General features: G+C 42.3%; 2 protein-coding genes and 1 pseudogene across 2 annotated transcripts; 2 read left to right on the forward strand and 1 right to left on the reverse strand.

The window, feature by feature from the left end:
• Window positions 1-29,126: 29,126 nt before the first annotated feature.
• Window positions 29,127-95,189, forward strand: LOC106583966 (anoctamin-8-like; annotated as a pseudogene).
• Window positions 95,190-97,841: 2,652 nt separating this feature from the next.
• On the reverse strand, window positions 97,842-102,049 carry LOC106583968 (DET1- and DDB1-associated protein 1). The gene is made up of 5 exons (XM_014168691.2): window positions 101,557-102,049; window positions 100,140-100,220; window positions 99,992-100,043; window positions 99,756-99,817; window positions 97,842-99,522 (listed from the first exon to the last, which is right to left on the reverse strand). The coding sequence occupies exons 1-5, from the start codon at window positions 101,563-101,565 to the stop codon at window positions 99,418-99,420; spliced, it is 309 nt and encodes a 102-aa protein (XP_014024166.1). The 5' UTR covers window positions 101,566-102,049; the 3' UTR covers window positions 97,842-99,417.
• A 32,168-nt stretch (window positions 102,050-134,217) lies between these two features.
• Window positions 134,218-141,378, forward strand: LOC106583969 (protein ABHD8). Its single transcript, XM_014168693.2, has 5 exons — window positions 134,218-134,545; window positions 138,351-139,161; window positions 139,257-139,427; window positions 139,561-139,777; window positions 139,851-141,378. Exons 2-5 carry the CDS (start codon window positions 138,359-138,361, stop codon window positions 140,058-140,060), a joined length of 1,401 nt encoding a protein of 466 aa, XP_014024168.2. The 5' UTR covers window positions 134,218-134,545; window positions 138,351-138,358; the 3' UTR covers window positions 140,061-141,378.
• Window positions 141,379-144,179: the final 2,801 nt, after the last annotated feature.

Below are 144,179 nucleotides of genomic sequence, written 5' to 3' on the forward strand. Positions count from 1 at the left end.
ACTTGTAAGTTGCATTTATTTGAAAATATCTGCATTGGTTAGTCCAAAATAGTTTTTTAATTCTGTCATGGAAATAAATGCATTTCCTATTAACTAACAGGCTGACTACACGTGACGCGAGCGTTGCAAAATAAATTTAGAAATCTATATTATTCAATTATTGCACCCACACTGCTCGCACGCGCCAACGAGCATCTGCGTTGCCAAGGGCTAAAACAGAAGTCAGTTTTATTTGTGATGCAGATCGCGCTGCAAGTCCTGCCTCTCCCATCTCCTCATTGGTTTATAGAAACAGGTACCCACGTGCCGCTATCTCATTGGTTATACCCAAGTTGGTGACTGAAAGACGAACGAGGTCAGTGGCGGTAATGCACCTAATTTATGAAAGTTGCCAATCGCAATATAAAGTCAAGAGAAGAAAAGGCCTAGAAGGAGGAGAGATGACTAGAAATGATTCGGTTGACCGTTTTTTGTGTGGATTAATTGGACTTTGAGGACTTTGTGCATTTCAAGTAAAACAACAACTCAATGTTTATATCCCAGGACAAATTAGCTAGCAACAGCAAGCTAGCTAAATAGGACAAATTGGCTAGCAAATGTTTAATGCTTTTCGACCTGTCCCCAAATTAATGTAATTGGTTCAGAGTTTGTTTTGATATTTTAACCTGTGTGTTGTGATCACATTTGTCTTGTGGGCGGGGGCAAATTACATTTATGTACGATGGCGCACGCGCCCTGGCGGTTTGGGTTCCGTGTAAGTCATTTACGGTTTCTATGCCTTAGTTTTCCAGTTAATCGGTGCATTCTGAAAAGCTATCCAGGGATCGTTCCATAGGGCTGTATTTTTTGGAAGTGATATTGATACTTGTATAATCTGTTTCATTTTATTCCATATTGTTATGTTTTTAACTATGAAGTTGTTAATGTGCTTAGCTTTATCCTTTGAAAATAGACACCTGAAAAGATTCTGAGTGTGAGAATGCATACCTTCAATATGTACCCATTGTTCCTCTTTAGTGCATTTAACAATATGTCTCACGTAAAAGCCTTGGGTGGCAAGTTGATACAATTCCCAAGTCTGGGAGGTTAAAATCACCCTCAGACTTCGGGAGATATAAAACTTCCCTTTTTATTTTATGAGTTTTATTTTCCCATAAAAAGTATTTATTTATCCTACGGTTCTATCTTAGTGTATAGGGAGAATACAGTAAGAATGGCCCATGTTCTGAATTCTGTCGCTGCACATTTCAAAAGTGCTGAACAAATAGTTATATTGACTACGTCTGTCTTAGCTCGCTCATTAATGTCTTAATCAGAATTACGCCTCTTATTATTATTTATTGCCTCTTATCTGCTCATCGTTCCCTTATGCCATAGTTTGTAAGTCTTAATCTTAATTGTCAGTAGAAACCACATTTGTTTAAGCAAGTCAGCCATATCAGCTATGTTTTTCGGGATCGGTGTCCCTTCCACGGGACGGTTGAGTTAACGTAGGCTAATGCGATTAGCATGAGGTTGTAAGTAACAAGAACATTTCCCAGGACATAGACATATCTGATATTGACAGAAAGCTTAAATTCTTGTTCATCTAACTGCACTGTCCAATTTACAGTAGCAATTACAGTGAAATAATACCATGCTATTGTTTGAGGATAGAGCAGAATTTTAAACATGAAAAGTTATTAATAAACATATTAGGCCCATTTGGGCAGCCTTGCTACAAAATGTTGAACAGAAATACAATGGTTCATTGGCTCAGTCTAAAACTTTGCACATACACTGCTGCCACCTTGTGGCCAAAATCTGAATTACACCTGGGCTGGAATAATAAATTATGGCCTCTAAAAAAAAAATATACAAAAGAACGGTTGTTTTTTTCTTTGTATTATCTTTTACCAGATCTATTGTGTTATATTCTACTACATTTCTTTCACATTTCCATAAACTTCAAAGTGTTTCCTTTCAAATGGTACCAAGAATATGCATATCCTTGCATCAGGGCCTGAGCTACAGGCCGTTAGATTTGTGTATGTCATTTTAGGTGAAAATTGAAAAAAGGGGGATAATCCTGCTGTTTGGACAGCTTTATGTAGGCCCTAACTGTCACGTGTGCTCCCTCTCCGGCCTCTAGGTCACCAGGCTGCTTGTTATGGCGCACACCTGTCACCATCGTTACACGCACCTGCGCGTCGTCAGACTCACCTGGACTCCATCACTTCCTTGATTACCTACCCTATATATGTCACTCCCTTTGGTTCCTTCCCCAGGCGTCATTGTTTCTGTTTCTTGTCTGTGCGTTGTTCGAGGTTCTTGTTTTGTATTACGTTCCATTTATTTTATTAAAACACCTACTCCCTGAACTTGCTTCCCGACTCTCAGTGCACATCGTTACACTAACAGTTTATGGGCACCGTTTGTCAGCGTTATAGTACAATTAATGTATTGTTTAATGTTGCGTTGTGTAGTGGCTTTGCTGGCATGCATCTAAAAAAATAAATGTTGAGTTTGTCCCACCAAGATTTACATGCTAAAATCACCACTGGTCTCATCCACCGCATCCGCCGATGTTGCACTTCTGCATCCCTCTATGGAAAGATGAGACTCTCACGGGCACTACGGCACTCTCCATTTTGCTCTACGACCCCCACCGGCGGCTTGGGACTTGTCTGAAGTTAAGGGGTCTTAAAATTCGAAATCAAATAGCTAAATGATCCTTGGTATGACCTTCTTAAAACAATTCCATACCACTTAGTAGAACCCCCTCCCCCGTCTTAGATGGGGCTTAGACTGTAATGGGTAAACCATCCTAAGTATATTTTTTGTGGTCCACTTAAATATTTTTTTGCAAGAGGAGTATTAAGTTTTCAATATTGGTTAGGTAAATCAGGAGATCATCGGCAAATAAGCTTAGTTTATATTCATGTTTACCAACATTAATCATTTATATCATGTTTAACAACACTAATGCCACTTTCTAAAGGAATTTCATCAATAAATGCAATATTTGACATTTTTGCTTTAGGATATTTATATACTAATATTTTTATGAAATTTATTATTTCAGCTGGAAAGTTGAAGGTTTCCAAAGTTTTGAATAGAAAAGGCCATTCAAGACGGTCAAAAGCCTTTTTGGCGTCTACTATTGATAAATCTAGTTCTTGCTTTTTTTGGCATATTGTATTATACTGAAACATGTTCTTGTATTTGTCTGTAAATGCCTGTTTAAAAAAAAACAGGTTTGATTAATGTCACGGATCCCTCCGGAACTTTCATTGCGCACACCTGGCCCCTATTCCCAGTGATTGTATTTGTATATATGTGCCCTTTGTTCACCATGGTCTTGTCGATTATTGTTCCCATGTTCATTGGTCGTGTGAGTACCTATGCGTTGGTGCAGCTGTTATGCTGCATGCTTTATATATTGTGTATTACGGGTATCGTCCCTTGTCGTTTTTCGAGGTACTCCTCGCTCTTTTGTTTGGGTTTCAACACTGTGGTTTTTGTATAGTGTTTGGTTGGTCTTCATCCCTGTGCCTTTAATTTGGGCTTAATAAATACCCCTACTACGCATTCCTGCGTCTCTCCTGAATCATACCAGCGTGACATACTGTATCACGTCTAAGACTTTTGCCATTCTGGTTCTTATGAACTTTGTTATTATTTTATTGTTGCAATTTGGGTCTTTAGTCTTCAGGGGAATCCCAATTGTTTTATTTTTTTATTTTATTTTTTATTTTTTATTCTGTTTTTAAAGAATGTGATTAAGCCAGTGGCTCAGATGGAACTATCCAAGCAGTAGATACATTTCCTTTAAATGTTGATATTTGGTTGCATCGTCAACCAAACACAATTAAATATTGCTTTTGTAATACAGTAAATAGCCAAATGTGAAGGCTCTTACAAACGAATTAAACATTCAACCTTAAAATGAGTAACACAGCACATCCATTGCCACATTTTAAGGTTACTGTAACAATATATGTCTTAAGTAAACATATAGTGTGCATGTTCATGATCGCATGCATAGGTCATTGCAGGCCTGTGGAGATCTTCACAATTGCTGTAATAATCTGTTTAAAATCTCAAATGGCATTGATCACTTGCACCATGTTTTTTTTAATGTAATCTAAACTTCGATCCAGGTCATCTAGTTCTGCTATTCAATGAAGCACAGTGACAACACATTAATCTGTTGTATAAAAGTGTTGGAATGTCTATAGTATTCTCTCGGGTATGAAATCTGGTTTCCGCACAGGTTATGGATGTGTCACTGCAACCTTGAAGCTCCTCAATGATGTCACCATTGCCCTTGATTCTAAGCAATGTTGTGCTGCTATTTTTATTGACTTGGCCAAAGCTTTTAATACGGTAGGCCATTCCATTCTTGTGGGCCGGCTAAGGAGTATTGGTGTATCTGAGGGGTTTTTGGCCTGGTTTGCTAACTACATCTCTCAAAGAGTGCAGTGTATAAAGTCAGAACATCTGCTGTCTCAGGTCCTAGGCCCCACGCTCTTCTCAATTTACATCAGCAATATAGCTCAAACAGTAGGAAGCTCTCGCATCCATTTATATGCAGATGATATAGTCTTATACTCAGCTAGCCTGTCCCCGGATTTTGTGTTAAACACTCTACAACAAAGCTTTCTTAGTGTCCAACAAGCCTTCTCTGCACTTAACCTTGTTCTGAACACCTCCAAAACAAAGGTCATGTGGTTTGCTAAGAAGAAGGCCCCTCTCCCCACCTGCATGATAAATACCTCTGAAGGTTTAGAGTTTGAGGTAGTCACCTCATACAAGTACTTGGGAGTATGGCTAGATGGTACACTGTCCTTCTCTCAACACATGTCAAAGCTGCAGGCTAAGGTTAAATCTAGACTTGGTTTCCTCTATCGTAATCATTCCTCTTTTACCACAGCTGCTAGATTATGTATAGATCGGCAGGTAAGGGTGCTCTCGAGCGGCTAGATGTTCTTTACCATTAAGTCATCAGATTTGCCACCAATGCTCCTTATAGGACACATCACTGCACTCTGTACTACTCTGTAAACTGATCATCTCTGTATACCTATCGCAAGATCCACTGGTTGATGCTTATTTATAAAACCTCAGTCCTCATTCCCTCCTATATGAGATACCTACTGCCCTCATCCTCCACGTACAACATCCGTTCTGCCAGTCACATTCTGTTAAATGTCCCCAAAGCACACACATCCCTGGGTCGCTCCACTTTTCAGTTCGCTGCAGCTAGCGATTGGAACGAACTGCAAAAAACACTCAAACTGGACAGTTTTATCTCCATCTCTTCATTAAAAGACTCAATCATGGACACTCTTACTGACAGTTGTGGCTGTTTCGCGTGATGTATTGTTTTTTTCTACCTTCTTTCCCTTTGTGATGTTGTCTGTGCCCAATAATGTTTGTACCATGCTTTGTGCTGATTCCATGTTGTGCTGCTGCCATGTTGTGTTGCTACCATGTTGTTGTCATGTTGTGTTGCTACCATGCTGTGTTTCATGTGTTGCTGCCATTCTTTGTTGTTGTCTTAGATCTCTCTTTACGTAGTGTTGTGGTGTCTCTCTTGTCGTGATGTGTGATTTGTCCTATATTTATATTTAAAAAAAAATTTTTTATATCCCAGCCCCATCCCCGCAGGAGGCCTTTTGCCTTCATTGTCAATACGAATTTGTTCTTAACTGACTTGCCTAGTTAAATAATGGTTAAAAATATATATATATAACAGCACAAAGGGCAAGAAGGTAGAGACAACAATAGATCACGCGAAGCAGCCACAACTTGAAGAAACTTTCAAGAAACAAAGTTCTTGAAATTTTCCCGAATTGGCTGACCTTCATGTCTTAAGGTAATGATGGACTGTTGTTTCTCTTTGCTCATTTGAGCTGTTCTTGCCATAATGTGGACTTGGGCTTTTGCCAAATAGGGCTATTTTCTGTATACCACCCCTACCTTGTCACAACACAACTGATTGGCTCAAACACATTAAGAAGGAAAGAAATTCCGCAAATTAACTTTTAAGAATCGACACCTGTTAATTGAAATACATTCCAGGTGACTACCTCATGAAGCTGGTTGAGAGAATGCCAAGTGTGTGCAAAGCTGCCATCAAGGCAAAGGGTGGCTACTTTGAAGAATCTCAAATATAAAATATATTTACATTTGTTTAACACTTTTTCGGTTACTACATGATTCCATATGTTATTTTATAGTTTTGATGTCTTAACTATTATTCTCCAATGTAGAAAATAGTAAAAATAAAGAAAAACCCTGGCATGAGTAGGCGTGTCCAAACTTTTGACTGGTACTGTATATATATAAATAAACAAAATATCTGACATTCTATTCATGTTTGAACTTTGTTGTGCTTTTAAATGGTTGAAAGCGCTGTGATAGACATTTGGGTGATAAAAACCAGAAATTGTTTTTCCGTTGGATTTTGGTTGTGCATTTATATGGTTGTAAGCATAGTGACAACACATTAGAAATTGAACTCTTTTGGCTGTCTTTTTGAGTAGGTGAATATACAGTGGGGGAAAAAGTATTTGATCCCCTGCTGATTTTGTACGTTTGCCCACTGATAAAGAAAGGATCAGTCTATAATTTTAATGGTAGGTTTATTTGAACAGTGAGAGACAGAATAACAACAAAAATATCCAGAAAAACGCATGTCAAAAATGTTATAAATTGATTTGTATTTTAATGAGGGAAATAAGTATTTGGCCCCCTCTCAATCAGAAAGATTTCTGGCTCCCAGGTGTCTTTTATACAGGTAACGAGCTGAGATTAGGAGCACACTCTTAAAGGGAGTGCTCCTAACCGCAGCTTGTTACCTGTATAAAAGACACCTGTCCACAGAAGCAATCAATCAATCAGATTCCAAACTCTCCACCATGGCCAAGACCAAAGAGATCTCCAAGGATGTCAGGGACAAGATTGTAGACCTACACAAGGCTGGAATGGGCTACAAGACCATCGCCAAGCAGCTTGGTGAGAAGGTGACAACATTTGGTGCGATTATTTGCAAATGGAAGAAACACAAAAGAACTGTCAATATCCCTTGGCCTGGGGCTCCATGTAAGATCTCATCTCGTGGGGTTGCAATGATCATAAGAACGGTGAGGAATCAGCCCAAAACTACACGGGAGGATCTTGTCAATGATCTCAAGGCAGCTGGGACCATAGTCACCAAGAAAACAATTGGTAACACACTTCACCGTGAAGGACTGAAATCCTGCAGCGCCCGCAAGGTCCCCCTGCTCAAGAATACATATACATGCCCGTCTAAAGTTTGCCAATGAACATCCAAATGATTCAGAGGACAACTGGTGAAAGTGTTCAACTCGCCGTGTTTGGAGGAGGAGGAATGCTGCTGACCCCAAGAACACCATCTCCACCGTCAAACATGGAGGTGGAAACATTATGCTTTGGGGGTGTTTTTCTGCTAAGGGGACAGGACAACTTCACCGCATCATTTGACGGGGCCATGTACTGTCAAATCTTGGGTGAGAACCTCCTTCCCTCAGCCAGGGCATTGAAAATGGGTCGTGGATGGGTATTCCAGCATGACAATGACCCAAAACACATGACCAAGGCAACAAAGTAGTGGCTCAAGAAGAAGCACATTAAGGTCCTGGAGTGGCCTAGCCAGTCTCCAGACCTTAATCCCATAGAAAATCTGTGGAGGGAGCTGAAGGTTCGAGTTGCCAAACGTCAGCCTCGAAACCTTAATGACTTGGAGAAGATCTGCAAAGAGGAGTGGGACAAAATCCCTCCTGAGATGTGTGCAAACCTGGTGGCCAACTAGAAGAAAAGTCTGACTTCTGTGATTGCCAACAAGGGTTTTGCCACCAAGTACTAAGTCATGTTTTGCAGAGGGGTCAAATACTTATTTCCCTCATTAAAATGCAAATCATTTTATAACATTTTTGACATGCGTTTTTCTGGATTTTGTTGTTGTTATTCTGCCTCTCACTGTTCAAATATACCTACCATTAAAATTATAGACTGATCATTTCTTTGTAAGTGGGCAAACGTACAAAATCAGCAGGGGATCAAATACTTTTTTCCCCCAGTGTAGGTTGTAATCTCACTGATCAACATCTCAGCCAAATATGACCCAATTATCCATGTTGAAATGAGGTGGTGTGCCCAGTGGGTAGGCTCTGCCTCTGTACCCTGTCTACACACAGGCTGTGTCCCAATAGTCTAAAGTGTTCCTCTCTTTGTCTATTTTACTTCATCTGTACTGATCTAAAAAGAGATAGGAGCTGACAGCAATAATGGCAGGACACACCCATAGGATGTGCTGTCACCTGTCCAGTCCTGTCGGATCAGTGTTGATCCCTCATGGACAGACTACATGAACATCTGACCAAATGATGGGATATTTTCGTTTTGAGTTAACCGAGATTAGATCAGTGCCGATGAAGGAGACGAGACAAGAGAGGAACGATTATTGAGACACGCCCTCAGTCTTCCTCTGTTCTCCACCCCCCTGCCCACCATCTGCAGTGGAGCCTTCCCAGCCCAACCCTTGGTGGAGCTCAGAGGTAGCTAGACCCACCAGCATAAATTCTGCTGACTCACCATCCTCTCTCTCTCTCTGTTGACAGCTGCAAAGATCTTCAGTGGGGCTCCCCAGTGCACATACAGTGCATTCGGAAAATATTCTTTTTTTTTTACACCTTTATTCTAAAATGGATTAAATTGTTTGTTTTCCTCATCAATCTACACACTATAACCCACAATTATTTTAATGATTACTTCATTGGCAAAGTGGGCAAACTTGGGCAGGAAATGCTAACAACGAAAAGTGAGCAATTGTATTCATGCGTAAAAAAAATGAAAGTAAAGTGTTGCAAGTTTGAATTTTGGAAAGCTAGTGTGGGGGAGGTGGAAAAATGATTGTTATCGATCAATAATGACAAACCTCCTGGCTGGAAAGATGGAAAGCTATTGAGGATGGTAGCTGACTCTATAGCCACTTCTATCTGTCATATTTTTAATCTGAGCCTTGAGGAAAGTCTTTGTACTCAGGCCTGGAGGGAAGCCAAAGTAATTTCGCTACCCAAGAGTGGTAAAACGGCCTTTATTGGTTCTAACAGCAGACCTATAAGCTTGCTGCCAGCTCTTAGCAAATTGTTGAAAAAATAGTTTTTGACCAAATACAATGCTATTTCTCTGTAAACAAATTAACAACAGACTTTCAGCATGCTTATAGAGAAGGGCACTCAACATGTACTGCATTGACACAAATGACTGATGATTGGTTGAAAGAAACTGATAGTAAGATTGTGGGAGCGGTACTGTTAGAGTTCAGTGCAGCCTTTGATATTATTGACCATAAACTGTTGTTGAAAAAACATGTGTTATGGCTTTTCAATCTCTGTCATATCGTGGATTCAGAGCTATCTATCTAATAGAACTCAAAGAGTTTTCTTTAATGGAAGCTTCACTACTGTCAAACATGTAAATATCAGAAGTATCAGAAGTAAATCAGAATGTAAAATATGGCTGCGTGCAGAAATGAACAGGGTTCACAGGATGACAAAGGACACAAGATCAGTTGGATAACAAAGTGAACACTGTCATGTAGGAACTATCTTCCTTCATCTGCAATCAGTGAAAGCATTACCATGGTTATCTCTCAATACCACAAGGATGATGCAAGTGAAGTTTAGTCTATTGCTGTAGGTGCAGCAGGTAATCATTCTTAAAGTCATTACTTAATGTATTGATTGTATATACCAATTCTGGGGTCAATTTGACTAATGGTTCATGTTAAGATTTGAGAACTATTTTCTGCATTATTTTCATGATATTTCACATTGTTTGTCAGTATAATTTAAATCTAAGATTAATTTGCATGAGACAAAGTCCACTTGATCAATAATTATTATTCTAGTATTCTACTATCATTGTAAATAAGAATTTGTTCTAAAATGATTTGCCTAGTTAAATAAAAATCCTATACCACTGGTGCCAATGCCATCTATGGTGCTGGTCTGGTGCAGCCATCTTAGGTTGCAGTGACTTTAAATTTCACACAGCTTCTAAGAACATATACATAAAGTTTCCACACCAAATTTCCTGGCCCCATGTCCATCGGTTCAGTTCTTAAAAGTGGTGTAGTTCTTATTTGTGGTGTAGCATGGCCAACTTTGAATGCAGCAACTAATCATTCTCAAATTCAAAAGAGGCTAATTCATTGAGTCTATATTCCAAATATGCAGTCAATCTGACTTATGGTTCATGAGAATAACATTTGTATATTATTCTTAGCATTAGCATATGTGCTAATATGAATCAGTGTGGCCATATTTGAATGCAGCATTTTTTTCTCTCAAAACCATTAAATACTGATATAATGAGTCTAAATACAATATCTGGAGTCAATCTGATGTATAGCTTCATGAGGAGAAGATTTTTGCAGATGATTTTGAGATTTTTCATTATTATTTTAAGCATTAGCGTTACATAGTGAATTGTTCATAGTTTCCTTATTTTTTTTAAGATATCAATGACAAATGTAACATGGTCTATCATGGTCATGTCTTCGATGACCCAACAAAGTTGATAGGCCATTGTGGAGTAGATTTACAAAGGCTTCAAATTGACATGTAAAATCTGATTTGCTTATTTCATCAATAACTCATAATAATCTCTTAACCAATCCATTAGCTTTTCTTAAACTAAGTTAAGGGATGTGCCATGTTATTTGGATCATGAGAAGTACATTTACATTTTACATTTACGTCCTTTAGCAGACGCTCTTATCCAGAGCGACTTACAAATTGGTGCATTGACCTTATGATATCCAGTGGAACAACCACTTTACAATAGTACATCTATATCTTTTTTGGGGGAGGGGGTTAGAAGGATTACTTTATCCTATCCCAGGTATTCCTTAAAAAGGTGGGGTTTCAGGTGTCTCCGGAAGGTGCTGATTGACTCCGCTGTCCTGGCGTCGTGAGGGAGCTTGTTCCACCATTGGGGTGCCAGAGCAGCGAACAGTTTTGACTGGGCTGAGCGGGAACTGTGCTTCCGCAGAGGTAGGGGGCCCAGCAGGCCAGAGGTGGATGAACGCAGTGCCCTTGTTTGGGTGTAGGGACTGATCAGAGCCCGAAGGTACGGAGGTGCCGTTCCCCTCACAGCTCCGTAGGCAAGCACCATGGTCTTGTAGCAGATGCGAGCTTCAACTGGAAGCCAGTGGAGTGTGTGGAGGAGTGGGGTGACGTGAGAGAACTTGGGAAGGTTGAACACCAGACGGGCTGCGGCGTTCTGGATGAGTTGTAGGGGTTTAATGGCACAGGCAGGGAGCCCCGCCAACAGCGAGTTGCAGTAATCCAGACGGGAGATGACAAGTGCCTGGATTTGGACCTGCGCCACTTCCTGTGTAAGGCAGGGTCGTACTCTGCGAATGTTGTAGAGCATGAACCTACAGGATCGGGTCACCGCCTTGATGTTAGCGGAGAACGACAGGGTGTTGTCCAGGGTCACGCCAAGGCTCTTAGCACTCTGCGAGGAGGACACAATGGAGTTGTCAACCGTGATGGCGAGATCGTGGAACGGGCAGTCCTTCCCCGGGAGGAAGAGCAGCTCCGTCTTGCCGAGGTTCAGCTTGAGGTGGTGATCCGTCATCCACACTGATATGTCTGCCAGACATGCAGAGATGCGATTCACCACCTGGTTATCAGAAGGGGGAAAGGAGAAGATTAATTGTGTGTCGTCTGCGTAGCAATGATAGGAGAGACCATGTGAGGATATGACAGAGCCAAGTGACTTGGTGTATAGCGACAATAGGAGAGGGCCTAGAACTGAGCCATGGGGGACACCAGTGGTGAGAGCACGTGGTGCGGAGACGGATTCTCGCCACGCCACCTGGTAGGAGCGACCTGTCAGGTAGGACACAATCCAAGAGTGAGCCGCGCCGGAGATGCCCAACTCGGAGAGGGTGGAGAGGAGGATCTGATGGTTCACAGTATCAAAGGCAGCAGATAGGTCTAGAAGGATGAGAGCAGATGAGAGAGAGTTAGCTTTAGCAGTGCGGAGAGCCTCCGTGACACAGAGAAGAGCAGTCTCAGTTGAATGACCAGTCTTGAAACCTGACTGATTTGGATCAAGAAGGTAATTCTGAGACAGATAGCAAGAGAGCTGGCCAAGGACGGTACGCTCAAGAGTTTTGGAGAGAAAAGAAAGAAGGGATACTGGTCTGTAGTTGTTGACATCGGAGGGATCGAATGTAGGTTTTTTGAGAAGGGGTGCAACTCTCGCTCTCTTGAAGACGGAAGGGACGTAGCCAGCGGTCAAGGATGAGTTGATGAGCGAGGTGAGATAAGGGAGAAGGTCAGCGGAAATGGTCTGGAGAAGAGAGGAGGGGATAGGGTCAAGCGGGCAGGTTGTTGGGCGGCCGGCCGTTACAAGTCGCAAGATTTCATCTGGAGAGAGAGGGGAGAAAGAGGTCAAAGCATAGGGTAGGGCAATGTGAGCAGGACCAGCGGTGTCGTTTGACTTAACAAACGAGGATCGGATGTCGTCGACCTTCTTTTCAAAATGGTTGACGAAGTAGTTTTTTAAAGGTTTTCCAAAGTTTCCAAGATGGAGGAAAATCTATCCTGAAGGACTTTGTGTGTCCTTGATGCAAATTTGTTCAGCATGAGGAAAGACACCGTTCAAGTTTCAAGTCTCAAGTCTCTAGGTCAAACGGGGTGACTGATATGAGTGTTTAAGTGAAACTGCTTATAACACCACCCCCATAGGCCAATCGGTGCCATTCTTTTTGACCAAGTTACTCATGGCCTCTAGTTTCAATAATTAAGTGATAATGCCCGAGAAGCCGGTGTTTGGAGGATATATTGGTACGGGTGTTGTTAGGACCGAGACGATGTCGAAGGCCGACAAACCATACCAATATATCCTCCAAACATTGGCTCTATTTGGATTAATTTATTAATACTATTTTATCCAGCAAATTTTTTTGTCCATTAAAATAAGATGAAATTGATCAGAAATACAGTGTAGACATTGTTAATGTTGTAAATGACTACTGTAGCTGGAAACGGCTGATTTTTAATGGAATATCTACATATGCGTACAGAGGCCCATTATCAGCAACCATCACTCCTGTGTTCCAATGGCATGTTGTGTTAACTAATCAAAGTTTATCATTTTAAATGGCTAATTGATCATTAGAAAACCCTTTTGCAATTATGTTAGCACAGCTGAAAATGGTTGTCCTGATTAAAGAAGCAATAAAACTGGCCTTCTTTAGACTAGTTGAGTATCTGGAGCATCAGCATTTGTGGGTTCGATTACAGGCTCAAAAAGGCCAGAAACAAAGATTTTCTTCTGAAACTCACCAGTCTATTCTTGTTCTGAGACATGAAGGCTATTCCATGCGAGAAATTGCCAAGAAACGAAGATCTCGTACAACGCTGTGTACTACTTCCTTCACAGAACAGCGCAAATTGGCCCTAACCAGAATAGAAAGAGGAGTGGGAGGCCCCGGTGCACAACTGAGCAATAGGACAAGTACATTAGAGTGTCTAGTTTGAGAAACAGACGCCACACAAGTCCTCAACTGGCAGCTTCATTAAATAGTACCCGCAAAATACCAGTCTCAACATCAACAGTGAAGAGGCGGCTCCGGGATGCTGGCCTTCTAGGCAGAGTTCCTCTGTCCAGTGTCTGTGTTCTTTTGCCCATCATAACCTTTTCTTTTTATTGGCCAGTCTGAGATATGGCTTTTTCTTTGCATCTCTGCCTAGAAGGCCAGCATCCCGGAGTCTTTCAGCTGGGCTAACATAATTGCAAAAGGGTTTTCTAATGATCAATTAGCCTTTTAAAATGATAGACTTGGATTAGCTAACACAACGTGCCATTGGAACACAGGAGTGATGGCTGCTGATAATGGGCCTCTGTACGCCTATGTAGATATTCCATTTAAAAAAATCAGCCGTTTCCAGCTACAATAGTCATTTACAATAGTAACAATGTCTATACTGTATTTCTGATCAATTTGGTGTTATTTTAATGGACAACATTTTTAAAAAACAAGGACATTTCTAAATAATAATATTTAAAAAAAAAAAATGTTTTAAACAAGGACATTTCTAAATAACCCCAAACTTTTGAACGGTAGTGTATATTTTTTTTATATGACTATTCCTGTTTCGTTTGTTGATGTTTGTTAATATGTTTGTTAATAAAAATGTATTTTAGTAATTTAAAGTTTTGCACATGATATCGGTGCAGTAGCAGCACAAACCCAGGTAGGGTCATAAAAAGGTAGGGTCATATCAAAGACAAAACAGTACAATTGAGAGCTGTGAGGATGAGGAGCTCCGTGGACCCTTCATGTCCTGAAGTAATTTAGCCATTCATTGTAGCCGTTGGCGCTCTGTAGAGTTGTTTTCTTGTGTCAATTAACTCGTGATAATCCTGGATTATTTATTATACTAATAAAGTCTTATTTAATCAATAAATATGATAGTCAGTTTGAAAAAGGTTATGGGTACAAGACTGTGTACATATCTGTCTGTGTTGGCAAAATGACTACAAATCTCATTGAGCCTAGTGGGGAGAGGCTGCCATTGTTACAGTTCCAAGACCAGTCAGAAATGTCCAGCTAGGGGCCTCCTGAGTGGCACAGTGGTCTAATGCACTGCATGGCAGTGCTAGAGGTGTCACAACAGACCCAGGTTCGATCCTGGGCTGTATCACAACCGGCCGTGATCGGGAGTCCCGTAGGGCAGAGAAAAATGGGCCCAGTGTTGTCTGGCTTAGGGGAGGGTTTGGCTGGGGGGCTTTACTTGGCTCATTGAGCCCTAGAGATTACTTTTGGTGTACTGGCCACAGGCTTACCTCGATCGTCATTTAAACAGTGTTACTGCAGCTGGCTTCCGGGGTAAGCAGGCGGGTGTTAAGAAGCGCGGTTTGGCGGGTCATGTTTTGGAGGACGCATGACTCGACCTTCGCCTCCTGAGCCCATTGGGGAGTTGCAGTGATGAGACAAGATCAAAAAGGGGGTAAAAAATGTAATAATAATAACATCCATGTAACCCTACACCAATTGGGCCAGTGGATCTCAAAACTGATCTTGGATCCACGTTAAGTAACAATTATATCCTTTTCCACGTTGTCTTACGACACGACAAGTAGCTCGAACCAGTCATGACTATTCAACAAAACAATAAATCCTATAATTTCAAAAGATAAGGTACAAATGCTTTAATTAGAAACAATGCTATTAATGACAATTTAAAAAGCTTCTCTTAACATCTATAACATATATTAAACAATAGTTGGACTGATCCTACAGCCTTCTTAGAGTCAACTATCAGCAAACAAAGAATAATAAATATTAGACACTTAAAACATTCGCGTGGAGAAAAGAACCAGTTATGGACGGCTTTCCCATAGAATTTTATTTAATATTCTGGGACAAAGTAGCGCCCCTATTTACACAAATGACAACACATGTCACTCAATTCTGTGTTTTGTAGTTCCATGTATCAAACAGTTATTTCAGGTATATTAATGGGGCAGTTGAGCTAACGTAGGCTAATGCGAATAGCATGAAGATGTAAGTAACAAGAACATTTCCCAGGACATAGACATATCTGATATTGGCAGAAAGCTTAAATTATTGTTAATCTAACTGCACGGTCCAATTTACAGTAGCTATTACAGTGAAAGAATGCTATTGTTTGAGGAGAGTGCAAAGTTAGGAACTTGAACAGTTATTAATAAACCAATTAGGCACATTTGGGCAGTCTTGATACAACATTTTGAACAGAAATGCAATGGTTCATTTGATTAGTCTAAAACTTTGCACATACACTGCTCCCATCTAGTGGCCAAAATCTAAATTGTGCCTGGGCTGGAATAATACATTATGACCTTTCTCTTGCATTTCAAGATGATGGTACAAAAAAATACAATAAAAACAGTTGGTGTTTTCTTTGTATTATCTTTTACCAGATCTATTGTGTTATATTCTCCTACATTCATTTCACATTTCCACAAACTTCAGTGTTTCCTTTCAAATGGTATCAAGAATATGCATATTCTCGCTTGTGGTCCTGAGCTACAGGCAGTTAGATTTGGGAACGTCATTTTAGGCAAAAATTTAAAAAAGGGGCGGATCCTTAAAAGGTTTTAACTTGTAATTTTGGTTGAGTTGGAGACGTGAAGCCAACATATCATTTCTTACTTGTGGACAAGTTAATATGCTAAATGTATTGTATTTCAAAAGTAATATTAAATTGTGTTTGGTTGTCAACGCAACCAAATATCAACATTTGAAGGAGATGTATCTTCTCCTTGGATAGTTCCATCTTGTGCCACTGACTTAGTCTGACTTTAATTATAGTTTGAATACAAATTAATTATTGATATGTTGGATTCACACCTCCATCTCAACCAAAAATCAAAGTTACAGAATAGGACTAAATCAAATCAAACAATTATTAATTTGTAGCCAAACTGGGATTAAAGGCAGACTAAGTCAGTGGCACAGATAGAACTATCCAAACAAGATACATGTCCTTCAAATGTTGATATTTGGTTGCATTGACAACCAAACATAATTCAATATGACTAAAATATAATTATTGAAATCAACCAGTCATATCTGTATTGTCTATTTTTATTTTAATCCTGTTTTGAATTGAATCAATATATCTTGATGATATCAACAGTAAATCAAGTTCATTTTTAAGTGGAGATCTCTCAAAAATCATTCTCATGATAGCATATTGGTAATAATCAGTGACAAATATCAAAGCTAAGCAGGGCTGGACTTGGTTAGGTTAAAACCCTGGATGGGAGACCAAAGGGTAGCTGTAGATAGATCAATTCTCCAGTAGGAGGTGCTGCCCAGCCTATAGTTATTTTTCTGATAGTGGATATAACGTTGAAGACGTGATATTGTTTTAAAGGTACAAATTCAACATACTTCATACAAGGTTTGTTTATGTGGAAATTTGGTTACCATGATAACATAATCCTGTGGTAGAAATGTCACCCTCATAACAACAGTTTAGGTTGATTACTTTTTTCAAATGTTTTTTCCACATAGATTCCACATCACAATACATCTAACAAATTACATTGAAACAACGTTGATTCAACCAGTTTGTGCCCAGCAGCTATTGCTTAAGGTGGGGGAGGGACAATATTTAACCTGTGTACTTAATTATTCAGTGGGCTCCATAGAGGACAGCTGTCACCTTACTTGAGCCATGAGCACCAAGGCTTTGTCTTCATACTGTACCTCTGACTGTATGTGTAGTAACAGCAGTCATAATGTTGATGTATACACTGTAGTGGAACATGAAACGCGCACCTTACATACACACACAACAGATAACAGGTTGGGGAGTTTGTCACGTGTGGAGAATTTTTTTACCTTTATTTTACAGGTAAGTCAATTAAGAATACATTCTTATTTACAACGACGACCTATCCAACACATCAATAAACAACAATTACACTATACATATCTATATACACATCAACTACACAATACATGAAAAGCAAACACAAAACATGAAAAGCAAAACACAATCATATGAAACAAACACATTCTTCAGTAAAAAAGGAAGCAGTTGCCACTGTACTGAAACCATTTGACACAGTTTATTATAGCTAACATCCGCCTGAACTGCCATAGAGGCACCAAATCCACCAACTTTAAGGACTTTTGGAGATCATTCTACATGAGGCACAAAAAAACTAAAAGAAGATTTACCTAACTCGGTGGATATTGAAGTGATCTCCAGGGTTAGCCATCCTTGAGTCGGGGTCTAGTAACTTATACTGCATGTCTGAAGGTCAACAATGAGGTAAGGTATGGCAGAAGTTTATGCAAGAGGGCTTTTAAGACAAAAAGAGTGCAATGTATCGATCTATGAGACTTCAAGGATGGCCAGCCTACTTTCTGATACAAAACGCAATGATGTGTACTGAACCTATCACCCGTAATAAAGCACAATGCGCTATGATAAACTGTGTCAAATGGTTTCAGTACAGTGGCAACTGCATTCATATAGACGATATTGCCATAGTCAATAACCTGAATGAATGTTGACTGAATTAATTGTTTTCTGCCATTTAACAAAAAACAGGACATGTTCCTATAGAAGAAGCCTATTTTAATTCTTAATTTCTTAATTAACTCATCAAAATGCTTTTTGAAAGATAGCTTTCATAAATCTGTTTCCCAGATATTTATAAGCGGGGTCACGATGAATAAGGGCACCATTCAAAGTACGTATGCATAAATCAGATACATTTTTACATAATTTGTCAAATGACAAAAACGTTGTTTTTCATGCATTAAGTACCCATTTCAGTTAAACTAAAATGTTCTGCATGGCAATAAACGCAGATTGAAGCTCCGACAGAGCCTGGTCAGCTGTGGGAGCAATAGCATACACCACAGTGTTATCTGCATACAGGTGAAAGTTAATGTTTATTACAGATAAACCAATATTGTTCATGTAAATAGTGAAAAGAACCGAACCAAGAATCGATCCTTGTGGGACACCCTTTGTTATGTCCCCCAAAAAATGATTTAACACCATCAGTAAATACACACTGCGTTCTGTCCTTTAATAAATAGTTGTCAAACCAGCAACACTCAGCCTGGTCCAGGCCAATTGATGAAAGCCTCTGAATAAGTAATTAGTAATCCACAGTGTCAAAGGCTTTAGACCGGTCAATAAAAAGGGCTGCACAGTGTTTCTTATCGAAACAATTAAAAACATAATTTAAAACCAAAGAAGTAGCAGAGATGGTGCTATGAACTGGTCTGAAACCTGACTGGTGTACATTTAGGGCGTTTTCACATATGAAATTCGGTACCCTGGTGCGGTTCTCTGGAGCGTTTGCGAGAATTCTACAGAATAAGTTTGGCTTTCAAAATTATTTGTTTTTAAAGTGTATCAGAATGCATTTTGGAATTCTGGGACTGTCTGCATTAAAACCCAGCTAACTGAAAAATGGAGACCAATTTACTAAAATGTTTACTTTCTCTTATGATTTCCTTGAACCAAGTTTAACAGTATTGCCGAAATGTCGGGACCATTATGCATTTATTGAACTATGTAAAAGCAGCAGGACAATAGCAAACTATCCACCTAAACCGACACAGGAGGCTCACACAACAACGCCAAGGCCAACCGTTTTTTAATGATGAATCAAGAGTTAATGAAATGTAATGTTACTCAGCATATTGTACTCATCCAGTAACATGCAACATGGTGAGTAAAAAGATGCCTGGATATTTCTTCGCAACTTGTTGTCTATAGCCTATAATAACAGTCACGAAAATTGTGTCATGTCTAGATTGGAATCAGCTTTTGTTCATTTTTTTATATACATTTGAGCAAAACCTAACCCTTTTCCTAAACTTAACCTAATTCTCCTAACCTGCTGCGTAAATTCTCCAAAACCTGCTACGAAAAGTCAATTCTGACAAAAGCTGGATTCCTTCTAGCCATGACCCGAAAATTGACCCACAAGTGCAGTTACAATGTTGTCCGTTAGATGGCACCAGCCATCTAATATCAGTGAAGAACACTAGCCAAAATGTCATGATGGCATGCATATATTATTTAATTTAAAATGTTTTATATTCTGTTTTCAAATAAGTGATATTGACATGCATGCACTATCAGATCTATCATTATTATCTGTTATACATATTATTTTGGCTAGAATTGTTATATTGTAGCTTACCATTCATGTTTACAATTTAAAGTAGTAAGCCTAAGCCATGGACTTCTATTTTACCATGAGTATATGGGCTGTTCCAAGGGAGGCACAGTGGTGGCTGACTGCATTTGAAGGCTGGACTGACAAAGAGTGGAGGGCGAACTTTAGGATGAGGAAGACAACATTCCTGTCTATGTGATATTCTTAGTCCTTCTCTTGTCCAGCAACAGTGTCATTGCAGGAAAACAATGTCTGTGGAGCAGCATGTTGCCATTTATCTGTGGAGACTTGCCACCAATATAGAGTATCGACTCTCTCCCTCCACCGCACCTGCTGTCTCTAACTCTGAATGATCGGCTATGAAAAGCCAACTGACATTTACTCCTGAGGTGCTGACCTGTTGCACCCTCTACAGCCACTGTGATTATTATTATTTGACCCTGCTGGTCATCCATGAACGTTTGAACATCTTGGCCATGTACTGTTATAATCTCCACCCAGCACAGCCAGAAGAGGATTGGCCACCCCTCAGAGCCTGGTTCCTCTCTATGTTTCTTCCTAGGTTTCTGCCTTTCTAGGGAGTTTTTCCTAGTCACCGTGCTTCTACATCTGCATTGCTTGCTGTTTGGGGTTTTAGGCTGGGTTTCTGTATAGCACTTTGTGACATCGGCTGATGTAAAAAGGGCTTCATAAATAAATTTGATTGATTGAAACCATCTCGTTATTGTTTGGTGTAGGTTTGTCAACTGCATGTACAGTCACTAATCAAACTACCGGTCTCATCCGGGAGAAAATGTTAAACGTTTACATCAAGAGAACCAACGGAGGCTGAGTTCAGAGACATAGTAAACGGATTCCATGACCGTCAACCAGGATTCCCTCAATGCTGTGGAGCAATCATTGGCACTCATATACCCATCTTAGCACCACAAGACAAGGGGGACTATTATAATAGAAAGAAGTTTTACACTGTGATCCTACAAGGGGTTATAGATCACAAATGTAAGTTTTGGGACATCCACATTGGTTGGGCTGGCACAGTTCATGACGCCCATGTGCTGGTCAATTTAGTACTATTTACCAAGAGTCAGGAGGGCAGACTACTCCCAAGATGGACTGAGACCTTTCATGGAGTGAATGCGCCGAATGTATTATTAGGAGACTCTGCCTACCAACTTCTTCGGTTGCTGATGAAGCCTTACTCAGAGAGAGGAGGAATCACACCTGTGCAGACAAACTTTAATGAGGCTCAGTACTTCTCACATTACTGTAGAGAGGGCTTTTGGTCAACTGAAGGGAAGATGGAGGCGTTTGCTTAAACGCAATGACTCACATTGACATAATAAACAAAGTGATTACACCATGCTGTGTGCTGCATCATTTTTTTAAATTCATAATGAGACTTTTGAGTAGGATGAAGTACAACAACAAATAATTCCCAGCAATGCAACTGGAAGGGAGGGCCAGGTACCACAGGGCCTACCACAGCCTGACCACAGCAGCAGTGAAGTCAGAGATGCACTCGCTTCATACTTTGCCAGGCTTCAAAATAGAACATGGAAAGCATTCACAAGATCATCAGTTGCTGAAGTTCATTGTTATGACAAGCAAAACTGTCAAATAGAATTTCACATTGTACATTACAATGAACCAGTATTTTAACAATCAAGCATAGAGTATGTGTAGGCTGCGCAAACAATCAATTGATATAAATGAACAAAATATTTAATTGGCTTGGTCTTGTTTTTTTGTGTTAGAAAAACAACGTATTTAAGTAATCAATGTTCATAAACTAGGCTACAGGGGCCTTATCTATTCAAGATGGTAATCATTGGCTATAACATTGTTAACATAACATGTTATTATTATGTAACATAAACATATTATTATTACTGAATATAATAAACATTTGCATCAATTGATATATGTTAAATCTGATCACATAAATAACATATATTATTTAATATCTAAAAACCAAAATGGAACTAATTAGAATGATATGTATTTGATCAAATCAGACAAGACAACATTTCTGCAACGGATGGCTACAGATGACAATATGTGGTTGTGGTGGATGTTGATGGCTCGTTCTCAATTATGTATACGGTGCCTTGAGAAAGTATTCACACCCCTTGACCTTTTCCACATTTTGTTATGTTACAACCTGAATTTAAACACACAATACCACGTTCTTTTTTCTGTGGCAAATAAATGAACTTCTTGTCCTGAAAACGAATTGTTATATTTGCCGCAAATCCAATACAACACATTAGTGAGTACCACTCTCCATATTTTCAAGCATAGTGGTGGCTGCATCATGTGATGGGTATGCTTGTAATCATTAAATATACATTGGAGTTGCTTACCAAGAATACAGTGAAAGTTCCTGGGTGTCTGAGTTACACTTTTGACTTAAATCTACTTGAAAATCTATGGCAAGACATGAAAATGGTTGTCTAGCAATGATCAGCAGCCAATTTGACAAAAGCTTGAAGAATTTTAAAAAGAATAACGGACAAATGTTACACAATCCAAGTGCGGAATGTTCTTAGAGACTTACCCAGAAAGACTCACAGCTGTAATCGCCAAAGGTACTTCTACAAAGTTTTGACTCAGGGGTGTGAATACTTCTGTAAATGAGTTATTTCTGTATTTTATTTTCAATACATTTGCAAAATGTCTGAAAACATGTTTTCATGTCATTATGGGGTATTGTGTATAGATGGGTGAAAAAAATCAATATTTGATCCATTTTGAATTCAGGCTGTAACACAATGAAATGTGGAATAAGTCAAGGGTTATGAATACTTTTTGAAGGCATTGTAGGTGAGTCACATCTGAGGCTGTGTACACTGAAGTTCCAAATGGTGTTGTGGGGGGATACCACGCTGTGTTTGGGGCCTGCTTTGTGTTATTGGGGGACAGCTTTCATGAGGTGAGACAAGGGCTCCTGCCACACATTCAAATGTGTTGCCAATGTAGCACATGGGGATGTGTGAAACGTACTCCTCAGCCTGAAGTGTCCCCACTTGTGCAAGCGAATCGCTAGCTTTCCGCATCGTGCCGACTGGTAAGACGCTTCAGGAGGGCGGTCACGTAAGCTAGCAAGGCAGAGGTTCCGCATTTGCGGCAGGTATGGGCCGAATCGGGAGGAAGTGCTACTCTCTAAGCAAGCAGTATGACGTCCTTTACAGGGGTGCCTAGTAACTCGGATCTACAACGCTGGGGTCGCTGTTGAGTAAGTTTGAGGGGTGAATGTACTGTAGCACATGTGGATGTGTGAAACTTACTCCTCAGCCTGAAGTGTCTCCACTTGCACCAACGAACAGCTAGCTTTTGCGTGGCGCTGACTGGTAAGAAGCTTCCGGAGAGCAGTCAAGTGTGCTAGCAAGGCAGAGGAAGTGGCACTCGGTAAGCAAGCAGCGTGACGTCCTTTACAACAGCTGCTGAAACACAGTAACAAAGCTCTTATTCTCGCTGAGGAGTTCATCCATTTGCTGAACCTGCCTTTTGCTGTTCTTCTCCTCATTTGCTTTCCATGCCACAATTTTATCTACCTGCTCATTCTCTCTCAAGAGGCGATCAGTCTCCAACTTCACACAATCCTCAAATTGTTTATTCTGTGTCCGCAATTGTTGCCATGGTGCTGTGTGAGTCAGGTGCCTTCCTTTTCCTCTTTGTCACTGGTGGTACAGGTCCCCGCTTGCTGGATAATATCCCTTGAAGCACAAGCAGGATCACCTGAAAAACAAAAATTCAAGGCTTGAATACATTTGCAGTATTGATTACTGTAACCAAAATAAATGTGACTGAGCTGGCGGCTAGTGGGTTAGATAAAAGGTCTATGTATTGTAAGCAACAGACTTGCATCATCAATGGGACTACTCACAGGCAAGCCATACATTACATGGCCTACTGTTATTATTTTACTAGGTAGCTACCGGTAACTTACAGTAGTGTATCATTGCTTTGCACCATTGCCATTGTTACAGTGAATAATTGCTACAATGTATCATTGCCTACTTATTGTAAGCAATGGACGTGTCCATCATCATTGGACTAATCGTAGGCTAATGTTACTTGGCCTAACGTTTTTATAATTATTTTGCTAGCTAGCTCACGTTAACCTACAGTGTACCATTGCAATGCATAGCCTACTGTTAACTTACCACTAGGGAAGGAATCGTCAATTTCAGATGATGAACTGTTCAGGGTCTGGTTTGGACTGTTGTATTTTAGTTAATTTAGCGAATTAAGCTAGTTAACACATAGTTGCAACACAATCAATATTTGTTATTTCCTTTTGGTCATTAAACTTTTGTTAGCCAGTTAACATTAGGTAGATTATTTTTAACTATGAAATGTATTCTGGGCAGTTTCACATACACTACATGACCAAACGTATGTGGACACCTATTCGTTGAACATCTCATTCCAAAATCATGCACATTAATATGGAGTTGGTCCCCCCTTTGCTGCTATGACAGATATATATATCCAGATCATACAGAGATACACAATATATATATATATATATATATTGGGTATCTCTATATAATCCGTATCCTGGAGCTTTTGGTACCCTGATCTGCACTATAAAGCATATGTGAAACATCAATGAATACTGGCCAAAACAAATCTTCGACCCTGCCCGGGCTGTGATCATGCTGTTTAATCAGCTTCTTGATATCCCACACCTGTTAGTTGGATGGACTATCTTGCCAATGGGAAATGCTCACTAACAAGGATGTAAACTAATTTGTGCACAACATTTGAGAGAAATAGGGGTTTTGTGCATTTGGAAAATTTCTGGGATCTTTTATTTCAGCACATGAAACAAGGCACCAAAACTTTACATGTTGCGTTTATATTTTTGTTAGGTATAAGTTGAGGGTTCTAGAATTCTAGAATTTTTGCTAGGCAAGAGAGTTTGGAAATGGGCCGATAATTATTTAGGTCACACGGGTCACCACCTTTGTGAAGGGGGAGAATATCGGCCGCCTTCCAGATCCTGGGGATGGTACCTGAAATAATTCTTAGCTTAAAAATATGTTAAAGATTCGGCTAACATCAATATTTGTTTTGAAGCTGTTTTTCAGGCATTCTCTGTCTATTGACAAGTACAGTTTGAGTATATTGAAATTGAGTTGCACAGTGTGCTCCACATGTTGACATGGTTTGACAAAGTAAATAAATTAGGTCTCGATTCACCTTTATGCTTTTACAAACTAGAGTACATTTGGCTTTGCGAAAGAGAATGGCATTTATTACAGTGTTTACATGGAAAACTTATGAAGACCAAGAAATATGCTTCAAGGCATACAATGACAGCCTAGGAACAGTGGGTTAACGGCCTTGATCAGGGGAAGAATGACAGATTTTTACCTTGTCAGCGCGAGGATTCGATCTAGCAACCACTCAGTTACTGGCCCAACGCTCTAACCACTAGGCTACCTGCTACCCCATATACGTGAAGACATTTTTTTCAATGATAAATCAATCATAATGTAGGTAATCCTCCCAGACAGGACAGGCTGTGAGCTTTATTATGCCACTTCACAGCTGAGGAGAGGAGCTTTTTTGGTACCCTTCCCCAGATCTGTGCCTTAACACAATCCTGTCTCGGCGCTTTACGGCCAATTCCTGACATGCACTGTCAACTGTGGGACCTTATATAGACAGGTGTTTGCCTTTCCAAATCATGTCCAATCAATTGAATTTACCACAGGTGGACTCCAATCAAGTTGCAATGGAAACAGGATGCACGTGAGCTCAACTTCGAGTCTCATAGCAAAGGGACTGAATAGTTAAGTACAGTTGAAGTCGGGACTTTCTACTTTGTGTATGACACAAGTAATTTTTCCAACAATTGTTTACAAACAGATTATTTTACTTATCATTCACTGTATCACAGTTCCAGTGGGTCAGAAGTTTACATACACTAAATTGACTGTGCCTTTAAACAGCTTGGAAAATTACAGAAAATTATGTAATGGCTTTAGAAGCTTCTGATAGACTAATTGATACCATTTGAGTCAATTGAAGGTGTACCTGTGGATGTATTTCAAGGCCTACCTACAAACTCAGTGCTTCTTTGATTGACATCATGGGAAAATCAAAAGAAATCAGCCAAGACCTTTGAAGAAAAATTGTAGACCTCCAGTAGTCTGGTTCATCCTTGGGAGCAATTTCCAAACACCTGAAGGTACCACGTTTGTAAGTATAAACACAGTGGGACCACGCAGCCATCATACCGCTCAGGAAGGAGATGCGTTCTGTCTCCTAGAGATGAACGTACTTTGGTGCGAAAAGTGCAAATCAATCCCAGAACAACAGCAAAGGACCATGTGAAGATGCTGGAGGAAACAGGTACAAAAGTATCATTATCCACACTAAAACGAGTCCTATGTCGACATAACCTGAAAGGTCGCTCAGCAAGGAAGAAGCCACTGCTCCATAACCGCCATAAAAAAAAGCCAGACTACGGTTCGCAACTGCACATGGGGACAAAGATCATACTTTTGGAGAAAAGTCCTCTGGTCTGAAGAAACAAAAATAGAACTGTTTGGCCATAATGATCATCATTATGTTTGGAGGAAAAAGGGGGAGCTTGCAAGCTGAAGAACACCATCCCAACCATGAAGCACGGGGGTGGCAGTATCATGTTGTGGGGGAGCATTGCTGCAGGAGGGACTGGTGCACCTCACAAAATAGATGGCATCATGAGGAAAGAAAATTATGTGGATATATTGAAGCAACATCTCAAGACATCAGTCAGGAAGTTAAAGCTTGGTCGCAAATGGGTCTTCCAAATGGACAATGACCCCAAGCATACTTCCAAAGTTGTGGCAAAATGGCTTAAGGACAACAAAGTCAAGGTATTGGAGTGGCCATCACAAAGCCCTGACCTCAATCCTATAGAACATTTGTGGGCAGAACTGAAAAAGCGTGTGCGAGCAAGGAGGCCTACAAACCTGACTCAGTTACATCAGCTCTGTCAGCAGGAATAGGCCAAAATTCACCCAACTTATTGTGGGAAGCTTGTGGAAGGCTACACGACACGTTTGACCCTAGTTTAAACTATTTTAAAGGCAATACTACCAAATACTAATTGAGTGTATGTAAACTTCTGACCCACTGGGAATGTGATGAAAGAAATAAAAGTTGAAATAAATAATTCTCTCTACTATTATTCTGACATTTCACATTCTTAAAATAAAGTGGTGATCCTAACTGACCTAAAACAGGGAATTTCTTACTAGGATTAAATATCAGGAATTGTGAAAAACTGAGTTTAAATGTATTTGGCTAAGGTGTATGTAAACCTCTGACTTCAATTGTAAATAAGGTATTTCTAAAAACCTGTTTTCGCTTTGTCATTATGAGGTATTGTGTGTAGATTGATGAGGAAAAAAATAAATGTCATCCAAAACATGGAAATCCATTTATTATATTAGTTATATTTGAAAATATCTATATTGGTCAGTCCAAAATTCCTTTTTAATTCTGTCATGGAAATAAATGTATTTCATAATACCAAGTCATTGACGGTTTCTATTCTTTGTTTTATTTTCCCTTATATAGTATTTCATGACAGTATACTTTTTTTAAAGGATGTCTTTGGTGGGGTAATTGGTATTACCATTCTGAAGAGGTTTATTCTACCTACCTGTAAGATTTATGGGAAGATTGTTCCATTTAAATACATCTGTTTTCATATTGTTGAGTAATGGGATAAAGTTATCTTTATATATTTCTTTGTCACTTATTTAGCACCCTAAGTATTTGATATTTTCTGTGTTCCACTTAAAGGATTGCTGTAGATCATGAGTTTTTCTTTTTTCAATTGCCTTTATCATTATTATTATTATTTATTTTTTTACCCCCTTTTTCTCCCCAATTTCGTGGTATCCAAGTGGTAGTAGTTACAGTCTTGTCTCATCGCTGCAACTCCCGTACGGACTCGGGAGAAGCGAAGGTTGAGAGCCATGCGTCGTCCGAAACACAACCCAACCCAACCAAGCTTCTTGACATACCAATGTGTCGGAGGAAACACCGTACACCTGGCGACCTGGTCAGCGTGCACTGCACACGGCCTGCCACAGGAGTCGCTAGTGCGCAATGAGACAAGGATATCCCTGCCGACCAAACCCTCCCTAAACCGGACAACGCTGGGCCAATTGTGCGCCGCCCCATGGGCCGCCCGGTCGCAAACCTAGAATCTCTCGTGGCACCATTAGCACTGCAATGCAGTGCCTTAGACCACTGCGCCACCCGGGAGCCCTCTGATTTCCATTATTTGATGTTTTTTTTCACGTTCATTGTATATTCTGAGATTTTAGAGTATTTTGAAAATATTTTTAACAAGTGGGCATTGAGTTTTCAATATTGGTCAGGTATATCAGGAGGTCGTCTGCAAATAATATTAGTTTATATTCATGCTTACGAATACTGGTACCGGTTACATTTGGGTAATGTCAAATTCTTTCTGCAAGCGGTTCAATTGCCAGTGAAAACAGGAGGAGGGAGAGAGGACAACCATGTCTTGTGCCACTTTCTAAAGCAATTTCCTCAGATAATGTATTATTTGTGTATATTTTTGCTTAAGGACATTTATATAATCTTTTTATTACATTTATTATTCCAGCTGGAAAGTTGAAAGCTTCCAAATTTTGAATAGAAAAGGCCATTCAAGATGGTCTATCAATAATGCCATTTATCAGTAATGGCATTAACAGCCATTATTGATAAATCTATATCTTGTTTTTTAAGCCTTACTTCTGTAATATAGTAAATATCCTAAAGTTAGGCTATAAACTAATTCAACCTGAAAATGAGTAACACATCCATAGCCACATTTTGAGGTTACTGTAACAATACATTTCTTCTTATGCAATCATGTAAAGCATGCATGTTCAAGATAGAACCCATAGGTTATCACAGGTCAGTGGAGATCTTCACAATTGCTGTAATAATCTGCACAAAATCTTGAACGGTAGCAGTACTGGTAATGTATCTCAACTGCAATCCAGTATCATTTGGTTGTGCTATTAGATGAAGCACAGTGATATCACACTAATCTGCTGTATAAATAAACACAATATCTAACATTGTATTCCCATTTGAACTTTGCTGTGCCCTTAAATGGTTGAAAGCACAGTGACAGACATTTGGGTGACAATTTAACCAACAATCTGACATTGTTTTTCCATTGGAATTTGGTTGTGGTTTTACAGTAGATGGTTGAAAGCATCATGATAATACATTGGACATTTTACTAACTTTTGTATTTTTGAGTGGGTGACTATAGGTTGTAATCTCATTGATCAACGTCTCAACCAAATAGTACCCAATGATCTACTTTGAAATGACAGCGTGACCAGTGGGATTGGAAAGTAAATAAAAAACGTTTAGTATTTTGACTGATATCAGATGGGTGGTGGCACTTCTGCATCGGGTAGTGGTTCTATAAAAACAATTTGCTCTCTGGCTGCTTGCAGAGGTCAGAGAAATCGAAAGGTGTATTTATTGAAATTCTCTCTTGGAGGGCAAGGAGGAAAATTACGATATTGCATGTGAATGAGGCTGGCTGTAGCCTACGTGTCGTCTCTCCTTTTCTCTTTGTCCCTCCTCGATACTTAAGAATCAACCGAGCGCTATCCATCTGCTAGCATTCTGCTGCAAACCAGGATGAGCCACCAGCACAACAACCATCACTTCACGTTAATTTAACCTCTGTCTCTCTGACCCACCGGTCGGTCGCGGTCCATGCTTTGCCTGCCTGAGATGCGATTTCGTTCTCCCTTTTCCCGGAGACTATCGTCCGTTACGCCCCACTGAAAGAGCATGCCTGAGACCGGGGCGACGGGAGCAGCAGCTGCAGCTGCCAGTATCAGCTCATCCAACAGCAGAGACGGCACCGAGGGCTTTTGGCACAGACACCGATCGCAACGCGAGGGAGAAAAGACAGATCCAAGTGCTGCCTCCTCGCAGCAAACGTCCTCCGGTGTACTGGGTGAGCCCGTATTTCAAAGGGTCAGTTTGGCTTGTGGGCGGAAATGTAATGTAGTTAGAATTTCGGCGACGGGACGGGTAGATGCGACGGGAAACGAGACGAGCATTGGATCACAATATAGGACCGGCGCCGCACCGTCCTTTCGTCTTTTCAGGCACATGGCCACCATAGAAACAGCCCACATGTTATATTGTTTATAGAAGGATGTCTTTGTCCTTAAATGTCTCAGTATCATCGTCGCTGTCTCTAGGCTAGCCTACTAACACCCACTCCATATGTGTGTGTTGTAGGTTTGACATGTGGGAGGTTTAGCCTGTAATATCCAGCAACATTCTGGAATTACCATCCACTGTGCAAAAACTGGTTGAATCAGCGTTGTTTCCACGTCATTTCAACCCCCAAAATAGAAACGTGAGGACTTTGAATCAATGTGGAAAACTGATTGGATTTGTAAAAAGTCATCAACATAATTGCATTAATTTTTTCACCCAACTTTTAACCTAAATCCATCCAATGACATGGTGGGATGTTTTGTTGATTTCACCTTGTTTTCACTTCGGTGACAACTCAACCAAAAGTAAATTAAAAACTAGACGTTGAACTGATTTCTGTGCCCAATGGGCAGCATTTTATGGATTAGGGCTACTGTATTCTGAGTTTTCAAATGGTCTGGTTTTAACCGTTTACCACGAAAACGTAGGCCACACAGCCTGTTCAAACTAAAACGTATTTCCCACAATGACAGTTGAACATTTTGTTATTTAAATGAAGTATTTTGTCTAGAATCTTTGGCATTGTGCCCCCTTCTTCTATCAACCTATTGGGTCATATTTGTTTGAGATGTTGATCAATGAGATTACAATATTTATTTACCCATTCAAAAATAATTAGTTGAATTTCCAATGTGTTATCACTATGCTTTCAACCATCTAAAAGCATAAACACATTCCAATGGAAAAACAATATCTGATTTGAGTTAGTCACCCAAATGTCCATCATTGTGCTTTCAACCACTTTAAATAAGAATACAATGTCAGATGTTTTGTTTATTTATACAACATTTTATTGTGTTATCAGCGTGTTAATAGCAGAACCAAGTGGCCTGGATTGCAGTTGAGATGACATAAAAGTACAAGTGCAAGTCATCAATGCCTTTCGTGATTCTGCATTGATTATTACAGCAATTGTGAAGATCTCCACAGACCTGCTATGACCTATGCATGCAATCTTGAACATGCACACTTTATGTAATTACATAAGAAGACATTTCTAGTTACAGTAACCTCAATGTGGCCATTTTAATGTGGAATGTTAGCCTTAACTTTAGGCTATTTACTGTATTTAAAAAGTAATCTTGAATTGTGTTTGGTTGACAACGCAACCAAATATCAACATTTAAAGGCGATGTATCTACTGCTTTGATAGTTCCATCTGAGCCACTGTCTTAATCCCATTCTTTAACTTTTATTTGTGGTTGAGTTGGAGACATGATTCCAACATACAGTTTGTTAACTTGTCTAAATTAATAGGCTATTTATTGTATTTCAAAGTGATATTGAATTGTGTTTGGTTGTCAACGCAACCAAATATCAACATTTTAAAGGAGATTTGTCTTGTGTTTGGATAGTCGGTTCCATCTGTGCCACTGATTTCCAGTTTGTCTACAAATTAATAATTGATATGTTGGATTCATGTCTCCATCTCAACCCCCCAAAACGTTAAAGAATAGGGACTAAATCAAACTTTTTTAAATGTACTTTAAATAAAGTTTGAATTATTCCTTTTCTTTACCTTGATTTTGGGTTGAGATGGAGACTTGAATCCAACATATCAATTATTAATCTGTAGACAAACTGGAATTAAAGCCAGACTAAGTCAGTGTCACAGATGGAACTATCCAAGCAGAAGATACATCTCCTTCAAATATTGATATTTGGATGCGTTGACATCCGAACGCAATTCAATATCAGTATATATCATTACATTTGAAATCAACCAGAGCTTGAAACCCTAGGCCTATTTTATTGTCTATTTTTAGTTCAATTCTGGGTTGAATTGAAACCGATGTTGATGATTTTGCAAACGCTATACGGGCCCATTGTCTTACGTCAGATGGCATCACTCCTACGCGACACTCTTCCCTCATCCGATCTGTCTTGTAGGACATAGGATTCCCGAGCATCCGCTATTCCAAATTTTTAACTTAGTTCCTTATTTTTGATATCACTGCACTCCTGTATGACTCTATGAAATATGCAGAATAGCTAGCTAAATTATTACACAGCAGGGGTTCAAACTGAAGAACCCAGTTACTACATTTGAATATAAAATTTGATTTTATCAAACAAAATTATGCTACATTTTATCTCTGGGACCCTCGGGGTGACAGATCAGAGCAAGATTACTGAATGTAAGGACATTATTTACCTTCAGAGGTGAATACCGATTCCGTAGAGGTTAAGAGTGACTGTTGTCAGAAATCCGTCCGTAGATCAGCGTGTTTCTCTGCGATCGTTGGGATCAGCTGAGTGCAGCACAAGCTGAGCTGACGGGAGGCTATCACTGCAGAACAGGCAGCGCTAGCAGCTTCTTCGGAACTCATCAATTGTGATAAAATATTGTTGCTAAAGTAGCTTGCTAGCTTGTGGAGGAAACATTTGGTGTTCAGCATTGAGTGTGTGCTCTAGGTTAGCTTCCTATTAATTTCATATGAAGTGACTGGCTTAGAGCTACGTTAACAACCTAATGGAAAAATGTAAGCTAGTTGTCGTGCACATTGTCGAACTCCAGAAATACTGCTCTGTCAAGCACCAAACTTCTTCGCTAGATGTAGGCAACTAAGACTACCTCAGCAAAAAAATCTTCACAATCAATTACAGATTTATTGTTTTAGCATATATTAATTTGGACTATTTCAGGGTGATGTCGCCTAGGTAATATTTTCTAATGTTATGAAAACTCATTGTAGCCAAACTACTTTCGAGCTATCCCATTACCCTTTGCGAGATACAAGACAGATCAGTGCAGGCAGAATCAACGCATCATTGATGATATATGAGTGATAAAGTATGGTCACATGATTTGTTCTGTTAAACCTGCCCTTTGGAATGACTTTGAAGAAATTAATTTCTTCCTAAATGAATGAGAAGCAAGAGAGAAATAGGGAGAGAGGTGGAAGGAGGAGAGCGCATAATGTAGATGTGAGAAGGAATTCAACGTGGCTGCTATGAAACTGAACTGTTTATGTGTGATCAGGGATGTATTCATTCCGCCAATTCTGTTGAAAAACGTTTCTTAAACAGAAGGAAACTGAACAAAACGGGGATAAACATACCTGAATTTGTCCAATAGAAACTCTCATTTGCAACTGTTGGACTAATGATTACACCCACTATCAGATAGATGCAGGCAAAAGTGTGCAAGGCGGTATTGAATGTCATTGTCTGTCCATATGTCACTGCCTGTAACATCAAATTTGTCTCTCGACCTGTGCGCACCTACTTTGTAAACTTTCATTCATAGGCTAGGTTGTAGCAACCTCATGATGGGTATAGGAAAAATTTGAGTATCATGTAGTAGCCTAAACCTATCGCTGTTACATTGTAAATAAGTTATTTCTGTTTTTATATTTTATTTCTAAAAACCTGTTTTCCCTTGGTCATTATGGGTATTGTGTGTAGATTGATGAGGAAAATAAATAATTTCATCAATTTTAGAATAGGGCTATAACGTAACAAAATCTGGTAAAAGGCAAGGGGTCTGAACACTTTCCGAATGCACTGTACAAAGTAAAAGTGCCATACATCAAATTCCTTGTATTAAGCAAACAAGACGGCACGATTTCTTTTTCTTTTTTTTATATACGGTCAGCCAGGAGCACACTCCAACACTCAGACATAATTTACAAACACAGTATTTGTCTTTAGTGAGTGCACCAAATCAGAGACAGTAGGGATGACAAAGCTTTGTATTGATAGGTGTGTGAAATGCAGCATATTGCTGTCCTGCCCCAGCATTCAAAATGTAATGAGTACTTTTTGGTGTCAGGCAAAATGTTTTGGAGTAAGAAGTACATATTTTCTTTAGGAATGTAGTGGAGTAAAAGTAAAAGTTGTCAAAAATATAAGTAGTAAAGTACAGCTACAAAAAAAAAAGACTTAAGTAGTGCTTCAAAGTATTTTTAATTGGTTACTTTACACCACTGCAAAAACCTAATGACATCACTGTGCTTATCCTATCAACCAGTAGTCTTTGGTTAGGCTCCCTTACCTACTCTGGCTAGCTAGGGCCCCTTTCCAGACAGCCAGGACACACACTGCATCATTCTGCAGCAGGCAGCACAACCATTGGGGAAGGACGCTGTCTGTGCTCTGCTCTCTCTGCGGGCCCTCTGCCCAGACATATGAAAACAACTCTGTGCAGCTGAAGCGGTTCCCCAAATCTCCAGTTTCGGTTCTAACATGCAGTCATGACTGTATCCACAAAATAACACAGGCCCAGCGCCGAGTGCAGAATATGACCGATGTTGCAAATTCAAAAACAGGTTTATCCTGCTATGAGTAGGCTATAGGCTACCCATGCCAAATTAATTCATAAGTCCCACTGGGCACAAACTGGTTGAATCAACTATTGTGGAATCTACGAGGAAAATACATTGGATTTGAAAAAAGTAATCAACGTAAACTGTTTTGAGGGTGAAATTTCAACCATAGGATTATGTCATCGTGGTAACCAAATTTCAACATAGTATAAAATATGTTGAATTTGTTCCTTTAAAACATAAGAATTCAGACCCTTTGCTATGAGACTTGAAATTGAGCTCACGTCCATCCTGTTTCCATTGATCATCCTTGATGTTTTTACAACTTGATTGGAGTCCACCTGTGGTAAATTCAATTGATCGGACATGATTTGGAAAGGCACACACCTGCCTATATAAGGTCCCACAGTTGACAGTGCATGTCAAAGCAAAAACCAAGCTCGAAGGAATTGTCCGTAGAGCTCCGAGACAGGACTGTGGGGAAGGGAAACAAAACATTTCTGCAGCATTGAAGGTCCCGAAGAACACATTGGCCTCCATCATTCTTAAATGGAAGAAGTTTGGAAGCACCAACTCTTCCTAGAGCTGGCCAACCGGCCAAACTGAGCAATCTGGGGAGAAGGGCCTTGGTCAGGGAGGTGACCACGAACCTGATGGTCACTCTAACTGAGCTCCAGAGTTCCTCTGTGGAGATGGGAGAACCTTCCAGAAGGACAACCATCTCTGCAGCACTCCACCAATCAGGCCTTTAAGGTAGAGTGGCCAGATGGAAGCCACTCCTCAGTAAAAGGCACATGACAGCCCGCTTGGAGTTTGCCAAAAGGCACCTAAAGGACTCTCAGACCATGAGAAACAAGATTCTCTGATCTGATGAAACCAAGATTCAACTCTTTGGCCTGAATGCCAAGAGCCACGTCTGGAAGAACCTGGCACCATCCCTACTGTGCAGCGTGGCGGTGGCAGCATCATGCTGTGTGGATGTTTTTCAGTGGCAGGGATGGGAGACTATTCAGGATCAAGAGAAAGATGAACGGAGCAAATTACAGAGAGATCCTTGATGAAACCTGTTCTAGAGCGCACAGGACCTCAGACTGGGATGAAGATTCACCTTACAACAGAACAATGACCCTAAGCACACAGCCAAGACAACGCAGGAGTGGCTTCGGGACAAGTCTCAGAATGTCCTTGAGTGGCCCAGCCAGAGCCCGGACTTGAACGCGATCGAACATCTCTGGAGAGACTTGAAAATAGCTGTGCAGCGACGCTCCCCATCCAGCCTGACAGAGCTTGAGAGGATCTGCAGAGAAGAATGGGAGAAACTCCCCAAATACAGGTGTGCCAAACTTAGCGTCATACCAAAGAAGACTCAAGGTTGTAATCGCAGCCAAAGGTGCTTCAACAAAGTACTGAGAAAATCGTCTGAATACTTAGGTAAATGTGATATTTCCGTTTTTATTTTTAATATATTTGTAAACAAATTCTAGAAACCTGTTTTTGCTTTGTCATTATGGAGTATTGTATGTAGATTGAGGGGTGAAAAAACTATTTAATTCATTTTAGAATAAGGCTGTAACGTAACAAAATGTGGAAAAAGTCAAGGGGTCTGAATACTTTCTGAATGCACTGAACTTTTCATCAAGTTTGACAATTAAGTACTTTATCCACCACAGTACCTAAGTTCATTTCAAACCAGTGACTTTCACTTTTAATTTAGTAATTTTCTATTAAGGTATCTTTACTTTTACTCAAGTATGACAGCTCAGCTTTTTCCACCACTGTGTTTTTGATGTTTTAACAAGCAGTCTGGTGTACAACCTGGTTACAATGTCTTAGGAGAAGTGGTCATATTTTGTCAGGGTAACTAGCCTACAAACATAGTGTCACATCCTGATCTGTTTCACTTGTGCTTGTCTGCACCCCCTCCAGGTGTCACCCATCTTCCCCATTATCCCCTGGGTATTTATACCTGTGTTTTCTGTCTGTCTGTGCCAGTTCGTCTTGTTTCGTCAAGTGAACCAGCGTGTTGCTCCGTGCTCCTGCTTTTTCCTTTTTTCTGTTTTTTTTGCTAGTCCTCCCGGTTTTGACCCTTGCCTGCCTTCACTCTGAACCCGCCTGTCTGACCATACTGCCTGTCCTGACCTCGTGCCTGCATGCCATTCTGTACCTCCTGGATTCTGACCTCGTTATGATCTTTTGCCTGTCCACGACCATTCCCATGCCTGCCCCTTGGATTACAATAAATATCAGAGACTCTAACCATCTGCCTCCCGTGTCTGCATCTAGATCTCGTCCGTATTGGTTACAGTTGGCTAAGTCCATGATGAAGTAACTTTAGATACTATGAGCTGTGAGTGTATAAATATTTAGGTTAAAATGTAGGGACTGACTTATACTGATATTAGTCCTGCACCCATCGCTCTCTGTAAGTGTTACTATACACTGACTGTACAAAACATTAGGAACAAAGCTCTTTCCATGACATAGACTGACCAGATGAGTCCAGGTGAAAGTTATGATCTCTTATTGATGTCACATGTTAAATCCACTTCAATCAGTGTAGATGAAGAGTAGGAGACAAGTTAAAGAAGGATTTTTAAGCCTTGAGACATGGATTGTGTATGTCTGCCATTCATAGGGTAAATGGGCAAGACAACATGTAAGTTCTTTGAACAGGTCATGGTAGTACGCTCAACAGTTTCCCGTGTGTATCAAGAATGGTCCACCACCCAAAGGGCATCCAGCCAACTTGACACAACTCTGGGAATCATTGGAGTCAACATGGGACAGCATCCCTATGGAATGCTTGACACACCTTGTAGTGTCCATTCCCCAACGAATTGAGTGTTCTGAGGGCAAAAGGTGGTGCCAGTCAAATATTAGGAAGGTGTTCCTAATGTTTTGTACACTTCTTGTAGTCTATATTATGGGCTGTATTTCCCAGTTGGTTCATGGGGGAGAAGATAATTGGAGCTGGGGAGTCAGTGCAGACTTTCATCATGATTAACATGATATCACATAACTGTTTTCACACGTGTCAGTGTATTTCAGCGCCATACCGCCACACAGCATGTTGAGTCCTGATGCCTGATTTCCCCCTCAGCCCTGCTCTCTGTTTTAGCCGGGTGGGGAGGTTTGGATGTTTCTTCTCCATGTTTTAAGCAAGTCTTCCTAATCCTTTTTCAGTTAGCCTAAAGTAGCTTTAATCCATTAAGACACCGTCCTTTGTGACTTCACCCTCTTCAGTCCCCTCCCTCGTCCTCCACGTTAATTACATGTCCATCATATAACATAGTCATCTTAGGATGAGTCCCAAATGGTACCCTGTTCCCTATGCAGTCCACTACTTTTGACCAGGGTTGCCATTTGGTGCGTCTCCGTAGTTTCAGAAAGTATTGACCACTCTGCTCCAGTGCAGAGTGGTGGTGCTGATAAGATACAGATAGTTACAGTAGTGAAATCAGGGCATGGGTTTTATGGTGGATATTCATTCAACCAGAACACCAGTGGCTTTGTTTTGGTTGTTTGGAAGGGACATACATTATTGAAAAGTGAAAGGCAAGCAAAAGTTTCTGTGGAGTTTCCCTAACCTGATATAATAGGTATTGGTTGTGAAGAGGGTTACTCCTCTAAACATGGACTTGAACTGTGCTTATAACAAGTATATTTTGTAATTCCCATTGGGTTTACTGTATTTCTCTCTATAGATCAAGAGAAGCACTGATCTAAGCGATACTAGTCCCCAAGTTAAGACTAAACTCGAACACTCTTAGAGAACAAAATCTGAGCATGAGAGTGTGGAGCAAGGGAGTTTGCATATTGAGAAACTCCCCTCCTGTATTAAATGATCAGATCATGAGAAGGGTTTTCACTCTGCCACTCAAACAACCTCAGAAAGTGGCACTCAATCTATTCTGTGATCTCGGTGAGATAGGATGGGGGGTCAATTTTCGTCTGTGTAAACTTATTTAACAGAGTTTCTTTCTTCAGAACTCGGCATTAGTAAAGGCCCTTCTCCAAGTAAAATGTTGTAAAAGGAATAGGTCGGTATTTTGTCAATCGTGGATACCATTTTTATGTCTCTGTGTCCAGTGTAAAGGAAGCTAGATGTAGTTTCACAAGTCAGTGCTAACTCCTGTTAGCGCAATGACTGGAAGTCTACAGGAACACCTAGCATGCTAGCTGTTCTCATAGACTTCCAGTCATTGCACTAACGGTGGTTTGCAATTGTGCTAATGCTAGTTAGCAACTTCCTTCAAACTGCTAGGTAAAGTCCCCCCTTATCTCAGCTCACTGGTCACCATAGAGGCAGCCACCTGTAGCACACGCTCTAGCAGGTATATCTCTCTGGTCACCCCCAAAGCCAATTCCTCCTTTGGCCGTCTCTCCTTCCCGTTCTCTGCTGCCAATGACTGGAACAAACTACAAAAATCTCTGAAACTGGAAACACTTATCTCCCTCACTAGCTTTAAGCACCAGCTGTCAGAGCAGCTCACAGATCACTGCATCTGTACATAGCCCATCTATAATTTAGCTTAAACAACTACCGCTTCCCCTACTGTATTTATTTATTTATTTTGCTCCTTTGCGCCCCATTATTTCTATTTCTACTTTGCACTTTCTTCCACTACAAATCTACCATTCCAGTATTTTACTTACTATATTGTATTTATTTTGCCACCATGGCCTTTTTTGCCTTTACCTCCCTTATCTCACCTCATTTGCTCACATTGTATATAGACTTATTTTTCTACTCTATTATCGACTGTATGTTTGTTTTACTCCATGTGTAACTCCTCTGTGTTGTTGTATGTGTCGAACTGCTTTGCTTTATCTTGGCCAGGTCGCAATTGTAAATGAGAACTTGTTCTCAACTTGCCAACCTGGTTAAATAAAGGTGAAATAAAAATAAAATAAAACTGCATGCAGAGACATAACAATGGTATCGACAAGTTTATCTGACTCTGGGGAAGTAGATTTCCAAAATCCCGAACTATCCCTCTAAGCAGGGATATGCACTCTGTCTCAGCACACATCATCCACACACCCTTGGCACTGACAGGGATTCCACTTTCTCTTTCTCTCTTTTTACCCCTCAGCAAGGAGTCCTCCGCTCTGCTTTAAGCAGATTTAGACAGGTTCAATGTCACACAAGTTGGTTGAAATACACTCTTAGAAAGAAAGGAGCTATCTAGAACCCGTAGAGAGAAATAGTAATAGCGTCTTTTTGTAGGCACTAACTCCACCATGGTTTGTTGGACAAAGCCTTTGAGGACAATGTTTTTGTAGGATTTTTGGATAAATGCCAAAAATATGTTCTATGAGATCATCTTCATCCGCTTACATCACTTTTTGTGAATTTTATATAATAATAAAAAACAAATGACACACAGGCTTCATAATTCATAGTCATGTTAACTGACTGCTATTATCTCATAGAACCAAACGTATAAGATCTCCTAAGCCTGTGTTAACCTCAGACCTTAATTTTGTAATTTATTCCAAAACCTTATTCTTTCCCCATTCATTTTTCCCATAGGAATGGCTGAATGAACCAGAGTGAACTTATTTCCGGGTTTTAGGACTATAGGAGAACCCTTTGAAGAACCCTTTTTGGTTCCAGTTGGAACCCTTTCCACAGAGGGTTCTACCTGGAACTAAAAACGGTTGTACCTGGAACCACAAAGGTTTCTACCTGGAATCAAAAATGTCTCCTATGTGGACAGCCGAAGAACACTTTTTTTTCTAATAGTGTATGTAACAGATGTTGATCGTACTCTCCTTGCGTTGTGTTTTGTCCTAATATAATCAACCGAGCCAGTGGTCCCAATTGAGCATTATTTATTATCTGCTGTTGTTAAATAGGAAACAGCATGTTAGTTGTGCAGGGTTTGATGATGTTGATGGCCGTCGATGGTAAAATCCCTTGTATTACATTTTCATACTGGGACTAAACAAAATACAAAAATACAATACAAAATATAACATCTGTAAATACCTGTTAAATAGGAAACAGAACGTTAGTTGTGCAGGGCTTGATGATGTTGATGGCTGTTGAGGGTAAAATCTGTAGCATGAAAACAACTGTGTTAGCAGTGGGCTTATGTGACCAGCATGCTAGCTAACACACTTATATACAGCAATCATATACCAAAGCACATCCCAGAAAGCCCCTCAATCCCTAACAGGTACCATATACCCAAACATGTATATATCAGCAATGTACAGCAAACTTGTACACATTGTAAAATAGAAAACAGTATTCAGAACGTGACCTAGCATCACATTTTCATACTGGGGAGACCTGACGTTCGTGATCTCCCCCTATCTGCAAGCGGGGCCAATCACAACACGCCTTATTGTCATCACAATTGAACCAACCAATAAGAATGCTTGAACATTAAATACCACTTTCTTTAGAGGCAAGTGGAAGCACAACCAACCCTGTTACATGTACACCAACCCTCTGTGACAGCACTGAAAGGCAAAGCAATTTATGCAAAAGCATCAAACTCACCAGCACATTTGTAGAAGCAAGAACCAACACTTTTTACTGTAGACATTGCAGTAGACATTCTATTCTATTCAATTCTATCTGACCCTATTTTACTCTAACGTCACAATACGGTGTAGAGTATTCGATTTGGCTACTGGGGAGCAAGAAGACCCCCAGCTTCACAACAAAAACATTGACAAATATGTGCTGTTTTCAAGGGATTGTTAAATAAATGTTATAGCTAACTATTTGGTTTTAATATCATCACCGCATGAAGAGCATGGTCAGAACTACACTATCATCAGAGTTATACATCAAGTAAAATAATGCTTTTCATGATCAGTAAACATCAATTGATCATGTCATTTAAGATACATGAGGGTAGCCTATCCATTTACACCGGTAAATCCTCGTCCTGGTCAAGTTGTCAGTCCGACTTCTGTCAACACCACTGTAGATGGCAAGCAAATTAAACTATATTTGGAAATAGCTGGCCATCTAGTGTATCCCCTGAAAGTTAGCTTCTTAACTAGCCATATTGACGTGATCTGTTATTAGTTAGCTAGCTAATTTGACATCGTCCATCAATCAATGTAGCATATCATGTCTGTCAGAAGCAATCGTAATTAAACACTCTTAAAAACAATGTTGAAAAGGGGATAATGTTAGCTAACTTCACTAGGTAGGCCTACGGTGGTTGGAGAAAAAAGTACATTAGGTATAATTACCACTATTTTAAGCCAACTGTACAAAGTTTCTACCAGTAGCTTGCAAAGAAAACATCAGCTAACAGTACATCGGCAAATGCGCCTTTCTACTGCTAATATTGAGAGATATCGTGAGGCTACCCCACTGAGCTATAATAAGAATGTTCTACCCTCTCATATCTGAATGGTGGCCAATATTGAGAGATATCTTAAGGCTACTCACACATATCTGAAATTACATGATCAATTGATGTTTACTGATCATGAAAAGCATGCAGTTACTTGCTGTATAACTCTGATGATAGAGCTAAATTTGGAATAATCTGAAATTTGTAGTTCTGACTACGCTCTTCAAGAGGTGATGATATTATAACCCAATAGTTCATATTTATTTAACAATCCCTTGAAAACAATGTGCAGTTGCCAATTGAGGGTCTCCTAGCCCCCCAGCAGGCAAATCGGACACTCTGTGCCTTATTGTGACGTTTTATTGATAATGACCTATTAACAGACTTCTCCTCTCATAGCACCATAGACTACTGCTTTATAGGAGAAGCACAGTGATGTTTTTGACATTTTAACAGCCAGTCAATTGCACAACCTGGTTACAATGCCTTATGAGAAGTGATCATATATTGTCAGGGTAACAAGAGCCTACAAACTAGCCTGCATAGTGTGTATAGCTTACACTTGGGCTAAATCCATGATGAAGTAGCTATAGATATTATGAGGTATACTTAGGTTAACATTTAGGTCTACATTAAAGGGCACTTCATTGAATATAACAGGCGTTTAAAATTCAGTATTGGTGCACAATTTCTACTTACAAGTATCAAAGGGAAGCAAATTTCATGGAACGACCCAAAGACCGGGTAGATTAAAGATAGCAGTTGCTGTGCAGTCTATGGGACATATTTAGGGATGATGAGAGTATTTGTGAGCAACCTGGTGGGGCCCTCCAGCAGTATCTACCTATGTATGCCCATTCTCTGTCTCAAGTTGCTGTCTTGTGTTTCTAGCGTTCTTCCAGAGATGAAAAATGCAAGAGTGGAACTAGTCATACATTTATCTTGTCTGTCTGAGGGTGAAATCTAGTCAGCCTGCCTTTTACTCAAGAGCCTGTGGTTATGATTTTGACTGGCTTGTGGATGCATGTGGACTCTGTTCCTAAAAGTTAGGTCTATTCTAGACATGAGAAATGTTTGCATTTCATCTATAAACATCCACCTTGCCAATACAGAGAGGCTTTTGAATGTCTTTCTTGAGCATGTCACCCTGTGATCGCTGCCTGCAGAGTCAACACTGCTGCACTTTGGTGTGTGTAATAGATATTGCAATTCTCATGGAAACTGAGAATCCCTCTCCTTTATCCTCCCTGTGTACTGAGCAGGGGGGATTTTTGTTGTTGTTGCTAAGCAAGGCCAGTAGAAGTACAATGGCTATGGAGCCATGCAGAGGAAGGCTGTTTTTAGCATCAGTCATGACATGGGGAATATCACCAGATCAGCTCCTCTCTACTCTCTACTCTACCCTCTGCCGAAGGGCTTTTTAGTTAGCCTACAGGGGAGAGGAACACTTTCTGGTCCATTTTCAGGCATTAGTGTTTCAGCACCAGTTCATCACTGTCTCTCCTCTTTTCCTAATTGGTTATTCCAAAAATAGATTACAGTTTCAGTTCTGAATACGTTTTATATTTGTGGTAAATGAGCAGTGGAGATAAAAAACCCCCCACATGCAATCATATTAGTTATCTTTCGGTGCAAAGGCAAAGTGATTAAAACACAGTTGCTAACCAAACTCCTCGCTGTGGTTCTTATGCCACTTTTGACCCCTCAGCAGAACTAAAACAAGAGGGTCGCCTGCCACTGTGCAGTGTTGCATGAGAACCTCTCACAAATAGGCTGTCAAGAAAATGCAGTGCAACACCTTCTCTGCACCTGACATTTCCACTTTAGAAATGTGTCTAAGTGTTTTTGTCTTATGTTGATGTCTTCAGAATTGCGTCAATACAGGACTAAAATCGAATCCTACTACTAAGATTGAATCCTGACACTCGTCAGATGTGGCAGGGCTTGCAAACTATCACGGATTACAAAGGGAAATCCAGCCGCGTGCTGCTGAGTAACGCAAGCCCACCAGATGAGCCAAATGCCTTCTATGCTCGCTTCAAGCCAAGCAACACTGATTATCAAGGTAAGTAACACGGATTATCAGGACCCGTACTCAGAGCATGCGCTAATCAGCTAGCAAATGTCTTCACTGACATTTTCAACCTCTCCCTGACACAGTCTGTAATACCCACATATTTCAAGCAGACCACCCTAGTCCCCGTGCCCAAGAATGCCAAGGTAACCTGACTAAATGACTATAGCCCGTAGCACTCACATCTGTATCCATGAAATGCTTTGAAAGGCTGGTCGTGGCTCACATCAACACCATCATCCCAGACACCCTGGACCCACACTATTTCGCATACCGCCCCAACAGATCCACAGATCAAGCAATCTCTATTGCACTCCACACTTCCCTTTCCCATCTGGACAAAGGAACACCTATGTGAGAATGCTGTTCATTGACTACAGCTCAGCGTTCAACACCATAGTTCCCTCGAAGCTCATCACTAAGCTAAGGACCCTGGGATTAAACACCTCCCTCTGCAATTGGATACTGGACATTCTGACTGGCCGCCCCAAAGTGGTGAGGGGTGGCAACAACACATCCACCACGCTGACCCTCAAAACGGGGCCCCTCGGGGGTATGTGCTTATTCCCCTCCTGTACTCCCTGCTCACCCACAACTGTGTGCCGCCATGAAGTTTGCTGACGACACGAGGGTGGTAGGTCTGATCACGGACGACAATGAGGCAGCCTACAGGGAGGAGGTCAGAGACCTGGCAGTGTGGTGACAGGACAACAACCTCTCTCTCTCACTGTCAGCAAGCCAAAGGAGCTGATCGTGGACTACAGGAAACGGAGGGCTGAGCACACCCCCATTCACATCGACAGAGCCGTAGTGGAGATGGCCGAAGAGCTTCAAGTTCCTCGGTGTCCACATCACTAAGGACCTATCATGGTCCAAACACACCAACACAGTCGTGAAGAGGGCACGAGATTTATGGCCTGTAATTTCTACATCCTCAGGATATCGATCTGCCTGGGAACCGTCCATGAACATGTACTGTATCTACCACTACAATAGGACCTTTCTACAGATAAAACCCAGGCCTGTAATAGCAGTGATAAGAGCTCGAGATCAGCAGCCCAATTACTGACTGTAGTGACCCACTGCCATTATTATTGACATCCACATCCTCAAAGACATCACATAGATATCATTACTACGGTATAGGGCATCAGTCTCAGCACGGATATGAGGGTTAGGGTTTCTGGATATACAGTATGATACTATGCGTCACTATAGTATGTGTGATACAGTGTGTGCGAGTTAAAAGCGGATATTAGATCTAGAATGACTTTCTATAAATAGATATTCTGTTATCATCAGTGTGGTTGTACAGTATGGAGATGAGCGTTGCCCAGAGGCATAGCACAGCAGCAGTTTGGCAATTTTAACTAATTCATCAGGAGAGTGAATGTGAAATGTTCTCTCTTCTCTTAGACAGAAATAAAATTATTACGAATCTGGATTAAGTCACTACTAGACAGTCTGTCATCTCATCGCTGGTCTACCATAGTATTACATTACATCATATTGAGTAAAATGTACCATGTTATTTGACTGTTAGAGCCACGGGCTATACACATGAAAATGCAGTAAAGGGTGTAAATATGTAATATTGTAGTAAAAAGAGTTATGTGATTCCTTATTGACCTTATGAGAAGTAAACCGATGAGATGTGAAATGAGAGAGGTGAAATAAGGGACACAAACAATGCCCAGCTAGCACATATCGTTCTGAGAACCATATCTTTCTTAGGTGGGAATTTCAGTACTTCAGCTTAATGTTTCCTACAGGTTTCCTCATGGTTCTATTTAAAGTAATGTTCTCACATTTTTCAGAGAATATTTTAAGAAACAATGTTCTTCTGTGGGAATTTCAACACATTAGCATCACGACCCTGCCTGGCTCACAGCAAGAACTTTACCTTTTTCAAATGCAATTTTCTTGTCTGCTTGTTTTAGCAATTACAAAACTACATTTAAAAAAAGTACAACATGTCTAAAGATTACTTTTCAACATTGCCTACTCCCGAGCGGTCTCACTACTTAGAAAAACATAATATTGTAGGACATTGGTCACCAACCGGTCGATCAGCTGCACTGTATGCCCGGCGAGGTGTTCCCATTTTGAACCATTTCATGTGTCTGAAGCAGTGTTGTGTTCGAGACCACTTAAAGCAAGACCGATTTCAAGACAGGAACAAATAGATTTGGAGTCAAGACCAAGTCCAGAGGGGGGCGAGGCCGAGTCAAGACCGAGACCGGGAGGGGGACAAGAGGTCTGAGGCCCAGTCAAGACCGAGACCAGAAAAAAACTCAAGACCATGATTGTAATTTTGTCAAATTGTCCAGTATTTCTGTGTTCATATTTCAGAACAACATATGAATTCTTAAGTCATTCATAATAGTGAAAAAATGCATGCTGAGGGAAAATAGAGCCACTATACAAATTATTACTAACCCAAACACAGTGGGGAAGAATGGGCCTTCTACGCCTTCAGAGAAGGGATAAGTATTTATAAAATATTAACAATAATAATATTTTCAATGTTCTGATTTAATCGCTTCAGTTTTTGTTGGAAAGGAAAGGGTTAACACTGAAGAGGAAAAAAAGATCCAATCAGGATTTTTCTTTGCTAGTCTCTGGGGAGCTAAATCTAGTCAGCCTTTGGCTAGGCCATCAGAAGCTAGATAGAAGTCATTTGCCATTCAACTGTAATAGGGCAACAATTTGGAGTGACTGTGAAATCAACCAATCACATTTTGACTTAATGTGGGACTGTTTTTACAAAAACGTATGGATACTTCTGCCTTCTCGAAGGCCAACCGGTCTCTGCGCAATAAGCTAGCAGTAGTTTTCCCATGGTCTAGTTAACTAGTTTTTGTTGTCAGCTAGTTTTCAGCGGCTGCAGCAGGTGTTATCAAAGAGGATGTTGTTGCTAATTTGTTAGCTTCTCCCATTTCAAGAATAACGTTAAAAAAAAAGTTACGTTTCAAATGATCTGGTGAGTGGAACTGTGTTTTTTTTTTAAATTGCAGCTCGCTAGCTGTTGTTAGCCATCTCTTTGAAAATAACTTATGTGTGTGAAACATTGTTGCATTCAAACATTAGGTCACCAATTATTTTGTGTGCTAAAGGTGACATGTTCTTTGCAATGAAGTAATTATGTAAGTTCTTATTGGGAAATGCTTAATGGTACTGTTTTTGAATTCTTATGATTGGGACCTACTGGCTTATTACTGTATGTATATCCTTTAACATCATGCTCTGTGTGATTGCGGTCTTTCTGTCGGCCCTATGCAGTGGTGTATTGGTCCCTGGAGAAGTGGGAATACTCAAATTTTTGCCAAAAAGATCCCAGATGGCCCACCCAGCGAAGGAAAGGCACCCTGTGTGAAAATCATGTTTTCCAATTTTTTTTAACGAGTTTTCACATATATTTTTGGGGATTTTCACTTTCATTTCAAACTTTTTTGTAATAGAAAAAAAATACAAAAGTGTGATGTTCTAAGTCCACAGCAATACTTAAGCCACATCAATTTGATTGGGCTTAATTTGATTTTGACTCAGAGAGTGATCTTGACTCAGAAAAGGTTGGTGACCACTGGGCTTCCCTCATACACCTTTTCATGACAATTCTAGCAGCCACTTGAGTGAGTGCTAGATAGCTACCGTCCGGAACATTAAGCTAGCCAAGATCAACAACACAAACGGACTATACAGCTACAAGTAGTGAGTTGAGTTACAAACAGACTGTACTAAACAAGTTAAATGTCTTACCTGTGATTACATGTTTTCTATACACTTAGCTACGTGTAGCCTACTTGGACACAGCATCCCCACATTTCCCACTCTCTCAAACGAATAGCCTAACTCTTTTCGCAGGCTCTATTTCCCTATGTGGGAGAATTGCGAACCGTAGGTCAGTTATTTTTGACCTGGCTAGATGTACAGTGCCTTCGGAAAGTATTCAGACCCCTTGACTTTTTCCACATTTTACAGCCTTATTCTAAAATGGATAAAACTAAAATATCCTCAGCAATCTACACACAATACCCCAGAATGACAAAGCAAAAACAGGTTTTTAGAAATGTTTGCAAATGTATATATATTTTTTTTAAAGATTATTTGCATAAGTATTCAGACCCTTTGCTATGACGCTCAGGTGCGTCTTGAATCCATTGATCATCCTTGAGACGTTTCTACGGCTTGATTGGAGTCCACCTATGGTAAATTCAATTGATTGGACATGATTTGGAAATGCACACGCCTGTCTATATAAGGTCCCACAGTTGACAGTGCATGTCAGAGCAAAAACCAAGCCATGAGGTCGAAGGAATTGTCCATGGAGATCCATACAGGATTTTGTCAAGGCATTGATCTCGGGAAGGGTACCAAAACATTTCTGCAGCATTGAAGGTGCCCAAGCACACAGTGGCCTCCATCATTCTTAAATGGAAGAAGTTTGGAAGCACCAACTCTTCCTAGAGCTGGCCGCCCGGCCAAACTGAGCAATCGGGGAAGAAGGGCCTTGGTCAGGGAGGTAACCAAGAACCCGATGGTCACTCTGACAGAGCTCTAGAGTTCCAATGTGGAGATGGGAGAACCTTCCAGAAGGACAACCATCTCTGCAGCACTCCACCAATCAGGCCTTTAAGGTAGAGTGGCCAGATGGAAGCCACTCCTCAGTAAAAGGCACATGACAGCCCACTTGGAGTTTGCCAAAAGGCACCTAAAGACTCTCAGACCATGAGAAACAAGATTCTCTGATCTGATGAAACCAAGATTCAACTCTTTGGCCTGAATGTCAAGCGTCACATGTGGAGGAAACCTTGCACCATCCTTACGGTGAAGCATGGTGGTGGCAGCATCATGCCGTGTGGATGGTTTTCAGCGGCAGGGAATGGGAGACGAGTCAAGATTGAGACAAAGATGAACGGAGCAAAGTACAGAGTTCCTTAATGAAAACTTGCTCCAGAGCACTCAGGACCTCAGACTGGGGTGACAGTTTACCTACCAACAGGACAACCAACCTAAGCACACAGCAAAGAAAATGCAGGAGTGGCTTCGGGACAAGTCTCTGAGTAGCCTAGCCAGAGCCCGGACTTGAACTCAAATTAACATCTCTGGAGAGACCTGAAAATAGCTGTGCAGCAACTCTCCCCATCCAACCTGACTGAGCTTGAGAGGATCTGCAGAGAAGAATGGGAGAAACTCCCCAAAGCCAAGCTTGTAGCGTCATACCCAAGAAGACTCAAGGCTGTAATAGCTGCCAAAGGTGCTTCAACAAAGTACTGAGTAAAGGGTCTGAATACTTATGTAAATGTGATATTTCAGTTTTTATTTTTTATAAATCAGTTTCTGTACATTGAACAACACAGCAGCTTCTCGACATGTTTTGTTATTTCTGTATAACCAAAAACAACGAAGTTGCCTCTTACAGTAGGGCTCAATAGGAAAGAACGTTGGTTTTTGCCCAATTTGTGGGCGTGGTCGAGGGGAATTCCTTATTATTGTGTGAATACCTTCCGGGACTATAAAAACACAACAAAACATTGACGTCCAAAGAACATTATAAGAATTCATTTAAAAACATTAACATTCTGTTTGCTGCATCAACAAAACTCTCTGTCCTCTATCTTGGTAAGTGTGCTCAAGTGTGGTGGCAGCACTTACTAATTGGCCTCAGCTGATCTTAATCAGTGCTTGTTTCCTTTGAAAGGGGGGCTGATTGAATAGACAAAAAGGATCAGCTTTGTGTGAATTAAAAAAAAACATGGAGCAGTGGACTAATTTCATTGATAGAGAACAGAAGATCATAGGTTCAAATCTCCCTGATGCCACAATAATAAAAACAATGTTTGCATCATTAATGCTCATGCAAATGAATTTCCATGTGTGCTTAAGAGTTCAAAGCAGTTCATCCAAACTAAGCTAGCAGTGTTATTAAAAATCTTTTTTTCAGAATACTATTTTAATAACTTTTTTAAAAACCTATCAATTCCATTCTCAGAATGTTAATAAAATCTCGCAGGAAAACTTTCAGGGAACCATAGTAAAACATTCTCAGAACCTCCCTGCAACCTAAAAATGAACGTTCTCAGAACATTTAAATAACTTTCTGTTTTACCAGTCAGGAAACGTATGGCTTCGTTCCCAGAACCAATGGGAAACCAAAAACGTACGTTCACACAACTTCCAAGGAACTAAATGTGCTAGCTGGGTACATTGTAATTGTGGGTTTTTTTACTCACTGTAACCTAATAATATATATATATATATATATATATATATATATATATATATATATATAGAGAGAGAGAGAGAGAGAGAGAGAGAGAGAGAGAGAGAGAGAGAGAGAGAGAGAGAGAGAGAGAGAGAGAGAGAGAGAGAGAGAGAGAGAGAGAGAGAGAGAGAGAGAGAGAGAGAGAGAGAGAGAGAGAGAGAGAGAGAGAGAGAGAGAGAGAGAGAGAGAGAGAGAGAGAGAGAGAGAGAGAGAGAGAGATGAGATTTTCAATTCTTTATATAGATAATACACTAGTAGGTCTTTGCCTCAAAATGCTAATAGTCCCACTGGGCACAGACCTCAGTTCAACATCTAGTTTTGATTTACATTTGAAATCAACAACAAATGTCACCATGTCGTTGGATTTAGATTAAAAGTTGGGTGAAATAAAAATGAAATGCCCTTGCGTTGACGACTTTTTGCAAATCCAATCAGTTTTCTACGTCATAGATTTTTGGGGGTTGAAATTATGTGGAAACAATGTTGATTGAACCAGTTTTTGCCCAGTGGGGTGTCAGTCTGAAGTGGGTCAGTGCCTCCAACGCTAATGCCCTCTCTTTAAGCATCTTACTGAAAGACTGCTTGTGCTTGGTTTAGTTCTGCTCACCTCCTTCGGTACCCTTTGGTTTCCTTACGTTTTTTTGTTGTTTGAGAAACACATCAAAAACCTATACCTCCTTTTTTATGAAAATGTTTTCAACTGTAGGTTATATCTCACGACTTTTCCCTTCTGTAAATTCCCTCTCTTGAGTTAGGGTTATCGCATCAGACTTAATAGTTCAGACCCCACCCAGTCAGTTATCTCCCCCAGTGATTTGTCTATAGGCGCACAACTTCACGTAACAAAAAATTGTGCTACATCTTGCAATGCCCAAACGGCCTTGCATCGTCATGGTTGTACTGTTGATCTGGTAAATCCTGTATCCCTTTGTTGCTGTGGTCATTAGAGGATCTTCCTCTTGTGTTTGGGGGCTTTCGCTGTGACCACTGTGGAACACGGCTGTTCGTTGGAGTTGGACACACAAAAGCTGCTATTCATTAACTATATTCAGAGCCACTCGCTTATTAATCCCCATTCATCACAATGGCCAATTCAGCCAGTTAGATAACCAGCAGTCTGTGGATCTGGGAAGAAGTCTGTATGGAGTTGTGTGAAAGGGGCTCCGCTCCACACTGGCACTCTTTGATGATTGTTACCTGGATGAATAGAAGGCATTGTGGCTCTGGCACTTTACTGTTCAGACTCCACCTTATACTGCTGCTCTTCACTGTCTGATCTGGCCAACTCTTCTTTATACAGTGTAATATACCGTGTTGAAGGTCACACTCAGTTACGTTCTTGAACCCCCATTTTCTATTGACAAAATATACTGTTGTTGAACTAGCACAAATTAGTGAAAGGCTTTAAAACCTTAAGAGCCCCACATTTTGAGAGAGAGCCGGAGGGAGAGAGAGAGGGAGAGAGAGGGGGGAGAGCGAGAGAGAGAGAGGGGGCAAGAGAGAGAGAGAGCGCGAGAGGGGGGCGGGCGAGAGAACGATAGGGGGCAGGTGAGAGGGGGAGCGAGCAGGGGCGAGCGAGAGAGAGAGGGGGCGGGAGAGGGGGCGAGAGAGAGAGAGAGAGGGGCGGGCGAGAGAGAGAGAGCGAGAGAGGAATTATAGGAACAGAAGACCTTCTAATTAAAGAAATGAGCATGATCAGATAATTTGGCTAGAGAGGGTCGAGAGAGAGGGGGGGCAGGCGAGGGAGCGAGAAGGGGAGCAAGAGAGAGAGGGGCGGGCGAGGGAGCGATAGGGGGCGTGTGAGAGGGGGAGCGAGAGGGGTGGGCGAGAGCAAGAGAGGGGGGGCGGGTGAGAGCAAGAGAGGGGGGGCGAGAGAGGGAGCGAGAGGGGGGGCGAGAGAGGGAGCGAGAGGGGCGGGCGAGAGAGCAAGAGAGAGGGGGCGGGCGAGGGAGCGAGAGGGGGCGGGCGGGAGCAGGCGGGCGAGAGGGGGCGGGCAAGAGAGGGGGCGAGAGAGGTATTATAGGAACAGAAGACCTTCTAATTGAAGAAATGAGCATGATCAGATAATTTGGCCCAGAAACAGAGTGAGAGGGGGCGGGCGAGAGAGGAGATGAGAGAGGGTCAAGAGAGAGAGGGGGCGAGCGAGGGAGCGAGAAGGGGAGCGAGAGAGAGGGGCGGGCGAGGGAGCGAGAGGGGGAGGGAGAGAGAGAGAGAGGGCGAGAGCGAGAGGGGGCGAGCGAGGGAGCGAGGGGGGGTGAGCGAGAGGGGGCGGGTGGGAGAGGAATTATAGGAACAGAAGAACTTCTAATTGAAGAAATGAGCATGATTAGATAATTTGGCCCAGAAACAGAGCAGATATTCTTAATGGGATCATTGCTATTACACTGTACTGGTATTGTGGCTGTGGACATGGTTGTCAGTCATACAGAATCACGTTAGTACATAGGGTAGTGCTGAATCCCAAATCAGTGGGCAGCTGTCCAGCTCTTTCAGATCTTCAGCGTAGTGCCTAAAGGGCTAGGGCTGGTTTTGGGTTTTAGAATGGGGTTCGGGATATGTCATTCCTCCAAAACCAGCCCATGAGAAACACGTGCCGCTTAAAGCAGTTCCACACACTCCCTTCCCCCTGGTCTGCCTGTGAGGAAATACAGTCACTGTTGCTAGGAGGAATATGGGATAAGATAGAACATTAACATGCTGACTACACTGGGCACGCGCGTGTGCCATCAAAGGCTTGTTGATTTTATCCATCCACACCAGACACGATCAGGACACACAGGTTGAAATATCAAAATGAACTCTGAACCAACAATTTAATTTGGGGACAGTTCGAAAAACATGAAACATTCATGGACATTTAGCTAGCTAGTTTGCTGTTGCTAGCTAATTTGTTGTTGCTAGCTAATTTGTCCTGGGATATAAACATTGGGTTATTTTACCTGAAATGCACAAGGTCCTTTTTTTCCTTGATCTTTGTAGAATTTTGACCCATTTTGAGTCACACAAAAAAAGGTGTGTTCTCTACTCCAACAATTAATCCACAGATAAAAGGGGAAACTTAGTTAGTTAGTTTCTAATGATCTCTTCTTCTGTGGACTTTTTAAGGTGCATTACCACCACCAACTGGAGTGTGGACCTCAGTTCAGCTTTCAATCTCCCACGTGGGTATATGCTCCTAAAAACCAATGAGGAGATGGGAGAGGCGGGACTTGAAGCGCTTAAAGCGTAAAAAATAGAACAAAGTTCTATTTTAGCGCCAAACTACGCAAACATGTGCGAGCAGTTTGGATGAAATAATTGAATAACATGCATGTGTAAATGTATTTTGCAACGCTCACACACGTAACGCGAGTGGTGGGGTCAGCATGTAACTCACCCTAGAGGTGTTTCTGTGTGAGAGTTCTGAATCCTATATTTAGACTCTATTGTTAATATGTGGTCTAAAATTCCATGGATTGACAGAGAAGACATTTTTTGGGGGTCACTACATAACATATACTTGAAAAAGTCCCAGCAGAACCTATTTGTAGTTTATGAATGCTGTTATGAATGTGTAATAAACATGTTATGAACAGTTCCTGGTTCATGAACGCACATTTATGTAGTCAGAATTTTGTTATAAATGTGTATTAAGCAGTTAGTTTCAGGTCTGTTTTGCAGTATGAATATGAACAGTTTTTCAGGTCTGTTTAGTCAAAGTTGACATCCCATCTGTGTTGTCGTGTGTATCCAGTAATTTAGTATGTGACATGTTGGCGTTGCACAGCGCATCACGCTCTGGATATAGACACCATGAAAGCACCCCTAAAGCTTGTTCACATGTTCTGACCCACCCCCTGAGCTGACCCCCAGGATTCAATATGATGCTCTCAACCACTTATTATACTCTGAAGTGTCTGTGAATACAGCTAATCCACAGAAACCTGAGCTGTAGTGCTCAGAGAGTGATAGGATTTCAAGTCTCAGTGAAAGTGAATTACTTTGGCTGATGTCACTGCAAGATTCTTAGCTAACATGTAAACTATCCTACTTGTTTACATGTAGACCTAGGCCTCAACATTTTACTTTTTAAACTACTGTAGCCTATGTAACCATTATTTGAAGTGAACTTACTGTAGCAGTGGGAGGTGGGGAGGAGGTTGAGGTTAGTGAATTTACATGTTTGTTTGCATTTCCTTCAGCATTACCACCCCCCCCAAAAAAATTCTACATCAAGCTCTTTCCTCGAGAGGACTTACAATAATACATTATATTCCATTTAGTCCTATGCCTTGCTTTTCTATTATTATATTGTTTCTATCTATATATTATTATTATATATACAGCACCAGTCAAAAGTTTGGACACCCCTTTCTCATTCCAGGTTTTTTTATTATTGTTACTATTTTCTACATTGTAGAATAATAGTGAAGACATCAAGACTAAGAAATAACATATGGAATCATATAGAAAACAAAAAAGGGTTAAACAAATCAAGATATATTTTATTTGTGTGGTTATTCAAAGTAGCCACCCTTTGCCTTGATGCCAGCTTTGAAGAATTTAAAATATATTTTGATTTGTTTAACACGTTTTTGGTTACTACATGATTCCATATGTGTTATTTCATAGTTTTGATGTTTTCGCTATTATCCTAATCCAGGCACTTGTCATCTCCCGTCTGGATTACTGAAACTCGCTGTTGGCGGGGCTTCCTGCCTGTGCCATCAAACCCCTACAACTCATCCAGAACGCCGCAGCCCGTCTGGTGTTCAACCTTCCCAAGTTCTCTCACGTCACCCCGCTCCTCCGCACACTCCACTGGCTTCCAGTTGAAGCTCGCATCTGCTACAAGACCATGGTGCTTGAGGGGAACGGCACCTCCATACCTTCAGGCTCTGATCAGTCCCTGATCAGTCCCTGATCAGTCCCAGTGATTGACAGCGGAGTCAATCACCACCTTCCGGAGACACCTGAAACCCCACCTCTTTAAGGAATACCTGGGATAGGATAAAGTAAAGCTTCTAACCCCCCCCCCAAAAAAAGATATAGATGTACTATTGTAAAGTGGTTGTTCCACTGGATATCATAAGGTGAATGCACCAATTTGTAAGTCGCTCTGGATAAGAGCGTCTGCTAAATGACGTAAATGTAAAATTCTACAATGTAGAAAATAGTAAAACTAAAGAAAAAACCCTTGCATGAGTAGGTGTGTCCAAACTTTTTACTGGTACTATATGTAATATTATTCAACTATACCGAAATGGTGATAGATCAGTGGAGCCCGTACTTGAGTACACATAACAGAGCAGGTGCCTTGGCCTAGCTGTTGCTAGATAAGCCCTGTTCCTAGAACAGTGATTTCCCAGTAAAATGCTTGAGTTTGTATTTGACTGCTGACCCTGGGTCTGTTGATAGGGGTTGTATTTTCCTCTGTCTCTTCAGCAGCATGGTGTCAGGTGCGCTTGTCTCTCCATGGTAATTTGGTGGAAATTACGACCTCCTCTTGCAGGGAGCCAAGTGAGCAGAGCACACACACACACACACACACATTTGTTTTACTATCCTTGTCGGGAACAAACAATTGATTCCAATTCAAAATCCTATATTCCCTAAAGCTAACCTTAACCCTTACTCCTAACCCTAAATCTAACCCTAACCCTACTTGTAACCCTAAACCTAACCTTTTTCCTTGTGGGGACCGGCAAAATGTCCCCACTTAAGTCCTGATGGGCAATGTCTGGGCAAATGGTGGCTCTCGAGTGGCGCAGCGGTCTAAGGCACTGCATCTCAGTGCTAGAGGTGTCACTACAGACCCTGGTTTGATTCTAGGCTGTATCACAACCGACTGTGATTGGGGGTCCCATAGGGCGGCGCACAATTGGCCCAGCGTCGTCCGGGGTAGTCCATCCATTGTAAATAAGAATTTGTTCTTAACTGATTTGTCTAGTTAAATAAAAATGGAGACACCACCAGTGTGAATGGGTTTTCCTATGAGCATTACTCAAACACAGAGACGAACACACACACTAAAACCCACACACACGTAAGCTGCACAGCAGTCTGCCTGTCAATGAGGTTCATAAATCGAGATATTGTTCGAGGTATTGTTGGAGGTGTTGGCTTTCAGAAGGTGTGTGTGTGTGTGTGTGTGTGTGTGTGTGTGTGTGTTTAGAGCAGTGAATACAGGCCTCATTAGAATGCTTGTCAGGCTGTTCTTTTTCTGCCAAACTGCAGCTACATGGGGAACAGGATGGATTTAGAGACTGAATAATAACTCTTAAGATGAAACTGAAATAAAAATGTTTTTACATTTGTTTCTATTGTTTTCATTTGTTAAATCACTATTTGGAATGAAACAAAATCCCTGAATCAAAATCCCACTGGGCACAGATGTCAATTCAACATCTATTCCACGTTGAAATGATGTGGAAACAATGTTGATTCAACCAGTGTGCCCAGTGGGATGAAATTCCTTAACGCTCTCTGTAAGAACTCCAAATTCAACTCTACATGTTCAGACTGCCTATGTAACAAAGTGATGCATGCATGAGGTTATCTAGTGTTACAGAATAACAATCTGAACCTTATTTTACCTTGCGGTGTACATCTTGACAGTATGGGGCTATTTTTATACCTCTCGAACACCCCCTGGGCATTCTTTCCAGGAAGTAGTCCTACTCTGCCCCTCTTTCATCCTCAGTCTGTTCCAGGAAGCAGAACCACACAGAGCTGAACAGTGTGTTTCTCAAGCCAGTCCTTGGGGACCCCTAGATATTCAACATATTTGATATATATTCCAAATATACACTCTAGACCACCTAATTCAACTGGTCAAGGGCTTGGTGATTAGCTTAGTTGACTGTTTGACCAGTGCTAGTATAAATCAGATATGTGGCTAGAGGTCACGGTTGACTGGTCAGAGAAGAAGTGTTTTAATGTGGCAGGTGATTATAGGGCTGTGGTATCTAGTTCAACTCATGATATATGATTTATAGAAGATACACTATATATACAGAAGTATGTGGACACCCTTTCAAATGAGTGGATTCTTCTATTTCAGCCACACCCGTTGCTGATGTCTAGTTTGAGAAACAGAAAAGTCCTCAACTGGCAGCTTCATTAAATAGGACCCGCAAAACACCTGTCTCAACGTCAACAGTGAAGAGGCAACTCCAGGATGCTGTCCTTCTAGGTTGCAAAGAAAAAGCCATATCTCAGACTGGCCAATAAAAATAAAAGATTAAGTTGGGCAAAAGAACACAGACACTGGACAGAGGGCTCTGCCTAGAAGGCCAGCATCCGGAGTCGCCTCTTCACTGTTGACGTTGAGACTGGGTACTATTTAATAAAGCTGCCAGTTGAGGACTTGTGAGGCGTCTGTTTCTCAAACTAGACACTCTAATGTACTTGTCCTCTTGCTCAGTTGTGCACCGGGGCCTCCCACTCCTCTTTCTATTCTGGTTAGAGCCAGTTGCACTGTTCTGTGAAGGGATTAGTACACAGCGTTGTACGAGATCTTCAGGTTCTTGGCAATTTCTCGCATGGAATAGCCTTCATTTCTCAGAACAAGAATAGACTGATGAGTTTCAGAAGAAAGTACTTTGTTTCTGGCCATTTTGAGCCTGTAATCGAACCCACAAATGCTGATGCTCCAGATACTCAACTAGTCTAAAGAAGGCCAGTTTTATTGCTTCTTTAATCAGGACAACCATTTTCAGCTGTGCTAACATAATTGCAAAAGGGTTTTCTAATGATCAATTAGCCTTTAAAAATGATAAACTTGGATTAGCTAACACACCATGCCATTGGAACACAGGAATGATGGTTGCTCTGTACGCCTATGTAGATATTCCATTAAAAATCAGACGTTTCCAGCTACAATAGTCATTTACAACATTAACAATGTCTACACTGTATTTCGGATCAATATGATGTTATTTTAATAAAGTCAAGGGGTCTGAATCCTTTCCAAATGCACTGTGTGTGTGTTTGGCAGATAGACCGTGTGTGGGGGTGTGGGGGGGGGGGGGATTATGTGTGTGTGTGTGTGTGTGTGTGGTAGAGGGAAATGATGTGCGTGTGTGTGGTAGAGGAAAAGGATGTGTGTGTGGTAGACGAAAAGGATGTGTGTGTGGAGGGGAAGCACTGACTGACAGTTCGAAAAGAAGTATCCTAATCGGTCATTCTGCTTCACTATTGAAAGGTGACTGTCGTTGTGATTCTCTTTCTCTCTATGTCTCTTTCTCTCTCCTCTCTAGATAAGTTATTTGGGAAGCGGCTGCTGCAGGCTGGGAGGTACATAATGTCTCATAAGTCCTGGATGAAGACCGTGCCAACTGAGAACTGTGACATCCTCATGACTTTCTCAGGTGTCTCTTTGTTTTTGTTTACATACACGTTTGCACGGCCATCCATGCACTATGAAAAGCAGAAGTACGCAGAAGTAATTTTTCATGTTGGTCTCTGTGGCCTGACGTTATGAATGGTGATAATGTAATAGCAACATTAGCCATCCCAATACATAGATATGCTGTGCTACTTTTCTCAGTCATTACTGGAACATAATGCTCATTAGACAACACGCACTCATCGTTCCAGGATAGTGTGAAAGTAATGATACTAATATGGGTTATTTACTCTTTTGAGATAATGATGCTACCTCTGAGTTGAATTAAAAACAGTGTTTCTGTGTTGGTTTATGTGGAACAATTTCACAGTAAAACTGTTGTTAATATCTTGAAGGTTGGAATTTTCATTAAAACTGTTATTATGATGATGTAACCAAATTGTATTTTTTTTTAAACATGCATGTACTGTATGTGTTTCATCTCCATTCTATTTCTTTCCTGTGACAGACCAGACAGATGACCACACGTTGCTATGGCTACTGAACCACCTGCGTCTGGGCATTCCAGAACTCAACATCCAGATCCGACATCACAAACGCACGCGCGTCCATGCCTTCTTCGTCACGGCAACCTATGAGAAGTAAGAACCCCGGCCAGCTAATGTACAGTATAGACAATGACATTGTGTGCTGCAGTATGAATTAATTGTCATTATTATCACCTAAATGGATTCTGGGATAGAGGGTAGTTACCGAGGCTTTAGTAAACCTGTTTGAATTAGTGTCTTGACTGATCATAAATAGAACATTTCCTACATCAACAGCAGAAGGTTAGTTAGTTAGTTGGTTAGTTAGTTAGCAATACTAGTGTGGCCTCCCTTTGCTGTATGCGAGTGTATTACAACCACTGCTAAGAGATCTGGACCTAGGATTGCAGAATTTTGGTAACTTTCCCCAAATTCCCTGGTTTTCCAGAAATCCTAGTTGGAGAATTCCCAGATTTCCTCATTCATTTCTCATTAATCCAGGAATGTTCCTACCAGGATTTCTGGAAAACCAGGGAATTTGGGGAAAGGTACAAGAATTTCATTGTAGAATGTTGGAAGGACTTACATTCTACAATAGCTTCAACTATTTCTAAACACTGTACTGTACATGATACTATTATGCTGTATCTTACCTCTCTGGGTAAATACCAGGGGATTTAGAGATGACTCTGGGTAAATACCAGGGGATTTAGAGATGACTCTGGGTAAATACTCAACAACCAATGTAAGAGCGCAGAGGGCATTAGCCACACTACCCCACAATGCAGTTCACTCTGTGTTAGATGATGTCTGCTGTGCCGACTGACTGCTGTGCTGACTGATCTGTTTTCAAGGGCTCTTGGCTATCCTATCCTGAGAGTTTTAAGGGTGGCTTTCACCTCTTAACAAGTGAACGGAGTAGAGAGAGAGAGAGAGAGAGAGCTTTCTGTAAGTGTGTCAGTGTGTGTTACTGAAAAAATGCTCACGGCAGATGGCTGTACCAGCATGTGTGCACACACAATCTCACATACACACAGTCACACATACTTGCACGCTCGTTCTCAGGTGTATTGGATGACCTAAATTAACGCGATAGAAAAGTTAATGTATGTAATCTCATTTACTGCTGCTGAAACTATTCAAACTTGTGTTGAAACATGAAAGTGATATGGAAATGATAATAGTCGTGAGATAGAAGGTTAAATGAAAATGATACACGTTCACTTATTTTGTATTTTTTTATTTCACCTTTATTTAACCAGGTAGGCCAGTTGAGAACAAGTTCTCATTTACAACTGCGACCTGGCCAAGATAAAGTCCCGTGTGGCTCAGTTGGTAGAGCATGGTGTTTGCAACGCCAGGGTTGTGGGTTCGATTCCCACGGGGGACCAGTACGAAAAAGAAAAAAAATGTATGAAATGTATGCATTCACTACTGTAAGTTGCTCTGGATAAGAGTGTCTGCTAAATGACTAAAATGTAATAATGCAAAGCAGTGCGACACAAACAACAACACAGACTTACACATGGGATAAACAAATGTACAGTCAATAACACAATAGAAAAATCTATGACAAAACGGATTGCACTGTGATAGACTACATCCAATTTGCTGAGTAGAGTGTTGGAGGCTATTTTGTAAATGACATCGCCGAAGTCAAGGATCGGTAGGATAGTCAGTTTTACGAGGGTATGTTTGGCAGCATGAGTGAAGGAGGCTTTGTTTGCGAATAGGAAGCCGATTATAGATTTAATTTTGGTTTGGAGATGCTTAATGTGAGTCTGGAAGGAGAGTTTACAGTATATCCAGACACCTAGGTATTTGTAGTTGTCCACATATTCTAAGTCAGAACCGTCCAGAGTAGTGATGCTAGGCAGGCAGGTAGGTGTTGGCAGCAATCGGTTGAAGAGCATGCGTTTAGTTTTACAAGCATGTAAGAGCAGTTGGAGGCCACGGAAGGAGTGTTGTATGTCATTGAAGCTCGTTTGGAGGTTTGTTAACACAGTGTCCAAGGAAGGGCCAGATGTATACAGAGTGGCGTCGTCTGCGTAGAGGTGGATCAGAGAATCACCAGCAGCAAGAGCGAAATCATTGATATATACAGAGAAAAGAGTTGGCCCGAGAACCCTGTGGCACCCCATAGAGACTGTCAGAGGTCCAGACATCAGGCCCTCCGATTTGACACACTGAACTCTATCTGAGAAGTAGTTGGTGAACCAGGCGAGGCAGTCATTTGAGAAACCAAGGCTTTTGAGTCTGCCGATAAGAATGCGGTGATTGTCAGAGTTGAAAGCCTTGGCCAGGTTGATGAAGACGGCTGCACAGTACTGTGTTTTATCTATGGCGGTTATGATATCGTTTAGGACCTTGAGCGTGGCTGAGGTGCACCCATGACCAGCTCGGAAACCAGATTGCATAGTGGAGAAGGTTACGGTGGGATTCGAAATGGTCGGTGATCTGTTTGTTAACTTGGCTTTCGAAGACTTTAGAAAGGCAGGGCAGGATGGATATAGGTCTGTAACAGTTTGGGTCTAAAGTGTCTGACCGCGGCAACTTTCCAATCTTTAGGGATCTCAGACGATACAAAAGAGAGGTTGAACAAGCTGGTAATAGGGGTTGCAACAATTTCGGCGGATCATTTTAGAACGAGAGGGTCCAAATTGTCTAGCCCAGCTGATTTGTAGGGATCCAGATTTTGCAGCTCTTTCAGAACATCAGCTATCTGGATTTGGGTGAAGAAGAAATGGGGAGGGGGCTTGGGCAAGTTGCTGCGGGGGGTGCAGAGCTGTTGGCCGGGGTAGGGGTAGCCAGGTGGAAAGCATGGCCAGCCATAGAAAAATGCTTATTGAAATTCTTGCTTATCGTACTTATCTTCTAGCAGATGGCAACATTCATCAATCCATTCACTCTTCTCTAGGTCTGAGTTCGCTGTTTTTTTCCCGCAAGGCTGAATTTTTCATTACTGGTGATATATTATTGTCTAAATTAGCATAGAGCAAGCTGCATAGAGTACAACTGGCTGGGCTAGCCCTCTCAGCAGTATTAGACTGGGTTATTTATCCCAGGTTAGCAGTGGCCAATGACAACTGGACACTACACACGCAGGTAAAGACTTCTTGAATTGAAAGGACAATAAGGCTATAAACTTTTAATCCAATAGAAGCTTGGCTGCTTGGACGTGTTCATTCACGACCCCTCGTAAAGAGTCTTGGCAGTAGCAGGATACCTCTCTAAAACATACTGGCTTCATCTGGATAAGAAATTGGGGATTTGAGTAAATGCAGTCTGTGTTACCCTATAGATAGATATAATCCTTCTTAGATCGTTGATCGGTTTCAGTCATTGTTGAGTTCAGTACTATGGACTATATTGTAAAGGAGTTTCATTCACGACCTGAAAGGGCCATAACAGTATGATAGATGTGTGCTGGTAAATGCCAGTTAAAGAAGTGTGGCCGCACTCTGGTGTGTGTAGCTGTGTGAGTTGGGCTTATCATTCTGCAGAGAACAGAGCAGAGGAGGAGGAGAGGCGAAGTAGAACCTAGAATAGATACTGTTGTCATTCCTTGAATGCTGTCATTCAGAGTTTACTCGGGCTTTCCTTTGCTGCTCTGTTCAGTGTTATTTGGTCCCTTCATGTGCATCTATCACGGGATGTGTCATATGGAATTCTTATCAGATGCGTGGCATGCCAGGACAGGTCTTATTCACATTAGACCATGTATTCCCATCTTTGTGTGTATGTTCTTGTTTTTATTGCATGTGTGTGAGTGCGTGTGCGTGTCCTAACACCTGTCTGTTTGCTTGTCTGTCACTCTGCCACTCTGTTGGTTTGTGAGTGTGTGTTTCTCCATCCCAACTCTGCTCCAGCCTTGTGGGCCTGTGGAAGCCTGTGTGTATTTCCCTAGCTCTCTCCCTCTCTCTCTCTCCCTCTTACTCTCTCTCCCTGTCTCTCAGTCTGTTGCGTGGGGCAGAGGAGATGGGTCTGAGGAAATCAGTGAAGCCAGAGTTTGGGGGAGGAACACGCAGCTTCTCCTGTGAAGAAGACTACATCTATGAGAACATTGAGAGTGAACTATGCTTCTTCACATCACAGGTCAACACAAACACACACGCACGCACACACACACACACACACACACACACACACAGACTTGTGTGATAAATAACCTTGTCTGAGAACCTGAAGATTTGATTCTGTCTGACCAGTCGGTCCCTATCTCTCCTCAGGAGAGGCAAAGCATCATCAAGTACTGGCTCGACAATCTACGAGCCAAGAATGGAGAGGTGCTTCACAACATACAGTTCCTGGAGGGACAGCCAATCAGTGAGCAGCATTTTTTGTTTGTTTTGTCTTTGTTAGTCACTGTGAAGTAAATAATGTTGTGTAACTTGTTTATACCCAGCGCTGTGTTAATCCCAATAACATACTGAATACTGTATACGGGTGTGTGTGTGTGCGTGCATGTGTGTGTGCTCCTGTATGCTTCTATGTGTACCACTTTGTACTCTGTGTGTTTGAAAATAAGAATTCATGTTTGTATGTGTGTTCCACCAGTCCCAGAGCTAAGTGTGCGGGGCGTGATCCAGAAGGTGTTTCCGCTCCATGAGCAGAAGATCCTCAGTCAGCTGATGAAGTCTTGGGTGCAGGCCGTGTGTGAGAAACAGCCGCTAGGTCAGTACCAGTGGAGGCTGCTGAGGGGAGGACGGCTCATAATAATGGCTGGAATGGAGTGAATGGAATGGCACTAAACATATGGAAACCATGTGTTTGATGCATTTGATACCATTCCACTTTTTCTGCTCCAGCCATTACCACAAGCCCGTTCTCCCCAATTAACACTCTCACACACACAGAACTGTTTGTGTACTTTTCCTCCGTCTTGGTAGACTAGTGTTTGCTGGAAGTGAATTGTTAGTGCAGTCAGGCTGTGCTGGGTGAATCTTTAATGATGTATATGTGGTTCATGTGACCTTAAACCTAAGGTCAACCGAGGCCAAAACTCACCAGAAAACGTTTCTTCACTCACAGAATGATATGTTGAATTGAATTATAAATGTTTCATTGCTAACTGTCTCTCTCCCTCTGTCCCTCTGTGCTGTATCTAGATGATATTCATGATTACTTTGGGGTGAAGATAGCCATGTACTTTGCCTGGCTGGGGTTCTACACCACATCTATGCTGTATCCTGCTGTCATAGGCTTTGTGCTCTGGATTCTGACGGAGTCTGATCAGGTGACTTTCACACTGGGCCTTATCAAGTGCCTTTTCTATCCATCCATCCATTCTGTCCACGGGGTGTACTTGTATATCAAGCTGCCTCACTACAGAAACAGGAGATACATTGCCTTCAGAAAGTATTCACACCCCTTGACTTTTTCGACATTTTGTTGTGTTACAGCCTGATTTTCCAATGGCTTGCAAAGAAGGGGACTTATGAATAGATGTGTAAAAAAAACAGCAGACATTGAATATCCCTTTTCAGCATGGTAAAGTTATTAATTACAATTAGGAAGGTGTATCAATGCAGAGTCACAACAAGGATACAGGCATCCTTCCTAACTCAGTTGCCGGAGAGGAGGCCAGTGGCGTTCACCATGAGGCCAATGGTGACTTTAAAATAGTTAGAGTTTAATGGTTGTGATAAGAGAAAACTGACGATGTATCAACAGCATTGTAGTTACTCCACAATACCAACCTAATTGACAGAAATAAAAGAAGGAAGCCTGTACAGAATAAAAATATTCCAAAACATGCATCCTGTTTACAACAAGGCACTAATGTAATAATGCAACAACAACAAAAAATCGTAGAGCAATTATATTTTTGTATTTAATACAAAGTGTTACGTTTTTCAAGCATAGTGGTGGTTGCATCATGTTATGGGTATTGTTGTAATCGTTAAGGACTGGGGAGTTTTTAGGATAAAAAAGAAATGGAATGAAGCTAAGGAAAAATCCTAGAGGAAAACCTGGTTCATTCTGCTTTCCACCAGATACTGGGAGATTAATTCACATTTCAGCAGGAAAATAACCTAAAACAAAAGGCCATATCGACACTGAAGTTGTAACGGGCGTCATATAGAGGAGACCAAGGCGCAGCATGTTGAGTGCTCATCGTTATAATTTTAATGAAAACGAACACTAGACAAAATAAACAAAATGACAGCCAATAGTTCTGTCAGGTTATACAAACTAAACAGAAAGCAACTACCCACGAAAACAAAGGGAAAAACAGGCTGCCTAAGTATGGCTTCCAATCAGAGACAACGATAGACAACTGCCTCTGATTGGAAACCATACCTGGCCAAAACATAGAAAAACAAAACATAGAATGCCCACCCACCTATCACACCCCGACCTAACTAAACAGAGAAAACACAGCTCTCCTAGGTCAGAGCGTGACAGAAGTTGCTTACCAAGAAGACAGTAAATGTTCTGGAGTGGCCGAGTTACAGTTTTGACTTAAATCTACTTGAAAATATATGGCAAAACCTGAAAATGGTGGTGTAGCAATGATCAACAAACAATTTGACAGAGCTTGAATAATTTTGAAAATAATAATTGGCAAACTCTTCAAGACTCACCCAGAAAGACTCACAACTGTAATCACTGCCAAAGGTGCTTCTACAAAGTATTGAGGTGTGAATACATACCATATGTAAATTAGATATTGCTGTATTTATTTTTCAATAAATGTGCACACAAAAAATCTAACGTTTTCAGCAGGGGTTGGAACAAAAATAATTTTTCAATTGTTTCAATCTGAACAGAACCACTATTTTTGGGGGTTTCGTTCCACTGTTACGACAGGCACTGTTTCTTTTTTAACCTGTGAAATCAACAGGTTTTTACATTTAGCTCATTAAATTACTTCATCAATCCGTGCGGATAGAGTAGGCAAGCTAGTTGTTTACATGCGTGATGGACAGACAAGTGTAGCCCATGCTGCAATATGCGACTTCAATTTTGGCTTCTATGGAGGAACCTTGAATGTCCCTTGAGCTAGCTAGCTTACAAGCTTGAGCTAGTTAGCTTACAAGCTTGTGTGTGCAGAGCAGCACAATAATTAAAAACACGTCTTACCTTTTTTTAGTTAATAAATCCAATGTGATAAATAGACCTATAGTATCCTTAACTAGCATTGAACAAGTTAATCCATTCTTCTCTACTAATTAAAAATCTCTCTCCCTATCTTCTGAATCAAGCTTGTAACATCAGTACAGTAGCCTATGCTTCTGAAGGGGGAGGAGCAGGTAGCCTAAACACGCACAGGCAAGGATTTTCAGCTTGCAGGCAGACACTTATCAAGGTACAAGGCAAGACCCAGATGCAGACACAGGAGGCAGATGGTTGGAGTCTTAAAATGTTTATTAATCCAAAGGGGTGGGTAAGAGAATGGTCGTGGACAGGCAAAAGGTCAAAACCAGATCAGAGTCCAGGAGGTACAGAGTGGCAGATAGGCCCATGGTCAAGGCAGGCAGAATGGTCAGGCATGCGGTTACAAAGTCCAGAAACAGGCAAGGGTCAAAACCGGGAGGACTAGAAAAAGGAGAATGCAAAAAGCAGGAGAACGGGAAAACCGCTGGTTGACTTGGAAACATACAAGACGAACTGGTACAGAGAGACAGGAAACACAGGGGTAAATACACTGGGGAAAATCAGCGACACCTGGTGGGGGTGGAGACAATCAGAAGGACAGGTGAAACAGATCAGGGCGTGACACACTGGTATAAGTTTTTGAGTGACAGAGTGAGGGCTTTGCATAGGTGCTTTGTTGTATTTTGTTGTGGGACTAGAAAAAAATGCCTGAAACGTAGAACAACGTTATTAACCGGTTCCCGTGCTTTAAAAGTAACGGTTCTGTTCCGGGAACAGTATGGACCACTTTAGTTTCAGGTTACGTTTTTGTTACTGGAAAAATGGCGTTCTTTTCCGGTTTTCTGTTCTGTTTCCTGAACCGGTTCCAACCCCTGGTTTTCACTTTGTCATTATGGGGTATTGCGTGTATAATCCATTTTGAAATCAGGCTGTAACACAACAAAATATGGTAGTCTAGGGGTATGAATAATTTCTGAAGGCACAATAAGATTCTGCCCCTATGGGCAGTTCTGGCTCAGACAAGCCTTATGGTCCAAGGCTTACTTACCACTTACTTTTCAAGTGCACTGTCTGGAACACGTTTAGGACATAGACACACAGATATGTGATACACTCATCTGCTCTCTAACAGACTTATGCCGGTCTCTAACAATGTTAACCTTTTCAACTGAATCACATAGTGAGATATTGAACTGTTGACACTTGAAAATGTAGAAAGTGTTTCGAAGTAACCTCCGATATGATGATACCATTTCTTCCTAAGACGTTTTCCTTTTCCTCCAGTCCTCCTTTAGTTTTTACACAGGTGTTATAGAGGTTACATGTTTCCTATTTAAAGATTCACCTGTGTATTCTCTGTGTGTTCTCTCAGACAAGTCGTGATATCTGCTGTGTAGTGTTTGCTCTGTTCAACGTGGTGTGGGCCACACTGTTCCTGGAGAGGTGGAAGAGGAGGGGGGCGGAGCTAGCCTATAAGTGGGGTACGCTGGATACCCCTAACGAGTCCCTAGAGGAACCACGGACACAGTTTATGGTGAGGAGGACATGAGAACATTTCAAATCAAATAACATTTTATTTGTCACATGCGCCGAATACAACAGGTGTAGTAGACCTTACAGTGAAATGCTTACTCACAAGCCCTTAACCAACAATGCTTTAAGAAGTTTTAAGAAAAATAAGTGTTAAGTAAAAAATAGATAAGTAAAATTTTTTAAATAAAAGTAACAAATAATTCAATGGCAGCAGTCAAATAACAATACCGAGGCTATATACAGGGGGTACCGGTACAGACTCGATGTGCGGGGGCACCGGTTAGTCGAGGTAATTGAGGTAATATGTACATGTAGGTAGAGTTAAAGTGACAATGCATAGACAATAACAGAGAGTAGTAGCAGCGTAAAAGAGGGGTCTGGGTAGTCCTTTGATTAGTTGTTCAAGAGTCTTATGACTTGGGGGTAGAAGCTGTTGAGAAGCCTTTTGGATCTAGACTTGGCACACCGGTACCGCTTGCTGTGCGGTAGCAGAGAGAACAGTCTATGACTAGGGTGGCTGGAGTCTTTGGCAATTTTTAGGGCCTTCCTGTGACACCACCTGGTATAGAGGTCCTGGATGGCGGGAAGCTTGACCCCAGTGATGTACTGGGCCGTATGCACTACCCTTTGTAGTGCCTTGCAGTCGGAGGCCGAGCAGTTGCCATACCAGGCAGTGATGCAACCAGTCAGGATGCTCCCGATGGTGCAGCTGTAGAACCTTTTGAGGATCTGAGGACCCATGCCAAATCTTTTCAGTCTCCTGAAGGGGAATAGGTTTTGTTGTGCCCTCTTCACGACTGTCTTGGTGTGCTTGGACCATGTTAGTTTGCTGGTGATGTGGACACCAAGGAACTTGAAGCTCCCAACCTGCTCCACTACAGCCCCGTCGATAAGAATGGGAGCGTGCTTAGTCTTCCTTTTCCTGTAGTCAACAATCATCTCCTTTGTCTTGATCACGTTGAGGGAGGGGTTGTTGTCCTGGCACCACACGGTGAGGTCTCTGACCCCCTCCCTATAGGCTGTCTGGTCGTTGTCAGTGATCAGGCCTACCACTGTTGTGTCATCGGCAAACTAAATGATGGTGTTGGAGTCGTGCCTGGCTGTGCAGTCATGAGTGAACAGAGAGTACAGGAGGGGACTGAGCATGCACCCTTGTGGGGCCTCCGTATTGAGGATCAGCGTGGCGGATGTTTTGTTACCTACCCTTACAACCAGGATCCAGTTGCAGAGGGAGGTGTTTAGTCCCAGCGTCCTTAGCATAGTGATGAGCTTTGAGGGCCCTATGGTGTTGAACGCTGAGCTGTAGTCAATGAATAGCATTCTCACATAGGTGTTCCTCTTGTCCAGGTGGGAAAGGGCAATGTGGAGTGCAATAGAGATTGCATCATCTGTGGATCTGTTAGGGCAGTATGCAAATTGTGGTGGGTCTAGGGTTTCTGGGATAATGGTGTTGATGTGAGCCATGACCAGCCTTTCAAAGCACTTCATGGCTACAGACATGAGTGCTACAGGTCGGTAGTCATTTAGGCAGGTTACCTTTGTGTTTTTGGACACAGGGACTATGGTGGTCTGTTTGAAACATGTTGGTATTACATACTCAGACAGGGAGAGGTTGAAAATGTCAGTGAAGACACTTGCCAGTTGGTCAGCGCAAGCTTGGAGTACACATCCTGGTTATCCTTGTAAATGTTGACCTGTTTAAAGGTCTTACTCACATCAGCATGCAAAGAGCCTGATCACACAGTCAACCCGGAACAGCTGATGCTCTCATGCATGTTTCAGTGCTACTTGACTCGAAGCGAGCATAGAAGAAATTTAGCTCGCCTGGTAGGCTCGTGTCACTGGGCAGCTCTCGGCTGTGTTTCCCTTTGTAGTCTGTAGTAGCTTGCAAGCCCTGTCACATCCGACGAGCGTTGGAGCCGGTGTAGTACGATTCAATCTTACTCCTGTATTGACGCTTTGCTTGTTTGATGGTTCGTCGGAGGGCATAACGGGATTTCTTTTAAGCTTCCGGGTTATAAGCTTTAGAGGCTTCCATGTGGCGCAGCAGTCTAAGGTTCAAATCCAGGCTGCATCACATCCGGCCATGATTGGGAGTCCCATAGGGCGGCGCACAGCGTCATTGTAAATGAGAATTTGTTCTTAACTGACTTGCCTAGTTAAATAAAGGTTAAATACCCTTTTTTGCTTTTCTCTTCCCTCTCCATTTCCCTCCACTTTTCTTCTCCCACCCTTTACCCTCTCTCTCACCCTTTCCTTCTTGCCCCATCCCCTCCATCTCCCCTCTCCCCCTCCATCTCCTCTCTCGCCCCCTCCCCCCTGCAGGGCGTGAAGCGGTGCAGTCCCATAACAGGCTGTGAGGAGTTATACTACCCTCCGTGGAGGAGGAGGATGTTCAGGTGGCTGGTCAGCCTGCCCATCTGTATGCTTTGTCTCTGCTTTGTCTTCCTGGCCATGCTCATCTGCTTCGAGCTGCAGGTATGTCAGTACTGCTCCTTCTGGCTGCTGCTGCTCTACTTACATAACTGCCTTCCTAGTGTCTAGGGAGCGTTCCCAAAATTCACAGGTTTTCCAGAAATCCTGGTTGGAGGATTGCGGATTTTGTGCTTCCATCGTCATTCCATCGTCATTCCAGGAAAGCTTCCAACCAGGATTTCTGGAAAACCTGGGAATTTTGAGAAAGTTAACGGAATTTAACAACCCTACAAAATAAAATTTCCTTCAACCGCAGAAAGGAATTGATTGTAACGGGTCGCTGCCGTGAAATGTCAACACCCTATGCGCTGTGCCAATAGAGTTAGCCCACTTGGTGGGAATTGTAACGTGGCTCATATTAGCGAGGATGGCAACAATATTAGGCAGCTGTTGTTGTCTCACAGGAGTTTGTGATGGGGATCAAGGAGGTACCTCGCTTGGCCAGGTTCATCCCTAAGATCATGCTGGCCATCACTGTGACCGCCTGTGACGAGGTGTACCGGAAGATAGCCTGCTGGCTCAACGACATGGGTGAGAACACGCAGGCAAACACACACACACACACACACACACACACACACACACACACACACACACACACACACACACAGAGAGAGCACTCATCCGTCAAGCTTGACAGTTGATTCCTGAGTACTAAGGCAAAACTATATATATATATATATATATATACTGCTCAAAAAAATAAAGGGAACACTTAACTTCTTGGGGCTATGTGGGACGCTAGCGTGCCACCCGTGGTGCACCCTATCAACAGCAGGTGCATTTCAAGAGCGGCAAATTTGAAACCAAATAAATGTCAAAATTAAAATTTTTCAAACATACAACTATCTTACACCCTTTGAAAGATAAACATCTCCTTAATCTAACCACGTTGTCCGATTTCAAAAAGGTTTTACGGCGAAAGCATAAAGTTAGATTATGTTAGGAGAGTACATTGACAATAGCTGTGTGTAATGTTTTGTCAATTCAAAGACAGGGTCACCAAAACCATAAAACCAGCTAAAATGATGCACTAACCTTTTACAATCTCCATCAGATGACACTCCTAGGACATTATGTTAGACAATGCATGCATTTTTAGTTCTATCAAGTTCATATTTATATCCAAAAACAGCGTTTTACTATGGCATTGATGTTGAGGAAATCGTTTCCCTCCAATAACCGGCAGTCAAGTCAGCACCACAAATTAAATAATTAAAATTAGAAAACATTGGTAAAATATTATATTGTCATTTAAAGAATTATAGATTTACATCTCTTGAACGCAATCAACTTGCCAGATTTAAAAATAACCTTACTGGGAAATCACACTTTGCAATAATCTGAGCACTGCGCCCAGAAAAATATGCTTTGCTATACAGACAAACGGCCATGTTGGAGAGATCTAAAATCGAAAATACTATGTAAATAATCCATTACCTTTGATTCTCTTCATCAGATGTCACTTCCAGGAATCCCAGGTCCATAACGAATGTAGTTTTGTTCAAAAAAGCTCATCATTTATATCCAAAAAGCTCCGTGTTGTTAGCACATGATCTAAGCCAGCCGGACTTCTCGTCATGAACGAGGGGAAAAAATATATTTACGTTCGTTCAAACATGTCAAACGTTGTATAGCATAAATCATTAGTGCCTTTTTTAACCAGAACATGAATAATATTCAAGGTGGACGAATGCATTCTCTTTTATAACGTATTGGAACGAGGGTACCCAACATGACCTCGCGCGCCAGAGTCTAATCGGCCATCACCGTTCCATGGCTCTTGTTCGGTCAGATCTCACAGTAAAAGACTCAAAACACTTTGTAAAGGCTGGTGACATCTAGTGGAAGCAATAGGAAGTGCCAAAACATTAATCAACCCCTGTGTGTTTCAATGGCATAGGCTTAAAGGTAATTCAACACATCAGGTATCCACTTCCTGTCAGAAAATGTCTCAGGGTTTTGCCTGCCAAATGAGTTCTGTTATACTCACAGACACCATTCAAACAGTTTTAGAAACTTTAGGGTGTTTTCTATCCATATATAATAAGTATATGCATATTCTAGTTACTGGGTAGGATTAGTAACCAGATTAAATCGGGTACGTTTTTTTATCCAGCCGTGAAAATACTGCCCCCTAGCCCCAACAGGTTAAACAACACATCCTAGATCTGAATGAAAGAAATAATCTTATTAAATACTTTTTCCTTTACATAGTTGAATGTGCTGACAACAAAATCACACAAAAATAATCAATGGAAATCCAATTTATCAACCCATGGAGGTCTGGATTTGGAGTCACACTCAAAATTAAAGTGGAAAACCACACTACAGGCTGATCCAACTTTGATGTAATGTCCTTAAAACAAGTCAAAATGAGGCTCAGTAGTGTGTGTGGCCTCCACGTGCCTGTATGACCTCCCTACAATGCCTGGGCACGCTCCTGATGAGGTGGCGGATGGTCTCCTGAGGGATCTCCTCCCAGACCTGGACTAAAGCATCGGCCAACTCCTGGACAGTCTGTGGTGCAACGTGGCGTTGGTGGATGAAGCGAGACATGATGTCCCAGATGTGCTCAATTGGATTCAGGTCTGGGGAACGGGCGGGCCAGTCCATAGCATCAATGCCTTACTCTTGCAGGAACTGCTGACACACTCCAGCCACATGAGGTCTAGCATTGTCTTGCATTAGGAGGACCCCAGGGCCAACCGCACCAGCATATGGTCTCACAAGGGGTCTGAGGATCTCATCTCGGTACCTAATGGCAGTCAGGCTACCTCTGACGAGCACATCGAGGGCTGTGCGGCCCCCCAAAGAAATGCCACCCCACACCATGACTGACCCACCGCCAAACCGGTCATGCTGGAGGATGTTGCAGGCAGCAGAAGGTTCTCCACGGTGTCTCCAGACTCTGTCACGTCTGTCACGTGCTCAGTGTGAACCTGCTTTCATCTGTGAAGAGCACAGGGCGCCAGTGGCGAATTTGCCAATCTTGGTGTTCTCTGGCAAATGCCAAACGTCCTGCACGGTGTTGGGCTGTCAGCTCAACCCCCACCTGTGGACGTCGGGCCCTCATACCACCCTCATGGAGTCTGTTTCTGACCGTTTGAGGAGACACATGCACATTTGTGGCCTGCTGGAGGTCATTTTGCATGGCTCTGGCAGTGCTTCTCCTGCTCCTCCTTGCACAAAGGCGGAGGTAGCAGTCCTGCTGCTGGGTTGTTGCCCTCCTACTGCCTCCTCCACGTCTCCTGATGTACTGGCCTGTCTCCTGGTAGCGCCTCCATGCTCTGGACACTTCGCTGACAGACACAGCAAACATTCTTGCCACAGCTCGCATTGATGTGCCATCCTGGATGAGCTGCACTACCTGAGCCACTTGTGTGGGTTGTAGACTCCGTCTCATGCTACCACTAGAGTGAAAGCACTGCCAGCATTCAAAAGTGACCAAAACATCAACCAGGAAGCATAGGAACTGAGAAGTGGTCTGTGGTCCCCACCTGCAGAACCACTCCTTTATTGGGGGTGTCTTGCTAATTGCCTATAATTTCCACCTGTTGTCTATTCCATTTGCACAACAGCATGTGACATTTATTGTCAATCAGTGTTGCTTCCTAAGTGGACAGTTTGATTTCACAGAAGTGTGATTGACTTGGAGTTACATTGTGTTGTTTAAGTGTTCCCTTTATTTTTTTGAGCAGTGTATATACTACTGGTCAAAAGTTTTAGAACACCTACTCATTCAAGGGTTTTTCTTTATTTTTACTATTTTCTACATTGTAGAGTAATAGTGAAGACATCAAAACTATGAAATAACACATATGGCTGTGTAAGGGCTATTTTACCAAGGAGGAGAGTGGTGGAGTGCTGCATCAGATGACCTGGCCTCCACAATCCCCCAACCTCAACGAAATTGAGATGGTTTGGGATGAGTTGGACCGCAGAATGAAGGAAGTGCTCAGCATATGTGGGAACTCCTTCAAGACTGTTGGAAAAGCATTACAGGTGAAGCTGGTTGAGAGAATGCCAAGAGTGTGCAAAGCTGTCATCAAGGCAAATGGTGGCTACTTTGAATAATCTCAAATATAAAATATATTTTGATTTGTTTCGTACTTTTTTGGTTACTACATGATTCCATATGTGTTATTTCATAGTTTTGTTGTCTTCACTATTATTCTACAATGTAGAAAATTGTAACAATAAAGAAAAACCCTTGAATGGGTAGGTGTTCTAAAACTTTTGACCGGTAGTGCGTATATAAACGTCCCTGTTTCAGGACCCTGTCTTTCAAAGATAATTAGTAAAAATCAAAATAACTTCAGAGATCTTCATTGTAAAGGGTTTAAACACCGTTTCCCATGCTTGTTCAATGAACCATAAACAATTAATGAACATGCACCTGTGGAATGGTCGTTAAGACACTAACAACTTACAGACGGTAGGCAATTAAGGTCGCAGTTATGAAAACTTCGGACACTAGAGGCCTTTCTACTAACTCTGAAAAACACCAAAAGCAAGATGCCCAGAGTCCCTGCTCATCTGTGTGAATGTGCCTTAGGCATGCTGCAAGGAGGCATGAGGACTGCAGATGTGGCCAGGGCAATAAATTGCAATGTCCATACTGTGAGACGCCTAAGACAGCGCTACAGGGAGACAGGACGGACAGCTGATCGTCCTCGCAGTGGCAGACCACGTGTAACAACACCTGCACAGGATTGGTACATCCGAACATCACACCTGCGGGACAGGTACAGGATGGCAACAACAACTGCCTGAGTTACACCAGGAACGCACAATCCCTCCATCAGTGCTCAGACTGTCCGCAATAGGCTGAGAGAGGCTGGACTGAGGGCTTGTAGGCCTGTTGTAAGGCAGGTACTCACCAGACATCACCGGCAACAATGTCGCCTATGGGCACAAACCGTTGCTGGACCAGACAGGACTGGCAAAAAGTGCTCTTCACTGACGAGTTCCCGGTTTTGTCTCACCAGGGGTAATGGTCAGATTCGCGTTTATCGTCGAAGGAATGAGCGTTACACCGAGGCCTGTACTCTGGAGCGGGATCGATTTGGAGGTGGCGGGTCCGTCATGGTCTGGGGCGGTGTGTCACAACATCATCGGACTGAACTTGTTATCATTGCAGGTAATCTCAACGCCCCTTCCCTGCGTTACAAGGAAGACAACCTCCTCCCTCATGTGGTACCCTTCCTGCAAGCTCATCCTGACGTGACCCTCCAGCATGACAATGCCACCAACCATACTGCTCGTTCTGTGCGTGATTTCCTGCAAGACAGGAATGTCAGTGTTCTGCCATGGCCAGCGAAGAGCCCGGATCTCAATCCCATTGAGCACGTCTGGGACCTGTTGGATCGGAGTGTGAGGGCTAGGGCCATTCCCCCAGAAATGTTAGAGAACTTGCAGGTGCCTCGGTGGAAGAGTGGGAAAACATCTCACAGCAAGAACTGGCAAATCTGGTGCAGTCCATGAGGAGGAGATGCACTGCAGTACTTAATGCAGCTGGTGGCCAACTTGTTACTTTTGATTTTGACCCCCCCTTTGTTCAGGGACACATTATTCCATTTCTGTTAGTCACATGTCTGTGGAACTTGTTCAGTCTCCGTTGTTGAATGTTATGTTCATACAAATATTTACAAATGTTAAGTTTGCTGAAAATAAACGCAGTTGACAGTGAGAGGACGTTTCTTTTTTTGTTGAGTTTAGATATATATTTTTTTATTCAGGTGATGATGATTATTACTGTGAATGCTGACATTATATTTCTTCCCCCACAGAAAACTACAGACTCCAGAGTGCCTATGAGAAAAATCTCATCATCAAAATGGTTCTTGTGAGTGGTGTCATCTTCTTCCTTATTACATGGAAATTGGACTCACTTTTCACATGACAAATGATTGAAATGCAGAACCCACACTTATACTTTCTCTCTAAAGTTTTTCAACTCACATGTTTTGTTTCTTTATTTGCAGTTTCAGTTTGTAAATTCTTATCTCAGTCTTTTCTACATTGGATTCTACCTCAGAGACATGGAGCGCCTGAAAGAGGTAAAAGCGACTGAAATCCCACCATGTTTCCTCTCCTTCCAAAAGTTACCCAAACAATTTTCACCTCCCTGGTCTTCCTTCCTTAATCCCTCTACCTTCTTCACATGTTGCTCTCTCTCCATTCTGCTTATTTCTCCATCTGTCTCTGTGTTGTGTGGGTCTTTGGTGCTGGTCTTGTGGTGTGGTCCTAGATGTTACTGGTGTTCTCACTGGGCCAGAGTCTTCTCAGGCAGCTGAAGGACAATGTGCTGCCATATCCCTTTCTCAAGATCCAGCTGCTGGCCTTCACCATCTGTGTCATCAGGACCTCTTTTAGGTTCAAAGTACGACTTCGCCCCCACCGTGGGGTCAGGAGTTAGTCATCTCGACATTACCTGCCCAGCACCCCATATTTTTTATGGGCCTAATCATAGAATTACATATGGAATCTCTATTAATTCAATATGATCTCTGTGGGCCTAGTCGTGAAGATTTGTCATTAGCTTTTAAAATGTATTACCTTTTATTGTGGCATAAACACAACCCATCATGATGTTTTCATATGATTGTCAATCACTAACTTCAAAGGGCTCCTTTACAAGGCTACCCACGCATGTTCATCCACTCGTAACATATTTCCAGCCTCCAAACAGTGATGAATGGAAAGAGACATCTGTTACACAAAACACCAAAAAGTGTAATTGACATTAAGCCAGATTTTATCACTACTGTGATAGGCTCATGTTTTGCCAGGACGCCGTACCGAACCACCTTACTTTCACCTGTGCTTATTTGTTTAGAGTTGTAGTCTGTTCGTTTGTTGTGCTTGTAGTTTGTGTCATCTTTATGCATCGTTGGCATTGCATAGAAAGCTTTTATATGTTTAGGTTAATCTCTCGTGGAAAGATTATGCGTGTAAAATGAGAGAATCTGTCAGGACTGAATGGGATGCGTAATATAAGAGTAGCAGTAGTCCCAGTGTTTGGGGTTTTTCGATAAATCCCGATTTCGCAGTTGTTAGTATCTTTCGAAATTTGAAAGGGGAGGGACGTTCGGCCCGTAACTAGCAAAGAGAGAGGGTGGAGCTCATCGTGCTAGCATTTCTTGATCTCTTAATTAACATGTATGGACCCAGAACTTAATGCTATGTTGATTTACAAAACACATAGCACACAAAACCAATGCTTCCCACAGTTGTTTTTTGTTCTACCTGTTTCGTTGTTAATTGTGTGTGATGTACATTTTGAAGCATTTGACATGTCTGTTAAGCAGTGTTATGTTATGGGTTTTATAGCGTCTGACTACCTGTGGATTTGGACATTTGTCCTACAAGGTTTGTGTCGTGAAAGTCATGTGCCTGGCACATCACTCTGTCCTCTTTCTGTCTTTCTTTCAGCCACTCTGTTATTACTGTCTTTGGGTGTTTACTGTATATTCTCAGTGTTTTATTTCTGAAAGCCAAAAATGTCTGGGATATGTTTTCATACTGCACTTTCTGTTTGTGTTAAGGAACATTATAAGCACTGAGTGGGCCTTTGTGTAAACTGATGGACGACTATGGGCTGTCTGTAGATGTGCTATCTGTGGTTTGTGCTTTGACTTGGTCATGGTTTGCAGTGAAAGGACACTGTGTCTGTGTCCTGGGTCTTACCTCTGGGCCTGAGCACAATGCCCTGTAGTTATTCCTGCAGTAGTAGTTTTACATGTCATGGTTTTGATGTAGCACATTTGACTAGGCTGTATACAGAGTAGTGTGTGTATCTACTGTATTTGAATGGGCGTGAACTGCTTGCGGTTTATATAGAGGTTTGTTTTCAGTCCATCATATACAGTACAGAGTGAATATTATACACTGAGTATACCAAACATTAGGAACACCTTCCTAATATTGAGTTTTGCCCTCAGGACAGCCTCAATTCGTCAGTGCATGGACTCTACAAGGTGTCGAAAGCGTTCCACAGGGATGCTAACTCCAATGCTTCCCACAGTTGTGTCAAGTTGGTTGGATGTCTTTTGGGTGGTGGACCATTCTTGATACACACGGGAAACTGTTGAGCATGAAAAACCCAGCAGCGTTGCAGTTCTGTACACAAACCGGTGCGCTTCGCATCTACTACCATATCCCATTGAAAGGCACTTAAATATTTTGCCCATTCCCCCTCTGAATGGCACACATACACAATCCATGTATAAATTGTTTCCTCCCCTTCATCTACACTGATTGAAGTGGATTTACAAGTGACATCAATAAGAGATCATAGCTTTCACCTGGATTCACCTGGTCAGTCTATGTCATGGACTGGTGTTCTTAATGTTTTGTAGACTCAGTGTATTTCTGCAAAGGAATTCTTTTTTTTACCATTTTATTTGTTTAATGTGGTGCCTACTTATGGGAAACTCCACCCATGGTATTCAAACCCAGTGACAGATAATGACAACTCTGACCTTTAAGCCTTGATCCTCTACTTCATTTAACCCTTGATCCTGTCAGATGCTGGCCACCCTTTTGATCACCCGGCAGTTTGTCCAGAACGTGAAAGAGGTGCTGCAGCCTTACCTGTACGAGCGCCACAAGCTGGGTGAGCTCACCCTGCGCGGCATCTGGGACCTGTTCCTCTCAGCCGTGCTCAAGTACTGCCGGCTGGCTGCAGGAAAGGCCCAGGCTTCACCCACCGACCAGGCCGTACCGGGCCACGGCCTGAGGGGAACCAGATCCGGGGTGGGACAGCCTGACCGCAGGTAATGCTGATACAACGGCTTATATTCATTCATGAATAAGTTAAATTAGAGCTTTTTTTAGGGCATGTTTCTTTGAGTATAGACAAGTCTATGTTTTGATTTGTTTGAGTATGTGTGACCTATTCACATTATTACATACTTTAGTCTAATCAACACTATTGTAAGTGGAAGCCTAACCTTTCTGCTGTTCTATAGGGAGAAGAAGTATCTGAACGGGGGATGTGGGGTGCCTGACGAGGAGGAGAGGGAGGAGGGAGACAGCGGGAGGTTCAGTGAGGGAGAGAACGAGGAGTTGATAGATTGTGGCCTGAAGCTGAGGAAGGTTAGCTTCATAGAGAAGGTGGACAGGAAGTCATCTGGAGGGGGCTGCGTCCCCACAATAGAGGATAGTTTCCTGGAGGATGGCAGCCCCACCATGGTGGAGAAGGGGATGGACCCGGCCTCGGTGTTCGAGACGTATGATGATGCCGATGACAATGAGATGAAGGACACGGGTGGTTCGGCCAATGAAAGTGTGGCGGCTGCCCCACTGCCTTCTGGGCCGGAGAGCACGGTGAGGGTGCGTCATCACAGAAGGCAGAGGAGTTTGGAGAGACTAGACTCTGAGACCAAGAGGGAGTCGTGGATCGACCCGCCAGAGGAGCAGGAGAGTACGATTCTGGCACAGGCTGAGATTGAGAGCTGCATGCAGACCTATGAGGTAGGACAACACACACACATAAATAGATACAGTTGAAGTTGGAAGTTTACATACACCTTAGCCAAATACATTTAAAGTCAGTTTTTCACAATTCCTGATATTTAATCCTAGTAAAAATTCCCTGCTGGTGAATTTTGGCTCATTCCTTCTGACAGAGCTGGTGTAACTGAGTCAGGTTTGTAGGCCTCCTTGCTTGCACACGCTTTTTCAGTTCTGCCCCAAAATGTTCTATGGAATTGAGGTCAGGGCTTTGTGATGACCACTCCAATACCTTGACTTTGTTGACCTTAAGCCATTTCGCCACAACTTTGGAAGTATGCTTGGGGTCATTGTCCATTTGGAAGACCCATTTGCGACCAAGCTTTAACTTCCTGACTGATGTCTTGAGATGTTGCTTCAATATATCCACATAATATTTCCTCCTCATGATGCCATCTATTTTGTGAAGTGCACCAGTCCCTCCTGCAGCAAAGCACCCCCTCAACATGATGCTGCCACCCCCGTGCTTCACTTTTGGGAAGATGTTCTTCGGCTTGCAAGCCTCCCCCTTTTTCCTCCAAACATAACGATGGTCATTATGGCCAAACAGTTCTCATCAGACCAGTGGACATTTCTCCAAAAAGTACGATCTTTGTCCCCATGTGCAGTTGCAAACCGTGGTCGGTTTTGGAGAAGTACCTTCTTCCTTGCTGAGCCGCCTTTCAAGTTATGTCTATATAGGACTCGTTTTACTGTAGATATAGATACTTTTGTACCTGCTTCCTCCAGCATCTTCACAAGGTCCTTTGCTGTTGTTCTGGGATTTATTTGCACTTTTCCCACCAAAGTACGTTCATCTCTAGGAGACAGAACGCGTCTCCTTCCTGAGCGGTATGACGGCTGCGTGGTCCCATGGTGTTTATACTTGCGTACTATTGTTTGTACAGATGAACGTGGTACCTTCAGGCGTTTGGAAATTGATCCCAAGGATGAACCAGACTTGCGGAGGTTTACAATTTTTTTTCTGAGGTCTTGGCTGATTTCTTTTGATTTTCCCATAATGTTAAGCAGAGGCACTAAGTTTGAAGGTAGGCCTTGAAATACATCCACAGGTACACCTCTAATTGACTCAAATGATGTCAATTAGCCTGTCGGAAGCTTCTAAAGCCATGTCATAATTTTCTGGAATTTTCCAAGCTGTTTAAAGGCACAGTCAACTTAGTGTATGTAAACTTCTGACCCACTGGAATTGTGATACAGTGAATTATAAGTGAAATAATCTGTCTGTAAACAATTGTTGGAAAAATTACTTGTCATGCACAAAGTAGATGTCCTAACCGACTTGCCAAAACTATAGTTTGTTAACAAGAAATTTGTGGAGTTGTTGAAAAATGAGTTTTAATGACTCCAACCTAAGTGCATGTAAACTTCTGACTTCAACTGTATGTATGCATGCACACGCACACACACACAAACTAACTAATGAACATGCTCACTCACTATGTGAACTATGTCAACAATGCCAACTCTCTAAATAGACAATTCCATCATCCCATATCTATGGGGCTTAAACCAACTAGAGAAGCAAACCCCATCAGTGCTGTAGTTCTATTTGCGTTGCCATACTGAGTAACGTAGCTTGCCATGTGTAGCTCATCAAGTGCTTGCTGAGCATGGACTCCTGTTACCATGGACCTTGATTTACCCCATACTTACTCAGGTCATGCCTTCATCAAATTTTATTGGTCACATACACGTGGCTATCAGAAGTTTATGCGAGTGTAGCGAAATGCTTTTGCTTCTACTTCCGACAGTGCAGTAATATCTAACAATTTCACAACAACTACCTTATACACACAAGTGTAAAGGGATGAATAAGAATATGTACATATAAATATATGGATGAGCGATGGCCGTGCAGCATAGGCAAGATGCAGTAGATGGTATAGAGTACAGTATATACATATGAGATGAGTAATGTAGGGTATGTAAACACTATATAAAGTGGTATTGTTTAAAGTGACTAGTGATACATTTATTACATCCAATTATGAATGATTAAAGTGGCTAGAGATTTGAGTCTGTATGTTGGCAGCAGCCACTCAATCAATGTTAGTGATGGCTGTTTAACAGTCTGATGGCCTTAAGATAGAAGCTGTTTTTCAGTCTCTCGGTCCCAGCTTTGATGCACCTGTTCTGACCTCGCCTTCTGGATGATAGCGAGGTGAACAGGCAGTGGCTCGGGTGGTTGTTGTCCTTGATGATCTTTATGGCCTTCCTGTGACATCGGGTGATGTAGGTGTCCTGGAGGGCAGGTAGTTTGCCGCCGGTGATGCGTTGTGCAGACCGCACAACCCTCTGGAGAGACTTACGGTTGTGGGCGGAGCAGTTGCCGTACCAGGCTGTGATACAGCCTGACAGGATGCTCTCGATTGTGCATCTGTAAAAGTTTGAGTGTTTTCGGTGACAAGCCGAATTTCTTCAGCCTGCTGAGGTTGAAGAGGAGCTGTTGCGCCTTCTTCACCATGCTGTCTGTGTGGGTGGACCATTATAGTTTGTCCGTGATGTGTATGACGAGGAACTTAAAACTTTCCACCTTCTCCACTACTGTCCCGTCGATGTGGATGGGGGGGATGCTCCCTCTGCTGTTTCCTGAAGTCCACGATCATCTCCTTTGTTTTGTTGACGTTGAGGTTATTTTCCTGACAACACACTCCGAGGGCCCTCACCTCCTCCCTGTAGGCCGTCTCGTCGTTGTTAGTAATCAAGCCTACCACTGTAGTGTTGTCTGCAAACTTGATGATTGAGTTGGAGACGTGCATGGCCACGCAGTCATGGGTGAACAGGGAGTACAGGAGAGGGCTGAGAACGCACCCTTGTGGGGCCCCAGTGTTGAGGATCAGCGGGGTGGAGATGTTGTTTCCTACCCTCACCACCTGGGGGCGGCCCGTCAGAAAGTCCAGGACCCAGCTGCACAGGGCGGGGTCGAGACCCAGGGTCTCGAGCTTAATGACGAGTTTGGAGGGTACTATGGTGTTAAATGCTGAGCTGTAGTCCATGAACAGCATTCTTACATAGGTATTCCTCTTGTCCAGATGGGTTAGGACAGTGTGCAGTGTGATTGCGATTGCGTCGTCTGTGGACCTATTGTGGCCGGTAAGCAAATTGGAGTGGGTCTAGGGTATCAGATAGGGTGGAGGTGATATGATCCTTGACTAGTCTCTCAAAGCACTTCATGATGAAGGAAGTGAGTGCTACGGTGCGATAGTCGTTTAGCTCAGTTACCTTAGCTTTCTTGGGAACAGGAACAATGGTGGCCCTCTTGAAGCCTGTGGGCACAGCAGATTGGGATAGGGATTGATTGAATATGTCCGTAAACACACCAGCCAGCTGGTCTGCGCATGCTCTGAGGACGCGGCTAGGGATGCCGTCTGGGCCGGCAGCCTTGGGAGGGTTAACACGTTTAAATATTTTACTCACATTGGCCACGGTGAAGGAGAGCCCACAGGTTTTGGTAGTGGGCTGTGTCAGTAGCATTGTCTTGTCCTCAAAGTGAGTAAAGAAGTTGTTTAATTTGTCTGGGAGCAAGACGTTGGTGTCCGCGACAGGGCTGGTTTTCTTTTTGTAATCCGTGATTGACTGTAGACCCCGCCACATACGTCTCGAGTTTGAGCCGTTGAATTCCGACTCTACTTTGTCTCTATACTGATGCTTAGCTTGTTTGATTGCCTTGCGGAGGGAGTAGCTACACTGTTTGCATTCGGTCATGTTTCTGGTCACCTTGCCATGATTAAAAGCAGTGGTTCGCACTTTCAGTTTTGCGTGAATGCTGCCATCAATCCACGGTTTTTGGTTAGGGAAGGTTTTAACAGTCACCGTGGGTACAACATCACCGATGCACTTGCTAATGAACTCGCTCACCGAGTCAGCGTTTACATCAGTGTTGGTGTCTGAGGCTATCTGGAACATATCCCAGTCCACGTGATCGAAGCAATCTTGAAGCGCGGAATCCGATTGGTCGGACCAGCGTTGAACAGACCTATGCACGGGCGTTTCCTGTTTTAGTTTCTGTCTATAGGCAGGGAGCAACAAAATGGAGTCGTGGTCAGATTTGCCGAAAGGAGGCTTTGTATGCGTCGCGGAAGTTAGAGTTGCAATGATCCAGAATGCTGCCAGCTCGAGTCACGCATTCGATATGCTGATAGAATTTAGGGAGCTTTGTTTTCAGATTAACTTTGTTAAAATCCCCAGCTACAATAAATGCAGCCTCAGGATATATGGTTTCCAGTTTACATTGAGTCCAGTGAGGTTCTTTCAGGGCCGTCGAGGTGTCTGGTTGGGGGGGTATACACGGCTGTGATTATAATCGAAGAGAATTCTCTTGGTAGGTAGATAATGCGTTCGGCATTTGATTGTAAGGAATTATAGGTCAGGTGAACAAAAGGACTTGAGTTCCTGTATGTTGTTATGATTTCACCACAAAACGTTAATCATAAGGCACACCCCCCCCCCTTCTTCTTACTAGAGAGATGTTTGTTTCTGTTGGCACAATGCGCCGACTGAAATGTCTATACGATACTCCAAAACACCCTGTCTAGTGTCCTTCACAATCTGTCATTGGATGCCTAAAGTGATTTCAGCTCTGAACTCTATTCCCTCCCTGTATGTTGTTGGGATTCTGGGATGGTATGGGTGGGTTCTATGTTTACCTTGTGGGGAACACTTCTAGTTATATTATTGACTACTTAGCTAACTTGAATGTAATTACATGGCCGTTCCACCAATTTGGTGCCCTTTGAGAAGTGTAACTTGGTAAAACAAATTAAAATGATTTAACCTAATTTTAACATTCTGTCATAAAGAACACATTTTCCCATCAAGAGGTTAAATAAATAAAAAAAGACTATAGTAAGTACCTATTAAGTTCCAAATAAAGTAACAGGGTTGACGTTTTCGTCTTAACTCAGCCATAAATCCTCTTCTGACAGAGGGAATGGAAACTTGTTGTGTGCCAAAAAAAATGTCATTGTTAAAACATTTCTAGCCTTTCCATCTATGGGTAACAGGGTTAACGTGTTATGCTCGATCCGCTCAGTTTTCCACCACAAAACACCAAAACAAATCTAATTACACTATTATTTGACTATTAGATGTTCAATGTTTCTTTTGAAATAAATCATTTAAAAAATATAGTTTCACAATGTTAAATTGTGAGTTCAGTTCACATAACAGGGTTGACCTTAAAATGAGGGACAAACGTAAATGAATCCCAAATCACATGAAATAAATGATCTTCAGAAATGACTTTGTCAAAGCAACAAAATAGCTAGGGCTATATACTAACCAGGTTTCCAGCCAACATTTTTATGCGAGTAAAGTACGCCGGATAAAAAATGTAACGACAGGCCTTATGGAAACAGAAAATGTGTCAGTAAACTTTCCAAATGTCGATAAAACAAAATATGCTAGATGGTAAAATGAATTGTGCAAGAAATATAGGTGGAAAAGCTTTTATGCACAAATATTGATATAACAACCATCATAGCGACGTAAACTTGGAGTCACACGATTACATGTTGTGTGATCCTCCCACTACGACTCGTCGGGAAAGCATGCAGTTTATTAGGCTACAGATTAAATAAATTATGATGAACTTCACAGGGTGGTGAAAGTGCAAGGTGATGAGCTTGATGCTCCTTTCCAATAAATATTGAGCGTCTTATTCTGGTGACATGATCATCGTTGCATGGCTAGCGTTTGACAAATAAAAATCATCTTTCTCCATAATAATGTCATCATGTAGGCTATCCTACCCGCACTGTATCTAAGAGCTGTTGGCTAGAGCACAAGTGCCAATACCAGAGTGGGCACACATGCTATATAGTGCAACATTTTTGTGAGAAAACCATCAGTAGAGTTTTACCCATTTTACTTCAAAGGGTATTTTTTAAGTGCACTACATCATCACGCAAAGCCTTTTTTGATAGAAACACATATTTGATAGAAACACATATCTGGTGGGAAAATGTGCATATTATTTTTATGCTAAATTTTAGAATATGCACATTAAAATCTGTCACCAATTGGATGGAAACCTAGCTACTAATGGTGAAAACTTTGAGAAAGGTTGGTTAAGTGGGTTAAAATCTTCCTATAAGTCAGAGGGTGCACGGAGGGGCATGTCAAAATGCTGAATTTCAGCACTTTAGCAAGTCTTTATTTATATAAAAAAATCTGATTTATTGAAATCTCCATGTGGTCTATATTAAAAGGCACTTAATTTAATATAACTGGCTGATAATTTTTTCATATTTTACCCCTTTTTTTTCTCCCCAATTTCATGGTTTCCGATTGGTAGTTAGTCTTGTCTCGTTGCTGCCACTCCCGTACGGACTCGGAGAGGCGAAGGTCGAGAGCCCTACGTCCCCCTAAACAAAACACAACCCAACCAAGCCGCACTGCTTCTTGACACAATGCCCGCCCGTGTCAGCGTGGATGCCTGGCCCACCACAGGAGTCGCTAGAGCGCGATGGGACAAGGACATCCCTGTCGGCCAAACCCTCCCCTAACCCGGATGACGCTGGGCCAATTGTGCATTGCCCCATGGGTCTCCCGGTTGCGGCCGGCTGCGACAGAGGCTGAACTCGAACCAGGATCTCTAGTGGCACAGCTAGCACTGCGATGCAGTGCCTTAAATCACTGCGCTACTCGGGAGGCCCCTAATATAACTGGCTTTTAAAATGCAATATATTGGTGCACAATTTCGTATTAAAATATAAAAGGGACGCAAAGGCACTCTTATCGGGGAACAACCCTACAGTGCAGATACAGTATGTATTACCACCAAGAAATGTAAATACATGGTATCTGTATCTTGCACTATGCACTCAGAATCAGTAAGATATTATTTTAGGTCTTTTGACGTCACTGTGCGAGGCAAAGTTAGCCATGACTAGCTAACTTCCCATACAGGTACAACTGCATTTACACAACTTCTGTTCTGGCCCTTACTGAAACAATAAAGATATTAAACACTGTGATAATCATCTATCCATGTCACGGTGCTGACAGTGTCTGTTGTGTATTTTGTCCCTTCCAGGACACCTTCCAGGACTACCAGGAGATGTTTGTCCAGTTTGGCTATGTGGTTCTCTTCTCCTCAGCCTTCCCCTTGGCGGCTATGTGTGCTCTCATTAACAACATCATAGAGATCCGCAGCGACGCCTTAAAGCTCTGTACCGGCCTACAGAGGCCCTTTGGTCAGAGGGTGGAGAGCATCGGACAGTGGCAGGTAGAACAGTCTGTTCAAGCTCACTTAATATATGTCGAATTGAAAGAACTTAAAAAAAGTAGAAATGATACTTAGTGGCAGTTAGGACTGAAGGACAGTGGCAGGTAGGACTGAAGTACAGGTAGGACTGAGGAACAGTGGCAGGTAGGACTGAAGTACAGGTAGGACTGAGGGACAGTGGCAGGTAGAACTGAGGGACACTGGCAGGTAGGAGTGAGGGAAACTGGCAGGTAGGACTGAGGGACAGGACGGGTAGGACTGAGGGACACTGGCAGGTAGGACTGAGGGACACTGGCAGGTAGGACTGAGGGACACTGGCAGGTAGGACTGAGGGACACTGGCAGGTAGGACTGAGGGACAGTGGCAAGTAGAACTGAGGGAGAGTGGCAGGTAGGACTGAGGGACAGGTAAGACTAAGGGACATGGACAGGTAAGACTGAGCAACAGGTAGGACTAAGGGACAGTGGCAGGTAGGACTGAGGGACAGGACAAGTAGGACTGAGGGACAGGACAAGTAGGACTGAGGGACAGGACAAGTAGGACTGCGGGACAGGAAGACAGGATGGTAGGACTGAGGGACACTGACAGGTAGGAATGAGGGACAGTGACAGGTAGGACTAAGGGACAGTGGCAGGTAGGACTGAGTAACAGGTAGGACTGAGGGACAGACAGTGGAAGGTAGGACTGAGGGATAGGTAGAACTGAGGGACAGAGGCAGGTATGACTGAGGGACAGGTAGAACTGAGGGATGGACAATTGAAGGTAGGACTGAGGGACAGGTAAGACTGAGGGACAGGTAGGACTGAGGGACAGCGGCAGGTAGGACTTAGGGACAGGTAGGACTGTTGGACAGGTAGTACTGAGGGACATGACAAGTAGTACTGAGGGATGACAAGTAGGACTGAGGGACAGATAAGACTGAGCGACAGGTAGGTCTGAGGGACAGTGGAAGATAGGAAGTAGGGACAGGTAGCACTGAGGGACAGGACAGGTAGCACTGAGGGACAGGACAAGTAGGACTGTGGGAACGGACTGAGGGACAGGGCGGTTGGACTGAGGGACAATGACAAGTAGAACTGAGGGACAAGGACAGGTAGGACTAAGGGACAGTGACAGGTAGGACTGCGGGACAGGTAAGACTGTGCGACAGGTAGGACTGAGGGACAGTGGCAGGTAGGACACTGGCAGGTTGGACTGAGGGACAGGACGGGTAGGACTGAGGGACAGTGGCAGGTAGGACTGAGGGACAGTGGCAGGTAGGACTGAGGGACAGGTATAACTGAGGGACGGACAGTTGAAAGTAGGACTGAGTCACAGGTAAGACTGAGCGACAGGTAGGACTGAGGGACAGGACAAGTAGGACTGAGGGACAGGGCGGTAGAACTGAGGGACAATGACAAGTAGGACAATGACAGGTAGGACTAAGGGACAGTGACAGATAGGACTAAAGGACAGGACAGGTAGGACTGAGGGACAGTGTCAGGTAGAACTGAGGGACAGTGGCAGGTAGGACTGAGGGACAGGTATAACTGAGCGACGGACAGTTGAAGGTAGGACTGAGGGACAGGAAGGACTGAGGGACGGACAGTGGAACATAGTACTGAGCGACGGGACAGGTAAGACAGAGGGACAGGACGGTAGGACTGAGGGACAATGACAAGTAGGACAGGGACAGGTTGGACTAAGGGCCAGTGACGGGTAGGACTAAAGGACAGTCCTAAGACCGGCAGTGTGAACGGGGGACTCTGATTATGGAAGGCCAGTGTTCATAGACTTTTGTTGCAGCCCAGCACTAATATTTCATAAACAGAGCCCTGTCCTTTCATATAAACCTAATCATGAATTTACCTTGTGTAAGCTTTGAAAGCATGAGGTTCTGTGTTATACTGTATGTACATACAGTAAGCCTGTCTGTTGTGTGTGTGTGTGTGTGTCTCTCTCTCTCTCTGCAGACAGCAATGGAAGCCATGGGTCTAATCGCCATCATAGTCAACTGTTACCTGATTGGTCAGTGTGGTCAGCTGCAGCGACTCTTCCCCTGGCTCAGCCCTGAGATGGCCATCATCTCCATTGTCATCCTCGAAGTACAGACTCTACTACAGTTACACACCTGACATCAGCTAATGCCTAAATAGGGATTTTGTAGGTGGTAGACTAACTCTCAGCACTGATCCAGAGTCAGATTTGATTGACGTCTTCTAATAATTGAGGTGAGGATATATGGCTAGACAACTGATCTCAGAGCAGCTCAACCTCTCAAACTGACAGCAGCCCAGCAGGCCATATAGACTTGTCTCTTTAAAAGTAACCTCGGTGAGCTGTAGTCATAGTAGCGTCTTCCAAAAGACACATTTCAAACGTTTATTATGACCTGCAGCTGCACCAATGCGTTTTGGCATCAAGCCGTCCTCAGTGTGCAGTATACTAGCAGGCTTTCAGATGAGATTAAAATTAAGTCATAATAATAAATATGACATACATTTTAAATCTTTCGTAAGTAAAGATGTCAAAGTTGTTTTACATCCCAGAGAAGGGATTTCCGTTACAACGGTATCTACCATGTAGCTAGTCTTGCTCACTAGTCAGCAGCAGGTGTGTCTTAAGCCCCTATGAAAGCTTAGAAACAGGCAATACTATTTTAAAAGCTAACCACAGCTACCTCAATGAAATGTATCCTCCTCCGAGGCAGCTTTCAGCTATTCAACTAAGTGCCCATAGCAGTAAAAATGATAAAGTGTGAAATGAGGCGGATCATTCCTGGCTACTTCTGTGGTTGTTGACAGGGCAGATGGGTGGTGAGTGATGTGAACCCTACTCCCAGCCAGAGACTGTACGTACCTGTAAGAAAGCTCAAGTGTTACATGATCTCTGGACATCTCCACCACTCTGTCACACTGCTGGTGGTGAGGTGTAAAGGGGGGGGGGGACAGAATAGGAGAGTCTCAACATACTAAATAAACACAACACAGCACTGCAGCCAGTAAACAGCTCACAGGTGAACAGCTCTCTGGCTTGGCCTGCTAACTCAAACAGCCTGACCAGACTGGTCTTTTAAATGTTATAACGTTCTGTCTTGCTCGCTCTCTCTCAGCACTTTGCCATCCTGCTGAAGTACATCATTCACGTAGCGATCCCAGATATCCCCAGCTGGGTAGGAGAGAAGATAGCAAAACTGGAGTACCAACGCAGGGAGGCCTTTAAGGTAAATTGTCCATGCCTGAATCACATTGGTGTTGTGAGGAGGTCATTGTATCAATCAATCAATAATCAATCAAATTGATTTAGAAAGCCCTTTTTATATCACCAGTTGTCACAAAGTGTCCCCAGTAACCCAAAGTGATACAGTAACCCGGCCTAGACCTCAAAGGGCAAGCAGAGGCACATTGGGTAGGAAAACTCCCCAGAAAAGAAACCATCCTCTTCTGGCTGTACCTGGTAGAGGTTAAGAGTGAATAGATAGTTTCTCGGCTCAGAGTGTGCACAGTTTTGTCAGACTGTGATTGTATGAGTTGTTGTAACGGTTGTTTCTCTCCCTACAGAGGCACGAGCGGCAAGCACAGCAACACTATCAACAGCTACAGAGGAGGAAGAGAGAGGAGGAGGAGAGGCAGAGGCAGGCGGAGTACCAGGCTCGCAGGGAAAGGGAGAGAGATGAGGGGAAGGACTCCTCCGGGGGAGACCACCACCACGACAAGAGCCATGGGGGGGAAGTCCCGCACTGGAGGGGGTGGAGGGGGGGGACAAGCCCAAGAGGCCCAGCTCCCTCCTGGCCAACAACAACGTGATGAAGCTCAAACAGATCATCCCCTTACAGAACAAGTTCTCCTCAAGCAGCACGCGCTCCCCTCAGTCTCCCACCGGAAACGAACCCAAGCTCCCCGGGTTCCTTAGCTTCAAGTTCCTCAAGTCGCCCGAGAATAAGAAGGAAGCGGCAGCGACTTCTGCTGCAGCAGCGGCAGCCACGGCAACGAATACCACGATGTCTGCGACCGTCCCAAGTGGTAACCAGGAGTGGTCTCAGTCGCCAAGCAAGTCATTCAACCCGGGGAAACTGTTTAACTTTGGGAAGTCGGAGGGGGGATCCTGTGTGAATGGGACCCAGTTACCCCGACCAGGAGAGGGGTACCAGGCGTCTGACAAACAGCCCACCAAGTCTGACCTGAATGGGGTGACAGACGAGAGCTGTTCACGTGGAGGGGACACAGTGGAGAACGAACACACAGACTCCCCGGACCGTAAAGTCTAGTCTCTCTTTGGAAAGAGATGACAAACTGCTTTGAGAACTTAACTTGATATATCTACTACAAGGAAAAATAAGTGGGGTGAAAAGGCCAAGCCTCTCTCCATGCTGTCTGGGTCTGAGGTTGTGTATGTAGACACTGCCTAGAGGCTGTGAGGGGAATGGGCTGATGGTGATGAAAACATAACCCATGCTCCTATAGAGACACACACATACCTCACTTTTGTCTGCAATACATATAGACATGCATGAGCTGTGTTTCTAAAACTTTTCGTGAAAAAAGGGAGAGCAGTTTATCTTGATTTATTCTCATCTGAAAATTGAAAACATCTTGGTGGCCATCTTGCCACTGAAACATAATAGCCTGGTTTTGGGGAAGAGAAGGAAAAACATTTATTGGTGTGTGTGTGAATCAAACGCATAATGAGACCTTTCGTAGCATCCACAAAATGGTCGCCTGATATCATACACATTTTTAACTATGAAGGCCTATCAGCTTTTCTACTTAAACGAAGCGGCTTTGCTAGCCGTGCAATATCAATCAGTGTTTTCAAATTTGAGCAGTACTGCAAAACACGTGAAGTTCATTCTCATCAGCCTAATCTCCCATTTAAAAACAAACATGAAGTGCCAGGAGCTTTATTTACAAAGCAAAAAGAACCACCCGAGCTTAGTATATACCTCCCAAGAAAACAACAGGAATATCTGAAGTGTATGTCTGACAGTGAGAGTGGATGTTGTGAAAGGCAGAGATGAAAGTTGTTTGATAAAAGACAACACATACTGTCTCGTATCAGTAGGGAGAGAGGAAAAGAAAGAGAGGGAGAGAATGACAGTTGTTTTGACTGATGCCTGCCCAGGAAACTCAGAGTCCGATGAAGAAAGATGCCACAGGATGTTGACATGGATGTGTGTGTAGACTAGACAGTATACAGTATGTGCTATGGAGAGTTTGGGTTACTGCAGTCTACTGTTTGCCATTCTAATCTCTCCCCATTCAAGCCTGCAGAGAGAGACATTATAGACAGTATACTGATCATGACACTCCATTTCAACACAAAGATCTGACTAGATTAGTGAGATAGAAAGAGAGAACATTTGCACTAAACCCCGAAGTCCTGCACTGAGACAGCAGAGCTTGTTCTGCAGGTGTAAGGAAGGACTATACCAGCCTGCCTCATAACACAACCTAACATATGCAAACACTTGCTTTTTTTAATCGCTAGTATCTTATACTGATGCTGTTGTTATTTCATCTGGATGGCTGCTGTTCCCAATCATTCGAGAGCTGACATATTTTATTTCCCCTTGTGTCATATATGTAATTTGGGATGTTGCCAAAGCAGTACCTTTCTGAGTACACTGGCATGTGAGAACATAGTTACATTTCTCAAGATCCCAGATTTCTAAATTCCTTTTATAAGCAAATCCAAAGGGATTATTCAACCATCTTTATTTTCTATAATGTGGCCAGAGGATGGTGCCAGAGAACAAGACAGTGGTTTATACGTCTCTAATTTAGAGTATGATGACATTGTCCTTGGATACTGATCAGCAGTCAGTTGTGTGTCCCCCACCCCTACTGTTAAGTTTTGGATTTGGGGAAGGTAATCTGATATTAGATCTGTGCCTATAAACTCATAGTACATCTAGTCTTCTTCATTGAAAAGAAGAACCACTGCACTTCACAGCAGAGATTCAGCACAGAGACATGCGGTAAACATTAACTTTGCTCCTCCACGTCATCCTCTTTGGCTAGGATCTTTGCAATAATATAGTATTGGAGGGACATAGTGGCACAGCCATATACACTAGTCTTCTACTGGTCCATGCCTTAGCCAACTGCATCTCTAGTTCCACCACCCAAATATTTCAATCTCCTCCACCTGACCTGGCTTCTCAGTGTGGGTATTCACATCCCATCTCTCCTCTCTCCATCTGGGCTGAACCAGACACACACCTGTCTCCCTTCTGAAATAGGAAACCTAATCTAAGGAAGCTTCCCTGGTACACTGTTCTTTTCATCTCTGTGCTTTAAATATGAGACGAGGTTACCTAAAATGCCTATCAAATATGAATTTTGGCAAAAAACATGCATAAAGTTTCATTGTGCATGGATTGCCTTGCTGTAACTATACAAGCTACAGAATAATGTCATGCTTCTGCAATGAGACTCAATATGGTATTTCAGCCTGGTCTCATAGACTAGACATAACATAGTACATGTACATCCGGGACACTCAAGTTAGTATGATATATTATGTTTAGTATGGTTACTTATCTCATCATGGACAATTTATAGTTAATTAGCAACTTTAACTACTTACAATTTTTTAGCTACTTTGCAACTACTTAGCATGTTAGCTAACCCTTCCCCTAACCCTTTAGGCTAACCCTTCCCCTAATCTTAATCCTTTTAGCAAACCCTAACCCTTTAACCTAACTCCTAACCTTAACCCTAACCTAGCTAATGTTAGACATCTAGCTAGAATTCGTAACATATACATTTAGCAAATTCGTAACATATTGTACATTTTGCAAATACGTAACATATTGTACGTTTTGCAATTTGTAACATATAATACAAATTGTAATTTGTAACATATCATACAAAATTGGCGATGGACATCACAAATTAATACATACCATATGAAACATAACATATCATACTAAATGGAGTTTCTCAGATTTACGTACAGAATAATAAGAAATGCTCTGAGACCAGGTTGAGTATTTTCATGCATATGACGGAAACAATGAGTATTGAGCTCTGACTGACTGAACTAGTACTGGTAGTAGTAGTTACATGAGAATGTATTTGAGCTGAAAAGGCACTTAAAGGTAATAAGGAAACGGAAAGAGCAGTTGTTTGTGACCTTATCATTACATTTCCCCCTCACTCTACAGCCATTAAGTCATTCTGTACAAATAACAAGGAAACCATTTGGTTACTATCATCGTCATCATACATTTGTGAATAATGCCAAATAACTAGGCCACGGATGACACAATTGAGACATGATTTCAATTTTGTTCTCTTTTACTGCAGCTGCTTAGTCAGACACATTTGGAAGTATTTGATTAGATTTTCTGTCATAGACTATTGTCAGTAACAGTCATCCATGGTACACCTGCATGCCGCAGCTCTGGAACAGACTAGGTTGGTTTCTTTGTTTGTTTCGCCTTTGATGCAGGTTGTATCTTAGTAGTTCTGAATGGCCTCCTCTATTTCCCTGATCTGAAAGGAATGGATAAGCTATCGCAAATTCACAGCAGGCAACTAACATGTTGCTTTTATCTGTCCGGTATTTTCAGATAAGTGCCGATGAAGGAAAGGAGACAAGGAGCTCAGGCCATGTTAGTAAGACTATCGAGATGCAGCCTTTTTTGGGTCAGTGGCCGTCCATGTCCTTTGGCCTCACTAAACACGTTGACCCTTTTATCAGACAGAGCTACTTAGAAGTAGTGAAATGGTTAATGTCAGTATCAATGCAACTATACGTATTTTCTAACTGTAAGGAAGTACTCTGAACGAGTTTACCTTTTGATGTTCTTTCATTGCACTGCTTAGTTACAAATATGAGAAGGGTTACGAGAAGAGAACTGAGGCTGTGTCTAGACTTGACAGTTCAGTTTAATATCCGATCAGAGTTCTGGATCATGGAATTACGAATGCGTCATGTGTCTACACTTATATTTAAATGTGTCTACCGTGTCTGGATTCCCTTATCCCGCGCTACATTCAAATGCCAGTATGCATTCTACAAACGGTGGAATAGGCCAAATATGATACTAACACAACAACTGATGGTATTAGATAACTACTGTAGCTAACTACGCTAAAGGAATGGCAAACGGGTTAGCTAGCTGGCGAGCATTTAGGAGGCCAGCAAACACATTCCTTGCACGCTAGGAATGTATTTCCTCCAACTTTATAATGAAAAGGTCCCTCTCAGTCCCAAAACATACGTTTTCTGGAGATTTGTGGGTGGAGTGCTGATGATGCTGTGAAGTAGATGTGTGGAGGTGAAATGTACTGTACAGCTACCAGTATGTAGAACCCTTCCCTTAAACCTCTTAACTAAATAAAAAAAAAACATATTTACAACAGCCTCACTAACTGATAAGACATCATGTTCTCTTCCAATGTACCACTGTACAAAAAAAAAACTTTATTTTCAAGAAAAATATAATACTGGGAAATGGGATTATTTATTTTATTTTGTCATATTTTTTGTAAGATTTGAAAATAGATAATAAAACAAATGTAAACAGAAATGTTAATTTCTTTCTTCCCTGAAACATGAAAGTATGAAACAAATGTACATTTACATTGTTTCAATTACATAACGGAAAGAACTTTTTAAAAATGTGTATTATTTTTGGGTACTTCTTACTCCTTTTTCTCCCCAATTTTTGTGATATCCAATTGGTAGTTAGTCTTGTCCCATCGCCGTACGGACTCGAGAGAGGCGAAAGTCGAGAGCCATGCATCCTCGAAACACGACCCTGTCAACCCGCACTGCTACTTGACACACTGCTCGCTTAACCTGGAAGCCAGCCGCATCAATGTGTCAGAGGAAACACCTACAGCTAGCGACCGAAGTCAGCATGCATGCGCCCGGCCCGCCACAAGAAGTCGCTAGAGCGCGATGGGACAAGGACATCCCGGCTGGCCAAACCCTCCCCTAACACGGACGACAGTGTGCCAATTGTGTGCCACCTCATAGGTCTCCCGGTCATGGCCAGCTGCGACAGCCTGGGATCAAACCCTGGTCTGTAGAGATGCCTCAAGCACTGCAATGCAGTGTCTTAGTTTCCAGCAGCAGTCTACTTTTCAATCCATTTTTTTTTTATTTGAGCGAAGCTGAAAAGAACATTTGACCTACATAGGTTGGTTGTTTAGACACATACACAACTATGGGGCAAAACAGACGGGGTTGGCTTAGACTGTTGACATGTAAACTATATTTAATCTCCAAATGTTTATTGAAAACAAATACATTTGCACAATGAGCACTTGTCTGAAATACATCTTTACAGTTGTTGGTTAGCTATCTAGCGAATTTAAGCCATATAGGCATAGACATGACATCAGTCAAAACAAGACATGGTTTCAATAACAAGATATGAACTGAAACAAGCCATCTACGATCCCCCACAAGGCAGCTTCTTTTCATTGTTGCAATCTATCTGACTATTCAGAATCATAACGTGCACCTTCCGGCCACATCTATGCGCGCGCATAATTTTCATGATGTTGTCAGCCAACCCATCTATACACAATAAAACAGGGCAAGGCGTAGCGTGTATATTGAGAACAGTCTAGTAGAAGCATAACATGTCTTTATGCTTCAAAGTCAGAGGATGGCAAGTAGACCTAGAGAAGGAAGATCACTGACAACAGTCAACTCACTTCGATTGCAGCATCTGGAAAACACATTTGCAGTGATTTTGTTGAGCAGTGTAAATATTAACATAGGTCTGAGGACTGTTCTGAAGGGTGCAACGTTACAGAAAATGTATAGAAATGTATTATATAGAGCAGATTAGAGGTCGACCGATTATGATTTTTCAACGCCGATACTGATTATTGGAGGACCAAAAAAAGCCGATACCGATTAATCGGCCGATTTTAGGTTGTAGTTATAGGAATTATGATGCGTCAACTATTTGTCTCTATACCATTTGTATTTCATATATCTTTGACTATTGGATGTTCTTACAGGCACTTTAGTATTGCCAGCCTAATCTCGGGAGTTGATAGGCTTGAAGTCAAACAGAGCTGTGCATCAAGCATTGCTAAGAGCTGCTGGCAAACGCAGTAATGTACTGTTTGAATTAATGCTTACGAGTCTGCTGCTGCCTACCACCGCTCAGTCAGACTGCTCTATCAAATATCAAATCATAGACTTAATTATAATATAATAAACACAGAAATACGAGCCTTTGGTCATTAACATGGTCAAAACCGGAAACTATCATTTCGAAAACAAAACGTTTATTCTTTCAGTGAAATACGGAACCATCTGTAATTTATTGAATGGGTGGCAACCCTAAGTCTAAATATTGCTGTTACATTGCACAACCTTCAATGTCATTATGTAAGGTTCTGGCAAATTAGCTCACAGTTCGCATCGAGCCAGGCGGCCCAAACTGTTGCATATACCTGGACGTGACACAATTTCCATAGTTAATATTGCCTGCTAACATGAATTTCTTAACTAAATATGCAAGTAAAAAAAATATACTTCTGTGTATTGATTTTAATTAAGGCATTGCTGTTCATGGTTAGGTACATTTGTGCAACGACAGTGCTTTTTTCATGAATGTGCTTTTGGCGAAGTTGAAGTAGGCTGTGATTCGATGATAAATTAACAGGCACCAAATTGATAATATGCAACGCAGGACAAGCTAGTTCAACTAGTAATATCATCAACCATGTGTAGTTAACTAGTGATTATGTGAAGATTGATTGTTTTTTATAAGTTTCATGCTAGCTAGCAACAAGATCCTTTTGACGCTGCACTCGCGTAACAGGTGGTCAGCCTGCCACGCAGTTTCCTCATGGATTGCAATGTAATTGGCCATAATTGGCATCCAAAAAGGCTGATTACCGAATGTTATGAAAACTTGAAATCGACCCTAATTAATCGGCCATGCCGATAAATCGGTCGACCTCTAGAGCAGATATTAATCGTCATCTCTTTTCATTACTATTTTATCTTCAATGTTGTGAATGTTACACCAGTTCTAGTACCAACTAAATCTCTGGAACAAGGCAGGATGGCGACTGCACCCATTTTTGCATTCCATGGCAAGTGGTCTGTTACATATCATACTATCTTTAATCCTTTATCCTCTTCTCCACACAACTTCGCCCCCCCAGCTCGGGAAGTTTTTTTTTTTCTTCAAGATCCAAACATTGGGTAGCAGTGCTTCTCTTAACATTTAATAACAGCATCTAGTATAATATCCATGTAGATACATGTATTCATTTTACAAAAGACAGATTCAAAATAATTTATTTTGACAGATATTAAGGTCTTGGCTTGATATTTAACAGCCGGCACTGGCTATTATATTTACATACAGTCACTAGTGAAAGTCTACATACCCGTTGCAGTCTTCACATTTTGCTATATAAAAAGACAACACAGGATTAAATCTAATTTCATTCCTTTTTAGATTTAATTCTAAGGCAGCAAAAATATAAAGAATGTGCAAGGGGTGTGTACTTTCACAAGGCACTGTAGGTCTTCATACTGAATACAACATTCTCTCTACCCCTCATATTGATGTAGGCTACTATTCATTGTTCTACCGGTGCTATAACTTTTGAGTTTAACAAAAATACCTAATGGGTCCATCGATTGCAGTGTAAACAAATTGAAAAGCAATTCTAGCAAACTGAATAGTCAACACCTGTGACTAAAACAATTTGGCTTGACATTATATTATAATTATTTTTTTAACAGGGATACTTTGCCAGAAAGCAGCAAAAATTCAAACTAAGCTAGTAAACTGTTGAGTCACTTGTCATCCAGGCTGTATCACATCCAGTCGTGATTTGGAGTCCCATAGGGCGGAGCACAATTGGCCCAGCATCGTCCGGGTTTGGCCATCATTGTAAAAAATTATTTGTTCTTAACTGACTTGTCCTAGTTAACATGTCAGAACTAGAATTGACAGTAAAACAAGCAGCAAACTTAAAACACAAACAAATCCAGAGCAGAATGGAAGATAATGCACGTTGAACATTAAGTCCAGGGGGGAGGGTTCTTCCCAATGATGTGTATAAACCCTGGATGACTGACAGGGGGCACTGTATTGAAGCCTCGGTGCAGCCATCTTAGTAATTTTCCATTGGAAAAAAAGATTGTGGAAGCCACATTCATTTTTGACACTTCTATTAGACACTTTAATGCATACTTTTACATTATATTATTTGAGCTAAACATATAAAACAAATATATATTTTTCAGAGTACTAGGGTTACTGTCCCCACTACAACTAAAAATGCATGAAATGAATGTAATTTTGTTCTTCAAACATTTAATTGAAATACTGTTGAATTCCATTAATTCCTACGGCGGACTGCTCCTACTGGAGATTGCCAATATGGCCGACCAGTGGCTTCAAAGCCTCTCAATGGCCAATACATTGCATCATCAATCCAGGGTTTATATACATCCTTGGGTCCTCCCCTGCTGTGGCAGGCAGAAGTTCAGTGTATTGGGTCTGCTGAAGCAAACTGTGTGGAAAGATGTTGCAGTGCCCCATGTGGTCAGGGCTAGGCAGTGAAGCTGAAAACAGGGCACTAGACAAGGCAGGAAACTCTTTGAAGGTAACAAAAAAAGCCACTGTTTTTTTCATTTTCCCAAACCAGGGTGGACATTTTCTCAGGTTGTTTGTCAAAGTGTGAGTGTCTCGTATGTCTTTATAGTCATGTCTGTTGTGTGCCTGTATGTACTTCCTCCAGATGCACGCATCCGTACACACACTCCTAAGAGTCCTCGTTCATCTCTTGGCTATCTGTCCTTGCAATTTTGTGTGGAGGTGCTGGACTCCCTCCCTCTCCTTGATCCTGTTCCCTCTTCTTCGCTGCATTCTGTTCAACAGAGGAGGACAATCAGTGCTTTCACTCACCTGATTGACAACCTCCTCTACAAAGTTGATGTTCCAGTTTCAGAGTGAGCATGGCTGACCATGCTTTAAGCCGTTCCTGGTCTGTTACAGGTGACATCTGTTACTCTTGCATGACACCTTACATTTAGAGCATGACACCTTGCTATTCATAAATGTATCTATTCTTTCAGGAATGGGAAGCCCCCACCAACTCACCTTTTTGTCCCACTGTTGGTGAAGGTAGCGAAGGAGGATATTTGTTTTCTCCGTGACAATGACTAGGAAGTAAAAGAAATTCATTTATGAAGAATAATTTAGTTGTTTTGGAAGGGGAAATGGCTTGAGTTTAAAATAAAAAATGTTTTATTTCTAGCAGTACATGTTTCCCAAGACAAAGCAAATAAAGACTATAGATGAAGTCTGTGCACTCCAGTAAGGATGAAGGAACTTACTCTGTTCTGAGGGGTACTCGCAGGTCGGGAGGTACACGGACGGTCTTCGGTTCTGTAAAAAGTTATTTAAAAGCATTTCAGGGGGAGCAAGACTGATGATGTCCATCTGTCATATTACAAATGTTCTGATAGATGAGTAAGTGCTCACCGATGCTTTGCACACAGGGTCTGCATGGAACAGGCTGAAATTGCTCTCGTTGTAAACAGGGAGACCCTTTAAGAAATCTGCCTGTAGAAAAATATTATTCATGTGTTGTGTAGCTAAGTAAAGGTGTAGACTACATCTAAAATGACACCAGCTGCCAATTTTGCAGAGCGTCATCCTAGTCTTGCAGTTCATGGGTGACTAAGCCTCTTGCCCTGCAAAATTCTGTCCTATCCCTTGCCTTATCTATCATGTCTGGTTTTAGGTTAGCTAAGTACCTCAACTCCTCCACATTGAAATTCAATGGGCACAAGAGCATTAGTGCTGAGGTGGTTGTATTTAATTAACGTTTTATTAAAAAGAAACAAAAAGGCATGCAATAGAGGACAAACATGCGTACATTTAAGTACCGACACAGAGCGACTCGAAGGAGTCAGAGGTTCATTTAAAAAAAACTCTAGTCTGCACTCAACTCAGTGGAGGAGTTGAGGTACTTGGCTAGTTTTTAGGTCGACATCTTGTTAGTTAAATATGAAGGATGCTTTACTTCCCCTTTGACAGCGTTTGGTTCAAACTACAGAGAAGGATTGCATGTTCTGGAATACGTGACCTCCAAGACACCATGGGGTGGGTGGGGTACACCTCTGCTCGAAACCAGGGCTGATGCCATGTGGCTGACACCCTGGGCGTTCCCTGTCATATGGTCGAAACAAGTGGAGGATTCTATCTGGCTTGCCGGCAGGTGAGATACAAGCAAATATTTGTATAACTAAAACAAGATAGACCACAGGCTGTCGTTTCAAATGGGTACAAAGAGCCATAGTGGGCAGAACAAGCAAGGAGGGAAAACCCCAAAACACGAGATAGCGTGATCCAATTGGCGCGTTCTAGCTATATTTGCATATTTCCGTTGGGGAACGCCTACTCTGAAATGCGCTTGTACAATAACTCAAGTCGCCTTTGCATTCCGTCTAAACGCAATAAAAATAAACTTTGTAAAAGGGTAAACTCTACAAAAAAGCCCACTTTTGTTTTGGTTACAGAAAACTATTGAGATCAAATGTTTCATCGATTAGAATATTAGCAGAATGTCGGCCAAAATCCATCTCGTTCCATCTTCTCCCACCACTGCCATATTTTATAGTGAGTGGAAACGCCAACCGGATGCTTCACATTTATACATCTGGTGAAATATCTGTCTCATTGTTCTGTGATACAAGCTAGCTAACTAAGTATTTAATGGCAACACATGAACGTTACCAATAAGACAGATAGTGAGCAAGCTACTTCAGATCATACAATTAAATAACAGAAAAATGAACAGCCATATGATGAGATCACTGAACTGACATTAGCTAACGTTATCTTGCTAAGCTGGTAGCTGCTTTCTCTTCGCAAAAATGTTTTGCCGGTAAATTACCTTGTCCATGATGCTCCAATTTTGTATCGCAAGACGAAACGCAGACTGAGCTTTGCACAATATCTTGCAGCTGGATAGATAATGTGGCAGGTAGCTAGGTAAAGTTAATGTAAAATGTTTTATCAAGCCAGCGAACGTTAGACTGCTGTTTTAGCTAGTTAGATTGCTAGCTGCTCTCCAGCCTACTAGCCAATGTTTATGAAATCCTCCACAGTCACTTGTTATTTGAAGCACGCTGTTGTATACATTCTTGCGTCCAACTTTATCTTCTGTAATCATAAAAAACGCAAGTACAGTGAGGTACTTCTTCGATTAGATTTAACGGTGGTTGGCATCCAATAAATGTTTGCATTACCGCCATCTACTAGACTGGAGTAGAACTCCCTTATACTTTGCTTAAAAAAAACCTACCATCTACACAACTTATAAAAAGTCAAATAATAATTAATAAATCAAATAATAAAAAAGAACACCACTCTACTCCACTATTTAAATCTATCTAATCCTACCTCAGACCAACAACTTGAAAGGATGGGACACCAACACTTAACACACCCTGTAACTCTTCTGATATCAAGTCTCGCACACCCAAATACTTCTCTGCAGCTGTCACCACAACCTCAATTTTCTGTGACTTACGTTCCATCCCTGCAGTACAGTTGATAACCATTGCTAAAAATCCAATCTTACTGAAACATATATCACTTGTTGGCCTATCCCTCTGAGCTGGTACATATCTACTACAAACACCACTCCTCTCAGGATCCCTTGACCGATCTTCCTCTACTTTCTTCACTGCCTCAGCATATGCTGCACTACTTTAACCCTGGAAACCTCAACCTGCCTCTCTCTTACAGGACATTTCTGATCCCCAGCTCCATCGGCACCCCTACAACGAGCACATACCACTACTTTCCCCAATGCTACACATTCCTTTGTCTCATGCCCTTCTGCACACTTCTCACACCTAGGAACCTTCCTCCTACACACTGCTGCCACATGCCCATAAGCTTGACACCTGTAACAATGTAATGTATTCGGCATAAAAGCTCGTATATGATAAATTATAGGTCCTAACATCACTTTGTCTGGCAGACTCAACATCAAAACTCAAAAGAACAGACAATGATTCTTCTCTGTTTCACCACTCATGCCACCCACAAACACCGGGAATCTTCCCCTTCAGTTGGTCAACTTTTACATTTACTGCTACCCCAGTAATCACTCCTTTCAATGGCGCTCTTTTCTTGAGAGCAAAACAATTCACATTTCTTGCCCCCATTCTTTTAACACGGAGCGCCTTCTCCCTCTGACCAGCAGAAACACTAACAATTATCACAAGACCACTTCTGGTTACCCTCACCAATTCCACAGCACCCAACTCTGTTTTCACCCACCCTGAAATCACAAATGGATTAGCCAAAAGGCAAGGGTCCACTTTTTCTAAACTTCACTCCTACTGTCACAGACTCATCTTTATCCTGACCCTCGGTGCAAGCCTCGGGCTTCGAGAACTTCACCACACCTACCACCTCCAATACTTCGCCCTCATTCACTTCCATTTCTCCTCCTGTCTTCAGCTCACACTGCTTACACTTTCTACCATTCTTCTTTAACAAACCATCTCCCCTTTTCCGCAATTTCTAACCGACTCAAGCTCACCCTCTTCCACCCTCTCTCTCTTAGACCTCCTCTGCCTCTCTTTTTCCCTCCACTCCTCCTCCATATTCCAAATATACATCTCCTTATGATAATACTGCTCTTCATCTGACATACATCTTGTTCTTGCCTTCTCAGGGGACACCATTTAACCGGCTGTCACAATCTACAGTAAGGCACATGGTCATGGCTATAATACAAGTAAATGGCCTAGCTAGCTTCGTGGCCAAGTCTTTAGCGTTCTTCTTCGGGATTGTGTTCTTCGGTGGGGTTTATCGGTGGTTGGCATCCAATGTTATGGTGCATTACCACCACCTAATGTACTGGAGTGTGGGGCAGACACGGAGAAACTAAATCCTACTTGCTACTTAATATACTCCATAAGCTAATTTCCCGTATCCCCTTCTCCCTCATACTAGATCTCATCCTCTCTTTCCCGCTGATACTATCCACACTGTAGCAATACATGCTCCACGGTCTCTGTTTTCTGGCAATAATCACACTTTCCTGTTGGATGCTTTCCTATCACATTTAAAGTCTTATTCAACTGGCTGTGTCCCACCCTTAATCTTCTAAAAATAGCCTCCTCTCTTCTTTCCCTTCCTGCCATCCTACCCTTTCCTCTGTACTTGAAATAAATGCCTGCCCTTAGTATCTCTATTCCACTGCTCCTGTCGTCTCTGCACCATCACTGTCAATTTCAGGCTTTTTGCCTCTGCCTTGCTCATTGAAACTACAACATCAACATCCCCACTACTAAGTGCTTATTTAGCCAGTACATCAACTGCCTCGTTCTCCTCCACCCCCACATGGGCTGGGACCCAAGTAAATCTTATCTGTATACCCATCTGTCTAATCCTGCAATGGGTTTGTAGTACCTCATAAAGCAGGTCTGGTCTGCTACGTGAGCTAAATGACTGCAGACTCCTCAACACTGCACATGAATCAGAGCAAATTACTTCTCTGTCTGGCTTGACTTCCTCCACCGACTGCAAGGCCAACATTATGACCATCAGCTCTGCCGTATATACAGCCAGATGATCTGTAATATGTTTCCTGCCTGCCACCCCACATTCCTGCACTACAAATGCTGACCCAGTGCGTCCTGTCCTTGGGTCTTTTGAATCATCTGTGTAAATGGCCACAAAATCCTGATTCACAGTATCCAGATGTCTATTAAACAAATCAGATGGACCAACACCCCACCTATATTTATGAAGGTGGCTAACCCCCCTCATATCTGTCCCTAGAAACCACTACATATCCCTCCACAGTCAGATTGAGACATGTTTCCCGTCACATCCACATGGTTAGCAGATGTTAATGCGAGTGTAGCGAAATGCTTGTGCTTCTAGTTCTGACCGTGCAGTAATATCTAACAAGTAATCTAACAAATTCACAAAGACTGCCTTATACACACAAATGTAAAGGAAAAGATAAGAATATGTACATATAAATATATGGATGAACGATGGCCGTGCGGCATAGGCAAGATGCAGTAGATGGTATAGAATACAGTATATACATATGAGATGAGTGATGTAGGATATGTAGACCTTATTTAAAGTGACTAGTGATACCTTTTATTAAATCAATGTATAACATTTATTAAAGTGGCCATAGATTTGAGTCTGTATGTTGGCAGCAGCTACTCTGTTAGTGATGCCTATTTAACAGTCTGATGGCCTTGAGATAGAAGCTGTTTTTCAGTCTCTCGGTCCCAGCTTTGATGCACCTGTACTGACCTCGCCTTCTGGATGATAGCGGGGTGAACAGGCAGTGGCTCGGGTGGTTGTTGTCCTTGATGATCTTTTTGGCCTTCCTGTGACATCGGGTGCTGTAGGTGTCCTGGAGGGCAGGTAGTTTGCCCCCGGTGATGCGTTGTGCAGACCACACCACCCTCTGGAGAGCCTTGCAGTTGTGGGCGGAGCAGTTTCCGTACCAGGCGGTGATACAGCCCGACAGGATCCTCTCGATTGTGCATTTGTAAAAGTTTGAGAGTTTTAGGTGACAAGCCACATTTCTTCAGCCTCCTGAGGTTGAAGAGGCGCTGTTGCGCCTTCTTCACCACGCTGTCTGTGTGGGTGGACCATTTCAGTTTGTCCGTGATGTGTACGCCGAGGAACTTAACACTTTCCACCTTCTCCACTACTGTCCCGTCGATGTGGATGGGGGGGATGCTCCCTCTGCTGTTTCCTGAAGACCACGATCATAGGCCATCTTTTCATTGTTGGTAATCAAGCCTACCACTGTAGTGTTGTCTGCAAACTTGATGATTGAGTTGGAGGCGTGCATGGCCACGCAGTCATGGGTGAACAGGGAGTACAGGAGAGGGCTGAGAACGCATCCTTGTGGGGCCCCAGTGTTGAGGATCAGCGGGGTGGAGATGTTGTTTCCTACCCTCACCACCTGGGGGCGGCCCATCAGAAAGTCCAGGACCAAGTAGAACAGGGCGGGGTTGAGACCCAGAGTCTCGAGCTTAATGACGAGTTTGGAGGGTACTATGGTGTTAAATGCTGAGTTGTAGTCAATGAACAGCATTCTTACATAGGTATTCCTCTTGTCCAGATGGGATAGGGCATTGTGCAGTGTGATGGTGATTGCGTCATCTGTGGACCTGTTGGGGTGGTAAGCAAATTGCAGTGGGTCTAGGGTGACAGGTAGGGTGGAGATGATATGATCCTTGACTAGTCTTTCAAAGCACTTCATGATGACAGAAGTGAGTGCTACAGGGTGATAGTCATTTAGTTCAGTTACCTTTGCCTTCTTGGGAACAAGAACAATGGTGGCCATCTTGAAGCCTGTGGGCATAGCACACTGGGATAGGGATTTATTGAATATGTCTGTAAAGACACCAGCTAGCTGGTCTGCGCATGCTCTGAGGACGCGGCTCGGGATGCCGTCTGGGCCGGCAGCCTTGGGAGGGTTAACACGTTTAAATGTTTTACTCACATTGGCCATGGTGAGTGAGAGCCCGCAGGCTTTGGCAGCGGGCCGTGTCAGTGGCACAGTATTTTCCTCAAAGCGGGCAAAGAAGTTGTTTAATTTGTCTGGGAGCAAGACGTCGATGTCCGCTACGGGGCTGGTTTTCTTTTTTTAATCCGTGATTGACTGTAGACCCTGCCACATACGTCTTGTGTTTGATCCGTTGAATTGCGACTCTACTTTGTCTCTATACTGACACTTCGCTTGTTTGATTGCCTTGCAGAGGGAATAGCTACACTGTTTGTATTCAGTCATGATTCCAGTCGCCTTGCCATGATTAAAAGCGGTGGTTCGCACTTTCAGTTTTGCGCGGATGCTGGCAACAATCCACGGTTTCTGGTTAGGGAAGGTTTTAATAGTCACATTGGTTACAACATCACAGACCCACTTGCTAATAAATTCGCTCACCCAGTCAGCGTCTACGTCAATGTTGTTATCTTAGGCTACCTGGAACATATTCCAGTCCACGTGATCAAAGTAATCTTGAAGCGTGGAATCTGATTGGTCGGACCAGAGTTGGATAGACCTGAGCACGAGCGTTTCCTGTTTTAGTTTCTGTCTATAGGCTTGCGGAAGTTAGAGTAGCAATGGTCCAGAATGCTACCAGCTCGTGTCGCTCATTCCAAATGCTGATAGATTTTAGGAAGCCTTGTTCTCGGATTAGCTTTGTTAAAATCCTCAACTACAATAAATGCAGCCTCAGGATATATGGTTTCCAGTTTACATCAAGTCTAGTGAAGTTCTTTCAGGGCCGTTGAGGTATCTGCTTGCGGGGAGATATACACGGCTGTTACTAGAATCAAAGAGAATTCTCTTGGTAGATAATGCGTTCGGTATTTGATTGTAAAGAATTCTAGGTCAGGTGAACAAAAGGACTTGAGTTCCTGTATGTTGTTATGATTACACTATGAGTCATTAACCATAAGGCAAAGACCCCCGCCCTTCTTCTTACCAGAGAGATATTTGTTTCTGTCGGCGCAGTGCGTGAAGAAACCGGGTGGCTGTACCGACTCTGAGAACATATCCAGAGTGAGCCATGTTTCCGTGAAACAGAGAATGTTACAATCTCTGATGTCTCTCTGGAAGACAACTCGTGCCATAATTTCGTCCTCCTTGTTGTCTAGAGATTGGACATTGGCGAGTAGTATGCTCGGAAGCGGTGGATGGTGTGCTCACCTTCTAAGTCTGACCAGTAGACTGCTCCGTCTGCCTCTCCTGCGGCAACCGCGTTGTTTTCGGTCGGCCTCTGGGATAAGATCCCATGTCCAGGGTGGAGGTCCGAACAAAGGATCCGCTTCGGGAAAGTCGTATTCCTGATTGTAATGTTGGTAAGTTGACGTCACTTTTATATCCAGTAGTTCTTCCCGGCTGTATGTAATAACACTTGAGATTTTCTGGGCACACAATGTAAGAAATAATACATAAAAAAAACAAATTACTGCATAGTTTCCTAAGGACCTGAAGCGAGGCAACCAGCTCTGTCGGCACCATCTTGTTTTTTGTTGCTTTGCTGGCATATCCACAATGGCATATCCACAATGCTTGAACTTCTGCCCATTAGCCAACAAGCTTCGAGCATTCCATGGTAGTACTACCACCATAACTAAGATCCAGTAATAAATGACTCCACCCTTGGTTGATTGAGGTCATCTTTAACCTCTTCCCATGTCAACCCTGTCATTCTCAGACGCCTCCCAGCCACGTTCACTATTAGCTGAATCCTCTCTGTTTTAGACTCTACTTTAGCAGTGCTATTGATAGCTCCTGCTATGAACGTCACCAGCTTTCTTTTATCTATGTATGCCATATCGCCGCCCACCTGCCCTGTAATCCTCTGTCTAGATGCTCCTGCCCATCTCTCCTTTGAACCTGTATCTCCCTGGACCACCCTCATTGCCTCAGCATATGACACCCTTCTCTCCACTCTCACTTGTTGCACTTCCACTGCCTGCTTCATTGGCCCACACCCACCATATGCCACACTATGAGCACCCCCACAGCTGCAACACTTTGGTTATACACCATCCCCACACTTCCCATACTCATGCTCCGCTCCTCACCTGGCACCTCTTTTTCTCTTTACAAGCTGTTGCCAAATGCCCAAATCTCTGGCAGTAAAACATCTTAAAGGCTGCGGTACGTACGCCCTCTCATAATAACTCATATATCCTATGTTTACTTTATTTGGCAGTACCCTGCCCTTGAAGTGTAACAGAATAGACAGGCTGTCTACCCTAATTCCACCCCTTTATTGCTTGCAATCTTTGAACATTCACTAGAACACCTCCTCTCAAGTTGTTGCTAACCTCTTTAATGCTAACGCTGACAGGCACTCCTGTAATCACTCCTTTAATCCACTGCTTCCCTGCTTGAACATTCCAGCAGCGCGACACAACCTTACACTTCCCTATTTGCTTCACCCTGAGAGCTTTTTCCCTCTGCGCCATGTCCTTACAGAACACCAACCAGTTCCCATCTATTTAGCATTGATAACTTCCCCAATCAACTATTTTATCACAGCCGTCAACCTTATCAGACTCATCGCCCCAACTCCCCCTTCCTCCCTAAATTTCAGAATCACTTTATGCTCCCCTCGCAACTTATCTCACACTTCCTCTGCGCTCTCTGCCTCCAAACTGCTGCTATCGTTGGAAACGGTTGCTCTCCTCAAACTTATTTTTCTGCCTCCTTAAACCTCTCGCTCCCCTTAAAACCCCTACTCCCTTTCTCTCCCGCTTTCTTTTTCTCTTTCCTAATCCCCCCTTGTACCGCTTTGCTCCATACTTGCTTGACTTTCTTCTCTATCACTATCTCATACCATCTCTGACCCAGTCACAGCACAGCCGTGCCGAACCGCCGCCACACAGAGAAAAGTTTGATTGTTTGTTTATCAACGATTGATACCGGAGCTCCGGTCAACCCACGTCCCAGCAATCGTCCTCAGATTCCACTGATGTTAGCAGTTGGAGAAAGTCTTGAGATTGTGTTCATGGATTGCATCCAATATAAGGTGCGTACACCGCACCCTAATGTACTGGAGTGTGACTCCATTCACGGCCTACTGACATTCAATTATTTGTGGTACAGTACTATAAAATTGGGGAAAAGGAAAAATGACCATGCCAACTATTAGCCCTCTCTAAAAGAAACCTTAAAAAAACACACACCACTCCATTATTTACCCTATCTAATACTACTCCAGCCCAACAGTCTGGGAGGACAGAACACTACCACTCAACACCCCCTGAACTGTTGTGCAGTAAAACCTCACAATCCCAAGTATTTCTTTGCTGCTGCCACCACAATCTCTATTTTCTGTGACTTTTGATCCATTTCTGCAGTACAATTGACAACCATAGCTATGAATGCCAAGAAACCTACCTTACTGAAGCAAATATTCTTCCCATCAGTCTCTATTAGTCTCTGCCTACTCACAGGAATTCTCTCAGGGTCCCTCACCCTGTACCCACCTTCCTCTACCACTCTCTTCCCTGCTTCAGCATACAACACTTTCTGTACTAATCTGACCCTAGTAACCTCAACCTGCCTTTCTCACACCGGACACCTCTGAGCTCCAGCCACATGGGCAACCCCACAACTATCATTTACATTTTAGTCATTTAGCAGACACTCTTAGTGTGCTTACGCTCTTACGCTCTTAGTGTGCCCTCTTGCACACTTCACACATCTAGGACTCTCCCTCCTACATACAGCTGCAACATGCCCATAAAGTTGACACCTAAAACACTGAAGTATTTTAGGAACAAACACTCTCATGGGATAGCTTACACTTCCTACCTTAACCTTATGGTAAAGACTCTACATCAAAACTCAAAAGAACAGACAACGTCTTTTCCGTTTCCCACTCTCTCCTGCAGGTCTGCATCGCACAAAACGGCGAGCGTCACAGACCTCTTTAGCATTCTCCTTCGATGGGATTTATCGCCGTTTAGCATCCAACATTAGTGGTGCATTACCACCACCAACTGTATGTGAGTGTGGGCCAGAGACAGCGAAGAACTACAGTGCCTTCAGAGAGTATTCATACCCCTTGGCTTATTCTACTTTTTAAAAGTAGAAGCTCGAACTGTTTGTGCACAGACCTGGATAGCATGACAGAACTCTGCAGTAGATTAACTCCACCCCCTTTGGCAGTTCTATCTTGCTGGAAAATGTTGTAGTTGGGGATGGACATTTCAGAATTTTTGGTGGCCTTCCTAAGCCAGGATTCAGACAAAGCTAGGACATCAGGGTTAGTGGTGTGTGCTAAAGCAGTGAATAAAATCAACTTAGGGAGGAGGGTTCTGATGTTAACATGCATGAAACCAAGGCTTTTACGGTTACAGAAGTCAACAAATGAGAGCGCCTGGGGAATAGGTGTAATGCTGGGGGCTACAAGGCCTGGGTTAACCTCTACATCACCAGAGGAACAGAGGAGGAGTAGGATAAGGGTATGGCTAAAGGTTATAAGAACTGGTCGTCTAGTGCGTTGGGGACAGAGAATAAAAGGAGCAGATTTCTGGGCGTGGTAGAAAAGATTCAGGGCATAATGTAAAGACAATGGTATGGTAGGATGGGAGTACAGTGGAGGTAAACCTAGGCGTTGAGTGACGATGAGAGCGGTTTCGTCTCTGGAGGCACCAGTTAAGCCAGGTGAGGTCTCCGCATGTGTGTGGGGTGGGACAAAAGCGCTATCTAAGGTATTTTGAGCGGGACTGAGGGCTCTACAATGAAATAAAACAATAAGAACTAGCCAAGACAGCAGTAGACAAGGCATATTGACATTAGATAGAGGCAAAAAGCAAGACAACATCGGGTAAATGGCACTGAATGGGCAGAGTGAGTCAGTTAGGTACATACAGGACCTGAGTTCGAGACTGGGGCTGACAGGTAAACAAAATGAGGTACCGTGTTATTGAAACAGTCCAGGGGGCATCAGCTGTGTAGCCGAGTGATCATAGGGTCAAAAGAGCAGCAATAGATGAGTCAGGGTGCCATTTGGTAGTCACTACTACACTAGGCGAGCACGGGACACAGCGTTCAGAAAAGCTAGCGGTCCAGGGCTAGTAGCTGGTTCTTCGGCGACATCGTAACAGAATAGCCTGTTGAGACCACATCGGGCGATCATGTCGGCAGTCCAGTCATGATGGGTCGGCGGGGCTCCGTGTTGACAATAAAGGGTCCAGGCCAATTGGCAACGGAGGTATTGTAGACCTAGAATTAGCTGGTATATGGGCCTAGGTTGAGGCTAGCTCAAGGCTAGCTGGTGCTTGCTTCGGGACAGAGGTGTTGGCTAACAGTAGCCACTCGTTTGCAGCTAGCTAGCTGCAATGATCTGGTGTAATGATCCAGAGCTGCAGGAATCCGGTGATATGGTAGAGAGAAGCTGTCCGATATGCTCTGGGTTGATATCACGCTGTGCAGACTGGCAGGTGTTGTCCGAGCTAAGGCTAGCTGGTGACCGAGAAAAAGGTGAAGACCGCTAGCCGTGGCTAACAAAGACTAGTAGCTAGTTAGCTGGCTAGCTCGTGATGGAAGTTCCAGTTATAAGGAATAAAAATAGCAGATCCATACCACATTGGTTGAGGCGGGTTGCAGGAAAGTATATTTAGTTCATAGATAGAAAGTGAGATTAAGATATATACGAAAAAGACCAGCTATTAACATGGGATAAGACAAAGACAAATACACACGTCCTACTGCTAACGCCATCTTGGGGAACTCATAATATAATAATATATCCTAATTCTGTTTGTTTATGTTTGTAGGGCAGACACCTGACTACTTTTATTCAAAATAAAAGCAATATCAGAGCTTGAAATTTTGGGGTACATGAGCTTATGTGGCCCTTCCCCAATCCAACCAGTCATTTTTCTGCAGTTTGTTTGTTATTTATTTTATTTAACCTTTATTTAACTAGGCAAGTCAGTTAAGAACAAATTCTTATTTAAAATGACGGCCTTCACCGGCCAAACCCGGACCAATTGTGTGCCGCGACTGATATGGGAAGTAGTTGTGCAGAGATGGCAGGAGCAGTGGAACAGAGACCAAATGGTAGGCATGTATTCCAAGTACAGAGGAAAGTCAGGGAGAACGGCAGGAAGGGACAGAAGAGAGGAGGCCATCTTTAGAAGGCTAAGGGTGGAACACAGCCGGCTGAAGACATGAAATATGATAGGAAAGCATTCAACAGGAAGGTTTGATTACTGCCAGGAAACAAAGACAGTAGAACATGTACTGATACAGTGTGGATGGTATGAGAGGGAAAGGGAGAGACTGAAATTGAGTATGAGGGAAAAGGGGATGCAGGAATAGAGTTTTATAAAGAACATATTGAGTAGAACATCATTAGATACATTATCTAATCTTTTGTTATCTTTAAGAGAAATGGGGCTGACAGGTAGGATTTACACCAAAGCCCCATATACTATCAACAACTGCGACTTGTATGCTCTCGTTGGCTGGCCCTCGCTTCATATTCGTCGCCAGACCCACTGGCTCCAGGTCATCTACAAGTCTTTGCTAGGTAAAGCCCCGCCTTATCTCAGCTCACTGGTCACCATAGCAGCACCCACCCGTAGCACACGCTCCAACAGGTATATTTCACTGGTCATCCCCAAAGCCAACTCTTCCTTTTGCCACCTTTCCTTCCAGTTCTCTGTTGCCAATGACTGGAACTAATTGCAAAAATCACTGAAGCTGGAGTCTTATATCTCCCTCACTAACTTTAAGCATCAGCTGTCAGAGCAGCTTACCGATCACTGTACTTGTACACAGCCCATCTGTAAATAGCCCACCCAACTACCTCATCCCCATATTGTTATTTATTTTTTTGCTCCTTTGCACCCCAGTATCTCCACTTGCACATTTTATCTTCTGCACATCTATCACTCCGGTGTTTAATTGCTAAATTGTAATTATTTCGCCACTATGGCCTATTTGTTGTCTTACCTCCCTAATCTTACTACATTTGCACACTGTATATAGATTTTTCTATTGTGTTATTGAATGTACAATTGTTTATCCCATGTGTAACTCTGTGTTGTTCGTGTCGCACCGCTTTGCTTTATCTTGGCCAGGTCGCAGTTGTAAATGAGAACTTGTTCTCAACTGGCCTACTTGGTTAAATAAAGGTGAAATAAATAAAAATTGCATCTTGGGAATATAGACCTGTAACACATTGGGCAGAAATATCAACTATGAATTTTTATGAAGAATGTAAGCTTGACCTTTTGGTAGCTGATTAATAGACAACTTTACAAGTCAAATTTGCTCTCATTCAGTGCTGTATGGTCCTGCCTGGCTAAAGTAAATACAGTTACACATGTTTTTTAAGATGTGGCTATTGTAATGGGCTCTAAGCAAAACAAGTGAGCTCAAACATTGAAATTACATTTTTTGGAATCCATTATTCCTTGAAGAATTTTGTATCTTTAGCCCCTACTCTCACAAATAAATCAGTGCAGCACCACAGATTATTTTTGGGGAAACCTTGGATTTTGCCTCAAATCCAATATGGCATCCAAAATCCAATATGGCTGCCATAATACCATTTGATGGAGGTTAAATCACCTGTAAATATGAATTTAGTTAGTGAGACATTTTTTTCAGAATCGTGTACAACACTCATGCCCATAAAGACAGTTTTAGGGAAAAATACATTTTATTCTGAATCCAAAAATCCAATCTCTGTTGCCAGAGAATTGATTGTTAATTTGTCTACCATAAGCCGGCTCCGTCATTTTAGAGAATTTGGCAGTATGTCAAACCGCCCTCACAACTGCATACAACGTGTAACTTCATCAGCCCAGGACCTCGACATCCGGCTTCATCTGCGTGATCGTCTGAGACCAGCCATTCAGACAGCTGATGAAACTGTGGGTTTGCACAACTGAAGAATTTCTGCACTAACTGTCAGAAATCGTCTTAGGAAAGCTGATCTGTGTGCTCGTCGTCCTCACCAGGGTTTTGACCTGACTGCAGTTCGGCATCGTCACCGACTTCAGTGAGTGGTTTGCTGAATGTTTCAGCATTATAATGCATGGCCCTATGTCGCAAGGATCTGAACACAATTCCTGGAAGCTAAAAATGTCCCAGTACTTCCATGGCCTGCATACTCACCAGACATATCACCCATTGAGCATGTTTGGGATGCTCTGGATCAACGTGTATAACAGTGTGTTCCAGTTCCCGCCAATATCCAGCGACTTCACACAGCCATTGAAGAGGAGTGGAACAACATTCCACAGTTCACAATCAACAGCCTGATCAGCTCTATGCGAAGGAGATGTGTCGCGCTGCATGAGGCAAATTGTGGTCACACCAGATACTGACTGACCCACTCCCCTACTTTTTTTTGGTCTCTATGACCAAAGGATGCATATCTCTATTCCAAGTAATGTGACATCCATAGATTAGGGCCTAATTAATTATTTTAAATTGGCTAATTTCTTTATATGAACTGTAACTCAGTCAAATCTTTGAAATTCTTGCATGTATTGTTTTATATTTTTGTTCCTCGGCGTCCACGTCACTAAGGAAAGTACATGGTCAACACTAACCCTCACAGTTGTGAAGAGAGCAGTGCCTCGTCCCCAAAAGATCCTCAAAACGTTCTACAGCTGCACCATTGAGAGCATCTTGACTGGCATCGTCACTTGGTACGGCAACTGCAAGACACCCGACCGTAAGGCGCTAAAGAGGGTTGTGAGTACAACTGAGCTCCCTGCCATCCAAGACCTCTATACCAGGCAGTGTCAGAGGAAGGACCGAAACATTGTCAAAGACTCCAGCCACCCAAGCCATAGACTGTTCTTTCTGCTACTGCACGACAAGCGGTACCAGTGCACCAAGTCTGGAACCAACAGAACCCTGAACAGTTTCTACCCCAAGCCATAAGACTGATCAACAAAACTGCTAAATAGCTAATCAAATGGCTACATGCTGCTGCTCCTGTCTATTATCAATCCTGTTGCCTAGTCACTTTAACCCTACCTATACAGTGACTTGCGAAAGTATTCACCCCCCTTGGCATTTTTCCTATTTTGTTGCCTTACAGGCTGACTACACCGCTCGCGTCGCCTGCGCGAGTGTTGCAAAATAAATGTAGAAATCTATGTTATTCAATTATTGCACCCACACTGCTCGCACGTGCCAACGAGCGTCAGCATTGCAAAGGGCTAAAAGAAAAATCAGTTCTATTTCTGACGCAGATTGCGCTGCAAGTCCTGCCTCTCCCATCTCCTCATTGGTTTATAGAAGCAGGTACCCACGTGCCATCTCCTCATTGGTTATACCCACATGGGTGACTGAAAGACGAACGAGGTCAGTGGCAGTAATGCACCTAATGTATGAAAGTTGCCAATCGCAATATAAAGTCAAGAGAAGAAAAGGCCTGGAAGGAGGAGAGATGACTAGAAACGATTCGGTTGACCGTTTTATGTGTGGATTAATTGGCGGAGTAGAGGACCTTGTGCATTTCAGGTAAAATAACAACTCAATGTTTATATCCCAGGACAAATTAGCTAGCAACAGCAAGCTAGCTAAGTAGGACAAATTAACTAGCTAACTAGCTAAATTGCCATAAATGTTTAATGCTTTTCGACCTGTCCCCAAATTAATATAATTGGTTCAGAGTTTGTTTTGATATTTTAACCTGCGTGTCGTGATTGCGTTTGGTGTGGTAGGACAAAATAAATGTATGTGCGATGGCGCACGCACACGCGCACAGCCGGTTTGGGTTCCGTGTTTCAACCTGGAATTAAAATAGATTTTTTGAGGGTTTGTATCATTTGATTTACACAACATGCCTACCGCTTTGAGAATGCAAAATATTTTTTATTGTGAAACAAACAAGAAATAAGACAAACAGAACTTGAGCATGCATAACTATTCCCCCCCAAAAGTCAATACTTTGTAGAGACACCTTTTGCAGCAATTACAGCTGCAAGTCTCTTGGGATATGTCTCTATAAGCTTGTCACATCTAGGCACTGGGATTTTTGCCCATTCTACAAGGCAAAACTGCTCCAGCTCCTTCAAGTTGGATGGGTTCTGCTGGTGTACAGCAAACTTTAATTCATACCACAGATTCTCAATTGGATTGAGGTCTGGGCTTTGACTAGGCCATTCTAAGACATGTAAATGTTTTTCCTTAAACAACTTGAGTGTTGCTTTAGCAGTATGCTTAGGGTCATTGTCCTGCTAGAAGGTGAACCTCCGTCCCAGTCTCAAATTTCTGGAAGACTGAAACAGGTTTCCCTCAAGAATTTCCCTGTATTTAGCGCCATCCATCATCATTCCTTAAATTCTGACCAGTTTCCTAGTTCCTGCCGATGGAAAACATCCCCACAGCATGATTCTGCCCCCACCATGCTTCACTGTGGGGATGATGTTCTTGGGGTGATGAGAGGTGATGGGTTTGTGCCAGACATAGCGTTTTCCTTGATGACCAAAAAGCTCAATTTTAGTCTCATCTGACCAGAGTACCTTCTTCCATATGCTTGGGGACTCTCCCACATGCCTTTAGGCGAACACTAAACTTGTTTGCTTATTTTTTTCTTTAAGCCATGGCTTTTTTTCTGGACACTCTTCCGTAAAGCCCAGCTCTGTGGAGTGTACGGCTTAAAGTGGTCCTATGTACAGATACTCCAATCTCCGCTGGGGAGCTTTGCAGCTCCTTCAGGGTTATTTCTGGTCTCTTTGTTGCCTCTGATTAATGCCCTCCTTGCCTGGTCCGTGAGTTTTGGTGGGCGGCCCTCTCCTGTCAGGTTTGTTGTTGTGCCATATTCTTTCCATTTATTAATAATGGATTTAATGGTGCTCCGTCGGATGTTCAAAGTTTCTGATATTTTTTTATAATCCAACCCTGATCTGTACTTCTCAACAATTTTGTCCCTGACCTGTTTGGAGAGGTCCTTGGTCTTCATGGTGCCGCTTGCTTGGTGGCGCCACTTGCTTGGTGGTGTTGCAGACTCTGGGGCCTTTCAGAACAGGTGTATATATACTGAGATCATGTGCCACTTAGATTGCGCACAGTGGACTTTATTTAACTAATTATGTGACTTCTGAAGGTAATTGGTTGCACCAGATCTTATTTAGGGGCTTCATAGCAAAGAGGGTGCATACATATGCACGCACCACTACATAGACTTTTTTAAACATGTTTTTTTTTTTCATTTCACTAAACCAATTTGGAATATTTTGTGAATGTCCATTACATGGAATCCAATTAAATATCCATTTAACCTCTCTAGGGGAGGTGGGACGTAATCGTCCCACACTATTCAACAGCCAGTGAAAAATCAGAGCGCCAAATTTAAAACCACAAAATATCATAATTCAAAGTTCTCAAAAATAGGACTATTTTACACCATTTTATAGATACACTTCTCCTGAATCAAACCACGTTGTCCGATTTCCAAAAGGCTTTACAGCGAAAGCAAAACATTAGATTATGTTAGGAGAGTACATAGACACAAATAATCACACAGCCATTTTCCAAGCAAGCATATATGTCACATAAACCCAAACCACAGCTAAATGCAGCACTAACCTTTGATCTTCATCAGATGACACTCCTAGGACATTATGTTATACAATACATGCATGTTTTGTTCAATCAAGTTCATATTTATATCAAAAACCAGCTTTTTTTACATTAGCATGTGATGTTCAGAACTAGCATACCCACCGAAAACTTCCGGTGAATTTACTAAATTACTCATGATAAACGTTGACAAAATACATAACAATTGTTTTAATAATTATAGATACAGAACTCCTTTATACTATCGCTATGTCCGATTTTAAAATAGCTTTTCGGTGAAAGCACATTTTGCAATATTCTGAGTACATAGCTCGGCCATCACGGCTAGCTATTTTGACATCTGCCAACTTCGGGTCACCTAAACTCAGAATTACTATTAGAAAAATTGGATTACCTTTGCTGTTCTTCGTCAGAATGCACTCCCAGGACTTCTACTTCAACAACAAATGTTGTTTTGGTTCCAAATAATCCATAGTTATATCCAAATATCTCCGTTTTGTTCGTGCGTTCTGGTCACTATCCGAAGGGTAACGCGCGATCGCATTTCGTGACAAAAAAATGCAAAATATTCCATTACCGTACTTAGAAGCATGTCAAACGCTGTTTAAAATCAATTTTTATGCAATTTTTCTCGTAAAATAGCAATAATATTCCAACCGGGCAACGTTGTAATCATTCAAAGACTGCAAGAAAAAAAATTAGAAGTCTCGTGAATGCGCATCTCCAGTGTCACTGTCCCCAGGCTGACCACTTACAAACTCTGCTGCTGTACTTTGCCCAGAGACAGCAGACACCCCATTCCACTTTCTGGCGGCTTTAGAGAGCCAATGGAAGCCTTAGAAAGTGTCACGTTACAGCACAGATGCTGTAATTTCGAGAGAGATGCAACAGAAGGACTACAAATGGTCAGACAGGGCACTTCCTGCATGGAATCTTCTCAGGTTTTGGCCTGCCATATGAGTTCTGTTATACTCACAGACACCATTCAAACAGTTTTAGAAACATTAGAGTGTTTTCTATCCAAATCTACTAATTATATGCATATTGTAGTTTCTGGGCAGGAGTAGTAACCAGATTAAATCGGGTACGTTTTTTATCCGGCCGTGAAAATACTGCTCCCTATCCCAAAGAAGTTAAATGACAGGTTGTAATGCAACAAAATAGGAAAAACACCAAGGGGGATGAACACTTTTGCAAGGCACTGTATGTACATACACTATTATTTTTTAAATCTGTGGATCTGTTGGGGGCAGTATGCAAACTGAAATGGGTGCAGGGTGTCTGGGATGATGGTGCTGATGTGAGCCATGACTAGCCTTTCAAAGCATTTCATGGCTATAGATTTGAGTGTTACGAGGCAATAGTCATTTAGGCAGGTTACTTTGGCATTCTTGGGCATGGGGACTATGGTGGTCTGCTTGAAACAAGTTGGTATTACAGACCAGGTAAGGGATAGGTTGAAAATGTCAGTGAAGACACTTGCCAACGCATGCTCTGAGTAAGTGTCCTGGTATACCATTTGGCCCCATGGCCTTGCGAATGAATGTTAACCTGTTTAATGGTCTTACTCACATCGGCTAAGGAGAGCAAGATCACACAGTCGTCTGGAACCACTGGCGCTCTCATGCATGGTTCAGTGTTGCTTGCCTAGAAGCGAGCATAGAAGGCATTTAGCTCATCTGGTAGGCTCACTGGTACTTACTTGTACTTACCTATACTAAATATGTAGTACTTACTTGCTTGGTTCCTAGTAACTACGTTTAAGACTAAATTGTTAGTACATATTTCATTTTTGCTACTATGTATTTACCTATTAACAGGCTGTAAAATGGAGGGTTACCCTGGAAGCTTATCCCAGCCTGAAGGATGCTGGGGATACTCCTGTAGTGGAATGGTTGGTTGTCTGCTTGTGAACGAGTCTGTGATAGGGCTGTTACAAACAGACCTGCCCTTAGATCTTTCCAAAGCCTAATTTAGTTTTTCTATGTTGAATGTTGCAAAAAGTCCTGCAGGTCCCATCCTACATTTCTTCATATTCCTTTGGAAGTCAGGTAGGATTATAATTTGGATGATATTAACTGTGGGTGGTTGGCTGAGATTACAGTCTGGGGCAGGAGGGAGAAGACAGAACCTGTGATGATGACCTCAGGTCACGTAGAGCAGGGCTCTCCATTCCTGGCTATAATTATTTATCCCCACTCCAAAACCAGGGATAGGTTGACAAATGGGCAGGTAGGGATGGAAGTGATGCATCTCAATAGTCTCCTTTCATTGATCTATAACATAAATGCAGACTTTGTGGAATTTGCTTTCACCTACCAGTTCTTTCTCACTAGTGCATTGATGCTGTATGAATACATTAATATAGGCCTATCACAGAATATCTTCGCAAGATAATTGCAGCGAATTTCAAAACTTTATTTGAGACCTATGTTGCTGCTCTGTTTGGTTATTTTTGTGGTAAGCCTATGTGAAACACAGTTGTGAATATCGGCCATCTTACATCTGTCTCTGAGTGACCGCTGATGTATGGAAGTCTACCTTGTCTCACCTCTCTGGCACCTGGACCCTTGGTAACTGTTCCTTAGCAACAAAACTAATAGAAACCACATCAGCAGCGGTTGTCAGCTTGAGGAGGATAGGGAGAGAGGAAGATTTTGGGAGTTTGCATTTTTCTGTTAGACTTGTTTGGAAACCAATGGGATTTATTGGCTTTATCAGTTACAATTGCACATGTTTTCCATTGTAAATGGAAACAACTTAGCTGTTTTTACTGAAATTGTACTTTTCAGTAACTGTTTATCCATGAAGAGGTTACATTCCCCCTGTATCAGTAGTGTGTCTGCTAGGAGGTGAACACTGTTCCCAATGTATCGTGTGTAGGCTGCCATCTCCATGGAGACAGCTGGGTTAATTAATTCACAGAGCAGAGGGGTATACTACAAAGTAGCATCAATGAGTTAGCCAGCTAACTTCAATAAACAACCCAGAAATAACGATCGATTTTCTGGATAATTAAGAAAGATAAATTTAGATATGTGTATTTTGTTGTTGAGTCAATTTAGCCTACACCAAGCACAGTTCAAGCTTATCTTTCAAAAAAAAAAAAAAAAAAGTTATTTCCGAATATTTAGGAATGTTAGCTGGAGGTTCAATACTTTATTCAGGAAGTTCTTCTGCTCAAAATTATCAATGGACAGAAATAGAGGTGGCCTGGGCCTTCCTGATATTCAGAAATACTATTTGGCATTTAATGCAAGGTACCCTCTTAAATTGCTTATAACAACGATCTCACTCCCACTCCTTGGGAGATCATAGAACAAGAGGTCTTAGACATGAACAAATGTTATTTGTATCTTCAAGGCTGAGTGGTACAATCTGAAATACTGGGAAGGGATAAAGAATCCTATCATAAGATTGCTTTCAATTTACATAAAACTATGGGCTTTGTTGGAATACAATCACCCCAAGCTCTCTTTGACAACAATATGAGATTGTTTAGAAATGTATTCAATTTACCAAATAAAGACTTCCTACACATTTTTTTCAAAACATCTGTGAGACAAGATCTACCCTAGTCCAAAAGACACATAGCTAGTCAACTTTATAAAATAATTAATAATTCCAGATCTTCTGTCTACCACGGTGTAGAATTGTCTTGGGAGAATGATTTGGGGGTCCGCCTTTCAATGGACAATTTATACATAGATCTGGAAATGCCCTAACCTGATATCGGTCCATGGTATTGAAACCAGTTTCAGCCATTACCAGAATATCAGTCCCTTTGGACCCAGTGAAATGTTTATTGAATCATCTTGGAAACGTCCAAGGAGATATAAAACAAAATAAGTTGATCTCACTTGCGTGCATGTGTGCTAAATGTCTCCTTCCATTGAATTGGATGTACATTGATGTTGTGTCAATAGAAAATTGTATCAGAACTTACCTTGACACGTACAGTACCAGTCAAAAGTTTAGACACACCTACTCATTCAAGGGTTTTTCTTTAGTTTTACTATTTTATACATCGTAGAATAATAGTGAAGACATCAACACTATGAAATAGCACATATGGAATCATGTAGTAACCAAAAAAGTGTTAAACAAATCGAAATATATTTTATATTTGAGATTCTTCAGAGTAGCTACCCTTTGCCTTGATGATAGCTTTGCACACTCTTGGCATTCTCTCAACCAGCTTCACCTTGAATGCTTTTCCAACTATCTTGAAGGAGTTCCCACATATGCTGAGCACTTGTTGGCTGCTTTTCCTTCACTCTGCGGTCTAACTCATCTCCATCCATCTCAATTGGGTTGAGGTCAGGTGATTGTGGAGGCCAGGTCATCTGATGCAGCACTCCATCACTCTCCTTCTTGGCCAAATAGCCCTTACACAGCCTGGAGGTGTGTTGGTGCTGTTGAAAACAAATGATAGTCCCACTAAGCGCAAACCACATGGGATGGTGTATTGCTGCAGAATGCTGTGGTAACCATGCGGGTTAAGTGTGCCTTGAATTCTACCCCCACACCATCACACCTCCTCCATGCTGCATGGTGGGAACCACACATGCAGAGATCATCCGTTCACCTACTCTGTATCTCACAAGGACATGGCGGTTGGAACCAAAGACCTAAAATTTGGGCTCATCAGACCAAAGGACAGATTTCCACCAGTCTAATGTCCATTGCTCGTGTTTTTTGGCCCACGCAAGTCTTCTTATTATTGGTGTACTTTAGTAGTGGTTTCTTTGCAACAATTCTACCATGAAGGCCTGATTCACGCATCTCCTCTGAACAGTTGATGTTGAAATGTGTCTGGAGTGTTTATTTGGGCTGCCATTTCTGATGCTGGTAACGCTGATGAACTTATCCTCTGCAACAGAGGTAACTCGGGGTCTTCCTTTCCTGTGGCAGTCCTCATGAGAGCCAGTTCCATCAGAGCGCTTGAGGGTTTTTGCGACTGCACTTGAAATTTTCCGGATGACTGACCAACATGTCTTAAAGTAACGATGTACTGTCGTTTCTCTTTGCTTATTTGAGCTGTTCTTGCCATAATATGAACTTGGTCTTTTATCAAATAGGGCTATCTTCTGTATACCACCCCTACCTTGTCACAACACAACTGACTGGCTCAAACGCATTAAGATGGAAAGAAATTCCACAAATTAACTTTTAACAAGACACACTTGGTAATTGAAATGCATTCCAGGTGACTACCTCATGAAGCTGGTTGAGAAAATGCCAAGAGTGTGCAAAGCTGTCAAGGCAAAGGGTGGCTACTTTTTAGAATCTCAAATATAAAATAGATTTAGATTTATTTAACACTTTTTTGTTTACTACATGATTCCATATGTGTTATTTCATAGTGTTGATGTCTTCACTATTATTGTCCAATGTAGAAAATAGTAAAAATAAAGAAAAACCCTGGAATGAGTAGGTGTGTCCAAACTTTTTACTGGTACTGTATGTTGGAAAAAAACCTTGTAATTTGAATGGCATTTATTCACGTGGTAATGAGATGTGGGATGCAATTGCTGGCCTGATTTTAGCTCACCTTTTCTAATAACTGAGAGGGTTGATGTGTGGATGCCTGAGGCCCCGTCTCCAGGACATAGATTTGTCCCGGTCTTGGGCTGGGAAGCACTCTCACTGGAAACCTTCTCACGGTATGCTTTCTCGGACTGGGGGTGGGACTGGTCTATGTCCGGGGAACTGGCCCTGGATGTTTATGTATTTATATGCGTATATACAGTGGTGGAAAATGTACCCAATTGTCATACTTGTGTAAAAGTAAAGATGCGATGCCTTCAAAGAAAAATGACTCAAGTAAAAGTGAAAGTCACCCAGTAAAATACTACTTGAGTAAAAGTATTTGGTTTTAAATATACTTAAGCATCAAAAGTAAATGTAATCGCTAAAATATACTTGCGTATCAAAAGTAAAAGTATAAATAATTTCAAATTCCTTATATTAAGCAACCCAGATGTCACAATTTTCTTGTTTTTAACATTTACGGATAGCCAGGGGCACACTTCAACAGTCAGACATAATTTACAGATTAATGATTCATTTTGTGTTTAGTGAGTCTGCCAGATCAGAGGTAGTAGTGATGACCAGGGATGTTCTCTTGATAAGTGTGTGAATTAGACAATTTTCCTTTGCTACTAAGCTTTCAAAATGTAATCAGTACTTTTTAGTGTCAGGGAAAATATAAGGAGTAAAAAGTACGTTATTTCCTTTAGGAATATAGTGCAGTAAAAGTTTAAAAAAATATAAATAGTAAAGTACAGATACCCCACATTTTTTTATTCAGTACTACTTTAAAGTATTTTTACATAAGTACTTTACACCACTGGGTATACAGTATGTGCATATATGTGTGTGCACTACTCCTGTATTACAAGATGGTGCCGATAGACATGGCCGCTCTGTTTCCAGCTCCTAAGCAACTTTTCCGTATTTCTTTGTATGGTATTTCTCACATTATAAGCCCAGAACGTTTTTTGCAGAATTGCATACAGCCTGAAATAACTTTTGGGTATCAAAGCGGCTGTAACTCACCAGCATTTCGACCAGAAATACGACTTTCCTGAATTGGATCCTTTGTTCGTATCCCCCAAGGCGATTTGAATTTATCCCAGAGGTTACAGCAAGACGCTGCCGGAGGAGAAGAGGTATTTGGAGTGGACTTTTAGTCCGACTCAGGAGGCGTGCACACCATCCACTGCTTCCGAGTATATTACTCGCCAATGTTCAGTCCCTGCACAATCAAGTAGACAAGCTCAGGGCGAGGAGAGACATCAGGGATTGTAACATACTCTGTTTCATGGAATCATGGCTTTCTCCGGATATACTGTCCCCGTCCATACAACTAGCTAGGTTCTCAGTACATTACGCAGATAGGATAAAGAACTCTCCAGGAAGAAGAAAGGTGGAGGTGTATGTTTCATGACTAACTACTCATGCTGTGATTGTGGTAACGTACAGAAATTCAAATCCTCTTGTTCACCCAACTGAACATGCGTACTTCACAATGAAATGTGACCGCATTACCTCCAGAGAGAATTCTCTTCGGTCATCGTCACAGCCGTATATATTGCCCCTAAAGCCGATACTACGACGGCTCTCAAGGAACTGCACTGGACTTTGAGCAAACTGGAAAACGCATATCCCGAGGCTGTATTTATTGTAGCTGGGGACTTAAAGGTTGCTTAGGAGCAACTTTTAAAGGCAAATCTGAGGACAATGATAAAGCAAATCTGAGGACAATGATACCGAAGTTCTATCAACACATTGACTGCAGTACTCGCACTTCAAAAACTCTCGACCATTGTTACTCTCCCTTACGGGATGGCTACAAGCCCCTCCCCCGTCCTCCCTTCGGTCAAATCAGATCACAAGGCCAATCTGCTCCTCCCATCCTATACAGTGGGGGAAAAAAGTATTTGATCCCCTGCTGATTTTGTACGTTTGCCCACTTACAAAGAAATGATCAGTCTATAATTTTAATGGTAGGTTTATTTGAACAGTGAGAGACAGAATAACAACAACAAAAAATCCAGAAAAACGAATGTCAAAAATGTTATAAAATGATTTGTATTTTAATGAGGGAAATAAGTATTTGACCCCTCTGCAAAACATGACTTAGTACTTGGTGGCAATACACTTGTTGGCAATCACAGAGGTCAGACGTTTCTTGTAGTTGGCCACCAGGTTTGCACACATCTCAGGAGGGATTTTGTCCCACTCCTCTTTGCAGATCTTCTCCAAGTCATTAAGGTTTCGAGGCTGACGTTTGGCAACTCGAACCTTCAGCTCCCTCCACAGATTTTCTATGGGATTAAGGTCTGGAGACTGGCTAGGCCACTCCAGGACCTTAATGTGCTTCTTCTTGAGCCACTCCTTTGTTGCCTTGGCCATGTGTTTTGGGTCATTGTCATGCTGGAATACCCATCCACGACCCATTTTCAATGCCCTGGCTGAGGGAAGGAGGTTCTCACCCAACATTTGACAGTACATGGCCCCGTCAAATGATGCAGTGAAGTTGTCCTGTCCCCTTAGCAGAAAAACACCCCCAAAGCATAATGTTTCCACCTCCATGTTTGACGGTGGAGATGGTGTTCTTGGGGTCATAGGCAGCATTCCTCCTCCTCCTCCAAACACGGCTAGGTGAGTTGATGCCTAAGAGCTCCATTTTGGTCTCATCTGACCACAACACTTTCACCAGTTGTCCTCTGAATCATTCAGATGTTCATTGGCAAACTTTAGACGGGCATGAACATGTATTCTTGAGCAGGGGGACCTTGCTGGCGCTGCAGGATTTCAATCCTTCACGGCGTAGTGTGTTACCAATTGTTTTCTTGGTGACTATGGTCCCAGCTGCCTTGAGATCATTGACAAGATCCTCCCGTGTAGTTCTGGGCTGATTCCTCACCGTTCTCATGATCATTGCAACCCCACGAGGTGAGATCTTGCATGGAGCCCCAGGCCGAGGGATATTGACAGTTCTTTTGTGTTTGTTCCATTTGCGAATGATCGCACCAAATGTTTTCACCTTCTCACCTAGCTGCTTGGCGATGGTCTTGTAGCCCATCCCAGCCTTGTGTAGGTCTACAATCTTGTCCCTGGCGTCCTTGGAGAGCTCTTTGGTCTTGGCCATGGTGGAGAGTTTGGAATCTGATTGATTGATTGCTTCTGTGGACAGGTGTCTTTTTTACAGGTAACAAACTGAGATTAGGAGCACTCCCTTTAAGAGTGTGCTCCTAATCTCAGCTCGTTACCTGTATAAAAGACACCTGGGAGCCAGAAATCTTTCTGATTGAGAGAGGGTCAAATACTTATTTCCCTCATTAAAATGCAAATCAATTTATACAATTTTTGACATGCGTTTTTCTGGATATTTTTGTTATTATTCTGTCTCTCACTGTTCAAATAAACCTACCATTAAAATGATAGACTGATCCTTTCTTTATCAGTGGGCAAACGTACAAAATCAGCAGGGGATCAAATACTTTTTTCCCCCACTGTAGGCAGAAACTCAAACAAGAAGTACCCGTGCTAAGGTATATTCAATGCTGGTCTGACCAATTGTAATCCATGCTTCAACATTGTTTTGTTCACTCGGACTAGGATATGTTCCGGGTTGCCTCAGAATAACATTGATGTATACACTGACACAGTGACTGAGTTCATCAGGAAGTGTATAGGGGATGTCGTTCCCACTGTGATGATTAAAACCTATCCACACCAAAAACCGTGGATAAATGGCAGCTTTTTCTCAAAACTAAAAGCACGAACCACTGTATTTAACCTCAGCAAGGTGACTGGGAATATGGTTGAATACAAATAGTTCAGTAATGCCCTCCGTAAGGCAATCAAACAGGCAAAACGTCAGTACAGAGACACAGTGGAGTCGCAATTCAACGGCTCAGGCACGAGACATATGTGGCAGGCAATCACGGATTACAAAGGGAAAACCAGCCACGTCGCGGACGGCGTTGAGGTTAACAAAGTTCTGCTAACGCAGGCCGCTCACGAAGACTACGAGCTCTCGTTCTCCATGGCCGACGTGAGTAAGACATTCAAACGTGTTAACCCTCGCAAGGCTGCCGGCCCAGACGGCCTCCCTAGCCGCGTCCACTGAGCATGCACAGACCAGCTGGCTGGAGTGTTTACGGACATATTCAATCTCTCCCTATCCCAGTCTGCTATCCCCACTTGGTTCCTGTACCCAAGAAAGTGAAGGTATCTGAACTAAATGGCTATCGCCCCGTAGCACTCACTTCTTCTGTCATCATGAAGTGCTTTGAGAGGCTAGTTAAGGATCATATCACCTCCACCTTACCCGACACCCTAGACCCACTGGAATTTGCATACTGCCCCAATAAATCCACGAATGATGCATTCGCCATCGCACTGCACACTGCCCTAACCCATCTAGACAAGAAGAATATCTATGTAAGAATGCTGTCGACTACAGCTCAGCCTTCAACATCATAGTACCCTCCAAGCTCATCATTAAGTTCGGGGCCCTGGGTCTGAACCCCACCCTGTGCACAACTGGGTCCTGGACTTCCTGACGGGCCAACCCCAGGTGGGGAAGGTAGGCAACAACACCCTCCACTACACTGATCCTCAACACAGGGGCCCCACAAGGGTGAGTGCTCAGCCCACTCATGCTTTACTCCCTGTTCACCCATGACTGCGTGGCCACCCACACCTCCAACTCATCTGTCAAGTTTGCAGATGACACAACTGTGGTAGGCCTGATTACCAACAACGACGAGAGGTGAGGGCCCTGGCGGAGTGGTGCCAGGAAAATAAGCTCTCCCTCAATGTCAACAAAATGAAGGAGCTGATCGTGGACTTCAGGAGACAGCAGAGGTAGCACGCCCCCATCCACATCAACAGGGCCGCAGTGGAGAAGGAGAAAAGCTTCAAGTTCCGTGGCGTACACATCAATGACAATCTGAAATGGTCCACCCACACAGTCAGTGTGGTGAAGAAGGCACAATAGTGCTTCTTCAACCTCAGGAGGATGAAGAAATGCGGCTTGGCCCTCACAAACCTTTACATATGCACCTTTGAGATAATCCTGTTGTGCTGTATCACGGCCAGGTACGACAACTGCACCGTCCGCAACTGCATGGCTCTCCAGAGGGTGGTCCTGTCTGCCCAACTCATCACCGAGGGCACACTGCCTGCCCTCCAGGACATTTACAGCACCCAGTGTCACAGGAAGGCCTAGAAGATCATCAAGGACCTCAGCCACCTGAGCCACGGCCTGTTCACCCCGCTATCATGCAGAAGGCAGAGGTCAGTACAGGTGCATCAAAGCTCGGACAGAGAGACAGAAACTATATTTCAATCTCAAGGACATCAGACAGTTAAATATTCACCACTAGTTGGCCTTCACCCAGTACCCTGGCCTGAACTTAGTCACTGTCACTAGCCGGCTACCACCCGGTTAATCAACCCTGCAACTTAGAGGCTGCTGCCTTATGTACATAGACATGGAACACTGGTCACTTTAATAATGTTTACATACTGTTTTACCCATTTTCATATGGATATACTGTATTCTAGTCAAGGCCATCCTAATTCAACTATTGCTGTACATATACTATTCTATCTTACGTATTCCTCAGATACACCACTGGTCAAAGTTTTAGAACACCTACTCATTCAAGGGTTTTTCTTTATTTTTACTGTTTTTTTACATTGTAGAATAATAGTTAAGACATCAAAACTATGAAATAACACATATGGAATCATGTAGTAACCAAAAAGGTGTCAAACAAATCAAAATATATTTTCTTCAAATAGCCACCTTAATGACAGCTTTGCACACTCTTGGCATTATCTCAACCAGCTTCATGAGGTAGTCACCTGGAAGGCATTTCAAATAACAGGTGTGCCTTTTTAAAAGTTAATTTGTGGAATTTATTTCATTCTTAATGCGTTACTACCCAATCAGTTGTGTTGTGACAAGGTAGGAGTGGTATACAGAAGATAGCCCTATTTGGTAAAAGACCAAGTCCATATTATGGCAAGAACGGCTCAAATACGCAAAGAGAAATTACAGTCCATCATTACTTTAAGAGATGAAGGTCAGTCGGTCTGGAAAATTTCAAAAACTTTTAAAGTTTCTTCAAGTGCAGTCGCAAAAACCATTAAGCGCTATGATGAAACTGGCTCTCATGAGGACCGCCACAGGAATGGAAGTCCCAGAGTTACCTCTGCTGCATAGAATAAGTTAATTAGAGTTTCCAGCCTCAGAAATTACAGCCCAAATAAATGCTTCACAGAGTTCAAGTAACAGACACATCTCAATGTCAACTGTTCAGAGGAGACTGTGTGAATGAGGCCTTCATGGTAGAATTGCAGCAAAGAAACCATTACCAAAGGACACCAATAAGAAGAAGAGACTTGCTTGGGCCTAGAAACACGAGCAATGGACATTAGACCGGTGGAAATTTGTCCTTTGGTCTGGAGTACAAATTGGACATTTTTGGTTTCAACCGCTGTGCCTTTGTGAGATGCGGTGTGGATGAACGGATGATCTCTGAATGTGTATTTTCCACAGTAAAGCATGGAGGAGGAGGTGTTATTTTTATTTTTTTATTTATTTTTTGTTATAGTGTGGGGGTGCTTTTCTGGCAACACTGTCTGTGATTTATTTAGAAATCAAGGCACACTTAACCAGCATGGCTACCACAGCATTCTGCAGCGATATGCCAGTTCCACTAAGCACAAACCAGATGGGATATCATTTGTTTTTCAACAGGAAAATTATCCATCACACCTCCAGGCTGTGTAAGGGCTATTTGACCAAGAAGGAGAGTGATGGAGTGCCGCATCAGATGACCTGGCCTCCACAATCCCCTGACTTCAAGCAAATTGAGATGGTTTGGGATGAGTTTGACCACAGAGTGAAGGAAAAGCAGCCAACAAGTGCTCAGCATATGTGGGAACTCCTTCAAGACTGTTGGAAAAGCATTCCAGGTGAAGCTGGTTGAGAGAAGGTCAAGAGTGTGCAAAGCTGTCATCAAGGCAAAGGGTAGCTATTTCAAGTATATTTAAAATATATATTTGGTTTGTTTAACACTTTTTGTTACTACATGATTCCATATGTTTGATTTCATAGTTTTGATGTCTTCACTATTATTCTACAATGTATAAAATAGTAAAAATAAAGAAAAACCCTTGAATGAGTAGGTGTTCTAAAACTTTGGACCGGTAGTGTATACCAACGATCTTCCTTATGCCTTATCTAAAACTCAAGCTAATGTATTTGCAGATGATACTACAATTTATACAACAAGGCAATCTGTTCAACAGGTAGATCTGGGAAATATCAGGGAGTGGGTTTGCCGGAACAAACTTGTTTTGAATGCTAAGAAAAGTTATGTTGGTCTGTTCCACCAGGAAAAGGAAATACAACATGTGGTGTGGTTAAGCATGGGGGGTGTGGTGGCTAATTTCTGCATTACCAAATGAGGAGAGTTACAAACACACCAGTCCAAGTTAACTACATCTTAAATACTTAAGATACTTTTGCAAAAGCATCTTTGACCTTCAATAATGCACTCTCTCGAATGAACCAGGAAGGTTTCAACACAATGGCTACTGAGATCTTTATAGCAAGATCCACCCCCTTTTGACATGACAAACCACAGATAGTTAGGAACGGTTCACAAAGAAAGACTGTTTACTTTAGAGAGGAGTATCTACAGCCAGATAGCATTCGCTATAAATTATTGTTCAGTTTCGTCCCTAATGACGAGGTTCTAATCTCGTCCCTGGTACTTCATAGAACAAAAACACCATTTCATCCAATGGCATATATCAATTGTCAACTCTAGATACTCCCATCTCAAGCAAACCCCCTCTTGACCCCACTCCTGGACATGATATCATAAGGTGAATGCACCAATTTGTAAGTCGCTCTGGATAAGAGCGTCTGCTAAATGACGTAAATGTAAATGTAAGCTCACTGAGGGGAGTGACCTGCGCACAGACATTGTGGAGACAAATAATTGGTTCCCCATTAATCACGCCATCCCTTCACATGGTTTAAGAATAGATAAAGAGACATTCACATATGAAGACAATATTTCATTCTGTCCTCTCTTGCTGATATTCTGCATAGCAACAGAGACATGTAAAAAACAAGTCTGACCTCTCCCCTCTCTGGGCCCCAAGTGACTGAGCCCCAGCTAAGGGAAACGTTCAACTGAAAGTCCAAAGGACACTTTCTAATGACAAGTATCTCACATAAGCGTATTATACTAATAAAACATCTTAATTATCTATGTTACCCAACTAATTCTGATTCATCCACCACAGGGGAGTACAAATTCGCTATCTAAATTACTAATCTATGTACAAAAAAATTATAACTGCATGCATGATCAGAAGGATAGGTAAATATTTACCAGGAAAGATTCTTAAGCAAACAACCCGAGCATTAATTGGGAGTCAGATTAACTGTTTTTCTGTGGTCTGGGGAAATGCATCATCAAGTAATAATTAGGAGGCTGCAGATTGCACAGAATAAATCAGTAATGATTGTTTTAAGGTGGAGATATGGTTATTCTGTTTTAGTCATGTACAATACTCTTGGGTGGTCATCAATCAACAAGATAATTGAAAAAAACATGTATTTTATTTCACAATGTACACCATTTAAAACGGCCAAACTCCATTCACAACGGTATTCAGTTGATAAGAGACAGACATTCAGTCAATACTAGGAATAGATTGTCCACCATCTACGTGTAATTCCAGCAGAAAAGAGAAATAGGCAACAAAAAAAAAAAAATACATTTTAGATTCAGAGCAATAAAGACATTTTATAATTTATCTGAGCAAACCAGAAACCTTTTATTAATTTAAACAATACTTTAGAACCATTTAAATACAGTACTTTGAAGGTTGTGCAGGACTATGGTAGATGAAGGAACCAATCTATATTTTCAGACTGTCAGAGTATTTATCTGGTCAATATGTCAGTGTATTATGTCTGTTATTTGTAACAGTGTGTTATGTGAAAATGTGATTGGATTATACATTTTATTTAAGGACTCTTGGAAGATTAGTCCAAATTAGGACTAAAAGAAATCCTAATCAGATCATGAGTTTAGTTCAACTGTCACACCTATGAGAATCCAAAATATAAGCTTTTTTTCTCTCCAATGTTTGTAAACATTGTAAATGTAAATAAACACTGTGTAGCCTGAAAAATATGTTTAAAACAGTCCTTGCATCCATAGCTGTTTATTAATCTGAAAGTGGTTACATTTCTCCAGGCTCATCCCTCATCTTTTAACAGCTTTGTTATTGTTTCAACTGTGGATTTGCCCTTTAAACACCTGCAAATTATAGAGATATCAAAGGGTCACCAACAAAAACTTAAACAATAGGCCTATGGCAAATGCAGTATATGGCATACATTTTTCACATGCAAATAGCACTTTTCGGTAGTGCTCAAAGCATGCCATTCCATGAGAGCAGCATTTCTTTTTCAACTTGAAGCAATGAGTCCAATCGGTCCTCCATGACAACAAAATCTTAAACAACAGAGTAGGCTAATAAATCCTTAGTTTTTGGGTTAAGTTCAGTTAAAATAATTTGGCTAATCTATACTTCCATATTCCCAAATCCTATTCTTGAAGATCAAGGGGTATTCAATTAATTGGAATGACTGCAAATCTGACAGATTTTGGTTTTTAATGTAAAGATATAAAGTCATCATATTATCTTTAATGGAAAGCAATGAGTTAGAAGAAGTCTACATAACCAACCCATAAAGTAAAATGCAACACCCATTTATGGCTAGTTATCTAAACTCTAACATTGATTGATCTTGCAATAATCAAATCAAAGTTTATTTGTCACATGCGCCGAATACAACAGGTGTAGACCTTACAGTGAAATGCTTACTTACAGGCTCTAACCAATAGTGCAAAAAAGGTATTAGGTGAACAATTGGTAGGTAAAGAAATAAAACAACAGTAAAAAGACAGGCTATATACAGTAGCGAGGCCATAAAAGTAGCGAGGCTACATACAGACACCGGTTAGTCAGGCTGATTGAGGTAGTATGTACATGTAGATATGGTTAAAGTGACTATGCATATATGATGAACAGAGAGTAGCAGTAGCATAAAAGCTAGATGTCGTTCAATTGGTATTATTATCTGTGTTCTTTAAAGCCCGCTAAGGGGAAAGTAATCTAAAAGTAACTGAATTTAATCAGATTACATTACTGAGTTTGGGTAATCCCAAAATTATACTACTGATTACAATATTGGACAGGTAACTAGTAACTAACGGATTACATTTAGAAAGTAACCTACCCAACCCTGCTCAAATTAGTATGATATGTTACGTTTGGTAAGTTACTAAAGTCAAAAATGAAAGGAGGGTGGTGGGTGGGGTGGACATTTAATGCAAATGTCTTGCAATCTGGAGGGTGGTGGGTTGGGTTGGTGTTTAATGCGAAAGTTTAGGAACCCAAGAGATGTTCAAATCTCATCACGGACAACTTTAGTATTTTAGATAATTAGCAACTTTTCACCTACTTTCTACTGTTTCGCTACTATGCAACTACTTAGCATGTTAGCTAACCCTTCCCCTAACCTTAACCCTAATCTTAACCCTTTAACCTAACTCCTAACCCTAACCTAACATAGCATATCATACTAAAGCTCTCGAACGATATCATACTAAAACAGTCAAACGTAATGTATCATACTAAACAGGTAAAATGCGATCAAGATTTAGGATACTATACATCCTACAATTCATATATTTTACGACCGTTATTACATTGCTAGGGCCAATGTAATGTAACCTAATGTAAAGTAACATTTCATACTAAATGGAGTGACCCGGATTTTAGTAAAATATAATACGTTTTGCTCTGAGACCAGGTTTCAGAGAGGCAGTTACAGGACCAGGGAACAGTTAGAAAAGAGTGAACCGTGCGCTTTACAATGGATTAAAAACCTGCACATGTAGATAGACACATGGCGTGCGCATCCACTATGCGCCCACGGGCACGTCCAACAGGCAATGGAATTGATAATGCACCTTGGTTTTCATTTTTAGTAGTTTATCAGGTAAACTAACGGGTAGGAATGTTGAGGTTGAGAACAGTGCTGCTGACTCCAATTAGATTAGATTATTGGATTGGCTGCAACAGATTATAGCGCGCCTGCTTCCAAGACGCAGTATACCGAGAAAGAAGCGTATTATCTAACAATTTTACCCCTGTGGACTTCGACAATAATAAGGTAAGATTCTTCGTTGTTGAGAATATGAATGAAGCCTGATGTATGATTATAACTGTATTTCGTGTCAACAGAAGGCAAAAAGAGAACGCACCGGGAAATTAGGGAGATACACTAAAGCAATTGCATAACCAAGTCTCAGAATTGAATTAGCCTAAATCAAATACCAAAATGGGGATGTGGTATTACTTGTGCGTAAAGTGGTATGGCTGATCTAATGCATCTTGAAAATTGGTGAACAAAAGATGAAAAACATTCTGGCGTTTGCTGTATATTTGCTGCATCAGACGTTCGTCAGTGATCCATTCAGAAATAAAAGGCAGTGCGCACGCTTTGTTGTTTTCCATTCTATGGAAGGGGACCTATAGTAAACGGAACAGTTGCAAATAAACTACAACAATGTGTATATATATTGTTGTATCCAACTAATAACAATCAATTATATTAGATTCATTTCAGTTGTGATATGACCTAATTATTGACATGTGATTCATGAGAGCCCTGATAGGATTTGTCCTTTGCACAGCCCACATATTGCATGATGTTCCTGAGATTATATTGTACTGGTTGAGGTTTTCAAAATAAGCTTGGATTCAAGACAAAGCACCTATCCTGTGTATTGATTTGAAGATGTCAACAAGTGATGGGTCATGTGATGTTTTGCCTTGTAAAGTAGCTGATATTGATTGGATCCTCCAGCTGACACCAGTCCATTGGAGGATAATGAACACATTCTCAGCAGCGTTTAGAAATGATTGTGTTTTTAGTACCAAATAGGCGCTGATTATGATCAACTCCTCAGAGACTTTTCTCTTGGCTGGTCTCGCCTCTGATTTAGTACAGAATATACAACATGTATGTATACATGTAGCCTATGCACATCTCATGATTATGACTCTCACCATGAGCCAACAAATCAATTGTCCTGACACTCATCCACAGAAGTTGGAGCCATTGTTAGTATTTATTATTTTGTTAGGATCCCCAAAGCTGCAGCTACTCTTCCTGGGGTCCACACAAAACATAAAATATGACACAATACATAACATTAATAGACAATGACAGCTGAAGGACAGAACTACATACAATCACATAATATTGTGACCTTGATATATTAAGGATGCCACTTTGCATCGTGCAGAACAGAAGCATGCCTGTAGTCACACCTAGAAGAAGAAGGATTATTGTTAGTGTTTGTTGACCCTTAGCAGGCCCGAGACTGTCAGCACAGGCCATAATGTGTTTTAATCCATCTGATGCTATCTGCTCTTTTCTAAGCGCCAATCCCTACGCAGAGTTGACTACCCTTTGATCTGGGATTATGTAACACTGTTTTAGCTACGCCATTGGCAGGAAGTCTGTGTGTTGCTACTGCTAGCCTTGCAGATATTACCGGCCAATTTGAAGGATTGACTAAATTTGCATATGGACCAGAGATTTTGACCCAATTGCTGAAATTGTTTGTAGTTGCCAAAAAAGTTACACTCTTGTTCCTCAGTGGGTAGACAGAGGGGGGATTTTAATGAGTGTGCACACTAAGAATGTGTGTGGGACTTCTGCTATTTGTAGCCAGTGTCGTGTTATGCTGATAACATCATAACAGCGTTATTGGCCAAGAAAGTGGGTGGCAGCACCTTCAAATCCTTATTATTCAGATAAGACCACATATGAATGATGTCAACATTAGCAAAATGAATAAAATAGTTGGAGTATGAGAGATGTAAAACCGTTGTGTGCCACACCACAAATAAGCCCACAGTTGCAGTTTGTGGCGTTAATGTGAGAGGTCCCACTCAGTGATTTGTCATTCAGTGTGTTGTGATGAGACACTGAGTCTGTTTTTAGGCATCACTGGAATGATGAATAATTTAAACCTATAGCATCTATACTCCTGGTTATTGAATAATATATACAGCAGATGAACACTGAGGGAGACTGCTATGAAAAGGAGGGATAGGTATGGTTTAAAGGCAGTCATTTATGGAGGGGGACGCAATGTGTATCAGTTTTCTACCTAAAATGGCACCTGAAATGGACTACTTATTAACAGTAAGGTGTATGGTCTGTGATTGTAGAAATACAGTAAGCTATTATATATATACCAGTAAGTTAGGTAGCCTATAAGAGGTTTACCTTTTAAACACAGGACAGGGTCTTTACATGCTGGCCATGCCCCTGTCAGAATCTACACTGAGAGAAAATGGAGGGGCACGCCACAGTAGTCGAGGGACACGTTTTTCAATAGTTCAAACCTGATGTGTCAGACATCAAGGCCTACAGCTATCACAAAACACACAGAACACTGTGTGGGCTGAGGATGTGCAAGTAAGCAAAAGAGAGGGGGGGAAAAGGAGAGAAAACGAGAGGCGCGGAGTTATATGCTACATTGTTACTATAATCCTCATCCAACCACAGTGAGCAGTGGGGCTGAGGTTGAAAAGTCTGCAGTTGTACAAAGAGAAAGTCTGGTTCCAACATCAAACCACAAAAGAAAAAACATCTCCGGCCTATTATATTCTATTGCAAACACAAAAGTTGAAAGAATTGTTTATGGAGAACCACATTTATTTTTTATTTTTAGAAAGGATAGATAGACAAACATATTGCGGATTGCAGTGTGTCTGGAGGGAGCGAAAGAAAGGGGTGTAATCCCTCCTTTCCCAGGAAAGAAAGGTGAGGAGAGCAGCAGGAAGACTAATACCACAGGAGACAGACCCAGCTTGACTCTCTCTGCTGTTGCCAGTCTGATAAATAACACTTATCTTAAGTCGCTGCTCAGGAAATAATACATCAGGAACATAGCGAGAGGACATAGTGTGAATAAATATCAGTAGTTGTAACGATCTGGTTTGGTCTGATTGATTGTTTTGTTCTTTTGTCAGGAACATTTTGTCAGTTGTTAGACTTGTTTGTCAATATGTGACAAACAAGTGTATGTTAAAAGCCAAGATGCTGCCCACTCAGAATAGTTTATTTGAATTAAATGGATCTTAAAGAAGAGCCACACCCCAATCCCTTTACAAGGGCTGTCCTGAGCCAGATTATGTTTGTGTGGGCAACATCTGTGAATGCATGTCATCTTCGCTTCATTCAGAGCAGTCCCGCTCCCAAATTCCCCATCCCATAATCAGATTGTAACAGCCCGAAAATCACAGAACCATTGTTTAAGTATTCAAAAAAAAACAGTAGTTGGAAAACAGCATCAGCAATGAAATGCAAAGTTTGTCATTTACTTTGCTTATCAAAACAAACACACATGTTCCTGCTTTGTAGCCTCAACAATATTCACCCCAGGCCTTGGGTCCTATGAACTGTAATAATTCTGGAAGACACAGGGGGCACACATGGGCACACTGTCGCCGGCTTAAACTTAGCCATGGGCTATTACTGTCCCCCCCTTCCTATTAATACTTCTAAGGCCTCACTAGGGGAAGAGGCTTGAAAGGAGAGCCTATTTATGAGCCACGTCTGAAGGAAAATGGTCAAGTTTCTGTGGTTTTAACTAGTCACCAACGTGTCAAAGGAGTTCCTCTCCCATTCCTGATATATTATGCGCTCATTATTCTGTTGTGCTGGGATTCTAAGAGTGGACTCTGTTCACATAGTCTAACCTTACCCCTAATGGCTTTAGAATAGGGATTATCCTAGCAGCATGTGTTTGTGTGTGGATGCTGTTAGTGGGTGCGTGTTTCCTTATATTTGTATATGTATAGTGAAACAGCCGCCTATGTATCGTCAGACACGGTTATTGCCTTCATTATTCATATGCAATTGACTCATGTTTATGTCTATGTGTGTGAACATCCAGGGGCAGCCATGCTGACCACCTTAATGGACGGCCTCCTCTGCTGCCTGACGGGGAAGTCGGCCAACGTTGTGGTTCCCATAGAAACCTCAGAACCTGCTGACGGCTACGAGTTTGTGGAGGTCAAACCGGGTCGCGTCCTGAGAGTCCGACATGTCATCCCGGAGCGGGAGGTGGAGGAAGAGCCCAGCGGGCCAGGGGGAAGCGTCCACTGCAAGAGGAAGATCACAGTGTATCGTAATGGACAGCTACTGATAGAAAACCTGGGGGATGCGGTGAGACAGGAGCTGTTACATGCTCCGAACGGAGAAGCAGAACCCAACTGTACAGTAGAGGTAGAGCTCGCAGACCCACCTTCCAATCCAACTCCCAATCCTGACACCAAAGTGGACAAGACAGGGTCAGTGGTTGGGACAGGGGAGAGTGGGGCAGGGGGAACGGCAACAGCTCCAGCCCCGATCCTCAGATTAGCCCCAGATCTGACCCAGCAGCCCCGGAAGCGACGGCGGAAGCCCAAGCGCACAGTGGTGATCGACAGCGAGAGGAAGATCACATCGTGTAAGGGGACACACGCGGACGTGGCACTGTTCTTTGTGCATGGTGTGGGTGGCTCTCTGGACATCTGGGGCAGTCAGCTGGACTTCTTCTTCCGTCTGGGCTATGAGGTCATCGTGCCAGATCTGGTAGGTCACGGGGCGAGCTCGGCGCCCCAGATCGCGGCGGCATACACGTTCTATGCCCTGGCCGAGGACATGAGGGCCATCTTTAAGAGATACGCACGGAAAAGGAACATTCTCATCGGACACTCTTATGGGTGAGTTAGACAGAAGTGTGTTAGTTATAGACACTACATATTGTATTTTCTGCCTTTTGCTCTCCCAGACTCTCTCCATCTCTCTCTTTGTACAGTGTGTCATTCTGTACATTCCTGGCCCATGAGTACCCCGACCAGGTCCACAAGATGGTGATGATAAACGGAGGAGGCCCCACAGCCTTGGAGCCCAGCCTTTGTTCCATCTTCAACCTGCCCACCTGCGTCCTGCACTGCCTCTCCCCCTGCCTCTCCTGGAGCTTTCTCAAGTAAGAGTGGGAGAGTGAGAGAGAGTGTGTGTGTGTGCCCGCCTTCCCTCTCATACAGACAAACATCTTTCCGTCTATGACATTCAAGTATGATATCCTATATCCCACTCACTCTCTCCTCTGCCTCCCTCAGGGCTGGGTTTGCCCATCAGGGTGCGAAGGAGAAGCAGCTGTTGAAAGACAACAATGCTTTCAACGTGTCCTCCTTCGTGCTGCGTGCCATGATGAGTGGCCAGTACTGGCCAGAGGGCGACGAGGTGTACCATGCAGAGATCACTGTGCCCATCCTACTGGTGCACGGAATGTACGACAAGTTTGTGCCCGTGGAGGAGGATCAACGCATGGCAGAGGTGAGAGAGAAACCTTTAACACCAACTTTAACCCTTTCTTTAAACCTAATCTAACCTCTCTACCTCCTCTCAGATCTTGCTGCTGGCCTTCCTGAAGATAATCAACGAGGGCAGTCACATGGTGATGATGGAGTGTCCCGAGAGCGTCAACACCCTCCTGCACGAGTTCTTCCTCTGGGAGCCAGACTCCGCTCCTAAGTCTAAACCACGACCTGAAACCGCCAATGCCCCCACTGCATCCAATGGGGGAGCAACTTCAGAAAGCCAAGCCAAGAATAAGTAGCCCATAGAAGGATGGATGTGTGTTATTGACTCCAATCAAAGCTTGCACAGCCGGTGATGTGTACTGTCTACCATGGCTGGTAGTGCTAGGCGTGTCTCCTCAGGTGCAGGGAGCTAATTTGAGTCGGTTTGAACTGGTCTGGGCTGGTTTTGAGCTGGTTTAAGATTTGAGTTTTGAGGAGGTGGAACACAGTACACAGGGACAGATGGGCCCATGTTTGCTCTAAGTCTGAGCCACTGCACTACATCAGAGAGGAAGGATAAGAGGGATGCGAGGGAGGGAGGGAGGGAGGGTGAGGAGGGATGGATAGATGGATGTCAATAACGTTGACCGTGGAGGTCTATTGTATTGTTCTGACCTGTTCTGATTGAGTGACTGATCCCTGACTGTGCCTTGGGGTGGTGTGGGGCTGAAGAGGTGCTGAGTTGTAGAGGTGGACCTGATAATGTTATTGGTTTTGTGTGTTGCGTGTGGTACAAGGACGCAAGTCTATACTTGGGTCCACCTGTAGTTGCACAATGGGTGGAAATGTCAAAACAAGGGTGGATCAGAGAGGGAAGAGAATGTATTGGAAGTGGTCAAGTCACAGAAGAAAATAACTAGCCAAGAAGAACGCTTGTTATACTACTCAAGCCAAAGGTTAGCCAATGTTTGTGACAAGCAACACCAGAACCAACTTTTTTTTCTGACAGTACTTCTTCACATTTGAATATTTGAAACTTCAACATTGTGACTGAAGTTGAATGAGACATTTTAAATTATGTTTGACAATCAATGCTGCTTTTTGAGAACTAGCCAACTACAATGCATTATTCATACATTATTTAAACGCACTTCCCTGTCAGAATCATTCCAAATGACAAGCAATTTCTTGACATTGACAATGTTTTGCATTATCTACAGAGAAGCAACTTGAGGGACAGGGGAAATACCAATGTTTGACTGTTTTACAAAGTCTCCTTGTGTATTTTATGGGGAAACAATATGTTTCCTTTGGCTGCTGGTTAACTGGGAAGTACAAACTGGTAGATCATGTGTGTTTTGGGCTCTTTTAAGAAGGATTATTATACTTGATGTTTCTTCTTATTCCTCAACAAAACTATGCTGAACAATGATTGTTTACCTGTTTTTCAGGTAAAAGTGATATAAGCTATGAAAATGTTTATTGGTACACCAAAAATGTTAGTAAAATCTGAGAATTCTTCAATGCCACATAGCAAGCTCTCCGTCATGTAACTACTGAACAAAAATATAAACAAAAATGTAAAGTGTTGGTTCCGTGTTTCATGAGCTGAAATAAAAGATCCCAGAAATGTTCTATATGCACAAAAAGCTTATTTCTCTCAAATGATGTGCACAAATGTGTTTACATTCCTGTTAGTAAGCATTTATCCTTTGCCAAGATAATCCATCCACCTGACAGGTGTGGCATATCAAGAAGCTGATTAAACAGCATGACCATTACACCGGCGCACCTTGTGCTGTGGACAATAAAAGGCCACTCTAAAATGTGCAGTTTTGTCACACAACATAATGCCACAGATATCAAGTTTTGAGTGAGCATGCAATTGGAATGCTGACTGCAGGACTGTCCACCAGAGCTGTTGTCAGATAATTGAATGTTAATTTGTCTACCACAAGCCGCTGCCAACGTCCTTTTATTGAATTTGGCAGTACGCCCAACCGGCCTCACAACCGCAGACCAAGTGTAACTACGCCAGCACAGGACCTCCACATCCGGCTTCTTCACCTGCAGGATCGTCTGAGACCAGCCACCAGGACAGCTGATGAAACTATAGCACAACCTATCAGAAACTGTCTCGGGAAGCTCATCTGCGTGCTCGTCGTCCTTACCAGGGTTTTGACCGGACTGCAGTTCGGGGTCAGAACTGACTTCAGTGAGCAAGTGCTCACCAACGGTGGCCACTTGCACGCTGGAGAAGTGTGCTCTTCACGGATGAATCCTAGTTTCAACTGTCCCGGGCAGATGGCAGACAGCGTGTATGGTGTCAGGTGGGCAAGTGGTTTGCTGTTGTGAACAGAGTGCCCCATGGTGGCAGTGGGGTTATGGTATGTGCAGGCATAAGCGACGGACAGTGAACACAATTGCATTTTATCGATGGCAATTTGAATACACAGCGATAACGTGACGAGATCCTGATAATGGCGCCGGAGGGGGCCAGAGGGGGCACCGTTTTACGGGTTCCTGACCATTCCTGCTATTTTGTGTGTTTTTTGGCATTGTTTGAAACTTATTATGTACATAATGTTGCTGCTACCGTCTCTTATGACCGAAGGAGCATCTGGATATCAAAACAGCGATTACTCACCTCGAACTGGACAAAGATGTTTTCTTTAGTGAGTCTGACGCGAAAGATATACTGTTTCTCCCAGACCAGGCCCAAATCCTTGTCATTCGCATGAAGAAAAGACGGAGATACAGGGGGTGCAGATCCGGGAGCCTTGTGAGAATTCATCGGCGAGTGGGTAACCCGCCTCTACCATCCGTTCTATTGGCCAATGTGCAATCACTGGAGAATAAACTGGATGAGCTTACGGGACATTAAAAACTGTAATATCTTATGTTTCACCGAGTCGTGGCTGAACAATAACACGGATAATATACAGTTGGCTGGGTTTTCCGTGCATCGGCAGGACAGAACAGCTACATCTGGTAAGACGAAGGGTGGTGGTGTGTGTCTATTTGTCAATAACAGCTGGTGCGCAATGTCTAATATTAAGGAAGTCTCGAGGTATTGCTCGCCTGAGGTAGAGTACCTCATGTTAAGCTGTAGACCACACTATCTACCAAGTGAGTTTTCATCTAAATTTTTCATAGCCATCTATTTACCACCACAAACCGATGCTGGCACTAAGACTGCACTCAATGAGCTGTATATGGCCATAAGCAAACAAGCAAATGCTCATCCAGAAGCGGTGCTCCTAGTGGCCGGGGACTTTAATGCAGGCAAACTTAAATCCGTTTTACCTCATTTCTACCAGCATGTCACATGTGCAACCAGAGGGGAAAAAAACAATAGATCACTTTTACTCCACACACAGAGATGCATACAAAGCTCTCCCTCGCCCTCCATTTGGCAAATCTGACCATAATTCTATCCTCCTGATTCCGGCTTACAAGCAAAAACTAAAGCAGGAAGTACCAGTGACTAACTGAAGGGGTCAGATCACTTGGATGCTACGCTACAGGACTGTTTTGCTAGCACAGACTGGAATATGTACCGGGATTTATCCAATGGCATTGAGGAGTATACCACCTCAGTCACCGGCTACATCACGAAGTGCATCGACAACGTCTTCCATTTCCCACCAATATCCAGAAACTTCGCACAACCATTTAGGAGGAGTGGGACAACATCCCACAATCAACAGCCTGATCAACTCTATGCGAAGGAGATGTGTCGTGTTGAATGATGCAAATGGTGGTCACAACAGATACTGACTGGTTTTCTAATCCACACCCCTACATTTTTTTTAAAGATATCTGTGACCAACAGATGCATGTCTGTATTCCCAGTCATGTGAAATCCATAGATTAGGGCCTAATGAATTTATTTCAATTGACTGATTTCCTTATATGATCTGTAACTCAGTGAAATCTTTGAAATGGTTGCATATTGTGTTTATATTTTTGTTCAGTGTACGATCCCTTGGTGGATGAACATGTCAGGAGAAGCCCTGTTTTGTGTCTGATAAGTGTCCTCATACAAAGACTGCATTGAATAACAGTAAATACCGTATAGCTTTACTCTCTAGCTTGGTGTGCACTCTGAATGATGCCCTCCTGTATTCCACAGGACTGGATGCTCTCCTTTCTAATACGACTGTTACTCGGAAACTATATGGTTGAATTCTGATCTTGGTACTGCAAGAGTCCAGTTATTTCAAAATGATCACATAATGCGCTCTGTTACTATTTGTTATGGAACAGTCAGTAGGTCACCTACAAATAGCAATATGCATTTTGAAAACATAACACTTATACCCTGACTACACCGCTCGCGTCGTGTGCGCGAGCGTTGCAAAATAAATTTAGTAATCTATGTTATTCAATTATTGCACCCACACTGCTCGCGCGCATCAACGAGCGTCTGCGTT

Source organism: Salmo salar, chromosome ssa23 (genome assembly GCF_905237065.1).
Source record: "Salmo salar chromosome ssa23, Ssal_v3.1, whole genome shotgun sequence".
NCBI lineage: Eukaryota > Metazoa > Chordata > Actinopteri > Salmoniformes > Salmonidae > Salmo > Salmo salar.

Coding starts and splice junctions, on each gene's coding strand:
- LOC106583968 (XM_014168691.2), bottom strand. Junction 100,044..100,139: donor ACCCTGTGTGCAAAGCATCG/GTGAGCACTTAC, acceptor AACTTTTTACAG/AACCGAAGACCGTCCGTGTA. Junction 99,818..99,991: donor CGAGTACCCCTCAGAACAGA/GTAAGTTCCTTC, acceptor TTTACTTCCTAG/TCATTGTCACGGAGAAAACA.
- LOC106583969 (XM_014168693.2), top strand. CDS start 138,359: ATGCTGACCACCTTAATGGACGGCCTCCTCTGCTGCCTGACGGGGAAG. Junction 139,428..139,560: donor CTCTCCTGGAGCTTTCTCAA/GTAAGAGTGGGA, acceptor TGCCTCCCTCAG/GGCTGGGTTTGCCCATCAGG. Junction 139,778..139,850: donor AGGATCAACGCATGGCAGAG/GTGAGAGAGAAA, acceptor ACCTCCTCTCAG/ATCTTGCTGCTGGCCTTCCT.